The 142,259-nt window shown below is 49.2% G+C and overlaps 3 protein-coding genes across 3 annotated transcripts; all 3 read right to left on the bottom strand.

Annotated features, from left to right (window-relative positions):
* Positions 1 to 10,610: 10,610 nt before the first annotated feature.
* Positions 10,611 to 12,946, bottom strand: VENTX (VENT homeobox). Its single transcript, XM_049855112.1, has 3 exons — positions 12,709 to 12,946; positions 11,076 to 11,236; positions 10,611 to 10,991 (listed from the first exon to the last, which is right to left on the bottom strand). The coding sequence occupies exons 1-3, from the start codon at positions 12,944 to 12,946 to the stop codon at positions 10,611 to 10,613; spliced, it is 780 nt and encodes a 259-aa protein (XP_049711069.1).
* A 6,783-nt stretch (positions 12,947 to 19,729) lies between these two features.
* Positions 19,730 to 20,921, bottom strand: UTF1 (undifferentiated embryonic cell transcription factor 1). Its single transcript, XM_049855111.1, has 2 exons — positions 20,369 to 20,921; positions 19,730 to 20,250 (listed from the first exon to the last, which is right to left on the bottom strand). Exons 1-2 carry the CDS (start codon positions 20,919 to 20,921, stop codon positions 19,730 to 19,732), a joined length of 1,074 nt encoding a protein of 357 aa, XP_049711068.1.
* A 20,580-nt stretch (positions 20,922 to 41,501) lies between these two features.
* On the bottom strand, positions 41,502 to 119,355 carry KNDC1 (kinase non-catalytic C-lobe domain containing 1). Its single transcript, XM_049855741.1, has 30 exons — positions 119,108 to 119,355; positions 114,065 to 114,263; positions 113,420 to 113,478; positions 98,375 to 98,521; positions 97,922 to 98,039; positions 96,206 to 97,029; positions 94,772 to 94,886; positions 93,757 to 93,828; positions 93,604 to 93,665; positions 67,355 to 67,513; positions 65,668 to 65,745; positions 61,729 to 61,822; positions 60,712 to 60,856; positions 59,917 to 60,620; positions 59,142 to 59,283; positions 58,491 to 58,591; positions 57,177 to 57,553; positions 53,806 to 53,899; positions 53,474 to 53,571; positions 53,041 to 53,273; positions 51,018 to 51,131; positions 49,438 to 49,585; positions 49,106 to 49,285; positions 48,191 to 48,397; positions 47,505 to 47,587; positions 46,764 to 46,914; positions 45,621 to 45,743; positions 45,490 to 45,549; positions 44,494 to 44,651; positions 41,502 to 42,889 (listed from the first exon to the last, which is right to left on the bottom strand). Exons 1-30 carry the CDS (start codon positions 119,207 to 119,209, stop codon positions 42,658 to 42,660), a joined length of 5,379 nt encoding a protein of 1,792 aa, XP_049711698.1. The 5' UTR covers positions 119,210 to 119,355; the 3' UTR covers positions 41,502 to 42,657.
* Positions 119,356 to 142,259: the final 22,904 nt, after the last annotated feature.

Genomic DNA, 142,259 nt, shown 5'->3' with positions numbered 1-142,259 from the left:
ATGTATGGCAGTGACTGTGCAGGGGGCTGGTGAGACCTGGTGTCTGGAGGGACGGGGTTGTGAGTGTGAATGAGTGAAAGGAAACGTGCGTGAGTGTGAGAGTGTGTGGAAAACGTGTGTGTGAATGTGTGTGAGCATAACCAAGGGAATGCACCGGCTGGCAGACCCAGCTTCTGGTGGGGGGCTGGGGACCCCCCTCGGGCAGGTGGGGGCTGTGGGGCCAGCAGTGAACAAAGCAGCCACAGTTCCTCAGGGGAGGCTGGCAATGCCAAGGGTACGTGCGAGCAGGGCGAGGTGGCCTTGGGGGGAGTGGAAGGTTCCCAGGGCCTGAGAATGTCTAGATAGGCAGCGAGTATGCAAAGGAGAAAGAAAATATCAAGAAGATGCGATTATCTCTGGAGGGAGGGAGTTGCAGCCAGCCTTGAAAGGCCTGACGCAGAGGCAGGAGGTGTGGGGCGGGGGCAGGCAGGGGTATAGGGCGGGGGTGCAGGATGGGGTGCATGGCTGCAGCTTAACTCTTCCCCTCCCTCCTCCTGCTGGGCTGGGGTGCGGGCTGAGCCCCTGTGTATCTACAGCCGCTTGTGGTCCTTCCAGGCCAGGCCCATCCAGCCGGCCATCACCACACAGCCTGGCCCAGGGCACCAGACACCTCAGGGACCAGACTCCCCAGGGGATGTCCTGTGGGGTAGCCAGGGCCACAGGAGCCCCTGGTCGTGGTCACACTGGCTGAGCTGCCCCCTCACCCATCCCAGAGGCCCCTACCCAAACCCTGCCAGTACCCACCCTAGCCCTAGCCCTAGCCCCTGCAGGCCTCTGCCTGCTCCACCTGCCCCTCCTTTCCCCTCCATGAGAGCAGAGGCTCAGCAGGGGCCTCTAGTGCCTCAGACGTGGTCTTCTGCCCCCCACTATCTGAGCTCACACCCCCCATAGCGGGATGTGGGGCTGTCAGGCTCAGCAAATACAAACTCAGAACCCTGGGTTCCATGTGACATTCAGATAAACTACGGAGTGTTTCTTAGCATGACATTCCACATGCAATATGTCCTAGATATTTCACCGGACACACCTACACTGGGGAATTCTTGTTATTCTGAGGCTAAATCTAAGTGAGTGCCCAGTGTTTCACGCAGCGCCTCCTCACGTGCCTGTGGGACGCCCCTCACAGGGTCAGCGCTACGCTGTTGTTAGATTACCCAAGCGGACGCCTCTGCCATCCCTCTGTGCGGCCCTCTTGTTTTATATTATTTTATATTTTTTATTGAGGTACGATGTACAGACTTTGAAATGATCTGGTTTCAGGGTACATTCTGAGGGGTTTTGACAAATGCACACAGGTGTAACCACTGCCCATTCAGAACATAGGACACCTGTCACCCACCAGCTCTGACTGCTGCCCAGGGCTGAGCAGGGGCTCTGGATGCCATGTAAGTGAGTGAGCGTGCGGACGACTCGCTGAGCATGACGTTAGCACAATTCTCCTGTGCTGAGGCTGGCGACAGTTCTGTTCCTGCTGAGAAGTTTCATGGTCTGGAGGGACCCCGTTTCGTACCATCCCCTATGGACTGGTCTCCAGGGTCCCCAGAGTATGACCATCACTGTCTAAGCTCTGGGGCATTTTCAGTTCTAGGTAAGCACCCAGGAGCAGATGGCCAGTTGGTCGTGGGGGAGACGCATGCGTGGCTTCACACTCCTGTCTCCAAAGGATTGACCTCCCTAGCACCTCCTTTCACAGATGGGGAAACTGAGGCTGGGGCAGCTCCCAGCACAGCTGACAGTGAGCATGGTTGCCCTGTGGAGGGGCTGCTGGCACTGCTGTCCTGTCCGAGGCACTGGCCAACAATGATGGGGGATACTCTTGCTACAGGCCCCTCCTCACCCCACAGACCAGCGGCAGCCCTCTGGGAATTGCAGCCATGAAGTCAAGCAAGGGTTAAAGATGGGCTGCTTTCTGGGGCCGGACTTGTGCCTCAGCCACGGAAGACAGCTGTGCCACCCCCACCCCCAGGAATGGAGCAAGCAGGCCAGCCTGAAGGCCACCCCTTATCACCGTGGCCCCGGCCCTGGGCCAAACATGTCCTCCAGGGCCTGCAAGGGCAATTTCTGCATTGGAGGGGGAGGGAGGGCTCAGGGCCAGGCTGGGGCTTGTGGCCCGTCCGGCCAGACCAGCACCTTGGCCCCTGCCCCATGTGGCCATCCTGAGCCCCGCTGGTGTGAGGGGGGCCCAGGCACTGATCCGGCCTCTATATCTGTGCGGCAAGACCCCCCACATTGGGTTTGTGCCTGGGCTCCCCACTCTGCTTTCGGCTCTCTCATCCAGGCACCTGGCACTGGGCCTGGGGCTTCTGGGTAGATATGCAGGGAGGGTGGTCCCCACGCAGCTGGGAAGCAGGGGAGCAGCTTCGGGCCCCCTGCCCAGCTCCACGTGATGGCCAAGAAACCCTGCATCCACCTGCTGGTGGCCTCTGACTGCAGCCATCTTCTTCCTCCTCCCCTTCCTCAGCTTTGGGCTGAGGCTTACCCACAAAACAAGCCCGAGGAGGGGCTGAGACCCCAGGGGTCCATAACTCTCATGAGTCACAATGAGTGGGACTGGGATGGGGGTGGGTGGGAGAGGGGGCTTCTGCTGGATAAGCCCCGCTCTCTCCCCCCACCTCCTCTCTGGGACCAGCTCCTCAGGGCAGCCCAAGGGAGGCTCCTGGGACCCAGAATCCACCAGACACCACAGGCTACCTGTGGTCCCCAGCAGACGGGCAGGGGCTTCCACCACACATGGGGCATTGAAGGGGGACTCCCCAAACTTCCCTAGGCTAAGGCAGAGGCAGGGGTGATGGTGAGGCTATGGAGCCACTGGTGGAGATACCACACATCTGTGCAATGGAGACCCAACCTGGGGCCCAGCCAAGGGGACCACCCAGATGCACCCTTCAGAGCAGTGGCCTTCCTCCTGGTCTCATACAAGCGCCCCCCTCCATTCCCCATCCCTCGGACATCCCTGGATTCTAAGTTTCTACAACCCTCTGAGCTTTTAAAATGCTTTGTAAGTATCAGGTGTCGATTTTATAATCAGGAAAAAGGAAGTTTAAGAAAACAAAGTGAATAACTTGCTGATGCTTTAGAATAACCCAGAGCTTCTCCCTGTCTGTCTGGCTGTTTGTCCTTCCTGTCCTCCCCTCCCCACAGATGCAGAAACAGGCCAGGGAGCTGGGGGAGGGGCCCAAGGTCCTGCTATGGAAACCAAGATAGCCCTGGGAGGGAGAACTTTAAAAAGGGGTGATTGATAAAGATGGAGGCTTGGGACCAGGGCCCGGCAGGGGATTGGTGAGCAGGACCCCCAAGCTATGATTTCTGGGGTGCAGGGCCCAGGGTAGATGGCTAAAGGAGCTACCCCCTTGGGCTGGAGGGCCCACAAGTGTGGAACAGAGCCTGAGGGCCCCCTCTGGGCCTCAGTTTCCCATCTGTAAAATGGAGTGACCCACTTCCTGCTTCCCCCCTACCCCAGACTATGAGCCCAGACTATGTCATGGTCTCCTGTCACCCACAGGCCTGCTGGTCTGGCCTGTACTGGCCACGGTGCCCCTCGCTGGCCAATGCCCGGTACACTTTGGTCCTGATGCCCCCTGACCCTGTTCCCCAAGGTGTGACAGCTGGGCTGGGGCTTTGAGCGGAGGCTCCTCAGAGGCTCTTCCAAGCCTTGCGCTCCTGGAGAGAGGGACGGGGAGGGGCTGAGCTGGCTAGTGCCCCCAGGACCTGCGGGGCAGGGGTGGTGCAGGCAGACCCTGCAGAATGGCCATTCCTGGTGGGGGGCTCTGCTAAGGCCTTGAGGGCCAGGCCCCTGGACCTCTGCTTCTGGGGTCTCTCTCTTTAGGTTCAGAGGCTTGGAAAATTTGGCTTTCAACTAGCATAAGCCACACTCCCTGCCAGTGTCCCCATGGACTCCTCCTGGGATCTCAAGGCCTTCCGGAGGGGGGAGGAGGAGAGACAGAGACGGGCCCTGCTCCTTCCTCCTCCTGGCTGTCTAGAGCCCTTCTCTGGGCTGCACTCCTCCACTTCTCCTCCCTCTGCAAGATGGACCCCAAGGTCCCCTGGACAGGGTACCCTCCCGAGTACACCCCCACCCCAAGAGCCCCAGAGAGCTCCTGAAATCACTACAATCCATAAACTAAGCTCTCTACTCTGCTGCTGATTGCCTGGGGCAGTGAATGTCAGGGTCTGAGCAAGGAGAGATTCACCAAGGTGAGGGGCCTGCAGATGGGCTGCCTGGCAGGGGGGGAGCTAGGAGAGACATGGAGAGTCAGGCTTCACCTGGTCTCCCTCCTGCGTTCATCTGTCCCCCATGACCCAGGGTCCCACCCTTGCCTGTCCAGGCACCCCCCCTCTTCCAGAGGAGATGCAAACACTCACCTGGGGGGCCCTTCTGCACTCCCCTCCCCACACACAAGTGGAGCCGCTGGGAGATACGTAGACTCGACCCCACACCAGAGCCCAGCTCGGGGGTGGAGGGCGGCAGGCAGGAGGTAGAGGGCAGAGGCCTGTGGAGGGAGTGAGTCAAGTGCTTGGACTCCTGGTTCCACCTGGGGTGAGTCTCTAGCACAGGCCACCAGGAGGGCCACGGGAGATCAGAGAGTTGTGCACACTGCAGGGGTAGGAGCCCAGCTGGGTGCTTCTCCAGGGACAGGGAAGTGCGGGTACCTGGTGGTGGAAGCCTGAGAGCTCCTTGGGGCCTCCTCCTCTTCCCCCACTACTCCCACAGGCTGGCGGGTCTCTTAAGCCTCCCCATGGACACAGTGGTGGACACCCACTCACAGGGTCCCAACCCCTCCCTCACTCCCACCTGTGCTCACTAAAAAAAAAAGACACCCACAAACCAGAAAACCGTGTGTGTTCCTGTCTGTGCATCTCTCTCTGCATGGAGGGCCTTGATCTCGGTCTGCAGCCCCCAGGCACCCTCTCCCCAGGCCCGGCCCTGCATTCTCACCCTCCAAGACTGAAGTCCCTGTCCTTCCTCCCCATCCAGGGGGTCTGTGGCCAAGGGAGGGCTCTCTGGGCCTCACACTGTGGACCAGTGACCCACGGAATGCTCTGGACACCTGGGCAGCCCCCAGCACTAGGGCCGAGGACCAGGGCTCAGAGCCTCCTACAGTGGAGGACAGGGTGCCCAATGCTTGGGATGAGGCAGGGGGCTGGGGCTGGGGGGAGGCCTTCCGAAGCTGGGGGAGATAATGGAGGCTTTGCTATCACAGGCCTCAGGGGAGGACAGGCACCTCCCAGGATTTCTCCCCACTGCATGTTCCTGGCCCCTGACGCAAGCAGAGGCTTTTCGGGAGATAAGTGTGAGGAGGCAGAGGGCCAGGCTGCCCCGTCAGGGTCCTGGGTACTCCCAGCCCCTCCCCGCACACTCCACGCCTCATCTGAGCAGGCTTTGTGCCTCAATCTCACAGGTGCGGGGGTGGGACCGGACCCTTGGCATGGGGCAGCTGATGACCACATGTGACTGCTGCTGCGTGCAGGACGCCAAGGTCTCCTTCGTGCATAAATGGGGCTCGCGCTGGCTGGCAGCAGGCAGAATGCGGCAGAGGCAAGGGCTCCTGCCGCTGTGCCGGAGGCCCCACCGCCTAGGACCCGCTGAGGCTGCACTGGTAAGGCGAGGCTGGCTGCTTCCCCGCCAGGCGGTTGGCCCGGCACCCCCGCCCCATCCCTCCTCAATCCACAGGATCCGCAGGCCCAGGCAGCATCAGCTGCACCTCCTCCCTCTGCGACCCGGCTGCCCGACTTCTTGCAGAATCTGCTCGTCGTTCCTTTTTCCTATGCATATACTTCTTTGAGGATCTGACCTAAAGAGGTATAGGGCATGGGAAAATGGGGCGACGGGGTCCTCCTCAGAGGCCTCGCCAAGCTGCTCCAGCCTCCAGGGCCCCAGAGTCCTGGCCCTGCCTCTGCTCTTCTCCCGGTGGTTGGCCCCGGGGCTTCGGGGCCTCCCCTGGGGATGTGAAGGGATCAACCTTGTAGGACAAGGGGGCACGTGGGGACGATGCTGATCTGTCGTTCTGGGAGCCGGTGGGCTGCAGAGACGGCTGGGAGCCGTCTGGTGCTCTGGAGTGAATCTGACGGGTGGGGGGTCTTGGTGGGTGACAGAAGATGCTCAGGCAGGGACAGGCTGTTGCACCTGTGTCTGTGCAGAGATGCCTGGGTTCTGGGCTCCGGCGGCGGTGGGGCAGTCCTCGGCGGGAGTGGGCATTAGGGGGCCAGGCGGGTGGCAAGGGAAGACTGGTGACTTTTTCTCTGGAAATTGTCTTTCCAGGCAACAGAACTGTGTGTATGTATGACCCTCTTCCCACAGGAGTGCACGGGTGGACTTGGTCTGTGCACACAGAGACAGGAGAAGCAGGCTGGACCTCAGCGGTGGTGGTCAAACGCGTTTATTTCTCCACACCTTTATTGTGATTTTTTATCATGAGTGCGTACTGATTTTCTAATTAGAAATGTCAATAAAGCTAATTTTATTTAAACTTCCTCACTGTGGTAATTAACGTCTTGTTTTTTGATGGACAAGTACAGGAGGCCACACCTCCTTGACATTGGTAGGGGGACACGACACTGGGAGGGCAGGCTGTGGGATACTTAATTCAGGACTCATAAACACGAAGGGGATAAAATGGCTTCCAGGTGCCCCACCCCTTTCTGAGGACCGGGACACTGGGTGGGGGATGGGGGGCACATCGGCATCCTGGACCTCCCTGGAGTCCAGGTGGTGTGGCTGGGAGGGGCTGAGTTAGAGGTCTTGAGTATTTCTGGGGGAGGGACTGAGGGAGGGTCTAGGTGACTGTGGGGAGCTGCTGTCCTGTGACGCCCACCGCACCCCAACAGTCCCCTTGGCCCTGGCCTCCTGCCCTTCTGCCTGGCGCTGTGGCCTCTGGGCACCATCCTGGCCCTTTCAGCTCCGCCTAGCCTGCTCGTCACGGTGGGAGCTGGCTTGTGCCCGGAACCTGCGTCTTTAATTTGCTGAAGCAGAAAAACAGCAAAACTGACCCTTATGAACCACTGGGTTTTGGCTGCGGCTCACAGGCTGTAACTTTGCACAAGGAGGCTCGAAAAGTCTGTGAGACCCCCCTCCCCAGCCCAGTCCCTGGGACCTGCCCATCAGCATCACCCTTGTCCAGCGCCTTGTCGTAGAAGCTGCTGAGCCTTTATCCATTCATCCTGGAAGCAAATGGCGCGATTAGCTCTTTGCCAACAGGCGCCCCTTTATCAGCAGCCCGCCCACCCAGCTGGGCAGGCCTGCCTCTCCCTTAATCTCATCTGATAGTGCTCCTTCAAAGGGCCATGAGCCCTCCGTGTGGGAGGGGCTGGGGGAAGAAGGGCCAGGCCAAAGGGCGGGGGCTGGGGGCTGCCAAGTGGGGGGAGGCCTGGACCATGTGTGGGATACACCCCACCTGCACACAGCCCACCCCATCCCCGCAGAGGAGCTGCGGGTACAGGCTTGCTGTGGTAGACACAACCTCCCCACCAGACACTTGCAGTGCCTCTCAGACACCCATGTCCCATGTCATGGGCACCAGGAGAGGACAGTGGACTGCAGGCATGGATGGATCAGGGTTCCCAAGGGTCTGCCTTATCCTCCACTCTTACTTATCCTGTGGCCACATGGCCAACACCAGGGTGCAAGCATAGCTCCTGGGCCCAGGGGAAGGAGAGCCCCGCCCCAGCATCAGTGTCCCCATCCAGGATCACTGGGGTGTCAGGTGGCCTTGCTGGGTCATGTACCCTTGTCATGCTCCTGATGACCCCACCTTGGTTGGACTGGAAGCTCCCTGGGCAGGGAGAACAGTGATGCTCACTTAGGATGGCGTCACAGTTCCCTAGTGCTGCTGGAACAGAAAGACCACACATGGGCAGCTTCAACAAGCAGAAATTTATTTTCTCACAGGTTAAGAGGCTGCAAATCTCAATTCAGGGCCCTGGCTCTAGGGGAAGGGTTTCTCTCTCTGCCGGCTCTGGGGGAAGGTCCTTGTTCCTTGCTTCCTCCGTGATCTTCATGTGATGTGGCATCTACCTTCCTCCATCTCTGCTTGACTTCTTTCTTGTTTAATCTGCTCCTTTTATATCTCAAAAGAGAATGACTCAAAACACACCCTATACTAATACTGGCTTATTAACATAACAAAGAAAGCCGATTCTCAAACGGGATTATAACTACGGGTATGTTGTTGGTGTGGGGGTTAGGATTACAACACATATTTTTTTGGGGGGGGCACAATTCAATCCTTAACAGCCGGGCAGGGACTGTGACCTTCAAGACCCCTGGGTCATTGAGTGGAGCCCAGCCTCGCCAAATGAAGGTCCAGACATCAGCTCTGAGCAGTAAATCCCAGCTGGGGAGCCTGGAAGGGCAAGGACAAGGACAAGGACAGGTCAGGTGGGTACAGGGGTGGGGTGGGGCACACCGGGAAGACCGGCAGCCATGGTCCAGGGAGTTTAGGGCTTGGGGGCGCTTCCTGTTCACCTGCCACCTTGCTATTTGCAAATAACCCCAGGTCTGGGGGTGAGAATCTTGCTGATTCGGGAAAAGGGTAGCTTGGGGCCCCCAGCTGCAGCAGCTGGTGAGGTGAGGGCAAACAACCTCTCCTGGCCTGACTTAGTACCGGGCACAGTGTGGGGGGGAAGTCTCAGCCCTGTACCCTGACCCCAGGGACACTGGCCAGGAAGTGCAGAAGCCAAGCTCTGTGGCCATGGCTCACCACAGGGAAAAAAGGTGAGGCTGGGATAATGGCCTTCCCCCCAGGAGGCAGCACATCAAGTGGTATGGGGGGAGATGCAATTTGTAGTCCTGACTATGAGTGGGGGCTGCGTTTGCTCTGCAAGCCCATTTCCTGTTTGCTCTTGGGGGAGGCATGTTGAGGTAGCCTGGGGGAGATGGGTGCTAGTGCCCTCCAGCCCTGCACCGACAGAGCTGCTGTGCTGGCTAAATGGCTCATGGATCCTACAGGTGACACAGGACATTGCAGATAAGCTTTCAACAGACATCCTCAGGGGAGAACGGGGGTCTGTCTGCAGGCTCCTCAATGCCCGACAGTCGGCTCCCCAAAAATGGAGTCTGAAGACAGCCTGCCCCCCACCCACCTGTGCCTACCCCAGGAAGGGAGGGGAGGGGAGGTGTGAACAGAAGCCCCACTTGCTCAAAGTCCAGGTGTCTCACCAGTAGACCAGTCAGTGAGGCCCAAAGCACTGGCCCAAACTGGCAAGAACCTTCTGTGACCAGGGGAACAAGTAGGAATAAGAGCCCAGGACAGAGAAAACAGTTCAGCTGGCAGCCCAGCTCTTGGTGGCCTCCGGCCTGCATGCAGTCATCACCAGTGATATGGTCCGACAGCCTCCCTGGCCCCGACCACATCTGCAAGCCCAGTGAACACCCAGAGTACTCCAAGATGCTCAGCCAGTCACACAGAAGGCCCCCCCCGAAACTCAGCAGGGACATCTGCACATGAATAGCTGTTCACTCATTACTTGAATTTTATAACAAAAGCATCCAAACCCGAAACAAACCCAGTGCCATTGAGTAGATTCCGACTCATAGTGACCCTGTAGGACAGAGTAGAATTACTCCATAGAGTTTCCAAGGAGCGCCTGGCAGATCTGAACTGCCGACTCTTCGGTTAGCAGACTCTTCGGTTAGCAGCCGTAGCACTTAACCACTACACCGCCAGGGTTTCCAACAAAAGCACACGCTCATTATAAACACTTTGAACAAGACAGAAATGAACAATGAGAAGTCTTAACAATCCCAAGACTGATGACAGTCTGATGTATGTATTTCTGCAGATAAACTTTAAAAAAGGATCATGCCTTTATTCTTGCTGGGACATGTAGTCGGTGACAGATGGTACTCAGCTTCCTTGAAAGCTGAACAGGATCCACCCTGCAGGAAAGAAACACTCAGGTGGAGACACACCGGAGCTCAGACGACTTGGACTCAGATCCAGCTCCCCGGGCAGTTCCTGGCACTCACAGGCCTCTTCCGGGAGCAGCAGATGCTACTCCCACCTTGTGCTTCAACTTTATACTGGACAAAGGGTCATTATTTCCCTTCTGGTTTCCAGCTGTGGTGGCTCCATTACAAAGGCACCCAAACCTCAAAGCTGTAAATGTAGAGCCTCACTTGCTTCTCACGGTTCACGGACTTCGTCTCTGCAGACCAAGCTGATCCGCACGCAGAATGAGGACCCTCCTTTCTTTTTTTCCAACAGGAAAACCAGTTTTTTCCAACACCTTTTATTGAATAAATTATCCATTTACCATATGCTAAAACCCCATGCGTAACACATCCATTTTGGCCTTTGATTCTGCTCCCTGACCCATCAGTTACCCCCTATGCTGACCCTTTCGGTAGTTTTCAGCGAAGGGGTGGCATTAAAATGTCTCCAGCTGTAAAACTCTGGAGTCTTAAGGTGGTCAGGGTAGGGACTCACCATGAATCATCGTACACACACAAGGCCCGCCATGTGGGAGGCGGCTGTGATGAAAAGGACAGTTAGTGTCTGTTCAGGGCAATGGCAGACCTTGCACACACCTCCTGGGGATGGGCGAAGCATCCACTTTCGGGGCTGCCAGCCTCCTCAAAAGGCACCCTCGGTTTCAGGTAGATCACACAGGCCCCAGGAGCCCCTGGATGAGGCCTGCGCCAACAAGCGCGCCTGGCCCCCAGGCTCTGGGAGGTAGTGTGTCTGAGATTGCCTGCTGCAGGGATTCCATGCAGAGGCCATCAAGACCTGCTCTACTGGGCAGGGACCCCAGAAGGAGCCCAGAGGCAGCAAAACAGCTGGGGCGGCAGGCAGGGGTGCCCCACGGTAAAACAGCTGCAAGCCACTACCCAGGACAGGAGACGGTGGATGGATGGCCAGGGGCCCGTAGAGGGGTCCAGAGAAGGGGACACTGAGCTGTGAGTCCTGCAACTGGCGTTTGTGTTTCATTCTACGATTCTGAAACCAAGTTTTTATCTGTGGGAAACAAACCAGGCAGGGGTGAGAACAGACCGCCCCCGTTCACCCAGCCTCCCCTCCCCCCCCCCATGGCCTACTCACCTGCACCTCAGTCAGGTGCATCTCTTTGGCCAGCTTCTTCCGCTCCTGGGGGCCCAGGTACTGGTGAAGCTTGAAGGCGCTCTCCAGGGTGCTGATCTGAGCTGTAGTGAAGGCCGTACGCACCCGGGGAGCCCGCAAAGGGTCTGGCTCCTTGTTCAGCCCTGGAACGGGAAGATGGGTGAGAGTCTACCCACCTGGGACATGCTCCCCGCTATGTGAAAGTTGCCCTGAGCTTCGGGGTTACTTAGGCAGCAGACGCAGCGGCCAAAGGTGGATGGGCAGCCCCTGTGTCCCTGAAGCAGGGGCAGCTCCAGTTTCTCTCCTTACTCCACCATTCCAATATCCTGCTCAGTCTCCCAGCTCAAGGGTGGAGGGGGTCCAGAGCAGGACATGTGTATTGGAGGAAGGAGACAAAGGTTAGAGTGGTTTGGGCTGAGAGGGGCAGTCCTGGTGCAGATTCCACCAGCCAGTGCCCCAACCTAGAGCCACCCTCACTCACATCCCTCCAGAAAGCAATTTCTTTTCCCTGCAGCCAATTCACCAGATGAGGACAGATGGGGCAGAGCAAGAGGGACTTTCCGGGGAGGGTCCACTACGTACAAAAGCCTGGGGCACCCAGAGAGCCAAGGGGAGGTCAACCTTTCTCATCGACTTGTTCACATTTGGATTTAGTCGGGAGCCAAGGCAGACACCCATTAACCTGGACCTGCTGTGGGTCTTTGCAATAAATATTTCACTTCACCCAAGTATGAAATTATTCCAAACGAATCACTCAAACTTTAAAAAAAAATTAAAAATCATAGATACCAATCTCATTGTTGACCAAGTAGGACTTTAAACCTAAAAACAATGGATTAAATTACAATGGACTAGAAAACAAACAGCAAAAAATCTTGTCAGCACATGACAAAGGGTTAGATAAGGATTATGGAGCCGCTGGCCAGGCCCCCAGGCGAGACTCCCAGGCACAGAAATGCAAAGGTGGCCTCTTGGTCTGCAGCCCAGCCCCAGCGGCCACTTCAATCACACCCATGGAGCATTCTTAAAATGCCAAGATTCCAGGTCTGCTGAGAACGGGCTCAAGTTTGGAGCCAAGTGAAGACCCCCTTCATTTTGGGGGTCAACGATGACCTCTCTGCATTGGCCAGTCTCACAGCTTTAGAAGCAACGGTCTTTCCCAGTGACCCGGGTCTCAAGGGCTCAGTGTAGAGCTTGAGGACCACATGCACAAAGACACCAGAGCCACCGTGCGTGACAGGCATAGCTGGGAGACAAGCTGCCCTCTGGGTGTGGGGTGGGGTAATTTCACGAGGACAAGTTACTGGAGTGCCCTCGGGCAGCAGGCCTGGGCTGGACGTAGCTGGGAACTGGGAAGATGCTGTGGCTGGCAGAGGGCCGAGGCAGGGCAGGGCTTGCAGGGCTGGTACCATAGAGGTGCCTGCAGGTGGCTTCCCTCTGAGGGGAAGCGCTCGCTCGCTCACTTGCTCGCTCACTCACTCACTCACAAGGGGACATCATCACTGCCCTGTAAAAACCACCGAGTGGACAGGGTGTGTTCGTGTGTTCCTTGCCTTGCAAGAACCTCCCCAACGCCCACTCCGATCTGGGAAGGACTTTCCCCTTCAAGACCTACCAGCCACAGGTGTCCCTCGCACACGCAGATCTGGGGTCTTAGCCCCATCGATGGCCATGTTCTGAGGGGGCTCCCCTCTGCTGGGCACCCAGACGGGGGCAGTTAAGCCCCTCCAAGAGACCTCGCTGGGCCTGGACGTGCATATTGGCCCCGAGTGGCTGCTCTGGGCTAGCCAGTCCACGGAGAAGAAACTGGAGTGTGGTTTGTGGCCCTGGTGCAGGTCGGAGGAGGGAGGCATGGCCGGTCAGGCGGAGGATTTGCCGAGGACTGGATAAGTGACGGGGCTACTCAGAGGATCCCCCGAAGGCCAGGGGACCACGCAGAACACTCACAGAGGGCCAGACAAAGAAGATCCCCCAGGGCCGGGGGGCCACGCAGAGGATGAGAGTGGAGCTGGACCGGTGAGCCGGGCTGGGCACAGGATCCACTGTGGGCAGATGGGGCCGGGGGGCCACACAGAAAATGGAAGAGGATTGGACACGTTGGCCAGGCCCAGCACAGGATCTGCCTGGGGCTGAGGAGGGCCGGGCTGAGTTTATAAACGAGGGTGGGGGGGTGGTGGGGGGGAGAAGGGTCGGTTTGCTTAGGAGGCTGCAAATCCCCCAGATAAGGAGTACCTAATTGCCTTCATTGAGAAGCACAAAGGAGGCCATTCACACCTCCCTCGGCTCCAAGATGTCTGGGGGAGGGCGGGGCTGCTGCCCAGCCCGCTGAGGGTTTGGGGACCTGTTACATCCTTTCATCTGCCCTAGCCGTGAGGAAGGGGAGGAGTGGCTGCCTCCTATAGGGCCGCCCAGCCCCCGCTTGCCCCGAGCGGCGCTAAGCGGTGGGGGCAGGAAGTTCTGCTTCTCCAGCCCCCCTCCCCAGCTGGGACTGCAGGGCGGCTGGGGGGAGATGACAGAGGTTTCAGTTTGGAAGAGGTGCCCCGCTGACCGAGGAGAAGGCAAGCACGGCTCTGTGTCCGCTCGCCGGCTGTCTGGCTGGGGAGGGAAGGACCCCTGTGGCTCCGGCTGGCCCTCCCTCGGCGCCGACTCGCGCCGCCCTAGCCCGGGCCATAGGCCTGGCCCCACCGCAGGGGCTAACTCGGTGCTAGTGGCGCCGCCTTCGGATCTGCCACGCCTGCGCAGCAGGGAGGGCGGGTTACTGGCCCCGGTGCGGACGGCTCCCCGGGGTAAGGGGGCGCCGGGCCACCGCGCTCTGCCGCGGTCCCGACCTCTGCTTTAGCCACGCGGCCGCTCCCCAGGTAGCAGGCCGCCCCGCGTGTCCCCGCCTTGCTGTGCTAGCCGACACTCCTTGTGGGAGACAGGCCACGTAGGCCTCCCCCATCCCAGCCCGCCCCCGGCGACTGCTTCACTCCGAACTCTCCTGCGTCCACGTTCCGGGCGCCGCGCTGGCCTGGGGAAAGCGGACGGCAAAATCGCCGCCGCCCGAGAGAGGCGACAACGCAGCCAGCGGGGTCCAGCGCGGTGGGCGCCCATTGCCTCGCTCTCCCCGCTATTCCCCCATCACTAGCTTCTCTCTGCTCCTTCCTGCCGGCTTCCCGCCCCCAACCTGTGCCGGGGGTGGGGGTGGGGGTTGCCTTCCCTGGACCTCTATCCCGTGACCCCTGCTGGATCGCATCTGTTGCTCCCCGACGATGGCCACGGCGAGGCAATGCCTCGGGAGCCCGCCGGGAGCGGCCCTGGGTGCACCTCAGGGCGCACGGAGTCCTGGGGCGCTCGTACTGCTGCTCCTCCCCCCTCCCCCCACCAGCGGACGTAAGCAGTGTGTCCTCCACACCCACTCACCTGGTGGATAGCAAAGGCCCTCGGTACTCCCCTGGCCATACACCCTCAACCTCCACCCCCGGAGCCTGTCGGGCTACAGGGGAGAGGGAAAAAAACGAGGTCTGGGAGCCCGCTGGTCGCCCTGGTCAGGCCCCCCATTTGGGCCTTCCTCAGGGGCCTTGGCCGCCCAGCCTTTGGTCACTGCTTCTGCAGGGGTGCGCTGGGGAAGGCTTGGACCTGCCTCTGGGAGGGAGGTCTGAGAGGCTCTGAGGGTAGCAGCCCCCCTCCCCGCAATAATTGCTCAATGTGCACTGAACAGGCTAGAGAAGCACAGGTAAAAAGGAACACTTGTTGAACATTTTTGCCATGTTCAAAAGCACTTATTACATGAAAACAGCACATACCACACTTTCTGAAACTCGGTCAACGTTCATTTCTCTAAGGGCCAGCGTTTCTTGGCCCCTTGGCCCCCGTGCCTGTAGAGCCAGCTCTACCAAGTGATGCCCGTGAGGGGGGGTGTGGGGTTCTGGTGCTCCTCTGACACTGCTCCTGCTTCCACCTTCCTACCTGTGCACCTGAGGTCCTAGCCCCTCCTTGCTCTCTGGCAAACACCTTCATTTGCCTAAACTGGCCACCTGCCCTGAACAGAGGGAAGAAATTTGCTCAAGGGTCCCACCTCAGTCTGCAGGTACCCTCAGGTCTACTCAGCGGGGTCTGGGGGCCTCTCCTGACTGAGCTCCCCACAATCTCTTACCATCAGGGTGGTCTCCTGTCACCCCATCAGCACTCCTCATCACAGTCCCCCCTTGCCTCCACACATACCCTGGGTGTTCCCTTCTCCCCACGAGCTGATGGCCAAGGCCTGTTTGCTTACTTGGCCTCCCAGCAGTGTCGTGGACTGACCGGGCCCTCCCCTGCCCAGCTCCTGGGCCCCCTTGCACCAGTGTTCTACTGCTCTAGGCCCCTTTGCCCACCATTCCTCCAAATGATTAAATGTAGGCTGGAAAATTAAAAAAACAAACATAGGCTGGAGCCTTTGCTCCACAGACGCAGACCTCCTTGCCCGGATAGCAGCTCAGACCTGGTGGCTTCAGCCCAGACCCATCTCCTGAACCCCACACCTGCACACTGGTGTGGGCTCCACAGAGCCTGCCGGAGCCATGTTTCAGCAGGGTGACGGCTGAGCCCAGCCTCCCACTCGCAATGTGTGATGATGCCTGCACTGGGGAGGGGTGAGCCCTGGGCTTCAGGCCTCCCTAACTAATCCCCGCTCTACTCCCCCTGGCTCCACAGACACCTTCTCAAATTGTGTTCATGATTTGGAAGCAACTCCCACCCCTAATATACAACACTTCTAAAGTCAGACTTCCCACTCAAACCTTTTCTTCCCAGGGGCCTGTCCTCCATCCATCCAGGTGCCCCCTGGACACCTCACTCTACAACCCCTTCTCCACATTGACTGGCTGTACCACTGCCCACCCTGCCCTTCTCACTTCAGCCCACAGCTGTGTGCCCCCATCATCACTGGGGAGGGGGTGGGTCTTGCTTCTCCCTCCTGCTGCAGGTCAGGTTCTCTCCTTCACGCTCCCCTCCACACCCCCACTTCCCCTCATGGCCTTCCTCCCCTTCCCTTAGGCTCCACTCCTTGTTCCAGGGCTCCCTGACTCCTTTGTCCTCCTCCTGAAATGACACAATCTGAGTGTGTAGGGGAGCAACGTATGGACAACCCCAACCCGGCTGGGCTGAGACTCTGTGAAGAGATGACCCGGTGGGTTGAAGGGTCTCAAATTCTGAAAGGGTGAGTGGGATGAGGCGGAGCCCACGCAGCCCACCTGTGCGGGAAGCTTCGGGCTGGACCTTAGAGTGGATCCTGGGGTGACCTGTCTACCTCACTGGGTTTCCTGTCTGCTGAGTGAGGTCCCAGGCTCAGGCCTTCTGTTCTGGGGGGAAGCATCAGGAACCCGTCCCACCTCAGCCCCATTAGGCCCCACTTCTGCCCATCCTCTGAGGCTGCAAGGATGCAGGCTTGGGGACACCTCCCTCCCCCTTCACTGGGGGCTGGCAGGGAGGCTGGGCCCCGGGGACCAAACCTAAGGGGTCTTGGGGGAGGTGGGAATGGTCTGGGAAGCTAGGAGATGCTAGAGGACACAACCCAACCAGCTGACGGGGCCACAGGAGAGGAGTGAGGCAGGAGGGTCCTGTCCAGCCTGCCTGAGGTTAGAATCCACTTTCCAGGTAAACAGGACACACTTCAAATACTGCCCCACAGTACACAGCAAGCCCCCCATGAACTCCCTTGGGATTTGGGAACATTTAAAACACCATCTATTGGTGGGACACTATGTAGGAGACATCACAGTGAGAGGAATGGATATAAAAGAGGCTACACTTGGGAGATAAACAAGCCAAGTCCCTGGGTGGTGCAAACGGGCAACGTGCTTGGCCGTCAACTGGAAGGCTGAAGTTTGAGTCCACCCAGAGGTGCCTTGCAAGAAAGCCCTGGTTACTTCCAAAAAATCAGCCACTGAAAACCCTATAGAGCAGTTCTACTCTGACACACACGGGGCTGCCAGGTGTGTCAGAGCAGAACTTTGTTTTGTGTTTTTCTTTTTAGTTTTGAACTTAGTTACTTCAGTTCCATTTTCAGGGATAAATGTGGACATCAGAGGGCACACAGACAGCAGGACCAATGAAAGAAGAGAAAGAAACGTAGCTTGTCCTGAGATAGGAAGCCCTGGTGACGCAGTGGTTAAGAGTTTCACTGCTAACCAAAAGGTCGGCAGTTCAATCCACCTGCCACTCCTTGGAAACCCTATGGGGCAGTTCTACTGTCAGCCTATAGGGTTGCTATGAGTCGGAACTGATGGCAGTGGGTTTGGTTTTTGGTTTTTCTTATAACCAATATATCAAATCTCTGGAAAAAGCCAAAACTTTACATGGGGCCAGACTTTAGATGGGTCAGGGACAAGGACACGCAGGCGACTGGTATGAGTAATTCCGTACCATCTGATTCCAGCCAATTGGCCTCCAACCAGAAATCACACAGCATCTAGGAGACCCCGGTTTTACGGGATGTACAGGGGCCAAATGATGATGAAGAGAGTTACAGGTCCTAGTGGAGGCTGGACTCGATCCTGCAGAGGGTGGCGCTAAGCCAGGTCTCTGAGGCTGCCCGGGGGGGAGGGGGCAGGCCCCACGGCAGGGACAGAGCAGCTCCGACAGGCGGCAGCAGCTACCTCTGCTCTAGGCTGGCAGGGACAGGCAGTGTGCACAGCTGGAGGGCAAGGTGCCTTGTCAGCCCAAAGGAACAAGAGGATCTTGGTGGCCAGAAACCAGGAAAGGGGCGGGCCAGGTAGCTGGCCAGGCTAAGTTCGGCACCTGCTGCATGTCGGGGAGGGGGGGTGGGGAACGGGACAAACCGTTGGCGCCTAAGTGGGCAGCCAGCGAAAAGAATGGAATGTGTTTGTGTGTGTATCAGTCACACATCAGAACAAATGCACACCGCTGGCCAGTGGGCACCTCTCAGCACACCACAAAGTACCCTAAAAAAGGGGATGGGGGAACGAGGTGTAACACCAGGACAAGGCTGCCTGGCGAAAACCCTAGCTGACCGGCCACCACACAACAGAGGCAGTGAGGCTCAATCTCACCAGTCACAGGTCAAGGACGAGGCACTTCTGTAGAAACAGTCATTAACAAGTGTGAATGGGCTGACCGAGAGGCTCCAAGCACACAAGGTGACACCAATCCGAGCAGATCCTAGGAGACCCCACATGGGGTTGTCTCCTGCAGACCCGGGCTCCAGTGAGGGGTGGGGGCGGCGCCCTGTCCTGTCTGCCTTAGACCACCTCCCTGGCCTGGGCTCTGCCCTTCAGGGTGTGTGGCAGGAGCCTGTGTTTGCAAGCAGCTGGGGCTCCACCCCCAGCAGGTTTTGGAGCCTCCCAAAGGCAGCAGCAATGCAGCCCTGCGAGGTAAAGGAGTGTGCCTGAAACGAGGAGATGCTCAGGTTGGGGTCTTCTGGATTCGATTTCTCCCGGCTGACTCCCAGGACCTGCTCAGGCTCTCATTCCTGGAGCTGCCAGCTGTCCACATGCCGATGAACGGTGGTTCAGCATCCCCAGAAACGGGTGTGGGGGAGGGGCTGCAACCCCTGGGGAACTGGGCCCTCCCGAGAACGAGCCAGCAGTGACGCTGACACCGCCTACCTTGAGCTATGTGGCCTGGGGCAAAGCTCTCAGGCCCGGAACGGGCCCCCGCAGTTATAGAGAGGACGGAGCAATCCGCAGTGTATTGTAATGCAAACACATTATCTCCACCCAGGAGAGCGGGATTTCAGAAACCTCCACCTCCTGCCGACCCCACCCCCACTCCAAGCCGAGGAGTGGCCCGGGGTGGAGCCTGCAATCAGGACTTTGAAGATGCTCCCCGAGATTCTGATGAGGCCCAGCTCAGGACTCAACGGCCCAGGCCCACCTGGGCAGCGGCTTGGCAGCGGTTGTCCCGGGCCCATCCTCTTCCTGGGGCACAGAGGGGTCTTACCTCAAGTGACACTGTAGGCTCCTTTCCTTCTTGGCACCCCCAGGTCGATCGCGGCCAAACGGTTCAAGGTCGGGTGAGGCTGCCCTAGGGCTTCGGGAAGACCCTACCCAAGACCTGGGCCAAGTGGACCCAGGGTGGCCAGGAGGGCCTTGGGCTCCAGCCCGAGAATGCTCACTTATCCAGACCCACCCCTGCCCCCATTCACTGGCTCCCCAGGGAGGTCCCGAGGCTATTCACCTACTGGCTGGTCTGGCCCTGAAAGACCTTCTGGTAGCTGGGGCCTGGTGTAGCCCTGGGAACACTGGGACGCCGTCAGGGAGCCGTGAACCTGCAGCCTTTCCCCCTTGGAGACCGGCCTCGGAAGGGAGGTTCTGATCAGCATGCCTGTTTGGGGGATCCCAGCCTGGAGCCACATTTGGGCGCACTTCTTGGTGAGCGCTGCTTGTTTCAGGCCGCAGCAGCCAGAGCCCTCAGGGGCCCCTCTCCAGAATATGGAGGCATTTAACCTTGTCTCGACCTTCGCGCAAGCCCAGACACCAGGCCCGCCCCCCGCCTCCGGCCAGGCCCTCCCCGCAGGGGGTCTTTCCGGCCAGGGCGCGGATCTACACAGCTAACAGGCGCACGTGGAAAACAACCTTTTATTGAAAGTACTGGGCTTGGAATAGAAGAGGGCCACAAGAAGGGCTCAGGGCGGAGGATTGGGGTATCGGGTGGCCTCACTCCCGCAGGCCCCCCAAGACACCCCTCTCGGCGGAGGCGTTTCCCAGGATGAAGCCCACCGCCACAGACACGGTCTGGTCAAAGGATCCGCGTAGCTGCTCCACGTGCTGGTTCAGAGTCAGCAGTTGGTCGCGCAGCGGGCCCAGGGTGGCCGCGATGTGGCCCAGGTGCCCCAGGGTTTCCAGAAGGGCGTCGTTCAGCGACGAGGGAGCGCGAGGGGGCGCGCGCTCCCCATGGCGGCCAGGCAGCGGGCCCGGGTACCCCTCGGTGGGGGTTGGTGCCGACGACGGGGAGCTGGGGGCGCGGGAGGGCGCAGGCTCCTGGGGGAGGCCGGGGAGCGGGTCCGCGCCCTCTAGGGCGCGGGGGGGAGTGAAAGTGGCTGCTGGGCCGAGTGTCGGCGGCGGCGGGGAATCCGGGGCGCGGGGCGCGTCCGCAGACTTCAGCGGGGACGGGCTGAACCTGAGCGTCCAGGTGTGTTCTGCGTCGTGGTCGCGGTCGGCCAGCAGCAGCGAGGCATCTGGGAACGCGGAGCGGAGGTCGGGTCCCCCAACCTGGGTGCAGTGCCCGCCCCGCCCCCTCCTCCCGGGTCCCCCCGTCCCCTCCCCCTCCCGGGGTGGCCGGTCCCGCAGCAGTACCTGGCTCGTTAGGGGCAGGGGCGGGCGCGGGCGCGGGCGCTCTGGAGGCTGGGCGGCGGCCGCGCGGGGGGCGTCCGGGCCCTGGGGAGCGGCGGCGGCCGCGCCTATGCCCGTGGTCGCCCAGCAGCGCCATGAGCTCGCGAATCTGCGCGTCGAAGGGCCCCGGGGGCTGGCCTTGCGCGTCGCGGACTTTATCCTTGAGGAATTTGTAGCGGCGACGGCACTGCGCGGGCGTGCGCCGCACTTGCTGGCGGGCCAGCGCGGCCGACACACGGCGGTAGGTGGGCAGCGCCTGGCGGCGGTCCAGCAGCAGCGAGCGCCACACGGCCGGCTCCAGCAGCGTGGCCAGCAGCAGCTCCGTCTCCCGGGCGCTCCAGGGCGTGCGCTGTGCCGAGCCGGGCGACACGGGTAACACCGGCGCCGCTAGCGCGCCGGGCGGAGTTCCCGGGACGTCCCCGGCCGGCCACGGCTCGTGTTCCGGGCTGCCCGGCGACAACGGCTCAGGGGTCGCGAACGGGGCGGGCGGGGGTGGCCGTCGGGGCCGGAGCAACATCCTGAGACCGGGGCGGGCGGGGCGCCAGCTGGGCTCGGATCGCCGGGTGCGGGGTCAGAACCTGGAGGCGGGCGCCGCACGTGCCGCCCACACGCGTTCTGACGACCTGCGCGGCCGCCCTGCCCGCCCCCAGAGCGGGTCTACGCGTCCCGCCCACCCCGGGAACGCCCCTCGCGTCCCGCCCCCGCCCCGACGGGCCTGGCTCCTCGGAAGCTCCCCGCAAGGTGTAGCTTGGTGCTTTCTGGCTCCCTCATTTTCCTCCCCTTCTCGCAGGGCGGGGTCCTTCCTGGTGGGGAAGACCCTCCAAAACAATAGCGATTGCATTTTAAAACCTTTTTAATTGAAGTAAGACATAATTTGGCAAAGTGGGTGAGGCATACAGTTGTTATTTTATTGTGGTGAAGATATACACACCAGAACATCGACCACCTTTACAATCCGGTGATGTCGGTTACGTTCTGTATGTATGTTGTGCCGTAATCGCTGTCCTTTTTCAAAACATTCCACCAAACAAGAACCCCCTCCTTTCCCTCCCTCCCTCCCCCCCTGGTAACCATTAACAATTTTTGGTTTCTACATATTTACTTATTTCATATAAGTGAGGTCATACAGTGCTTGTCCCTTTGCGACGGACTTACTTTGCTCGGGGTGTCTTCATGGTTCACCTGCGTTGTGGCGTGCATCAGGACTTCATTTCCCTTTATGGCTGCAAAATATTTCGTTGTGTGTATACACCACATGTTGTTTATCCATTCATCCGTTAATGGTTGTGGTTGTTTCCGACGACTTCTGTCTGTTGTGAAAAGTGCTGCAGTGAACGTGGGTGTACAGGTTTGTTTGCCTTCCTGCCTTCACTTTTTCCGGGTATCTACCTAGGCTTTGGAAACCCTAGTGGCGTAGCAGTTAAAAGAGCTACGGCTGCTATTCAAAAGGTTGGCAGTTCGAATCCACCCGGTGCTCCTTGGAAACTCTATGGGGCAGTTCTCCTCCTCCTCCAGGGTCCCTGTGAGTCGGAATGGACTTGACCAACAGGTTTGGTTTTTTTTCGGGGGGGGGGGGAGGTTAGCTACAATTGGAATTGCTGGGTCATATGGTAGTTCTTTTAGCAAATTTTTGAGGAACTGTCAAACTCTTTTCCACAGCGGCTGTACCATTTTACATTTCACCAGCAAGGGATAAAAGTTCCAGTTTCTCCATAATTTTTAACGTGTGCTAGCTCTTTAGCCCACCTAGAATGCTCCCGTGAGCCTCTTCCCTGACAGTGTCCCCTAAGAGGTGACTGGTGTTTTGCCGTCTGTCACCGCAGGTCAGGTGGAATCACACAGAATGCACGTGTTGGTCGCTGGCCTGTTCTCTTTGCCTAGTTTTCCGTGTGTTCTACTGTTGGTGAACTTTGGGTTTGTTTCCAGTTTGGGGCTGTTTTGAGTAAGGCTGCTTGCATATTCTTGTACATGTCTTTGTGAACACAGCCCTTATTTCTCATGAATCTACACGCAGGGCTGAAATAGCTGTGTGTTGGGACAGCTTGTGTTCAGCTTTACTAGATTCGGCTAACTAGTTTCCCAGATGGTCTCACTGCCTTAGGATCCCAACCAGCGCCCCCAAAATGCAGCAGCCTGCATTCTTGACAACACTTGGTCTTGTCAGTTTTCTAGCTTGGGTGTTTCTGCTGGGCGAGTGATGTGTCTTATTGTGGTTTTAATTTGTGTTTCCCTAATGGCTAATAATGTGCTCACTGGGTACTGGGATAGCCCTTTCCGTGAAGGTGCTTTCCAAACCTTTGCCCATTTTAAAATGGGCAGCTGGCTTTTGATTACTGATATAAAAAAAAAAAATGTGATTACCGATATAGGAGTTCTTTATTCTTGATTGAGTCCTTTGCTGGATATATGTTTTGTAAATATTTTCTCCCAGACTGTGGCTTGCTTTTTCAAACTTTTTTTTTTTTTTAATTTTCATTGTGCTTTAAGTGAAACTTTACAAATCAAGTCAGTCTCTCACACAAAAATTTATATACACCTTGCTATATACTCTTAATTGCTCTCCCCCTAATGAGGCAGCCAACTTCTTCCCTCCACTCTCTCTTTTCCTGTCCATTCCACCAATTTCTAACCCCCCTCTGCCCTCTCATCTCCCCTCCAGACAGGAGATGCCCACGTAGTCTCATGTGTCTGCTTGAGCCAAGAAGCTCACTCCTCACCAGTATCACTTTCTTTCCTATAGTCCAGTCCAATCCCTGTCTGAAGAGTTGGTTTTGGGAATGGTTCTTGTCTTGGGCTAAGGGAAGGTCTGGGGACCATGACCTCTGGGGTCCTTCTAGTCTTAGTCAGACCATTAAGTCTGGTCTTTTTATGAGAATTTGAGGTCTGCATCCCACTGCTCTCCTGCTCCCTCAGGGGTTCTCTCTTGTGTTCTCTGTCAGGGCAGTCATCGGTCACAGCCAGACACCATCTAGTTCTTCTGGTCTCAGGCTGATGTAGTCTCTGCTTTATGTGGCCCCTTCTGTCTCTTGGGCTCATAAGTACCTTGTGACTTTGGTGTTCTTCACTCTCCTTTGCTCCAGGTGGGTTGAGACCAATTGATGCATCTTAGATGGCCGCTTGCTAGCGTTTAAGACCCCAGCTGCCACTCTCCAAAGTGGGATGCAGAATGTTTTCTTAGTATATTTTATTATGCCAGTTGACCTAGATGTCTCCTGAAACCACGGTCCCCAAACCCCTGCCCCTGCTACACTGGCCTTCAAAGCATTCAGTTTACTCAGGAAACTTCTTTGCTTTTGGTTTAGTCCAGTTGTACGGACCTTTCCTGTATTGGGTGTTGTTTTTCCCTTCACCTAAAATAGTTCTTTTCTGCTATCTAATTACTGAATACCCCTCTCCCTCCCTCCCTCCCTCCCTCCCTCCCCACTCTCCTAACCATCAAAGAATATTTTCTTCTCTGTTTAAACTATTACTTGAGTTCTTACAGTAGTGTTCTCATACAATAGTTGTCCTTTTGCAACTGACTGATTTCACTCAGCATAATGCCTTCTAGATTGCTCCGTGTTATGAAATGTTTCACTGATTAATCATTATTATTTATCGGTGCGTAGTATTCCATTGTGTGACTATACCATAATTTATTTATCCATTCCTCCGTTGATGGGCACCTTGGTTGCTTCCATCTTTTTACTTTTGTAAACAGTGCTGCAATAAACGTGTGTGCATATATCTGTTCGTGTAAAGGCTCTTATTTCCCTAGGATATATTCCTAGGAGTGGGATTGCTGGATGGTATGGTAGTTCTATTTCTAGCTTTTTAAGGAAGCCGCAGATCGATTTCCAAAGTGGTTGTACCATTTTACATTCCCACCAGCAGTGTATGAGTGTTCCAGTCTCTCCACAGCCTCTCCAACATTTATTATTTTCTGTTTTTTGGATTAATGCCAGCTTTGTTAGAGTGAGATGGAATCTCATTGTAGTTTTGATTTGCGTTTCTCTAATGGCTAATGGTCATGTGCGTTTCCTCATGTATGTGTTAGCTGCCTGAATGTCATCTTTAGTGAAGTGTCTGTTCATATCCTTTGCCCATTTTTTAATTAGGTTATTTGCCTTTTTGTTGTTGAGTTTTTGCGGTATCATGTAGATTTTAGAGATCAGTCGCTGATTGGAAATGTCATAGCCAAAAACTTTTTCCTAGTCTGTAGGTAATCTTTTTACTCTTTTGGTGAAGTCTTTGGATGAGCATAGGTGTTTGATTTTTAGGAGCTCCCAGTTACCTAGTTTCTCTTCTGCATTGTTAGTAATGTTTTGTATATGGTTTATGCCATGTATTAGGGCCCCTAGCACTGTCCCTGTCTTTTCTTCCATGATGTTTATTGTTTTAGATTTTATATTTAGGTCTTTGATCCATTTAGAGTTAGTTTTTGTGCATGGAGTGAGGTATGGGTCTTGTTTTCATTTTCTTGCAGATAGATATCCAGTTATGCCAGCACCATTTGTTAAAGGGAAACCCTGGCGGCGTAGTGGTTAAGTGCTACAGCTGTTAACCAAGAGGTTGGCAGTTCCAATCCACCAGGCACTCCTTGCAAACTCTGTGGGGGAGTTCTACTCTGTCCTATAGGGTCGCTATGAGTTGGAATCTACTTGAAGGCAGTGGGTTTGGTTTTTTTGGTGTTTTTTAAAGAGACCGTCTTTTCCCCATTTAACTGATTTGGGGCCTTTGTGAAATATCAACTGCTCATATGTGGATGGATTTGTGTCTGGATTCTCAGTTTGTTCCATTGGTCTATGTATCTGTTGTTGTACAGGACCAGGCTGTTCTGACTGCTGTGACAGTGTAATAGGTTCTAAAATCAGGTAGTGTGAGGCCTCCTGCTTTGTTCTTCTTTTTCAGTGATGCTTTACTTGTTTGGAGCCTCTTTCCCTTCCATATGAAGTTGGTGGTTTGTTTCTCTATCTCGTTAAAAAATGTTGTTGGAATTTGGATCAGAATTGCATTGTACATATAGACCAGTTTTGGTAGAATAGACATTTTTACAATGTTAAGTCTTCCTATCCATAAGCAAGGTATGTCTTTCCACTTATGTAGGTCTCTCGGTTTCTTGTAGTAGCATCTTGTAGTTTTCTTTGTATAGGTCTTTTACGTCTCTGGTAAGATTTATTCCTAAGTATTTTATCTTCTTGGAGCTACTGTAAATGGTATTGATTTGGTGATTTCCTCTTCGATGCTCTTTTTGGGTGTAGAGGAATCCAACTGATTTTTGTGTGTTTATTTTGTATCCTGATACTCTGTTGAACTCTTCAATTAGTTTCAGTAGTATTTTTGAGGATTCTTTAGGGTTTTCTGTGTATAAGATCATGTCACCTGCAAATCGAGATACTTTTCCTTATTCCTTACCAATCTGGATGCCCTTTATTTTTTTTATCTAGCCTAATTGCTCTGGCTAGGACCTCCAGCACAATGTTGAATAAGAGTGGCGATAAAGGGCATCCTTGTCTGGCTCCTGTTCTCAACGCGAAATGCTTTCAGACTCTCTCCATTTAGGATAATGTTGGATGTTGGCTTTGTATAAACATCTTTTGTTATGTTGAGGAATTTTCCTTCTATTCCCATTTTGCTGAGAGTTTTTGTTCTGAATAGGTGTTGAACTTTGTCAAATGCCTTTTCTGCATCAATTGATAAGATCATGTGGTTCTTTTATTTGTATGATGGATTACATTAATTGTTTTCCTAATGTTGAACCATCCGTGCATACCTGGTATGAATCCCATGTGGTCATGGCAAATTATTTTTTTTGGTATGTTGTCGAATTCTATTGGCTAGAATTTCGTTGAGGATTTTTGCATCTATGTTCATGAGGGATATAGGTCTGTAATTTTCTTTCTTTCTTTTTTTTTTTTTTGTGGTGTTTTTACCTGGTTTTGGTATCAGGGATATGGTGGCTTCATAGAATGAGTTTGGTAGTATTCCGTCCTTTTCTATGCTCTGAAATACCTTTTGTAGTAGTGGTGTTAACTCTTCTGTGAAAGTTTGGTAAAACTCTCCAGTGAAGGCGTCTGGGCCAGGGCTTTTTTTTTGCTGGGAGTTTTTTAATTACCTTTTCAATCTCTTTTGTTATGCTTTATGTTTTGCTAAAGCAAAAGGAAGAATTGATGAAGTAAAAGAACTGAACAGAAGATTTCAAAGGGTGGCTCAAGAAGACAAAATAAAGTATTATAATGACATGTGCAAAGAGCTGGAAATGGAAAACCAAGAGGGAAAAACACGCTCAGTGTTTCTCAAGGTGAAAGAACTGAAGAAAAATTTAAGCCTCGAGTTGCAATAGTGAAGGATTCTGTGGGGAATATATTAAATGACGCAGGAAGCATCAAAAGAAGATGGAAGGAATATACAGAATCATTATACAAAGAAGAATTAGTCGATATGCAACCATTTCAAGAGGTAGCATATGATCAGGAACCGATGGTACTGAAGGAAGAAGTCCAAGCTGCTCTGAAGGCACTGGCGAAAAACAAGTCTCCAGGAATTGATGGAATATCAACTGAGATGTTCCAACAAACAGATGCAGCGCTGGAGGTGCTCACTCGTCTATGCCCAGAAATATGGAAGACAGCTTCATGGCCAACTGACTGGAAGAGATCTATATTTATGCCTATTCCCAAGAAAGGTGATCTAACCGAATGTGGAAATTATAGAACAATATCATTAATATCACACGCAAGCAAAATTTTGCTGAAGATCATTCAAAAACAGCTGCAGCAGTATATTGACAGGGAACTGCCAGAAATTCAGGCCGGCTTCAGAAGAGGACGTGGAACCAGGGATATCATTGTTGATGTCAGATGAATCCTGGCTGAAAGCAGAGAATACCAGAAGGATGTTTACCTGTGTTTTATTGATTATGCAAAGGCATTCGACTGTGTGGATCATAACAAATTATGGATAATGTTGCGAAGAATGGGAATTCCAGAACACTTAATTGTAATGCTCATGAGGAACCTTTACATAGATCAAGAGGCAGTTGTTCAGACAGAACAAGGGGATACTGATTGGTTTAAAGTCAGGAAAGGTGTGCGCCAGGGTTGTATTCTTTCACCATATCTGTTCAGTCTGTATGCTGAGCAAATAATCCGAGGAGCTGGACTATATGAAGAAGAACGGGGCATCAGGATTGGAGGAAGACTCATTAACAACCTGTGTTATGCAGATGACACAACCTTGCTTGCTGAAAGTGAAGAGGACTTGAAGCACTTACTAATGAAATCAAAGACCACAGCCTTCAGTATGGATTGCACCTCAACATAAAGAAAACAAAAATCCTCACAACTGGACCAGGGTGTAACATCATGATAAACGAAGAAAAGATTGAAGTTGTCAAGGATTTCATTTTACTTGGATCCACAATCAACAGCCATGGAAGCAGCAGTCAAGAAATAAAAAGACTCATTGCATTGGGTAAATCTGCTGCAAAGGACCTCTTTAAAGCATTGAAGAGCAAAGATGTCACCCTGGAGACTAAGGTGAGCCTGACCCAAGCCGTGTTATTTTCAGTCACATCATATGCATGTGAAAGCGGGACAACAAATAAGGAAGACTGAAGAATTGATGCCTTTGAATTGTGGTGTTGGCAAAGAATAGCGAATATACCATGGACTGCCAGAAGAACGAATAAATCTGTCTTGGAAGAAGTACAACCAGAATGCACCTTAGAAGCAAGGATGGCGAGACTGCATCTTACGTACTTTGGATATGTTGTCAGGAGGGATCAGTCTGGAGAAGGACATCATGCTTGGCTAAAGTATGGGGTCAGCGGAAAAGAGGAAGACCCTCAATGAGGTGGATTGACACAGTGGCTGCAACAGTGGGCTCAAGCATAACAATGATTGTGAGGATGGCGCAGGACCGGGCAGTGTTTTGTTCTGTTGTGCATGGGGTCGCTATGAGTCGGAACCGACTCAAGGGCACCTAACAACAACAACAACCTCTGTGTTTAGGTAGGTAGTATGTTTCTAGAAATTAATCCATTTCTTCTAAGTTTTCAAACTTGATAGTGTACAATTTTTCGTAGTGTCTGATGTGATTCTTTCAGTTTCAGTTGGGTCTATTCTGATATCGCCCATGTCGTTTCTTATTCAGGTTATTTGCTTCTTTTCCTGTTTTTCTTTTGTCAGTTTGGCCAATGGTTTATTAATTTTTTCAAGGAACCAGCTTTTGATATTGTTAACTCTTTCAGTTGTTTTTCTGTTCTCCATTTCATTTAATTGTGCTCTGATTTTTATTTTTTGCTTTCTTCTGGTGCCTGAGCGTTTTTTTTTGTTGTTGTTGCTCTCTTTCTATTTGTTCAAGTTGTAGAAATAGATAACTCTTTGATTTTGGCCCTTTCTTTTGTATGTGTGCATTTATTGATATAAATTGACCTCTGAACACTGCTTTAGCTGTGTCCCAAATGTTCTGATAGGAAGTGTTTTCATTCTCATTGGATTCTATGATTTTCTTTATTCCATCCTGAATGTTTTCTATCCTAGTCGTTTTGAGCAGGGTATTGTTCATTTTCCAAGTGTTTGATTTCTTTTCCCTGCTTTTTTTGTTATTGATTTCTACTTTTATGGCCTTAATGGTCAGAGAAGATGCTTTGTAATATTTCGATGTTTTGGATTCTGCTAAGCCTTACTTTATGTCCTAATATGTGGTCTATTCTAGAGAATGTTCCATGTGCGTTGGAAAAGAAAGTACACTTGGTTGCTGTTGGCTGGAATGTTCTGTATATGTCTATGAGGTCAAGTTGGTTGATTGTGGCATTTAGATCTTCCGTGTCTTTATTGAGCTTCTTTCTGGATGTTCTTTCCTTCACTGAAAGTAGTGTGTTGAAGCCTCCTACTATAATTGTGGAGCTGTCTATCTCACTTTTCAATGCTGATAGAATTTGTTTTATGTATCTTGCAGCCCTGTCATTGGGTGCATAAATATTTAATATGGTTGTATCCTCCTGGTATATTGTCCCTTTAATCATTATAGGGTATCCTTCCTTATTCTTTCTGATGGATTTAACTTTAAAGTCTATTTTGTCAGAAATCAATATTGCCACTCCTGCTTGATATATTTTTTTCCATCCTTAAAGTTTTTGTTTGTGTCTCTAAGTCTAAGGTGTGTCTATTGTAGGCAGCATATAGATGGATCCTGTTTTTTAATCCATTCTACCACTTTCTGTCTTTTTATTGCTGCATTTAGTCTATTTACATGCAGTGTAATGATGGCTAGATATGAATTTAGTGCTATCATTTTGATGTCTTTTTTTGTGTGTTGTTGACAGTTTCTTTTTCCCACTTATTTTTTTGTGCTGAGTAGTTTATCTTTACATATTGTCTTTTCCTTATATTCGTTGTTGTTGAGTTTGTTTTTGCTGAGTCTTTATGTTTTTCTTGTATTTTATTTTGATGAGTAGAGTTGTTAATGTCCTTTGTGGTTACCTTAATATTTACCCCTATTTTTCTAAGTTTAAACCTAGGTTTTATCTCTTTATATCACGTTGACTTCCTCTCCATATGAAAGGTCTATGACTACGTTTCTCAGTCCCTCTTTATTGTTTTAATGCCTTCTTTTACGTAATGACACCGTTGTTTCCCTGTTTTGACTGTTTTTTTTTATCTTGATTTATTTTTGTGATTTCAGTATCTGAGTTGACGTCTGGTTGCTCTCTCTTGTGTTCTAGTCTTGGGTTGATATCTGATATTAATTTTCTAACTATAGAGAACTCCTTCTTGTAGTTTTGGTTTGGTTTTTACGAATTCCCTAAAATTCTGTTTATCTGGAAATGTCCTAATTTCACCTTCATGTATGAGAGACAGCTTTGCTGTATATATGATTCTTGGTAGCAATTTTTTTTCCTTCAGTGCTTATATAAGTCATCCCATTGTCTCGTTGCCTGCGTGGTCTCTACCGAGTAGTCCAGTCTTCTTCTTATTGACTGTCCTTTGTAGGTGACTTTCCGTTTATCCCTAGCCACTCTTTTTTTTTTTTTTTAATAATTTTTATTGAGCTTTAAGTGAACATTTACAAATCAAGTCAGTCTGTCACATGTAAGCTTATATACACCTTACTCCATACTCCCACTTACTCTCCCCCTAATGAGTCAGCCCTTCCAGTCTCTCCTTTTGTGACAATTTTGCCAGTTTCTAACCCTCTCTACCCTCCTATCTCCCCTCCAGACAGGAGATGCCAACACAGTCTGAAGTGTCCACCTGATACAAGTAGCTCACTCTTCATCAGCTTCTCTCTCCTACCCATTGTCCAGTCCCTTCCATGTCTGATGAGTTGTCTTTGGGAATGGTTCCTGTCCTGGGCCAACAGAAGGTTTGGGGACCATGACCGCCGGGATTCCTCTAGTCTCAGTCAGACCATTAAGTCTGGTCTTTTTATGAGAATTTGGGGTCTGCATCCCACTGATCTCCTGCTCCCTCAGGGGTTCTCTGTTGTGCTACCTGTCAGGGCAGTCATCGATTGTGGCCGGGCACCAACTAGTTCTTCTGGTCTCAGGATGATGTAAGTCTCTGGTTCATGTGGCCCTTTCTGTCTCTTGGGCTCTTAGTTATCGTGTGACCTTGGTGTTCTTCATTCTGCTTTGATCCAGGTGGGTTGAGACCAATTGATGCATCTTAGATGGCCGCTTGTTAACATTTAAGACCCCAGACGCCACATTTCAAAGTGGGATGCAGAATGTTTTCATAATAGAATTATTTTGCCAATTGACTTAGAAGTCCCCTTAAGCCATAGTCCCCAAAACCCCGCCCTTGCTCCGCTGACCTTTGAAGCATTCAGTTTATCCCGGAAACTTCTTTGCTTTTGGTCCAGTCCAGTTGAGCTGACCTTCCGTGTATTGAGTATTGTCCTTCCCTTCACCTAAAGTAGTTCTTACCTACTAACTAATCAGTAAATAACCCTCTCCCACCCTCCCTCTCTCCCCCCTCGTAACCACAAAAGTATGTGTTCTTCTCAGTTTATACTATTTCTCAAGATCTTATAATAGTGGTCTTATACAATATTTGTCCTTTTGCCTCTGACTGATTTCGCTCGGCATAGTGCCTTCCAGGTTCCTCCATGTTATGAAATGTTTCACAGATTCATCACGGTTCTTTATCGATGCGGAGTATTCCCTCGTGTGAATATACCACAATTTATTTAACCATTCATCCGTTGATGGACACCTTGGTTGCTTCCAGCTTTTTTGCTATTATAAACAGAGCTGCAATAAACATGGGTGTGCATATTTCTGTTTGTGTGAAGGCTCTTATTTCTCTAGGGTATATTCCGAGGAGTGGGATTTCTGGGTTTTCTTTATGGTAGTTCTATTTCTAACTTTTTAAGAAAACGCCAGATAGATTTCCAAAGTGGTTGTACCATTTTACATTCTCACAAGCAGTGTATAAGAGTTCCAGTCTCTCTGCAGCCTCTCCAACATTTATTATTTTGTGTTTTTTGGATTAATGCCAGCCTTGTTGGAGTGAGATGGAATCTCATCGTAGTTTTAATTTGCATTTCTCTAATGGCTAATGATCGAGAGCATTTTCTCATGTATCTGTTAGCTGCCTGAATATCTTCTTTAGTGAAGTGCGTGTTCAGATCCGTTGCCCACTTCTTGATTGGGTTGTTTGTCTTTTTGTGGTTGAGTTTTGACAGAATCATATAGATTTTAGAGATCAGGCGCTGGTCAGAGATGTCATAGCTGAAAATTCTTTCCTAGTCTGTAGGTGGTCTTTTTACTCTTTTGGTGAAGTCTTTAGATGAGCATAGGTGTTTGATTTTTAGGAGCTCCCAGTTATCTGGTTTCTCTTTGTCATTTTTGGTAATGTTTTGTATTCTGTTTATGCCTTGTATTAGGGCTCCTAACGTTGTCCTTATTTTTTCTTCCATGATCTTTATCGTTTTAGTCTTTATGTTTAGGTCTTTTATCCACTTGGAGTTAGTTTTTGTGCATGGTGTGAGGTATGGGTCTTGTTTCATTTTTTTGCAAATGGATATCTGGTTATGCCAGCACCATTTGTTAAAAAGACTATCTTTTCCCCAATTAACTGACACTGGGCCTTTGTCAAATATTAGCTGCTCCTATGTGGATGGATTTATATCTGGGTTCTCAATTCTGTTCCACTGGTCTATGTGCCTGTTGTTGTACCAATACCAGGCTGTTTTGTCTACTGTGGCTGTATAATAGGTTCTAAAATCAGGTAGAGCGAGGCCTCCCACTTTCTTCTTCTTTTTCAGTAATGCTTTACTTATCCGAGGCTTCTTCCCCTTCCATATGAAGTTGGTGATTTGTTTCTCCATCACTTTAAAAAATGTCATTGGAATTTGGATCAGAAGTGCATTGTATGTATAGATGGCTTTTGGTAGAATAGACATTTTTACTATGTTAAGTCTTCCTATCCATGAGCAAGGTATGTTTTTCCACTTAAGTAGGTCCTTTTTAGTTTCTTGTAGTAGTACTTTGTAGTTTTGTTTGTATAGGTCTTTTACATCTTTGGTAAGATTTATTCCTAAGTATTTTATCTTCTTGGGGGCTACTGTGAATGGTATTGATTTGGTGATTTCCTCTTCGATGTTCTTTTTGTTGATGTAGAGGAATCCAAGTGATTTTTGTATGTTTATCTGAGACTGTGCCAAACTCTTCTATTAGTTTCAGAAGTTTTCTGGAGGATTCCTTAGGGTTTTCTGTGTATAAGATCATGTCATCTGCAAATAGAGATAATTTTACTTCCTCCTTGCCAGTCCGGGTGCCCTTTATTTCTTTGTCTAGCCTAATTGCTCTGGCTAGGACCTCTAGCACAATGTTAAATAAGAGCGGTGCTAAAGGGCATCCTTGTCTGGTTCCTGTTCTCAAGGCAAATGCTTTCAGGCTCTCACCATTTAGAGTGATGTTGGCTGTTGGCTTTGTATAAATGTTGAGGAGTTTTCCTTCAATTCCTATTTTGGTGAGAGTTTTTATCATAAATGGGTGTTGGACTTTGTCAAATGCCTTTTCTGCATCAATCGATAAGATCACGTGGTTTTTGTCTTTTGTTTTATTTATGTGGTGGATTACATTAATGGTTTTTCTAATATTAAACCAGCCTTGCATACCTGGTATAAATCCCACTTGGGCGTGGTGGATTTTTTTTTTGATATGTTATTGAATTCTATTGGCTAGAATTTTGTTGAGGATTTTTGCATCTATGTTCATTAGGGATATAGGTCTGTAATTTTCTTTTTTTGTGATGTCTTTCCCTGGTTTTGGTATCAGGGATATGGTGGCTTCCTTTACCTGGTTTTGGTATCAGGGATATGGTGGCTTCATAGAATGAGTTAGTCAGTATTCCGTCATTTTCTATGCTTTGAAATACCTTTAGTAGTAGTGGTGTTAACTCTTCTCTGAACATTTGGTATAACTCTGCAGTAAAGCCATCTGGGCCAGGGCTTTTTTTTGTTGACAGTTTTTTGATTACCGTTTCCATCTCTTTTTTTGTTACGGGTCTATTTAGTTGTTCTACTTCTGATTGTGTTAGTTTAGAGTAGGTAGTGTTTTTCTAGGAATTCATCCATTTCTTCTAGGTTTGCAAATTTGTCAGAGTACAATTTTTTGTAATGATCTGATATGATTCTTTTAGTTTCACTTGGGTCTGTTGTGATGTTTCCCATCTCGTTTCTTATTTGGGTTATTTGTTTCCTTTCCTGTATTTCTTTAGTCAGTCTGGCCAATGGTTTATCAATTTTGTTAATTTTTTCAAAGAACCAGCTTTTGGCTTTGTTAATTCTTTCAATTGTTTTTCTGTTCTCTAATTCATTTAGTTCAGCTCTAATTTTTATTATTTGTTTTCTTCTGGTGCCTGATGGATTCTTTTGTTGTTCACTTTCTATTTGTTCAAGTTGTAGGGACAGTTCTCTGATTTTGGCTCTTTCTTCTTTTTGTACGTGTGCATTTATCGATATAAATTCACCTCTGAGCACTGCTTTTGCTGTGTCCCAGAGATTTTGATAGGAAGTATTTTCATTCTTGTTGCATTCTATGAATTTCTTTATTCCCTCCTTAATGTCTGCTATAACCCAATCTTTTTTCAGCAGGGTATTGTTCAGTTTCCAAGTATTTGATTTCTTTTCCCGAATTTTTCTGTTATTGATTTCTAGTTTTATTGCCTTGTGGTCTGAGAAGATGCTTTGTAATATTTCGATGTTTTGGATTCTGCAAAGGTTTGTTTTATGACCTAATATGTGGTCTATTCTAGAGAATGTTCCATGTGCGCTAGAAAAAAAAGTATACTTTGCAGCTGTTGGGTGGAGTGTTCTTTATAAGTCAGTGAGGTCAAGTTGGTTGATTGTTGTAATTAGATCTTCCATGTCTCTATTGAGCTTCTTACTGGATGTCCTGCCCTTCTCCGAAAGTGATGTGTTGAAGTCTCCTACTATAATTGTGGAGGTCCTAGTCACTCTTAAAATTCTCTCTTTATCTTTGGTTTTGGCAAGTTTGATTATAACGTCTTGGTGACTTTCCTTTGAGATCTACCTCATGCGGAGTTCGATGAGCATGTTGTTTAGATATCTTCTCATCTTTCACGATATCAGAGATGTTTTCTGGCAACAAATCTTCAAGAATTCTCTCCGTAGTTTCTGTTATCCCTCCCTGTTCTGGTACTCCAATCACTCGAAGGTTATTTCTCTTGATAGAGTCCCACATGATTCTTAGGGTTTCTTCATTTTTTAAAATTCTCGTATCTGATTTTACTTCAAATATATTGGTGTCAAGTGTTTTATCTTCAGTCTCACTAATTCTTCCTTCCATTTTCTCAATTCTGCTCCTCTGACTTTCTATTGAGTCGTCTACTTCTGTAATTTTATTTTTAATCTTATGAATTTCTGATTTCTGTCTCTCTATGGATTTTTGCAGCTTATTAAGTTTTTTCATTAATTTCTTTAAGACCGTTTTTAATTTCTTCAGCTGCTTTACCTGTGTGTTCCTTGGCTTGTTCTGTGTATTGCCTCATTTCCTTCCTGATGTCTTGAAGAGTTCTGTATGTTAATCTTTTGTATTCTGCATCTGGTAATTCCAGGAAGGCACCTTCATCCAGAAGATTCCTTGATTCTTTTTTCAAGAGCTCGTTGAAGCGATCGTGGTCTGCTTCTTCATGTGATTTGATATCGATAGTTTTTTCTGAGCCATGTATAAGTTATTATATTAGTTTTTTATGTTTGCTTATGGGTTTCAGTGGGTTTACTGTATCATAGCTTCTTGGTTTGTTTTGTTTTGATATGCCCAAATAGGCTGCTTGAGTGAGCTAGCTTGATTATTTTCACCTTTGAAACTCTAGCGTCCTGTCACCAGATGGCTAGAGCTGTTGTCAGGTATATGAGCCTAGGAGTCCATTCTCTTTTCTTGTATGGATTCAGCTCAGGTGTCCAGGTAGTTGGTCATCAAGAATATGGTACAGGCCCTGTCCTACAGTCTTAGAGGGGCAGGTGTGATTGGTGTAGGTACAGGTATCTGGTTGCAGCAGGGGTCATGCTCTGAACAAGATAGGGGGCTGACAGCTGTCCCCCATGTGTCTCTGCGGAAAGCACGTCCCCGTTCCCTAGAGCACACAGGTAGGTAGGTTCTGCAGATGGACCATGGGCACCCAATACTTTTGGTTGTAAGGACTGGGAGGTACCTCTTATCCTTGGACCCATGTCACGGGTGGCTAGGGGATGTGGGTAGAGCCACCAATCCTTTGGTCCCTGATATGGGTAGGTGAGGACCCTGTTTAATAGGCACAAAGCAGTGTCAAACATCAAACACCCACCTCTCCATCACACAGCTGGAACAGTTGCAGTCTGCCAGCAAGGGCCTATTCTTCTGAATTGGGCCCACAGAGGTCCATGCAGGGGGGAAAGGTATTCAAAGTCCACGGACTGTTTATGCCTGGACAGGAACCACTTCTGTCCTTAGCTCCCCAGCTTAGTAGAGCTGGCAGATTTTATGTTTTCCCCCAGTTGTGAATTTATTCCTTCTCCCAGGCTGGGAGAATGGCTCAGGTGTGCAGCAGGACCTGTTTCAGGTCCAGGGAAGTCAACAGTCGCTGAGGTCAGCTTGGGGGCTGGGGGCACAGTAAAATAAACGCAAGTACTTAGACTTTGGCAAGAGCACCCTTCTTCTTTGGTTCGGGAAGTATGAGTAGGCTGTGAGGCTGGCTGGCTGTCCCTGAGGAAACAGCTCCCCGAACACTACTGCCAGCCCTGTCGGGGTCAGTCCAGGGAATGGTGCCTGAGGGTTCCCGGAGATTCAGGTCCGGCAACTCCTCTGCAGTTCTGAACCATCTTTCCCTCCCCCTGCTGCTCAGTCCCTTTTCTGACTTTGTCTTTGATGTTCAGGGCTTCTAGCTTGTCATAAATATAATCGTTTCCCTTGTTTTTCCGGTCTTTGTTGTAAGAGGGATCACTGGACGCATCTGACTACTCCGCCATCTTGGCCTCACCTCTTTTTCGACCTTTAGTGGAGTTTTTTGATGAACACAAGTTCTTAGTTTTAGTGAAATCTGATATATGATAGGTTATTTCATGGCTGTTCCACATGTATCCTCCTGAAAAAATCTTCGCCTCTCTCTGAATACATTCTCTGATAGGTACCTTTCAGTTACGGCTGCGATGCATCTTAGGTGAACTTCAGCATCTCCATCTGTTGACAAGATCACCCCTCCCTGGGGGACCACAGTGCCTCTTTGCTATAAATCTCGTGATCCTGTACGTGTGGTCTGTGTGTGCACTCTGTTTTATGTGTCTGCCTGTCCTTACCAATACCTCCCTCTTGATTTCTGTAGCTTTATTGTAAGTGTTGAAATTTCTAAGTCCTCCAACTTTGTTCTCCTGCAGGGCTATTTGGGAATGCTAGATCCTTTTCATGTACAAGTAAATTTTTTAGATCAGTTCGTCAATTTCAACGAAAAGTCTGGGCTTTGAATCCAGACTGTACTGAGAACTACAGATCAGTTTAGGGAGAGTTGACATACTATCAACACTGAGTCTCCCAGTCAGTGGCAGGGCATGTTTCTCGTTCAGTATTGCCACCTTTACTTTCTCTCAGTGCTGTTTTATGATTTTTGTATACAGTTTTGTTTAGCACATTCTTCATTAGATTTTTTTTTCTGGTTCGTTGATGGTTTTGAAGCTACAGTGTTTTTTTTAATTCATTTAATGTTGTTTGTTGTTGTATTCATAAATTCAATTACAAATTTAAAACCTTACTCAAAGAAAACCCCAGGCCCAGACAGCTTCACTGACGAATTTTTCCAGACATTTAAGAAAAAAACAAACTTATGGAAATGCTCAGAGACTAGAAGAAGTGGGGACACAGAGGCCAGTGTAACTGCTCTGAACGCCGATAGAACCACTGCAAGAGAAGAGAATTGTTGGATAGCGTAGCTCACTCACACAGATGCAAAAACTAAAAACGTTAGCAGATTGAATCCAAAAAAACCCAAACCCGCTGCTGTTGAGTTGATTCCGACTCATAATCCAGTGATATTTTAAAAGGTAATAGATCATTACCAACTATGGCTTGTTCTGAGAACGCAGTTTGCGTTTAACTTTCAAAAATCAAACTGTGAACTCGCCACATTAACAAAATAAAGAAGGAAAATGATATGATTTTTTCAATAGAAGCAGAAAAGCTTTTGATAAAGCTCAATACCTGTTGCTGATAAAATGGTCAGCAAGCTAGGTCCAGAAGCCCTGGGATAGCCTCACCTCTCCACTGGCTCTGACATAGTGTTACGGGTTGGTGTCCCCCCAAAACGTCTTCAAGTCCTAACCCCTGTACCTGTGAATGTGGCCCTGTTTGGAAATAAGATCTCAGCAGATGGAATTAGTTAAGATGACGTCACTAGGGTGGGCCCTTATCTCTTTATGACTGGTGTCCTCATAGGAAGAGAGACAGACGCAGAGGGAAGACTGTCACATGAAGGTACAGGCAGAGATTGCTGTGATATGGTCACAAGCCAGGGGACACCTGGAGCCACCAGAAGCTGGAAGAGACAAGAAAGGACTTTCCTCTAGAAGCTCCAGGGAGCATGGCTCTGCTGACACCCCGGATCCAGACTTCTGGCCTCCAGGACTGTGAAGAGTAAATTCCTGTTGTTTGAAGCCACCTGATCTGTGGCCAGCTGCAGGAAACCAACACCCATTATAATCTGCACACTGACTGGTGCCTTTCTTTACTTATATTTGTTACGAGCTTATTCAACGGAAGAAAGTTTGTCCAAGGTAAAACTCTTTAATCCATGTAAACTAATCCTTCCTAATATCGAAGCGTACCTTTAAAAAGTTAAAATATGATTCTTAAACAAATATGAATATATGTCAGTGGTTTATTTAATTAATGAGGGACCTTGCAGGATGGTAATGTTGGTTCAAAGGTGAATTCAAGGGACAGAGCTTTAAATAGTCATTCAGGGAAGGTATGTTGACATGCGTTTGCTTAGCTACAGACAAGATGGGCTAATACCCCACAGGACAGTGGCAGCATGGCCTCCAGGTTGTCTTGTCTAATGAACAGAGGTCATCTGCATCTCCCTGCAGATATCTGTAAGTCAGCACGTAACTTCCGAGGGCTAGACTCTAATCAATATTCAATTGTGAATCAAAGTTATATTCCCTACAGAATTAAATAATTCTTGGGTGACCTGTTAGAGAACATTCCAGAATGAATTGAAAGGACAAGCAGTCATCCTTTTGTCTTCTTTCCATGTTGTGGGTAATTTTTCCTGACACCGTTTCCCTGGGGAGGGGAAGATCACCTTAACCTCTGGTGGGTGCCTGAGGCCTCTGGATCTTCTTGGGTGGGGGTCTCCAATCTCTCATCAGAGCAAGGTCTAAACCTCTGGTCAGGGGCTCAACCATGGGAGAAATGGCCTGCAGGGACAAGCTCAGGGCTCTGTCTGTATTTCAGATGGGTCAGTGTGGGTGCAGGCTCTGCTGCCTAACTCATCCAGTTCTGGGTTTTAGTTTTTGTACATGAAACCAGTAACAGTTCCCTGGTGTCAGCCAGGACTCACGGTGACCCCATGTGTGTCAGAGTAGAACTGGGCCCTAGAGGGTTTTCAGTGGCTGTTTCTGGAAGTAGATCACTAGGCCTTTCTTTTGAGGCACCTCTGGGAGAATGCAACCTTTTGGTTAGCAGTGGAATGTGTTAACCATTTATACCACCCTGGGACTACATTTGTACATGTTGTTAGTTGACAGCGAGTGTGCAGAGTAGAACTGCTCCATAGGGTTTTCAAGGCTGCGACCTTTCAGAACCAGATCACCAGGTTTGTCTTCCAAGGCACCTCTGGGTGGGTTCGCACTGCCAACCTTTCGGCTGGTAGTCGATCTTACCACCTACCCTCATGCAGCAGCGGGCTGGCCCCAGTGACAGGACTTCATCTTCCACTGTGCTTGTTAGCATCACTTTACCACTGGCCCAGACACTCTGGCCCGGGCACGCAACCGCATTGTTCATCACAGGGACTTCTCCAGAGACCCACCAGCTCTTCCACAGAAACAGCAACAGACAGTTGACGCTCAAAACCTTTGAATCCCTGGCCCCAAAGCCCTCCCTTTGTTGTGTCTGCTGATCCTAAACTTTATTACAAAAAAAAAAACAAAACAAAAAAACCAGTTGCCATCAAGTCAATCCTGACTCATGGCACCCCATATGTGTCAGAGTAGAACTGCATTCCATAGGGATTTCAGTGGCTGACTTTTTGGAAGTAGTAGGCCTTTCTTCTGAGATGCCTCTGCACGGATGCAGAAATTCAAACTTCCAGTTAGCAGCCAAGAACGTTATCCGTTTGTACCACCCAGAGACTCTAGACTTTTATAGCAGGACCCTTTCCGAAACGTAGCCAAGCCCCTGCATTGAAATACCCACCTTACACCAAACTTCAGGGTCTCCATAAATGCCACTGCACCACCACACGGCCAGAGCTCTATTGAGGTCACTCACACACCCTGGCCCTGTTGAGCAGGCAGTGAACCCAGTTCTGTCTTGTCAACAGGCGGTGATGTGGGGGACCCTGTGTGTCAAGTGGGGTGTTCGAGCTGGGGGTGCTGGCTGGGGTTGGGCTGTGGAAGGAGTTGCCAGTCAGCACAGAGGTGGGTTGGAGTTGAGTCCCCGAGGCGAGGCTTTTTGGAACAGCAGTGAAGTAAGCATCCCTGGCTCACCTGGCTCACAGCGTGGGTGATGGTGAACGGGGTTGTCATGGTGGAGCCTAAATTAGAAACTGAGTCAGCTGGGATGTTGGGGGGCTGCGCACTTGAGTGTCCGTCCTGTGCTGAGGACTTTCCATACCTCCAAGCCGCCTGTGAGAGGGTTTTTTGTCTGCCACGAAGGAGATGATCTTAGCCCACAAAGCAGGCGTCACTTTAGAGACACAAGCAAAGGAACCCCATGGACATCGTCTGGGTAGAAGTGACTTTATTGAGAAATCCCTGTCAGGTCACGTCAGGCGGCATGCAAACAGCCGTGCTGAAGCCGGAAGCCAGCGTGCCTGTGCAACGAGCATCGTCTGAACGTTTATTAGCACTGGACGCTGACTCCCACCTGGGCTTGTGACACTGCTTTTGTTAAATACAAAATCTGAAGCTGCTTGAGTTGATTGGCAGAACATAACCCTGGTAGAAGAGCCTAAAAAGAATGAGGCGTGCTTGCGCTGAGGGCGTGCCGCGTCTCAGGTTACATCTAAGCGGGACGTGGCGCTCTCCAGCGGGTTGGTGTGGGTAACGTTGGTAACCTTTTAGCTGCACATTAAAAATTCAGCGTTTCATCATTAGTAACAGCTTCCCCAGAAATACCACTAGCCGGTTGCACTAAAGAATCACTACTTGTTAAAGCTCAGAGGACCTTTTTGGAGTAACTTGCAGTAATTAGCAAGGTCACCCTAAGAGCTGATGGTGCCTGGGGGCTACACCAAGGGGTCTGGCCTTTCTGCTGTGGGGTGAGGCCTGTGTGGGGTGGGTGGCTGTCTCCCTGGACCCCTGGTGAGGACTGTCCTCGCATCCCCCCCGGCCCTGCCCCCCCCGCCCCCGGGCTGCCCTGTCCTGACTCCCACCCCACTGGTCAGCAGGTCTTTCTCCACTTAAAGCGCAAATGCTTAAAACAGTGAAGCCTCGGGAAGCACTTGGTGCCATCAAGGCAGCAAACTCCATTCCTCCGCCTGGTCCAAAAAAGCACTAGCGATGAGACCGAGCAGAGGCAGTTCAGGGGTGTAGGGGTGGGGGCAGGGGGTGCTGCCTCTGTGGAGAGGGCCGGGCAGGCGCCCCTGTGCTGCTGCGGTTGCTGGACACTGGAGGGCAGCGGCTAGCTGCCCTTCTGGCCATGCGATGGGCTGGGCGGAGGACGCTTGACCCCCAAGGCCACACCTCTGCTTTGTTGCTGCAGGCTAGGGCTCCAGAGAGCTTTCCAGAAAGCAGAGCCTCTGCAGACAGATCCGCCTTCCTGGGAGCTGGGCTGAGCTGGAGTGGCCGGCACGGCAGCCCTGGCGGAGGCGGGCTTCAGCTCCTGTGGAGGCTGCTTGCCGGCAGAATGGGTGAGCCGCCCAGTTGGCACCTGCGGGGCCTCCTGGCGGGGTGTGGTGTGTGAGTCTGGGCAGGCGAGACCTCAGGCTCAAGCGGAGGTTCTAGAACACCTGGAGCCAGGGGTCGGTGTGTCAATTCAGTGGCCAGCAGAGTCCTGCTTTCCTGGTCCGTTTTGGTCCTTTGTTGCTGACACAGGGCTGGCTCACAGAATTTTGGCTCAGTGAGCTAGGGGTGGTTTTGAGGGGCTGGTTCACTCAAGAATGGGGTGAGACTCATGTCTATGAAATTCATGGGTGGGAACGCAGCTCTGGGGACCTGACTGATCTATTTCCGTTGGTTTTAATTTCAGTAGAAACTCCCTAGACCTCCTCCCATGCCCTGTCCTGGCTCCGTCTACTGGGGAGGAGGGGCAGCTCCAGGGTCTCCTGGGCTGGCTTCTGTTCCACCTGGGCTGGTCCCTTCAAGCCCTACTGCCTGATCTGCTCAGGCCCCGGAGCGGAGAAGCCATGTCCACTAGCCCCAGCCCTCCTTCCACTTGGGTTTTAGGGAGTAGCTATCTAATGCCACAGGCATGGTGTCTTGGCTCGGAGACTCAGGACTGCTGCTGAGCAGGATGCCTTAGGGACAGGCTCCTTCCTATACTGCTGCCCCCTCCTCACAGGCTCTGTCCCCGACCTGGAGTTCAACACCCAGACCCCCTGTCCACGTTACTGGAATGTTGCTTTCATCCTCCGGAACTTGTCCTGGATCTTTCGTGAATGCTTCTCACTGGTGACCTGGTGCACGTTGGCCCTGCTATCCGCAGCCAAGATGGAGACATCGGCCCCACTGAAGCGTGCAATCCTCTGCTTGAGGAATGACTGGAGCTTGGGGTCGGGGGCAAACGTGTAGGGATTTTCCTGGAAAGCGTGCACCTGGCTTACCACCTTGGCTATGTTTCTGTTGGGGGAGGAGCAAAATTTAGCTCACACAGTGGTGGGGGGCAGCATTTCGTGAGCTCAAGGATACTGCATGCTGGTGTGAACTGTTTAAACACCACCCTTCAAAGTACAAAAACCAAAGGGTAGGTCTTCTGTACTTATTTACCAGGTTATACCTCACGTCATCACTCAGGTCTGTTTCTCCTGTCACCTGACTGTCCATCCATTCATCAGTCCATCCAGTCATTGTCTATTCATCCATTCATCCACCTGTGCATCAATCCATCCATCCATCCATCCACCATTCTTTGCCCATCCATCCATTTATCTGTCCATCTGCCCATCCACCCACTCACCCACCTATCCACCCACTCACCAATTACATTCCACAAATATTTACTGGAAAGCTGCTCTGGTAAGCCCTGTCAGTGCTGAGGATTTCAACATGAATAAAGCCCTGCGTCAGCTGTTGGGGCCCAGCTTAGTAGAGGGGACAGACGAGTAAACACAGGACTATTTAAGCGACATTGTCCACTGGTGAGCTGGGTGCACCTCTTCCAGCCCCCGTTCAGTGATGTCACCACGGCAGCTTGAAATTCGCCGTGGTGGGAGAATCGGCACACACTCTGAACCGAGGCATGTTTCCCTGGAGAGCCAGTTGTTTGACAGGCACCAGCACACCGCTGGGTATGACCCAAGAACAAGGGGGCTCAGAGCAGAGTCCTTAATTCTGCCTGGGGAACTGTGGGCTATGTGGACAGATATTCCCATCATGATGATGGGTGAAAATCCTGTACGTCCAGTATGAGCGACAGCATGTTTAATTAGAAGACATGCACACATGCACACACACACAAGTACGCACAGGTACATACATACACATAGCACACATACATATACACACATCTGCACACGCGTACACACACATGCACATGCATACGCACACACAAACTAGGAAGAGCACATGCTTGCTCTTCACTCAGGCTCTTTCTGGATTGCGGATTACACTTGATTCTTCATTTCTTTTTTGTTTGTGTGGATTTTCTGATCCTTTACAAGAGTACATTTGTTAGTATCTTAAATATTATTTTAAAAGTTGGTGATGATCTGAGAAGGAGGCTTGGCCTCTGGAGGAGTGGGGACCACTGGACAGGTTGTCTGTATCCTGTTCACAGACTGAGGCTGTCTAGCCTGCACTCTGGGACAGTGGGGGCCCCTGACCAGCCTCCAGCATGGATGAGGACACCCGGCAGGGACAGCCAACCCTCAGCTGAGAAACAATAGGGGCTGTTAGGGTGGAGGAGAGGCCAGAGTGAGAACAGAGGGTGGGTGGTGGGTTGTGGGGGTGAGCGAGAGGGGTGCATGGCCCAGCGGGCTGTGAGGTGTGGGGGTGGAGGAGGAGGACAGTGCAGAGGTGGGTGGGGTGTGCCCTGGCTCTTCCTGGAGACCTAGGAAAGAGGTAGCTGGAGGCCCTTCGGGGGTGGAGGGAGCTCTGAGGCTGAGGCCCTGCAGCAGGGTGCGGGGCAGACATCCGGACCTCCAAGGAACAGGAGGCCTGGGAGGAGGCGCGTCACCTAAGCTTGCCCCACCAGTGGTCACGGTGAAGCCCCCCTGTAGTCTCACCTGAGCTTGCTCCACCTGTGGGCCCCGTTGGTCATGGTGAAGCCCCCTGTCTCCAGCTGCTGGATGTGCATGGCCAGGAGGTGGGCTGAGGGGATTGTGGGCTGGGCCCGGAAACGCCGCCCTTCCATCAGACACAGGCTGTCGCTCTTGAGGAAGACCTGGCCACAGGGGTGGGGGTGGGGGGCAGACAGGGAGAGGTGGGAGTGGGGGGAAAGGGAGAGATGAGGGAGAGGGAGGAAAGAGGGAGAGACGGGAGAGAGCAGGAGGGAAAGGTCAGCAGGGCTTCCTGACGCCACCCCCAAGTCTCTTTGCACGGGCAGCTACAAACACCCTGACTACCACCCAATCAAAACAGCTTGGATTTTGGGGTCGTAGATCAAAAGTCATAGTCTTGAGACCCCAAATGGACACCGAAGCTTTGCACTTCATGCCATGGAAAATGCAAATTCATTTTCTTATTCTCTGCCGTGCCCCGGAAAAGAGCCAGAGTGGCCCGGCTTCTTCAAGGAAGACCTGGCTGGGGGACAGAGGAGCTGGGGGACAGAGATGCTCACCTTGTGCCTCTGGAGTTGAGTGGGACACTCCCTAGTCCTGCCCGCCCTGCAGGGAACCCTGTGTGGGACTGGCATCCATAACCTGGGACTGCCCAGCTTTTGTGCCCCTCCGTGAATATATTGTGTGCATGTGTTGGCATGTGAGGTGTTGAGGCTGGCTGGTTCCACTGTGCCCAGGCCTGGCCTCAGCACCAGGAACTGTGTCAGGAATCAGACCAGCAAGGGCTTTAGCAAATGTGACTCAGGGTGGGGCTCCCCCATTGGCCTCCTTTGCACACACAGGTGAATGGCAGAGGCCCAGCACTGGGTGGCTCATGATGAGGCCAGCCAGGCATGCACAGCCCTGTGTGTGCCGTGCCTGCCCTGTGGAGCCCCTGGGCTCTGGAAGCTGCCAGGTGTGTAGGGCCTCACACTGCTGGTGAGCAGCACAGGTGACCCGTACCTCCACGGCCTTCAGCTCCTCCATGACTTCCGCGATCTTGGCGGGTAAAATTCTCCAGGCCTGGAACAAAAGTACAAGTGAACCTTGTGGCTGTGCGAGTCCCACCCCCCCACATGCCCCTGCATACTCACGGGGGACTGCCTCACGACCAGGTGCTCCAGGCCCCCCAGGATCTGCATGGCAGTTGCAAAGTTCCTCTGCTCATAGCAAGACTTTGCAATCAGCAGAAATTTGGACAGCAAATTCACCTGCAACTGAAGCCAGGAGACAGCACTCAGAATCCTTTGGTTTAAACACCGACAAATGGGGAGCCTCAAGGTGCAGACCAGCACGTGCAGAAAGGAGGTGGGTGGCCAAGCACACATCTTGTCAGAAAATGGTGTCGGTAGAGGGGCTGGGGTGGGCGGGTAGATGGGCAAACGCCTAGTAAGCATAAAGATGTGAAAAGATATACAACTTCACTTCTAAAAAGCAAAACTGCTGTCTAGACAAACCTCAGTGGGCTCCCAACTGTGCTAGGAGTGGGTAGTGGTGGGGGCAGCCTCAGGCAGGAAACGTCTCCTGCCTGGAGGTCTCAAGAAGACACATCCAGAGGCAGAGGGAGCTTGTGTACGAGGGACTGTGTATGCATGTGTGGGACGGAGTGCTCGTGTGTGCAATGCATATGTGTGTGTGCAGTGCACGTGCATGTATGTGTATGCATGTTCATGCATATGTATGAGTACATGTATGTACCTGCATGTGTGTCAGCACAAGTGTGCATACATGTATGTGTCGGCATGGGCGTGGATGCACACCTGTGCTCACGTGTACACGTGTTAGTGTGCACACGTGCACGTGTGTCAGCGTGTGCGCATGGGTCCCAGTGCATGTGTGCCCATGTCCATACATGTGCATATGTGTTACTGCATGTGTGCATGTGCAGACTCCACATGGGGAGGCTTGCCCTTGACCCTGGGGAGGGAGCCAGGTGTCTGGGTGGGCAGGAGGCAGAGGCACCCCCAGTAGGGGAGACATCTGTGCCTGGCATGGAGGTGAGGGTGCTACACATTCCAGACCTAGGCTGTGTCTGATGTGACAGCAATGTAGGCAAATGCATGGTGCTACTTTTATCTTTCACCTCAGACACGACTCACCCCGAAGGACATCTGAGTATCTGATCCCTGCATCTGGTACTGGGCTGACGGGGTGGATCCGTACCCCCCAGAACCCTGTGAACCCCTGGTGGCAGCAGGTCCCGAGCATCCCACCCTGAAAGCAGCAGAGGAGCCCACCTTGGAGGTGTGACTGGTCACAATTTCAGCAGCCACCCAGGTGCTGACATCATCGGCATTCCTTAACAGCTGCAGCAGGTACTTGTCTTGGTTGTAATTTGGCAGAAATAAGCTGCAGGTTTTAGCTGACAAAGACTCGGAGGAGAAGGCTCTGGAATAGAAACAGGTGCACGGGACGTCACATATGGGAAAATCACACTTGACATCACACATGGGACATCACGTGGAGACAAATGAGGCATCACACATGAGGGCATCATGCATGTGGATGTCCCATGTGGGCATCACGCTTGGGGATGTCACAAATGAAGACATCACGAGGGAAAGTGACACATTAGGATGTGACACTCAAGGATGTCACACCAGGACAGACCTTGAAGATGCCCCCTGCTGGGTCTCTACAGCCCAGGCCCTCCTGAGGCAGAGGTCACACCCCAGCCAGCTCGTTCCAGGGCCAGCTTCAGCCAAGTGAGCCTGGGTGTGTGAGGGCTGCACTAAGTGGGGCGGGGTCTGGCTTCAAGGTCATCCCTAAAGACTCTGGTGAGTGCTACACCCCTGTGAGTGAAACAAGGACCTCCCTTGGGCAGCCAGGGAGAGGAGCCTCCCCAAGATACTAAGAAAGGGCAAACGCTTCCCACCCAACTTTTCCTGAAGACACTCCCGCCCACCAACCGCCCAGGCCGACATTCCTGGCTGGGTCAACATCCCTGGCCGACGTCCCTGGCTGAGGCGCGGACTTACTTCGGGATGGCCGTACTCTTGTCCATGACACCCAAGGCTCGTGAGTTTAAGAAGTGGACGGGGTGGCACTTTTGAAACAATTCCTGTCGGGGGCGTGAAAACACTTTCAGGAATGTCCTCCCCGAAGGCCTTGTGGTCAAAGTAATGGCCCCGCAGACTGTGGGGTTTAGGGGGGAAGCTCTGCAATTACAGGTTTGATGCTGACCCAATGGGGAGTGGTCACCAGACACGGTCAGTGGGTTTGGACAGCGGGGCTCTTCTGGGTGCTCGCTGAGCCGGTGTTGCGAGCTGTGATGGATGGGATGGTTGAGCTTCTGTTACAGGGTGCTGCTGACACCGGGGTCCCACCCAGCCTTGGGTAAGCCCCACCTTCTGCTGAGCTGCAGCCAGGGAGCCAAGGGCCAGAGTCAGGCAGGAGATGCCTGAGCCTGCACCCACAGTGGCCCACAGGGCACCCTCTAGTGTTCACGAAGCTGGAGTGTCAGAGATGGAGGGGAGGGGTAGGTAGAGGCTGGAGAAGGAGGGCCGCGCCCCATGTGCTGGGAGAGGAGGTCAGCTCTGGCAGAGCTGAAGCCCCCCCGGGCCACACCTCTGGGCGGTAGCTCCCTGCCTGGTTTGAGCCTCTGGCCACTGGCTTCCCTCACTGATGGCTTGTCTGTCCCTCCAGAAAGCAGACCCAGGCTCACCTGCTGCAGCAATGTCAGCTGAGTGAAGAGCTGGTGGGTACTGTACTCAGTCAGGAAGTAGGGCCCCTTCTCGCTGGCCTTGGCATAGGGGCCGTAGAACTCCTCCAGGAAGCAGGGCTTGGGCAGGGCTGACGCAATGGTATACTGGCGCTCCTTGTGCGGTCCCAGTGCCAGCCCGTTACCCTTGGACAGCCGCCAGGGGAAGCTCTGTGTGAGGCCAGGTTGAGCTGAGGACCTCCCCGAGGCCCCCAGGGGCCCCCGCTGTCCTCCCCAGGGAGCCTCCCCACTGCCCCCGTGGGTCCTCCCCTGGGCTCTGTGGAGGAGTGTGTGTGTGCATACATATGCGCTTGTATATGTGCGTGTATGTATGTATGTGTGCACGTGTAATTCCATCATGCATGTGTGCTTGTGCACATGTGCATGCATATAGGTGTGCATGTGCTTGTACGTGTGTGCAATGCAAGTATACGAGAATGTGCATGCATGCCTGTAGGAGTGCACACACACGTGTTCATACGTGTATGTGTGTACATGTGTATTGTGTGTGCACAAATATATAAGTGAATGTGCATGTATGCCTTATGTGTGCACATGCATATGTGTGTACATGTGTATTGCATGTGTGCACATGCAAGTATATAAGTGAATGTGTGCACGCATGCCTGTAGGTGTGCACCTGCATGTGTGCACACATGTAGGTGTATGTATTGCATGTGTGCAATGCAAAGATGTGACTGCGTGCATGCCTGTATGTGTGCACATGCATGTGTGTACTTATATGCATGTGCATAGGTGTGTGTGCATGTATCTGTATATACATGCATGTGTGTGTGTGTACACACATGGGCTGTGTCCTCAAGGCTGGGTCACGGTGAGGGCACTGCCTATGGACACCCTTCCGGGAAAGACTCCCACCTTCCGGGAGAGGCCATCTTCTGAGAACTTCTTACAGAGGGCGTTGAGGGGCCGGGTGTCTTCCTCGGCCTCCTTGGAGTCTTCCAGGTCTCCGGCACGTGTGGCCCCCTCGCCCCGCCGGTCTGTGCTCACCTCCAGCAGGGCCAGCAGGTGCTCTGCGTAGCCATCTGGAGGTGTGATCTGGGCAGCAGCACAGGCAGCGAGTGGTCTTGGAGGCTGCCGCCTCCTGGATAAGAACAGCTCCCCACTGCTCCCGACACCCCACCCCCCAGGGCCCAGAGCGCAATCAATGGGGGCAGGCCAGCCTCCTTGCTGGCTCCGCCCGTGGTCACCTTGGAGGACATGAAGCCCTGGAGCTGCCCCAGGAGCCCGGCGTTCCTCATGAAGTCAACAGTGTAGCAGTCCTCCACCCAGGCCTGCAGCAGGCAGAAGCTGCGCTTGTAGATCTTGGTGAAGGTTGAGGTAGGGTCCTGGTGGGCTCTGCAGACACAGAGGAGGAGGCCCGAGCTCATGGGGTCCTGCTGAGCTTGCATGGCCAAGTGTGGGTGTGTTAGGTCTGAACTCAGGCCTGTCTTCAAGGGGGACATTTAGCCTCATTCTGCCCGCGTAGGGGGCAGGAGAGATGGATTGCTTCCCTGCCTGCTCCCTGAGGCTACCTTGTGATTCTCCAGCACCCATTCGCACCCAGGATGCCTGGGGGGAGGGTCGGGGGTCAGGGAGCAGCAGGAGGGGAGAGGGAGGGGGTCAGGTAGGGCTTCAGGGTCTCCAGGAGTCTCTGGTGGGGATGGCCTGGGGCAGCTTGGGCCCTGGTAGGACCTAAGACCCAGTCTGGGTGAGGGGTGGCACACAGGGGTATCTTGGGGGGAGGTGACAGGCCAGCACGTGCCTGCTGCCCACCGTTCCCTTCACTGACCTCAGGTGGCCTGGCGCAGTGCCACTGCAGAGAGAGGCCAAGGGTGTCCCATTCCCCATGTAAGGCTGTCCCCTCCCCCACGTAAGGCTGTCCTGTCCCCCATATAAGGCATCCACTCCAGCTCCTGGCTGGCCTCCCCGCCTGTACCTGTGCCCACCCTCTGCCCCCTCCTGTGTTGGCAGATCAGGCCCTACCCCTCCCTGAAGCTGAGCCCCCATTTTTCTGTAAATGTTTCTTCCAATCAGCAGCCTCTCTTGGGTCACCCCCCAGAGCACTGACACGCTCCGGCCACTGCCCCTTTCTCTGTGGCTCTTCTGTCACTGCTGCCTCCTCACTGTTCCGGTCAGGCTTCCCTGCCCTGCCCCACCCCCCCCATCCATCCTAGGGCAGTCCCTAGGGCTCCTCTGGCCCCGAAGCGTCCACCTTCCTGGACTCTCCTGCCCACTGATGTTCCCTCTTGGTCTTGAACCCAGCCAGCCCGCAGCATCATCCTGGGTGCCCCTGGCCGTCTGCCCACCTGCTCCCCGGGTGCCCACAGCTCCTGCCTCTGGTCCCTCACAGCTCCTCTCTGCTTGGCTGATCCCGTGCATCTGCTAACCTGGAGGACCCTCGACCTAGTCCTGTCTCACTGGTCCCCAACTTCACACATCTGTGACCTGCACGGACCTCTCCTTGCCTGAGTTCAGGATGCAGCACCACCCCCTGCCCCCCTGGCCCTCTCAAGGTTCGTGTGGGCCCCCTTGTTGTCTCCTCCGGGAGGCCCCACGGATGCAATATCTGCTCACGGCTGTCTGTAGTCTGAAAGGGCCTGGTTTGTGTGTTTGTTCATCCCTGAGCCCATGAGGCTGCACACCCACAGGTGGTTGTGAACGGGTGCCCCGTGGTGGCTGAGCACTGCACAAGGGTCCCCAGGGCCACTGTGGCCAACACTAGGGCTGCCTCCTTGGCCACAAAAGTCCCCCCAACTGGGCCCAATAACCACGGGGGGCTGCACGCTACCTGGGCAGGGTGCTGTTGATGCGGTCCAGGAGAAACTGCAGGAAGTCGTGGGGTGTGCAGAAGTAGCGGAAGGTATACAGGAACTGCTGCACGTAGCCCTCAAGGAAGGCGTCGCTGGGGGCAGAAGGCTCGTTAGCTAGTTGCCCAAACTGCTCCTTCGGACCTATCTGGCCCAGGACAGCCATGCCTGCCCAAGGCTCCTGACAGGTGGCCCGTTTTGTCCAGAGTCCCTGTCCCTCCTTTTGGGATGTTCACCTCTGCCTCAGGGCCTGTCCCAAGGGCAGGAGGGATGGGAGTGGGGGGGAGGCCCCATCTTAGTAGTTCTGGGGTGTGTGTGTGGCAGCGGGAGTGGGGGCTTCTAATACCAGCAGCTGGTACTGTGCTGTCCCAGGATTTGTCTGTCAGAGCTCTAGGACCTCAGACCAACTGATTCCCTGTGTGTGTGTGATAGTGTGAGTGCATGTGTGAGACTGTGATAGTGTGAGTGCATGTGTGAGACTGATAGTGTGAGTGCGTGAGACTGTGATAGTGTGTGCGTGTGTGAGACTGATAGTGTGAGTGCATGTGTGATAGGGCGTGTTTGTGATAGTGCGTGTGTGAGTGCATGTGTACGTGTTAGTGTGAGTGCGTGTGTGTGAGTGCATGTGTGATAGTGCATGTGTGTGACAGTGTGAGCAGATGTATGTGTTTGTGTGGGCACGTGCCTTAGTGCGTGTGAATGTGTATGATAGTGCATGTGTTAGTGCATGTGTATGAGTGCACATGTGTGATAGTGCGTGATAGTTGTGAGTGCATGTGTGATAGTTCGTGTGTGATAGTTGAGTGCATGCGTGTGATAGTGCATATGAGTGTGTGTTAGTGCGTGTGTGGTAGTTGTGAGTGCATGTGTGATAGTGCATGTGTGGTAGTTGTGTGTGCATGTGTGTTTGACTGTGTAATACTGCATGTTTGAGTGCACAGTGTGGTAGTGAGTGCCTTGAGTGCATGTGTGTGATAGTGCATGTGTGTGAGTGCATGTGTGATAGTTGTGTGTGCACGTGTGTGGTAGTGAGTGCCTTGAGTGCATGTGTAATAGTGCATGTGTGTGAGTGCATGTATGAGCATGTGTGACTGAGCGTGAGTGTGCATGTGTGTGTGAGAATGTGAATGATAACGTGCATGTCAGTGCATGTATGTGACTGAGTGCATGTGTGACTATGAGAATGTGTGAATGTGAGAGCGTGCATGTGTGTGGCCGTGTTAGTGTGCACATGTGACTGTATGTGTGTATGAGTGGATGAGCATGTGTGTGAAGATGTCTGAGAATGTGTGAATGTATGCATGTGTGTGATTGTGTGTGTGTGAATGAGCATGTGTGTAAATGGAGTGTGGGCCAGTGAATGTGTGGTTATGTGTGCGTGTGGATATGAGTGTGAGTGTATGTGGGGGTGAGTGAGCACGTGTGTACCAGTGCCCCTCCAGAGGAGTGGCAGTTAGGAGGACACTCTGACAATCACTGGTGTGGTGTGGGTGACAAACTTGAGGTTCTGACCGCTGTGACTGTTCTCTCCATCCAGCCCAGCCCCTTCATGATTTCCACTTGTAACTCGGTTGATCCCAGGGTGCGTCTCAGCACCCGTTTGTGCTTAGAAGTGGGTGTTGTGACTGTGCAAGGCTGCGTTTACGGCTCTCCTCTCGTGCTCCATGTATCCACATGCCAACCCTGGCACAATCTGACCCAGATCGCCACTCTCCACAGGCGTCCAGCTGTGGCCTGCGGCCTTGTGGCCACTCTGGCTGGGAACTGGGCAAAGGGGGCCTGTGGCCGCTCAGAGAAGTCAACTTAAAACTCTGACTAGAATTTTTTCCAAGTTAAATGGAAGTGTAAACCTGTCACAGAGGAGGGTAGACAGGGCCTTTCCCACCTGTGTTCACTTCCTGGGACCTGTTCTTTTTCCTGAATAACCTGTTCTCTCTTTGCTCTCAGAAGGCATGTGGCCCAAGGAGCTCAGAGGAGCCCACTCCCCTCTTGACCTGGGCGCACCTGGAGTACAGGTAAGCCATGAGCCCGAGCGGCGTGCCGGCCTGTAGGACCCGGGCCTTCTCCTGCCTGCTGCTGCTGCCACCACCACACAGGGTCTTGTTGACGTTGTAGAAAATGAGGGAGGACGACTCGTCCAGGGGACTGAAGTCCAGCGTCCCACAGTGGGCCGCCCCGATGTTCACGATCACTGGCAGGGCGCTGGGCTCCAGGCCCCAGCGCTCAGCATAGACCACCTGGAGAGGGAAAGCGAGAGTTGGACATGCGTGGCCTGCACCTGTGGGACACCAGTGACCGTCACCCTGCCCCTGGCCCCCAGCCGCCTGGCTCCTGCTTGCTGATGGCCACGCAAAAGTCAGGCACGTTTTCCGACCCCTGATGGGGACTGCAGTAGGAAACCCGCTCGTCAGGGCGTGTGGAGCTTGGGCCAACCTGCCTGCAGGTACTTCTTGACCAGTCCGAGGAACTGCACCTTGGATTTCATCTCTTCCAGCTGCCCTTTCAGCTTGGACAACATTGTCTTCACCTCAGAACCTGCAGAGTGAAGCAAAGTTAAAAATCAGGGCCTGTCCAGTTGACTCTGACTTCGGGCAGCCCCAGGTGTGTCACAGGAGAAGGGTGCTCCTCAGGGTTTGCAATGGTGGATCTTTCGTAAGTAGATGGCCAGGCCTTTCTTCAGAGGCACCTCTGGGTAGCAGAAAGGTGCTTAGCTGTTTGCATCACCAGGGACTCCAGTGCAGAGTCAGCACAGGTGCCTTGCCACAGTACCTTTGTTCCTCTTCTCCTTCTGCAGGAGCTTCTGATAGAACTTGAGGGTCTTGCGGTAGCTCCTCCTTTCCATCATCAGCTGCTGCTCCAGCTCCTGAAGGAGGAGACATGGGCTGTGACCCGGGCGCCGCCCTTTGCACAGCCTGGGCACTGGCTTTGAGCGTGACGTGCAAACACTGTGTCCGCACGGCGTTCTCATGCCGGCCAGCCCACGTGTGCAAGCACCAAAGACTCCCATGTGCGCGTGGACGGGTGACACCATCACGACCCACAGGGCAGCGTTAGGGGAGATTCTGAGCAGCGACAGTGTGTCCACATACCTAGGCCATAGGAGGAGCCCTCTTGGTGAGTGGTAATTCTCTGTACCAGCCTGTCTGCCTCTCCAGGTTTCAGGGCAGGTTTTGCCCTGTGATCTCAGTTCTGTGATGTATCTAAGAGGTGTCGTTAATTTTCAGCCTTTTTCTTGTTGTGGGGATGGAGTCTGGCTCTTCATGTGCCGGGCCAGAAACTGTAAGTCTTGATTGATTTTAGGGATAGATTAGGTAAACTAAGTGTAATACAGCACATGGGATGATGATAAAGAAGACACACTGGAATGGTACTTGCAGCCCAGATTCTGGTAGAAACGTAATCATACTTGACCATGGGTTCAGTAGGATTGGCTGCATCTAAATAAAATACTTATGACGTATCTGGGCTTTTAGATTTTAACCTGATTGAGGATTTTTATAAAAGTAGAAGAGTGTTAGTTAAAGACAAAAATGTGAATGATTTGAGGCACAATTTAGGCACAGTGGCTACTGAGTTTAAACAGACATGAAAGCTGACAATATTGGGGAGTAGACACACAAAATAATAATCGGAACGAAGTTGGAAAACCTGGACATTGCAGACCAAGGGATGAATTGAAACCAAGGCCATTAGTCTAAACCCTGAAAGCAAAGCCCACTTTCACAGTGAGGTGACGCACCCGGACTGGGAGATCAAGGGAGTGGCTCCAGCTCTGATATTCTCCCTGGAGATGCCTGCAGTGCCAGGCACATGGGCACAGGTGTGCAAGTGTATAAGTGCACAGGTGCATAGGCACACAGATGGATAAGCATACAGGTACTGAGGTGCTGAGGTATATAAGCACACAGGTGCACAGGTGTGCAAGCGTATAAGTGCATAGGTGCACAGGTACACAGATGGATAAGCTACAGGTACTGAGGTGCTCAAGTATATAAGGGCACATGTGCACAGGTGTGTGGTGAGCGTGTGCTGGGTGGACTGAGGACTGCAATGAACAAATGGAGAAAAAACACACATGGCCCCCCAGCTCCGTGACCACCCTGGCTGCCCTGGCCTGTCCACGAGCTCATCCTGTGTTCAGGTTGCAGTGTGAACACCTGTCTAGCAGTTGTTTCATGCCTTCCGTGTTTCTCTGGGGCTCTTCTTTTGAAACAGACACAGAGGGGCCTCAAGGAGAAACTTGCCCTGTGGCCCTGGGCTGGTTTTGCCCAAGGCCCTGAGCAGAGACAGCACAGGAAGCTCACCTGGCTGCATCCCGGCTCCAGAAGAGACTTCTTCCCCAGGGATGCAGGAAACAAACGAGAAAATGAGGTCACACCTCCCTGCTGTCTGCCCACCAACACATTCCCTGAGAACAATCTACGCTTCTCTGGATCGATCATCGAGTCAGTAGCCTCCTCAAGCAGGAGCTCCTGTAGAGCCAGAACATGGCCCGAACACAGCCAGAACACGGCCTGAACACAGGCCCCAGAGCCTGCTGGGTCTGCTTGATTTACACTGCAGCGCGATCCACCCTGAGCCCTCGGCTGACCTTGTCCAGTGAGCACATTACCGCCCCTCCTCCGCCTCAGTGTGGGCGGGTGCTTCCTGTTGCATGGGATGGTACACGGACGGGGTGGGGATGGGGGTGGAGAATGTTCAGATTCCCCCATAAGCTTCATCCTGTGCAGATGCAGGTTCCAGGAGGGGGCAGGGGCTGTGAAGGGGAATGGGACCACCCACTTGGGGACTCTGCCTGGGGACCATTTGCAGGGCCCCGATGCCATCCTGACGCCGGGTTCCAGACTCTGAGGCCGTGAGGTCCCCTGAGGGTGGATGCGGCTCTGCACCCCCCAGGCTGGACACTGAAATCAGGCCGCTATGTGTGTGATGTTTGCTGTGGAGGCCGCTCCCCCTTCACTGGGACCACATGCTGACAGGCCAAGTGCATCTGAGGCCCCACGCCAGGGTTGGTGCATCTGAGGTTGTGCAGGCTGAGATGTACCTCAGACACCCTGGGCTTTAGGGGCCCGGGAGGAAACTGCATGTCCCCAAAGACCATAACCCCTATTCCCATGTCTGCTTGATGGGGCAGGGCCCGGTGCTTCCTAGTGTGGGCTGCTTGATGGACGGAAGTCCAGAGGGCCTGCCTTCCTGGTGGACAAGGGGGTGCCGCAGGGGAAGGCTCAGACGTAAATGCTAGACCCCCAGGGAGCAAAGACTAGCTGCTTTCCTGGGGTGCGGGCAGGGCTGCAGATAGGATTGAGAACTGGAGGGGGAGGGTGCTAAGGGCAGGATGTCTGACTGCCACCTCTTGGAGTCCCTCCTGTCTGCTGCTGTCGGGGAGCACCCGACCTTGTGTTTAGCCCTGGTCTCTGTGGGGAGGGGCAGGGAGGGCCCAGGCTGAGGGGTGTCTGAGGGGTCCAGGTCAGAAGCTTCTGGTGTCTGGGGGATGGGCCCTGGTGAGAAGCTTCTGGTGTCTGGGCGGTGGGGGGGCGAGGGGGTAAGTCAGAGCCCTGGGGTGTCTGGGAGCGGGGTGGACCCCCAGTGGCAGTGCAGTAGCCCTGAGCCCAGGTTCTGCCCAGAGCTGTTTGCACATCAGTGTGGCCAGGCCTGGCTGAACTCAAGTCCACAGTCTCCTCTGGGCTCTGCTCACTGTGGCAAGTTCACAGGCAGAGAACACCTCCTCCCAGAACAGCCTGGCTGCCCCGAGGGCCCAGCCCGCTCTGGACTGCCAAGGCATGGCACTTCTAGCGTTTTCTCTCATCTCAAAATGAGGATGTCCGAGAGACAGGAGGCTCCAGTGGGCCAATGAGGAGGAGGGAGATGGCCATCAGAGGCATCCCACACCTGACCGTGGCCACAGGACGGCTCCCCACAGGCCCACCTCAGGAGACAGAAGGCCACCTCTGACTCCAGCTGTCCCTGGAGGACCTGTGTAGGTGAGCACATCATGCCCACATGGACACACAGGGCCACCAGAGGCGGGAGACCTAGGAGGGGCTGTGCACGCCAGCGCCCTCCCTGCCCCTGACAGGCCAAGGCCAGGACTCCCTGGTGCTGGACTCCCTGGTACTGGGCTCCCCAGGTACTGGACACACCAGGTGCTGGGCATCGGTGTCTGCTGCCCTGCTGGCCTTCTGCCGCCCCAGCTCCTCCATGTAGCTGTGCACGTCTGCGCTGAAGCAATCAGCCTCGTAGAAGGCACTGCACCAGCCGGGGCTGCAGCTCTGAAGCTCAGCGGGGCCCGGCGGCACACCCAGGCTGCCCTCCTCCAGCCGGGCCACTGCCCCTGAGTTGAGGCTCCTGCTGACCAGCTCAGGGCCCAGGTCCCCGCTGCATGGATGGCCGCCTTCAGCTGCAGGCTCTTTCTCAGCTTTGATGGATTTCTGTGGCCGGAACCCCACTTCGAAATTACCCTGGGAGAGTTCCTCCGAGTTGAGGTCTGAGGCACGGGAGGTGGCCGGCTTCTCTTTGCCTTGAAAGGAAGGGGCTGGGCTTACCCAGGGCAGTGGTTCCAGCTCTGTCAGGCCCAAGTCAGGGCGCAGCCCTGCCCCCACAGCCCAACTTCTGCTCTAGAGAGGCCATGAGGTGTCCCCAGAGTCGCAGCCTGCTACACTGGAAGGGGGGTCTGTGGGGCCCCAACCCCGAATCAGCTTAGATGGAACTGGAAACTAGGATGTGGCTTGGAGAGGCTTATAGGTACACGTGTTAAGAGAAGCTTGAGAGGTGGGCCAGGGCAGTGATGGGATTTTCCTTCTCTGGACATTTTAACTTTGTTTTTAAACGTCTTTCTGGACATTTTGGATGCGTGGTGGAGCATGGGGTCTGAGGTGCAAGCAGGCGATTACCGACTTTGCCTCCTTGCTTCTCCAGGCTCCTTCCATGTTTTCTTCTGGAATATTTAAAACACACCCCAGCTCTCTGTCACTTCCCACAAATGCTGAAGCGATGCCAGGATGTGCTCAGGGTGCACTGTGTGTGGGGCAGCCTGGACCCCACAGGATCCCCTGGCTTTCAGACCCCATGGGCTCCCGGACCCCCTTGGGGTCCTGGACCTCACACAGGAACTTGCCAGCCCCTGATTTGCCTGAATAGGAACTCGGTGCCCTTTCTACATCCTTGATTTCCAAGCAACAGTAAAGCCCAGATCCTGCCCTCTCCAACCCTCTTTGGATGTCTCCAGCCTGGACCTCTGGAAATGACAAGGTTCCTCAGCTAGGCTGGCATTCCCAGGCTGGCAAAAGGAGACCTTGGATGGCAAGGAGTTCTGGAAAGATGCTTGCAAAGCTCTCTCTAGACCACCCAGCTGTGGGTGGTCCCAGAAAGAAGGGCCAGCCTGCCCCTAAGGCCCCTCACCAGCATGCCCCTCTGAGAAAGGATGCACCTCCCGCCCCCGTGGTGCCTTCTCTTACCAAGCCTGGGCCCTGAGGGTCTTCTGCTGGATGGGGAGCAGATGGTGGGCACGCCAATCTGGACATCCCCCTTGGGCTGCTGCGTGGCCTCCTGGGAAACACTGGTGATCAAAAGGGACATGTGAGGCTTGTTTGGGGGAACTCCCAGTCTCACCTGCACATGACAGCTGCCAGCGCCCTTGTGCATTAACGCATCCTCAGGGCACAGGGCCATTTAGCAGTGTTCTCCGGCAGGAGCCGCCTGCTGCCTCCTGACGATGCCCTCACTGTTGGCTGCAGATGGTCGGGAATCACCAGGACAGTTGAGTTGGACACTGGCAGATGGGATGTCAGTGTCATTAGTTTCTTGGGGTCTCTTGGTGGAATGCAAAAGTAGCCTAGATGGCCCTTCTCAGTGGGTGTGTGTCCTCCAACACGCAGGCCACCTGTAGCTGCCTGGCTGAGCCTCCAGGAGCGTCCCCAGGAGCCCTTTTTTTTTTTTCCCCAGAAGGAACCTGGGAAAGCTGTGGGAAGCAGGGCTGACTGACACCACTATAGGCGGCCAGTCTGATGGCCAAGGTGGACACCGAGGGGATGGCTGAGCTGTGGGCCCAGGCAGACAGGGGGCTAGCTGTCTTGGAGTCCTGGATGCCACAGGGCGGAGGCACCTACCTCTCACAGGGCGATGTCCCGTTTACCACCTTGAATAGGTTTTGCAGTAACTTCTCGTCCCAGTAAAGGTCGCAAAACTTCTCCGATATGGCACCGCAGAAAGTGGCATAGGTGAGGTCTTTCAAGGCATGTATGTATTCCCCTGGTTTTCAAAAACGGCAGGTTCAGCTTAAAATGCGAGTAAGAGGATTTTTCTGGGTTATCTCACTATTTAGATAATGAAAGAGGCTAATGCCTCCCTGACCTGAGGGTTTTGGTCTCATGAGCTATAGAGGGGGGTGGGGAGGGGAGCCAGGCTCTGGATAGGGGGGCATGCAGCAGGGAGGGGAGCCCCGCTCTGGCCTGGTGTGGGGATCACGATGTTGGACTCTGGAGAGAGGGATGGGCATTGAGGAGGGGCCAGGGGTGGGTGGCGGGGAGGGAAGCATCGGAGCTCTAGGACCTTCGGGGGTCCCCGTTCTGGGAACCCCCTACCAGCCCCTGTTCCTGCTGATCAAGCCCTGGGAGGCTGAGCTCTAACTCCTGAGGGATTATTTGGGGCAGAGAGAGATGAGTGCCAGGGGCCTTGGCTAGGATTCCTGGCTCTACCGCGCCCCTTCCCGGTCCTGAGGCTGTGCCCCACACTCCTACTTGGCCTTGGCCCCGGCCCCCCTCACACCCCTTCGTGGTCTTGGCCACGCCCCTCCCTGGTTTTAGCCCAGCCCTCCCTGGACTTTGCTCTGCCCTGCGCCCGTCCCTGGTCATGGGTCTCCTTGGGGTCCTGGCATCTGCTTACCCATGATCAAAGCCTCCAGTCCGTTGTCCAGGTAGCCATCGAAGGCGAACTCTTCCTGGATGAGGCGCATAGTCTCCTGCAGCGAGGGACAGGCCGCCCTCTCCAGGGGTGACGCGTCCGTGCCCGAGGGACACAGCTTGCGCTCCGCGGGCCTGGGCCGCTCTCTGCCCGATGTTCCCCTGGGGCCCTTTGGACTGACCTGTGCCTCCCATCGGGGGCCCTGGGGTTCCTGGTCTGGTCGCTCAGGGACTGTGCCCCTGGGCGTCTTGGGAGGGCGGCGTGGGCCTTGGCTGGCCGCGGGTGCCCCGACGAGCGCAGACCCGAGGGCTCCGGAAGTGGCCCCCATAGGGGCCAGCTCCTCGGGCCTCTGCGGCTCCTCGGATCTCTGCTCCGGCGGGACCTGTGCCTTCCTGGGCTGGGTGGGTGGAGAATCCTGGATCGGGGTGCTGGGGGTCTTCGAGGAAGCGGGCTCTACTGGCTGGTGGGACAGGACGCGGGTTGCAGGACAGGGGCGCTCTTTGGCTGACTCTCCAAGCCTTTCTGGGGGTATGCCCGGCGGCTCTGCACCCGACGCTGGCCTCTCAGGCGTCTCGGTGGTGGCAGTTGCCCCGTGGGCCTCGGGAGCCAGGGTCCCCCTGCCCTCGTCCCTGTCTCTCCTCTCCTCCGGTCTCTCGGCCAGTCCAGGGGACAGAGCGGGCTCATCCCTGCGGCAAGAAGAGGCAGCGTGCTCAGGGGGGCTCTGCGCACCTGCGCGCGCAGCCCCGCGGCGGCACTCACGCGGCTGCATCTGCCTACCGGACGAGCACGATGGGTTTGAAGTGGGTGGCCGCAGAAGTGAAGGCCGCCGGCAGATCTGTGGCTTCCGTGGGGGAGGTGAGTTTGCTGGGCACGGGGCCTTGCACAGCAGCCAGCCTGGTGTCCCTGCCGACGGGCATGAAGCCTGGGGACAGGCCTAAGGTCAGGACACCACCGCCCCCATCCCCCCACGACCCCTAGTGCCTCCTCTGTGTCAGAGGGCCTCGGAGACGCCTGGGACAGGGCTGTCTTCCAGATGGCACTTTTCCCAGGAGCAGACTTGGAAAAAGAATGATGTCCCAGAGATGGGTAGTGAGGGAATGTCCAGGGACCTGGGGGGGAGGGGGAGCACCCAGGGGTGACCTTGGGTCAGAGAGGTCAGGGGGCCCAGGGGCTGGGAGAGTGATAGCATTTAGGGAAGGCTGCATAGGGTCGCTATGAGTTGGAATTAACTCCATGGCGATGGGTTAATGGGTAGTGATGAAATGGACCCTGGTGGCACAGTGGTTAAGCGTTTGGCTGCTAACCAGAACCCACCTGACAATCTAGGGGAGAAAGATGTAGTAGCCTGCTTTCATAAAGATTATAGCCTTGGGAACTCAAGGGGGCAGTTCTACTCTGTCGCTATAAGGCTGCTCTGAGTCAGAATGACAGGCAGCGTTTTTTTTGTTTTTTTCTTTTTGGTAGTGATGGAAAGGTCCAGAAAGAGCACACACAGGCAAGGGGGCTTCCATGGACCTGTTGGCACGGAGGGAGGGTACTTCCTCCCATTGTAGGGAATGGGGGTGGGCGCTGAGACCTTGCAGGGTAGTCTAGATGAGGTCTGTCCAAGAAAGCATGGCAGAGGGGGGGAGCAGGGACATTTGGGTGTCCACCTGGAGTTTGCTGACAGAGATGAAACCTGCTGGTGAGTTCTGGACACACTGCCCTGGGTGTCCCCTCAGGGCTGCCCATGTGTGCACAGGGGCAGCGGGGTGGTGTCTGGGGCTGAGGGAGGAGGGCGTCCTGGGACCCCACCTTGGCTGGGCTCCAGGGGGCATGCCGCATCCAGCTCCAGCTCAGTCACTGAGGGAGCACTTTGAAGACTGATGGTTTCTTCCTCCTGGTAGACCTGGGGTGGAAGCACACCGTTAGCACCTTGTTCACGCAGATACCGAGGGCCCACCGGCCTTGGCAGACGCTCCACAGCAAGCAGCGTCTCGGCGCCCATGGGGCGCCTGTTCCCAGCGTCCTTCACACCCAACCTAGCGCGCTTAGAGGGCTGGGGGTGGGCCTGCAGGTGCTTATTTTTGCTTGGATCAGGAGTCTTCACGACATGCTTTGCCAACAAATTCAAGCAGTTTCTGGTTGGTTTCTAGGGGATGGGAGGATGATGCCACCACTGACACCCTGTGTTACTCAGAACCTCAACTCCCAGATGCTTATGGGGAGGTGTCAGGTGCCTGGTGTGTGTTCCTGTCTGTGCTGCAGGACACCATTACCACTCTAGCCGGGCCCAGGGCTAGCCCACAGGACCAGGAAGGCCTACAGGCATGTTTGTAAACTGTGCTGAATATCAGAAGCCCTGTGGACCCAGGAGGTCAAATGGCATCCTTGAGAGCTGATCCCCCCCCCCTTGCCCTCACACCCAGGGCTAAGCTAAGAAGCAAGTGAAGTGTCATTTAAGAAGAGTCATTATCACCTTTCCCTGAATTCCACATAAATGCTACAGTAAACACTTTAACCCCCACACACCTGACAGCTTGTCCTACTGTGGGGGCTTGGATGTTGCTGTGATGCTGGAAGCTATGCCACCAGTATTCAAATACCAGCAGGGACATCCACGGTGGCCAAGTTTCAGCTGAGATTCCAGACTAAGACAGACTAGGAGGAAGGACCCAGTGGTCTACTTCTGAAAAGAATTAGCCAGTGAAAACCTTATGAATAGCAGCAGGACCTTGTCTGATATAGTTCTGGGAGATAAGCCCCTCAGGTTGGAAGGCACTCAAAATAGAACTGGGGAAGAGCTGTCTCCTCAAAGTAGAGTCCTCCTTAATGGTGTGGATGGAGTCAAGCTTTTGAGACCTTCATTTGCTGATGTGACATGATTCAAAATAAACAGCTGCAAACACCCGTTAATAACCGGAAGGTGGAACATACAAAGTATGAATTTAGGAAAACTGGAAATCGTCAAAAATGAAATGGAATGCATAAAGATCTATATCCTAGGCAATAGTGAGCTGAAATGGACTGCTACTGGTCATTTTGAACTGGACAATCATATGGTCTACTATGCTGGGAATGAAACGGGAAGAGGAATGGCATTGCATTCATTGTCAAAAAGAGCATTTCAAGATCTATCCTGAAGTACAACGCTGTCAGTGAGAGGATAATATCCATATGCCTAAAAGGAAGACCAGTTAATATGACTATTATTCAAATTTATACACCAACCACTAAGGCCAAAGATGAAGAAATTGAAGATTTTTGCCAACTTCTGCAGTCTGAAATTGATCGAATATGCAATCAGGATGCACTGATAATTACTGGTGATTGGAAAGTGAAAGTTGGAAACAAAGAAGAAGGATTGGTAGTTGGAAAATATGACCTTGGTGATAGAAATGATGCTGGAGATCGCATGATTGAATTTTGCAAGACCAGTGACTTCTTCATTGCAAATGCCTTTTCTCATCAACATATATGGTGACTATACATGTGCACCTCAGGAATCAAATCGATTACATCTGTGGAAAGAGATGATGCAAAAGCTCCATGTCATCAGTCAGAACAAGGCCAGGGGCCGACTTCGGATCAGACCATCAATTACCCATGTGCAAGTTAAAGTTGAAACTGAAGAAAACTAGAACACGTCAACGAGAGCCAAAGTACAACCATGAGTATATCCCACGTGAATTTAGAGACCATCTCAAGAATAGATTTGATGCGTTGAACACTAATGACCGAGGACCAGATGAGTTGTGAATGGTATCAAGGACATCATTCCATGAAGAAAGCAAGAGGTGATTAAAAAGATAGGAGAGAAAGCAAAGACCTAAATGGATGTCAGAAGAGACTCTGAAACTTGCTGTTGAATGTTGAGTAGCTAAAACAAAAGGAAGAAATGAAGTAAAAGAGCTGAAAAGAAGATTTCAAAGGGTGGATTGAGAAGACAAAGTAAAGTATTATAATGACATGTGCAACAAGCTGGAGATAGAAAACCAGAAGGGAAGAACACACTTGGCATTTCTCAAGCTGAAAGAACTGAAGAAAAAATTCAAGGCTCCAGTTGCAACATTGAAGGATTCTACAGTGAAAATATTAATGGTTGACATTCAACCATTTCAGGAGGTACCATATAATCAGGGACCGATGGTACTGAAGGAAGAAGTCCAAGCTGCACTGCAAGCATTGGTGAAAAAGAAGGCTCCAGGAACTGAATACCAAATGAGATGTTTCAACAAGCGGATGCAGTTCTGGAAATGCTCACTCATCTATGCCAAAAATTTGGAAGACAGCTACCTGGCCAAGTGACGGGGATAGATCCATAATTATGCCTATTCCCCAGATGATCCAACCAAATGTGGAAATTATCGAACAATATCATTAATATCACATGTTAGCAAAATTTTGCTGAAGATCATTCAAAAGTGGCTGCAGCAGTACATCTAAAGGGAACTGCCAGAAATTCAAGCTGGATTTAGAAGAGGACATGGAACCAGGGGTATCTTTGCTGTTGTCAGATGGATCCTGGCTGAAAGCAGAGAATGCCAGAAAGATGTTCACCTGTGTTTTATTGACTTTGCTAAGGCATTTGACTGTGTGGATCATAACAAATTATGGATAAATTGCAAAGAATGGGAATTCCAGAACACTTAATTGTGCTCTTAAGGAATCTGTACATAGACCAAGAGACAGTCGTTTGAACAGAACAAGGGGATACTGCGTGGTTTAAAGTCAGGAAAGGTGTGTGTCAGGGTTGTATCCTTTCACCATACCTATTCAATTTGTATGCTGAGCAAATAATCTGAGAAGCTGGACTATATGAAGAAGAACGGGGCATCAGGATTGGAGGAAGACTCATTAAAAACCTGTGTTACGCAGATGGCACAACCTTGCTTGCTGAAAGTGAAGAGGACTTGAAGCACTTATTGATGAAGATCAAAGACCACAGCCTTCAGTATGGGTTACACCTCAACATACAGAAGACAAAAATCCTTACAACTGGACCAATAAGCAACATCATGATAAATGGAGAAAAGATTGAGGGAGGTTGTCCAGGATTTCATTTTACTTGGGTCCACAATCAACAGCCATGGAAGCAGCAGTCAAGAAATCAAAAGACGCATTGCATTGGGCAAATTGGCTGCAAGAGACCTCTCTGAAGTACTGGAAAGCAAAGCAGTCACCTTAAGGACTAAGGTGCGCCTCACCCAAGCCACGTTGTTTTCAGTAGCCTCATATGCATGCAAAAGCTGGACAATGAATAAGGAAGACCGAAGAGGAATTGACACCTTTGAATTGTGGTGTTGGTTAAGAATATGGAATATACCATGGCCTGCCAAAAGAATGAACAAATCTGTCTTGGAAGAAGTACAACCAGAATGCTCCTCAGAAGCAAGGATGGCGAGACAATGTCGCACACGCTTTGGACATGTTGTCAGGAGGGATCAGTCTCTGGAGGAGGACATCATGCTTGGTAAAATAGAGGGTCAGCAAAAAAGAGGAAGACCCTCATTGAGATGGATTGACACAGTGGCTGCAACAATGGGCTCAAGCATAGCAAGAATTGTGAACATGACACAGGACTGGGCAGTGTTTTGTTCTGTTGTGCACAAGGTCACTATGAGTCAGAATCAACTCAACGGAACCTAAAAGCAACAATGAGAACAAATACTTTAAAGCCTGGAACCTTATCCCAATTGGTACCAAGGGCAGAATAAAGCCCTCAGCAGGGTGCTTTGGGAACCCCGGTCTTACCTTACAGGTAGATGCACTCAGGTGGGCTAAAATCTTCTTGCTGTCCATGCCTCGCTGAAGGAGGTAGCTGTTGCACATCTGAAAGCAGGAAATAGTGAACAGTTGGCACAGGTTGAGACAGGGCAACTCAGGTACCAGCCAGTGTGACCAGTGAGGGTGGGTGTGTGTGTGGATACCGCCAAACTCTAGGAGGAAACCCCACAGAGGACAGCTGGACGAGGAGAGCCTGGTGCCTCCTTTACAGAAGAGCCTGTGGGTATCTCGTTCTAGGGGGCCCAGGTGCACCCTAAGCCTTGGGTGGCCGGGCGTGAATTTGTGCATCCATGCATGTGGCCTTCAAGCCTGTTTTCAGCCTGGGTATAAAAACTGAACAAAAAGCTGCCTGTCTCCTCCCCCACAGCTGGCTGGCGAGCCAGGTAGGCCTGTCCTTGCTGACGGCTACAGGAGAGGGGATAGGTGGGAGGGGCACCCAGGGGCCTGCACCAGTTCTGTCACTCATGGAAGATGAGAGACTTGAGGAACACGGAGCAACCCCAGCCTGCCCCTTGAAGAACTACAGAAAGGGTGACATTATAAGACCCTTGCTGAACTGGGTCAGAATCCATCAGTGTGAGTGTTAGCGTGCATGGGTGTGCGTGCGCACACGCACACACATATACCGCCCCTGAAATTGCAACCTGTTAAAGAAGAGAGGCTTGGGCAGACGACTAGAGTGAGTTGTAATTTAACAGGTAAGCAGTTCCTCAGGGGACCTGGTCAGCCAGGTGGTGGCAGCAACAAGGTCAGCGTGAGTGTGGCTGCTTTCTCCTGTGCCCAGCATAGCAAGGCCAGGGGTCTGTCACCCCCACATATGCCTCTATGCCTTTGAGGTATGGTGGGCATTGACTTTCTGAAGGGTCAGGCTTTCTGGTATTTGGAATGAAACGTCACTGTGAAGCATTCTTTTCACTCATGATTGTGAGTGGTATAGCATGGGGAAGACAAGGACTCTTTTTTAGCTAACATGTAAAGAGCCCTTGCAAACACCTTGCACCCTTTCATGGCAGGAACTCCCTTAGATATCATCCTCACCCAACAGGGAGCCATCAAAGCTAGAGAGGTGAGCACCTGGCCCAGGCCATAGAGCAGTTGGGGTGGAGAGGCTGAACCTGACTCCCGCCCCAAAGCCCATCTCGCCATCTGCACAGGGCCTCAACTCCCATCCCAACACTATGGGGATGCCCCCGCCAACTCTATCTCCTGATTCTACTTGCTAGAGGTGGGCTGAGGCCACTCTGGGGGGATTGTCTCTTGATCCAGTTCCAGCTGGATCCACCAGCCTGGGATCCACACCCCAGCAGGGAACAGCAGGTGGGGAGACGCAACACCTGCTCCAAGAGCTATGGGTGTGAGGCTGGGAAGGGTCCTCAGAAGGAAGAGGGGAAGTCAGGGCTCCTGCTAGGGTCTCAGGACAGCTGTCCAGCGCTTGGCCCAGGGCATCCCTCCTCACTAAGCCAGGAGGAAGCTTTGGAGAGCAAGGGTGGCCTCAGCAATGCTGCTAATAAAATGAAGCCCATACTCCCTCGTCTGACGGCTCAAGGCCCAAACCGGCTTCCCAGGTTCTGTAAGCCTTGCATGCCCAGCTCAACAATGGAGGCCTAGTGCCCCAGGCCTTGAGACCATCGCAATGTAGTCACAGTGCAGTTACCTTGATGGCCTCGGCAGCAGACAGCCGCTCCTGGGTGCTGCATCTGGCCATGTCCAACAGGAGGGCCTTGAGCCTTCGAGGCAGGGCCAGCTTGTGGTCACGAGGCATGCTGAACTTGGCTGCGGTCCACAGGACGGCAGCCACACAGTACACTGAGGCCTGGGTGAGTGGAGAGAGGGTAGTGGGGGCACTGTAGGGCTAGCCACACCCAGAAGATGCTGCTCACCCCAGGGTGCCCTGGGGGGGCACCAAGGGCATAGCCCCAGCAAAGTGGTTCCTGTGACACACATTGTGAGACTGTCCACGGTGGGGGGGTCCTCAGTCTTCTCCACCCCCCCCACTTTGTGCACTACAACCGAGGACACAGCCTGGGAATCTGCATGTTTAATGAGGACCTAGGTTATTCATTCATGTAGGAATATTTATACTGTGGAAATTGGTAAATGCCACAAAACTGGGCTTGATTTACCATTTTGTGGATTGACTTAAAGAAGCAATGAATTCAATTAATAACGAAGATTAAATTTAAAAGCATGTCATATCTGTAGCTGTTAACTGTGAGTAGCACAAAGCTCAGGAAATATTCTTCCAGTTTTCAACAACCATTATCTTAGAATGTTGCTTAGAAAGAGTGAAGTTCCCAGGTGTTTTGTTGTTTCATTTCTTTTTACTGAGATAAAGAAAAATATCCACCAGCATTCACATTAGTGTCACACCCCTTCCTCATTGATGGATGGTGGTTACATGGTAGAAATCAAGGAAAGCTTCCTATGAGAAACAATTGGCTCTATGGAGCATTCTATAAAGAGTAGTATACATTTTGGTGGCGGGGCCAAGATGGCGGAATAGCCAGATGCTTCCTGCGATTCGCTCTTACAACAAAGACCTGAAAAAGCAAGTAAAATGATTATGTTTATGACAACCTAGGAGCCTTGAACATCAAAGGCAAAGTTAGGAAATGGACTGAGCAGCAGGGGGAGGGAGAGACAGTTCAGAAGTGGAGAGGAGTTGCTGGACCTGAGTCTCTGGGAACCCTTAGGCACCATTCCCGGGAGCAGCTGCGGTGGGCTATTAGTAGCGTTTGGCCACAGTTTCCTCAGGGAGGAGCAGCCAGCCACACAGGCTACTCATACCTCCAGAACCAGAGAAGAATGGTGCTGTTGGCAAAAGATAAGTATGTGTGTATATTTTACCGTGCCCCCCACCCCCAATCTGGCTTCAGTGGCTGTTGATTTCCCTGGGCCTGAGATAGGCCCTGTTGAGTATGGGGAGCCATCCTTCCAGCCATGGAGAAGGAATAAATTTGCAACTGGGGGGAAGGATAATTTGCCAGCTCCACTAACCTGGGGAGCTCAGGATAGAAGCGGCTCCTATCCAGGCATAAATGGCCCATGGACATTGAATACCTTTCACCCTGCATGGACATGTGTGGACCCATTTCAGGAGAATAGGCCTTGTTGGCAGACTGCAATTGTTGTAGCTGTGTGGTGGAGAGGTGGGTGTTTGATGTTTGACACTGCTTTGCCTATTAAACAGGGCCCTCACCTAGCCACATCAGGGGCCTAAGGACTGGTGGCTCCACTCAGGTCACCCAGCCACCCGCTAAAGGGGTCCAAGGATAACTGGTACCTCCCAGTCCTTACAACTAAAAACACTGGGTGCCCATGGTCCATCTGCAGAACACACCCACCTGTGTGCTCTAGGGAAGAGGGATGCGCTTTCTTCAGGGACACTTGGGGGGTGATCCTCAGCCCCCTGCCTGTTCAGAGCATGACCCCCTGCTGCAAACAGATACTGATACCTACACCAATCACACCTGCCCCTCTAAGACTAGGACAGAGCCACACACTTGATGATCAGCTACCTGGGCACCTAGCTGAATTCATACAAGAAAAGTGGATGGACTCCTAGACTGATATACCCGATAACAGCTCTAGCCATCTGGTGACAGGATGTCAGAGCTCCAAAGATGAAAATAAGCTAGCTCACTCAAGCAGCCTATTTGGGCATATCAAAACAAAAGAAAGCAAGAAGCTAGGATACAGTAAGCAAACATAAACTAATAGAATAACTATAGATGGCTTGGTGACAACAGCCAATATCAAGTCATGAAAAGAAACGGACCATGATCAACTCAACACACTCAAAGAATCAACAAATCTGGATGAAGGTGCCTTCCTGGAATTTCCAGATGCAGAATTCAAAAGATTAATATACAGAAATCTTTAAGACATCAGGAATGAAATTAGGAAGGAGATCAGGCAATATGCAGAAGAAGCCATGGAACACACAAAGTAGTTGAAGAAATTAAAAAGGTTATTCAAGAATATAATGAAAAATTTAATAAGCTGCAAGAATCCATAGAGAGCAATCAGAAATTCAGAAGATTAACAATAAATTTACAGAAGTAGACAACTCAATAGAAAGTCAGAGGAGCGGAATTGAGCAAGTGGAAGGCAGAATTTTTGAACTTGAAGATAAAGCACTTGGTACCAATATATTTAAAGAAAAATCAGATAAAAGAATTTTAAAAAAATGAAGAAAACTTAAGAATCATGTGGGACTCTATCAAGAGAAATAACCTACGAGTGATTGGAGTACCAGAACAGGGAGGGATAACAGAAAATACAGAGAAAATTTTTGAAGATTTGTTGGCAGAAAACTTCCCTGGTATCATGAGCGATGAGAAGATACATATCCAAGATGCTCATCGAGTTCCACATAAGGTAGATTTTAAAAGAAAAGCACCAAGACATAATCAAACTTGCCAAAACCAAACATAAAGAGAGAATTTTAAGAGCCGTTAGGGATAAACGAAAAGTCACCCACAAAGAAGAGTAAATAAGAATAAGCTCGGACTACTTAGCAGAAACCATGCAGGCAAGAAGGCAAAGAGATGACTTATATGAAGAATTGAAGGAAAAAAATTGCCAGCCAAGAATCATATACCAGCAAAACTGTCTCTCAATATGAAGGTGAAATTAGGATGTTTCCAGATAAACAGAAGTCTAGGGAATTCGTAAAAACCAAAGCAAAACTAGAAGAAATACTAAAAGATATTTGGTTAGAAAATCAATAATATCAGGTATCAACCCAAGACTAGAACACTGGACAGAGCAATCAGACGTCAACCCAGAAAGGGAAATCACAAAAATAAATCAAGATATGAAAACGCTCAAAAGAGGGAAATGGCGATGTTAGTATGTAAAAGAAGACAACATGAAGACAATAAAGAGGGACTAAGAAATGTAGTCATAGATCTTTCATATGGAGAGGAAGACAAGGCGATACAAAGAAATAAAAGTTAGGTTTAAATTTAGAAAAATAGGGGTAAATATTAAGGTAACCACAAAGGCGACAAACTATCCTACACATCAAAATAAAATACAAGAAAAAAATAGAGACTCAGGAGAAACAAAATCAACAATGAATACGAGGAAAAGACAATATATTATGATAAACTACTCAACACCAAAAATTAAGTGGGAAAAAGAAACTCAACAACACATACAAAAAAAGACATCAAAATGACAGCACTAAATTCATACCTATCCTAAATTACACTGAATGTAAATGGACTAAATGCACCAATAAAGAAACATGATCCGTCTATGTGCTGCCTACAAGAGACACACCTTAAACTTAGAAACACAAACTAAAACTCAAAGGATGGAAAAAAAATATATCAAGCAGACAAATAAAAAAAAAAGCAGGAGTGGCAATATTAATTTCTGACAAAATAGACCTTAAACTTAAATCTACCACAAATGATAAGGAAAGACACTATATAATGATTAAATGGACAATATACCAGGAGGACAAAACCACATTAAATATTTATGCACCCAGTGACAGGGCTGCAAGATACATAAAACAAACTCTACCAGCATTGAAAAAGGAGATAGACAGCTCCACAATTATAGGAGACTCCAATGTACTACTTTCGGTGAAGGGCAGAACATCCAGAAAGAACCTCCATAAAGACACAGAAGATTTAAATGCCGCAATGAACCATTCGACCATATAGGCATATACAGAACACTCCACCCAACAGCAGCCAAGTTTACTTCATTTCTAGTGCACATGGAACATTCTCTAGAATAGACCACATATTAGGTCATAAAGCAAGCCTTAGCAGAATCCAAAACATTGAAATATTACAAAGCATCTTCTCTGATCATAAGACCATAGAAGTGGAAATCAAGAACAGAAAAAGCAGGGAAAAGAAATTAAACACTTGGAAACTGAACAACACCCTGCTCAAAAAAAACTCGATTATAGAAGACATGAAGGATGGAATAAAGAAATACATAGTTCAATGAGAATGAGAACACTTCCTATCAGAGCCTTTGGGACACAGCGAAAGCAGTACTCAGAGGTCCATTTATATCAATAAATGCACACATAAAAAAGAAGAATTATCCCTACAACTTGAACAACTAGAAAGAGAGCAACAAAAGAAACCCTTTGATACCAGAAGAAAGCAAATAATAAAAACTAGTGCAGAATTAAATGAAATAGAATATAAAAGAGAATTGAAAGAATTAACAAGACCAAAAGCTTGTTCTTTGAAAAAATTAACAAAATTGATAAGCCATTGGCCAAATTGACAAAAGAAAAAGAGGAGAGGAAGCAAATAATCTGAATAAGAAATGTGGTGGGCGATATTACAACAGACCCAACTGAAATTAAAAGAATCATATTACTATGAAAAACTGTACTCTAACAAATTTGAAAACCTAGAAGGAATGGGTGAATTTCTGGAAACACACTACCTCCCTAAACTAACACAAACAGAGGTAGTACAACTAAATAGACCCATCATAAAAGGAGAGATTGAAACCGTAATCAAAAAACTCCCAGCAGCAACAACAACAAAAGCCCTGGCCCAGACGGCTTCACTGGAGAGTTCTGCCAAACTTTCAGAGAAGAGTTAACACCGCTACTACAAAATGTATTTCAGAGCATGGAAAAGGACGAATACTCCCAAATTCGTTCTATGAAGCCACCATATCCCTGATACCAAAACCAGGTAAAGACGCCACACACACAAAAAGAAAATTATAGACCTATATCCCTCATGAACTCAGATGCAAAAATTCTCAACAAAATTCTAGCCAATAGAATTCAACAACATATCAAAAAAAATAATTCACCATGACTAAGTGGGATTCATACCAGGTATGCAGGGATGGTTCAACATCAGAGAAACAATGTAATCCATCCAATAAATAAAACAAAAGGTAAGAATCACATGATTTTATCAATTGATGCAGAAAAGGCATTTGACAAAGTTCAACACACATCATGATAAAAACTGCCAGCAAAATAGGAATAGAAGGAAAATTTCTCAACATAAGAAAGGGCATTTATACAAAGCCAACAGCCAACATCACCCTAAATGGAGAGAGCCTGAAAACTTTCCCATTGAGATCGGGAACCAGACAAGGATGCCCTTTATCACCACTCTTATTCAACATTGTGCTGGAAGTCCTAGCCAGAGCAATTAGGTAGATAAAGAAATAAAGCGCATCCAGATTGGCAAGGAAGAAGTAAAAGCATCTCTATTTGCAGATGATATGGTCTTATACACAGAAAACCCTAAGGGATCCTCAAGAAAACTACTGAAACTAATAGAAGAGTTCAGCAGAGCATCGGGATACAAGAGAAACATACAAAAATCAGTTGGATTCCTCTACACCAACAAAAAGAACATCAAAGAGGAAATCACCAAAATGATGCCATTTACAGTAGCCCCCAAGAAGATAAAATACTTAGGAATAAATCTTACCAGAGATGTAAAAGAATTATACAAAGAAAGCTACAAAACAGTACTGTGAGAAATCAAAAGAGACCTACATAGGTGGAAAAACATACCTTGGCATTGGGTTTCATTGGGTTAAGGCTCATGGATAGGAAGACTTAACATTGCAAAAATGCTTATTCTACAGAAAGCGATCTATACATACAATGCAATTCCGATCCAAATTCCAAAGACTTTTTTTTTAATCATTTTTATTGTGCTTTAAGTGAAAGTTTACAAATTAAGTCAGTCTCTCTCACAAAAACCCATATACACCTTGCTACACACTCCCAATTACTTTCCCCTAATGAGACAGCCCAATCTCTCCCTCCACTCTTTTCGTGTCCATTTCGCCAGCCTCTAACCCAGTCCACCCTCTCATCTCCTCTCCAGGCAGGAGATGCCAACATAGTCTCAAGTGTCCACCTAATCCAAGAAGCTCACTCTTCACCAGCATCCCTCTCCAACCCATTGTCCAGTCCAATCCATGTCTGAAGAGTCAGCTTCGGGAATGGTTCCTGTCCTGGGCCAACAGAAGGTCTGGGGGCTATGACCACCGGGGACCCTCTAGTCTCCGTCAGACCATTAAGTCTGGTCTTATGAGAATTTGGGGTCTGCATCCCACTGCTCTTCTGCTCCCTCAGGGTTCTCTGTTGCGTTCCCTATCAGGGCAGGCATCAGTTGTAGCCAGGCACCATCTAGTTCTTCTGGTTTCAGGATGATGTAGTTGCTGGTTCATGTGGCCCTTTCTGTCTCTTGGGCTTGTAATCGCCTTGCGTCCTTGGTGTTCTTCATTCTTCTTTGATCCAGGTTGGTTGAGACCAATTGATGCATCTTAGATGGCTGCTTGCTAGCATTTAAGACTCCAGTCGTCACTCTTCAACATGGGATGCAGAACGTTTTCTTAATAGATATTATTATGCCAATTGACTTAAATGTCCCCTGAAACCATGGTCCCCAGACCCCTGTCCCTGCTACACTGGCTGTCTAAACATTCAGGTTATTCAGGAAACTTCTTTGCTTTTGGTTTAGTCCAGTTGTGCTGACCTCCCCTGTGTTGTGTTCTGTCTTTCCCTTCACCTAAAGTAGTTCTTATCTACTATCTAATTAGTGAATGCCCCCTCCTACCCTCCCTCCCTCCCAGCTCTCATAACCACAAAAAAATGTTTTCTTCTCAGTTTAAACTATTTCTCAAGTCCTTATAATAGTGGTCTTATACAATATTTGTCCTTTTGCAACTAATTTCACTCAGCATAATGCCTTCCAGGTTCCTCCATGTTATGAAATGTTTCGCAGATTTCTCATTGTTCTTTATCGATGCGTAATATTCCATTGTGTGAATATACCATAATTTATTTATCCATTCATCCATTGATGGGCACCTTGGTTGCTTCCATCTTTTTGCTATTGTAAACAGTGCTGCAATAAACATGGGTGTGCATATATCTGTTCGTGTAAAGGCTCTTATTTCACTAGGATATATTCCAAGGAGTGGGATTGCTGGATCGTATGGTAGTTCTATTTCTAGCTTTTTCAGGAAGCGCCAAATCGATTTCCAAAGTGGTTGTACCATTTGACATTCCCACCAGCAGTGCAGAAGTGTTCCAATCTCTCCGCAGCCTCTCCAACATTTATTATTTTGTGTGTTTTGGATTAATGCCAGCCTTGTTGGAGTGAGATGACATCTCATTGTAGTTTTGATCTGCATTTCTCTAATGGCTAATGATTGTGAACATTTCCTCATATATGTTAGCTACCTGAATGTCTTCTTTAGTAAAGTGTCTATTCATATCTTTGGCCCATTTTTTAATTGGGTTATTTGTCTTTCTGCAGTTCAGTTTTTGCAGTGTCATGTAGATTTTAGAGATCAGGCACTAATCAGAAATGTCATAGCTAAAAACTTTTTCCCAGTCTGTAGGTAGTCTTTTTACTCTTTTGGCGAAGTCTTTGGATGAGCATAGGTGTTTGATTTTTAGGAGCTCCCAGTTATCTAGTTTTTCTTCTACATTCCTTATAATGTTTTGTATACTGTTTATGCCATGTATTAGGGCTCCTAATGTTGTCCCTAGTTTTTCTTCCATGATCTTTATTATTTTAGATTTTATATTCAGGTCTTTGATCCATTTTGAGTTAGTTTTTGTGCATGGAGTGAGGTATGGGTCTTGTTTCATTTTTTTGCAGATGGATATCCAGTTATGGCAGCACCATTTCTTAAAAAGACTGTCTTTTCCCCATTTAACTGTTTTGGGGCCTTTGTCAAATATGAACTGCTCATATGTGGATGGATTTATGTCTGGATTCTCAATTCTGTTCCATTGGTCCATGCATCTGTTGTTGTACCAGTACCAGGCTGTTTTGACTACTGTGCTGGTATAATAGGTTCTTAAAATCACGTAAAGTAAGGCCTCCCACTTTGTTCTTCTTTTTCAGTAATGCCTTATTTATCCGGGGCCTCTTTCCCTTCCATATGAAGTTGGTGATTTGTTTCTCCATCTCATTAAAGAATGTCCTTGGGATTTTGATCAGAACTGCATTTAATGTATAGACCAGTTTTGGTAGAACAGATTTTTTTTTATTAACTTTTATTGAGCTTCAAGTGAACGTTTACAAATCAAGTCAGTCTGTCACATATAAGTTAATATACATCTTATTCCTTACTCCCACTTCCTCTCCCCCTAATGAGTCAGCCCTTCCAGTCTCTCCTTTCGTGAAAACTTTGCCAGCCTCCAACTCTCTCTATCCACCCATCCCCCCTCCAGACAGGAGATGCCAACACACTCTCAAGTGTCCACCTGATATTAATAGCTCACTCTTCATCAGCATCTCTCTCCCACCCACTGTCCAGTCCCTTTCATGTCTGATGAATTGTCTTCGGGGATGGTTCCCGTCCTGTGCCAACAGAAGGTTTGGGGACCATGACTGCCAGGATTCCTCTAGTCTCAGTCAGACCATTAAGTATGGTCTTTTTATGACAATTTGGGGTCTACATGCCACTGATCTCCTGCTCCCTCAGGGGTTCTCTGTTGTGCTCCCTGTGAGGGCAGTCATCGATTGTGGCTGGGCACCAACTAGTTCTTCTGTTCTCAGGATAATGTAGGTCTCTGGTTCATGTGGCCCTCTCTGTCTCTTGGGCTCTTAGTTGTCATGTGACCTTGGTGTTCTTCATTCTCCTTTGCTCCAGGTGGGCTGAGACCAACTGATGCATCTTAGATGGCCGCTTGTTAGCTTTTAAGACCCCAGACGCCACATTTCAAAGTGGGATGCAGAATGTTTTCATAATAGAATTATTTTGCCAATTGACTTAGAAGTTCCCTTAAACCATGGTTCCCAAACCCCTGCCCTTGCTCCGCTGACCTTTGAAGTATTCAGTTTATCCCGGAAAGAACAGATATTTTTATAATGTTCAGTCTTCCTATCCATGAGCAAGGTATGTTCTTCCACTTATATATGTCTCTTTGGATTTCTTGCAGAAGTGTACTGTAGTTTTCTTTATATAAGTCTTTTACATCTCTGGTAAGATTTATTCCTAAGTATTTTATCTTCTTGGGGGCTACTGTAAATGGCATCGTTTTGGTGATTTCCTCTTTGATGTTCTTTTCGTTGGTGTAGAGGAATCCAACTGATTTTTGTATGTTTATCTTGTATCCCAATGCTCTGCTGAACTCTTCTATTAGTTTCAGTAGTTTTCTTGAGGATTCCTTAGGGTTTTCTGTGTATAAGACCATGTCATCTGCAAATAGAGATGCTTTTACTTCTTCTTTGCCAATCTGGATGCCCTTTATTTCTTTATCTACCTAATTGCTCTGGCTAGGACCTCCAGCACAATGTTGAATAAGAATGGTGATAAAGGGCATCCTTGTCTGGTTCCCGATCTCAATGGGAATGTTTTCAGGCTCTCTCCATTTAGGGTGATGTTGGCTGTTGGCTTTGTATAAATGCCCTTTCTTATGTTGAGAAATTTTCCTTCTATTCCTATTTTGCTGGCAGTTTTTATCATGATGTGTGTTGAACTTTGTCAAATGCCTTTTCTGCATCAATTGATAAAATCATGTGATTCTTACCTTTTGTTTTATTTATTGGATGGATTACATTGTTTTTCTAATGTTGAACCATCCCTGCATACCTGGTATGAATCCCACTTAGTCATGGTGAATTATTTTTTTGATATGTTATTGAATTCTACTGGCTAGGATTTTGTTGAGGATTTTTGCATCTACATTCATGAGGGATATAGGTCTATAATTTTCTTTTCTTGTGGTGTCTTTACCTGGTTTTGGTATCAGGGATATGGTGGCTTCATAGAATGAGTTTGGGAGTGTTCCAGCCTTTTCTATGCTCTGAAATACCTTTAGTAGTAGTGGTGCTAACTCTTCTCTGAAAGTTTGGTAGAACTCTCCATTGAAGTCATCCAGACCAGGGCTTTTTTTTTTGTGGGGCGTTTTTTGATTACCTTTTCCATCTCTCCTTTTATGATGGGTCTATTTAGTTGTTCTACCTCTGTTTGTGTTAGTTTAGGTAGGTAGTGTGTTTCTAGGAATTCGTCCATTTCTTCTAGGTTTTCAAATTTGAGTATAGTTTTTCAGAGTAATCTGATATGATTCTTTTTATTTCAGTTGGGTCTGTTGTAATATCGCCCATCTCATTTCTTATTCGGATTATTTGCTTCCTCTCCTCTTTTTCTTTTGTCAGTTTGGCCAGTGGTTTATCAATTTTGTTGATTTTCTCAAAAAACTAGCTTTTGGTCTTAATTCTTTCAATTGTTTTTCTGTTTTCTATTTCATTTAATGCAGCTCTAATTTTTATTATTTGTTTTCTTCTGGTGCCCGTGGGCTTCTTTTGTTGGTCTCTTTCTATTTGTTCAAGTTGTAGGGATAATTCTTTGATTTTGGCCCTTTCGTCTTTTTGATGTATGCATATATTGATATAAATGGCCTCTGAGCACCACTTTTGCTGTGTCCCAAAGGTTCTGATAGGAAATGTTTTCTTTCTCATTGGATTCTATGAATTTCTTTATTCTATCCTTCATGTCTTCTATAATCGAGTCTTTTTTTGAGCAGGGTATCGTTCAGTTTCCAAGTGTTTGATTTCTTTTCCCTGCTTTTCCTGTTATTTTATGGTCAGAGAAGATGCTTTGTAATATTTCAATGTTTTGGATCCTACTAAGGCTTGCTTTATGACCTAATATGTGGTCTATTTTAGAGAATGTTCCATGTGCACTAGAAAACAAAGTATACTTGGTTGCTGTTGGGTGGAGTGTTCTGTATATGTCTACGAGGTTGATTGATTGTGGCATTTAGATGTTCCGTGTCTTTAGTGAGCTTCTTTCTGGATGTCCTGTTCTTCACTGAAAGTGGTGCGTTGAAGTCTCCTACTATTATTGTGGAGCTATCTCCCTTTTTAATGCTGATAGAGTTTGTTTTATGTATCTTTAAGCCCTGTCATTGGGTGCATAAATATTTCATATGGTGATATCTTCTTGGTATATTGTTCCTTTAATCATTATATAGTGTCTTTCCTTATCCTTTCTGATGGATTTAACTTTAAAGTGTATTTTGTCAGAAATTAATATTGCCACTCCTGCTCTTTTTTGATTGTTGTTTGCTTGATATATTTTTTTCCATCCTTTGAGTTTTAGTTTGTTTGTGTCTCTAAGTCCAAGGTGAGTCTCTTATAGGCAGCATATAGATGGATCTTGTTTTTTTTATCCATTCTGCCACTCTCTGTCTCTTTATTGCTGCATTTAGTCCATTGACATTCAGGGTAATTATGGATAGGTTAAAAAAACAACAACAAAAAAAACCCTTTTTTTTTTTTAATGAATTTAGTGCTATCATCTTGATGTCTTTTTTGTGTGTTGACAGTTTCTTTTTCCCCCTTGATTTTATGTGCTGAGTAGATTTTCTTTATATATTGCCCTTTCCTCATATTTGTTGTTGTTGATTTTGTTTTTGCTGAGTCTGTATTTTTCCCTTGTATTCTATTTTGATGAGTAGGATAGTTTGTCTCCTTTGTGGTTACCTTATTATTTACCCCTATTTTCCTAAGCTTAAAACTAACTTTTATTTCCTTGTATTGCTGTATCTTCCTCCCATATGGACGGTGTATGATTACATTTCTTAGTCCCTCTTTATTATTTTAATGTTGTCTTCTTTTATATAACAACATCACCATTACCCTGTGTTGGGCTTTTTTTTTTTTTTTTTTAAATCTTGCTTTTTTTTTTTTGGATTTCCCTGTCTGGCTTGACTTCTGGTTGCTCTACCCAGTGTTCTGGTCTTGGGCCGATACCTGATATTATTGATTTTCTAACTAAAGAGCTCTCTTTAGTATTTCTTGTAGTCTTGGTTTGGTTTTTACAAATTCCCTCAACTGGTGTTTATCTGGAAATGTCTTAATTTCACCTTCATATTTAAGAGACAGTTTTGATGGGTATATGATTCTTGGCAGGCAATTTTTTAAATATGTCATCCCATTGCCTTCTTGCCTGCATGGTTTCTGCCAAGGAGTCTGAGCTTATTCTTATTGGCTTTCCTTTGTAGGTGACTTTTCTTTTATCTCTTGCTGCTCTTATAATTGTCTCTTTATCTTTGGTTTTGGCAAGCTAGATTATAATATGTTTTGGTGACTTTCTTTTAAGATCTGCCTTATGTGGAGTTCGATGAGCATCTTGGATAGATATCTTCTCACCTTTCACAATATCAGGGAAGTTTTCTGCCAACAAATCTCCAACAATTTTCTCTGTATTTTCTGTTATCCCTCCCTGTTCTGGTACTCCAATCACTCGTAGGTTATTTCTCTTGATAGAGTCCCACATGATTCTTAAGGTTTCTTCATTTTTTAAAAATTCTTTTATCTGATTTTTCTTCAAATATATTAGTGCCAAGTGATTTATCTTTGAATTCAGAAATTCTAGCTTCTACTTGCTCAATTCTGCTCCTCTTTCTATTGAGTTATCTAATTCTGTAATTTTATTGTTAATCTTCTGAATTTCTGATTGCTGTCTGTCTATGGATTTTTCCAGCTTACTAAACTTTTCATTATGTTCCTGAATAATCTTTCTAATTTCTTCAGTTGCTTTATCTGTGTGTTCCTTGGCTTGTTCTGCATATTGCCTCATTTTCTTCTTGATGTCTTGAAGGGTTCTGTGTATTAAACTTTTGTGTTCTGCATCTGGTAATTCCAGGAATGCACTTTCGTCTAGAAGATCCCTGGATTATTTGTTTTGAGAGCCTGTTGAGGTGATCATGGTCTGTTTCTTTATGTGACTTGATATTGACTGTTGTCTCCAAGCCATCTATAAGTTACTGTATTAGTTCATGCTTGCTTACTGTGTCATAGCTGCTTGCTTTGTTTTGTTTTGGTATACCCCTATGGGTTGCTTGAGTGAGCTAGCTTGATTATTTTTGCCTTTGGAGCTCTGGTGTCCTGTCCCCAGCTGGCTAGAGGTGTTATCAGGTATATCAGTCTAGAAGTCCATTCAGTTTTCTTGTATGAATTCAGCTCAGGTTTCCAGGTAGCTGACATCAAGTTTGTGGTACAGGCTCTATCCTACAGTCTTAGAGGGGCAGGGGTGATTGGCGTATATACCGGTATCTGATTGCAGCAGGGGGTCATTCTCTGAACAAGGCAGGGGGATGAGAACCGACCCGCAAGTGTCTCTGAGGAAAACGCGTCTGTTCCCTAGAGTGTGCTGGTGGGTGGGTTCTGCAGAGGGATCATGAGCACCCAGAGTCTTTGGTTGTAAGGACTGGGAGGTACCAGTTATATCTGGACCCCTGTTGCGGGTGGCTGGGTGACCTGAGTGGAGCTACCAGTTCTTAGGTCCCTGTTGCATGTAGGTGAGGGCTTTATTTAATAGGGAAAGCAATGTCAAACGTCAAATACCCACCTCTCCACCGCAGAGATGAAATGATTGGAATTTGCCAACAAGCGCCTATTCTCCCAAAATAGGCCCACACAGATCCATGCAGAATGGAAAGGTGCTCAAGGTCCACAGACGGTTTATGCCTGGGCAGGAGCCGCTTCTGTCCTGAGCTCCCCCGGTTAACGGAGCTAGCAAATTATGTTTTCCCCCAGGTGCAAATTTTTTCCTTCCCCAAGGCCAGGAGGATGGCTCTAGGTGCTCACCAGTGTCTATCTCAGGCCCAGGGATTCAGCCGCTGAAGCCGGCTTGGGGGTGGGGGGTGGGGCGCGGTAAAATATACGCAAGTACTTAGCTTTTGCCAGGAGTGCCGTTCTCCTCAGGTTCCAGAGGTGTGAGCAGGCTGTGTGGTTGGCTGCTTCTCCCTGAGAAAACTGCGGCCGAATGCTAGGACCAGTCCGCCGCCTCCACAGCTGCCGCTCCCGGAATGGTGCCTAGGGCTCCCTGTGATTCAGGTCCAGCAAATCCTCTCCACTTCTGAACTGCCTCTTCCTCACCCTGCCCCTTAGTTCCTTGTCTAAGCTTGCCTTTGATGTTCAGGCTTCCCATCTTGTCACAAATATACTCATTTCACTTGTTTTTTCGGGTCTTCGCTGTAAAGAGGGCTCGACGGAAGCATCTGTCTCTTCCACCATCTTGGCTCCACCTCCTCCTAACGACATTTTTTAATGAGATGGAGAAACAAATCACCAACTTCATATGGAAGGGAAGAGGCCCCGGATAAGTAAAGCGTTACTGAAAAGAAGAACAAAGTGTGAGGCCTCACTCTACTCGATTTTAGAACCTATTATACCGCCGCACCATGCAAAGGCTTCTGACTGTGTGGATCATAACAAATTATGGATAACATTGCGAAGAATGGGAATTCCAGAACACTTAATTGTGCTCATGAGAAACCTCTACATAGATCAAGAGGCACTTGTTGGGACAGAACAAGGGGATACTAATTGGTTTAACATCAGGAAAGGTGTGCATCAGGGTTGTATTCTTTCACCATGATTATTCAATCTGTATGCTGAGCAAATAATCCAAGAAGCTGGACTATATGAAGAAGAACAGGGCATCAGCATTGGAGTAAGACTCATTAACAACCTGAGTTATGCAGACGACACAACCTTGCTTGCTGAAAGTGAAGAGGACTTGAAGCACTTTCTCATGAAGATTAAAGACGGCAGCCTTCAGTAGGGATTGCACCTCAACATGAAGAAAACAAAAATCCTCACAACTGGACCAATGAGGAACATCATGATAAATGGAGAAAAGATTGAAATTGTCAAGGATTTCACAATCAAGAGCCATGGAAGCAGCAGTCAAGAAATCAAAAGACTCATTGCATTGGGTAAATCTGCTGCAAAAGACATCTTTAAAGTGCTGAAGAGCAAAGATGTCACCTTGAAGACTAAGGTGCACCTGACCGAAGCCATGGTATTTTCAATTGCGTCATATGCATGTGAAAGCTGGATAATGAATAATGAAGACTGAAGAAGAATTGACGCCTTTGAATTGTGGTGTTGGTGAAGAATATTGAATATACCATGGACTTCCAAAAGAACAAACAAATCTGTCTTAGAAGTACAACCAGAATGCTCCTTAGAAGCAAGGATGGCGAGACTGTGTCTTACACAGTTTGGACATGTTGTCAGGAGGGATCAGTCCCTGGAGAAGGACATCATGTTTGGCAGAGTACAGGGTCAGCAGAAAAGAGGAAGACCCTCAACAAGGTGGATTGATACAGTGGCTGCAACAATGAGCTCAAGCATAACAACGATTGTAAGGATGGCTCAGGACCAGGCAGTGTTTTGTTCTGTTGTGCATAGGGTTGCTATGAGTTGGAACTGACTCGATGGCACCTAACAACAACACCAACAACAATTATACCGCCGCAGTCGTCAAAACAGCCTGGTATTGGTACAACAAGAGATACACAGACCAATGGAACAGAATTGGGAATCCAGACATAAATCCATCCACATATGAGCAGTTCATATTTGACAAAGGCCCCAAAACAGTTAAATGGGGAAAAGACAGTCTTTTTAAGAAATGGTGCTAGCATAACTGGATATCCATCTGCAAGAAAGTGAACAAGACCCATACCTCACACCATGCACAAAAACTAACTCAAAATGGATCAAAGACCTAAACGTAAAATTTAAAACAATAAGAATCATGGAATGAAAAATAGGGAAAAGGTTAGGAGCCCTAATACATGGCATAAACAGTATACAAAACATTACTAACAATGCAGAGGAGAAACTAGATAACTGGGAGCTCCTAAAAATCAAACACCTATGCTCATCCAAAGACTTCACCAAAAGAGTAAAAAGACTACCTACAGACTGGGAAAACATTTTTTAGATATGACATTTCCGGTCAGTGGCTGATCTCTAAAATCTGCATGATACTGCAAAAACTCAACTACAAAAACACAAATAACCCACTTAAAAAATGGGCAAAAGATATGGGCAGACACTTCACTAAAGAAGACATTCAGGTAGCTAACAGATATATGCGGATATGCTCACGATCACTAGCCATTAGAGAAATGCAGATCAAAACTACAATGAGATTCCAACTCACTCCAACAAGGGGGGCATTAATCCAAAAACCACAAAATAATAAACGTTGGAGATGTTGTGGAGAGATTGGAACACTTACACACTGCTAGTGGGAACGTAAAATGGTACAACCACTTTGGAAATCGATTTGGCGCTTCCTGAAAAAGCTAGAACTACCATACGATCCGCCAATCCTACTACTTGGAATATATCCTAGGGAAATAAGAGCCTTTACACAACAGATATATGCACACCCATGTTCATTGCAGCACTGTTTACAATAGCAAAAAGATGGAAGCAACCAAGGTGCCCATCAATGGATGAATGGATAAATATAGTATATTCACACAATGGAATAGTATGATGAATCTGTGAAACATTTCATAACATGGAGGAATCTGGAAGGCATTATGCTGAGTGAAATTAGTCAGTTGCAAAAGGACAAATATTGTATAAGACCACTATTATAAGAACTTGAGAAATAGTTTAAACAGAGAAGAAAATATTCTTTGATGGTTACTAATGGAGGATAGGGATGGTGGGAGGGACGTAGAGAGGTATTCACTAATTAGATAGTAGATAAGAACTATTTTAGGTGAAGGGAAAGACAATATACAATACAGGAGAGGTCAGCACAAGTGGACTAAACGAAAAGCAAAGAAGTTTCCGGAATAAACTGAATGCTTAGAAGGCCAGTGTACCAGGGGCAGGGGTTTGGGGACCATGGTTTCAGGGGGTAAGTCAATTGGTATAATAAAATCTACTAAGAAAACATTCTGCATCCCACTTTGGAGAGTGGCGTCTGGGGTCTTAAACACTAGCATGTGGCCGTCTAAGATGCATCAATTTGTCTTAACTCGCCTGGAGCAAAGGAGAATGAAGAACACCAAAGAGACAAGGTAATTATGAGCCCAGGAGACAGAAAGGGCCACATAAAGCAGAGACTACATTAGCCTGAGACCAGAAGAACTAGATGGTGTCCGACTGCGACCGATGACCGCCCTGACAGGGAACACAACAGAGAACCCCTGAGGGAGCAGGAGAGCAGTGGGATTTAGACCCCAAGTTCTCATAAAATGACCAGACTTAATGGTTTGCCTGAGACTAGAAGGACCCCGGTGGTCATGGCCCCCAGACATTTTGTTAGCCCAAGACAGGAACCATTCCCAAAGCCAACTCTTCAGACATGGATTGGACTGGACAATGGGATAGAAAATGATGCTGGTGAAGAATGAGCCTCTTGGATCAAGTAGACACATGAGACTATGTTGGCTTCTCCTGTTTGGAGGGGAGATGGGAGGGCGGAGGGGTTCAGAAGCTGGTGGAATGGACATGAAAAGAGAGAGTGGAGGGAAGGACTGTGCTGTCTCATTAGGGGGAGAGCAATTTTTTTTAGCAAGGTGTATATAAATTTTTGTATGACAGACTGAGTTGATTTGTAAACTTTCACTTCAAGCACAATAAAAATTAAAAAAGAGTAGCATACATTTTATTATTACTTTTAAATTCTGTGCTACACATCCATGGTATCAGTTAAATTTGTAATACGTGTATGTGTGTCCATGGAGCTACACACTTTTATCCAGAGAGCTGGTTGTTGAGCTTTACCAGCACACCACTGGTTCGCAGGGATCTCAGCCAGAGGATCGGCCCTCTGGGTGGGGCGTAAAGTAGGGTGTGACCTGACTGGTTCTCTTGTGCTCCCCAGGTCATTGCCCCGTGTGAGGAGAATGAAGGGCGACAGTCCACTCAGGGCTCAGTCATGTTTTTCCATATGTAATCATTAGGGGTACTGCAATGTCTGTAGTTGTATTTGGGTTTGTACTGTCTTTGGTTTTAGTATGAGGGTAAAACTACTTTCATGAAATGAATTGAGAAGTATTTCCTCTTCTGTTTTCTGGAAGAGATTGTGTAGAATTGGTGTTATTTCTTTAAACATTTGGTAGAATTCTGCAATGAAACCATCTGGGCCTAGTGATTTATCTTTGGGGAGTTTTTAAATTATAAATTCAATTTCCTTAATGCTGTTGTTAGGTGATGTCGAGTTGGTTTCAAAACAAAAACAAGAAAACAGCTCGGAACTTCACTTGTCTTTTGCAGCAGGTTTGCCCAATGCGATGTGTCAATTTGATTTCGTGACTGCTGCTTCCATGGGTGCTGATTGTGGATCCACGTAAACTGAAATCATGGACAAGTTCTGTCTTTTCTCCATTTATCATGATGTTGCTTATTGGTCCAGTTGTGAGGGTATTTGTTCTCTGTACGTTGAGGTGCAATCCATACTGAAGGCTGTGATCTTTGATTTTCATTAGTAAGTGCTTCAAGTCCTGTTCACTTTCAGCAAGCAAGGTGGTGTCATTTGCATAACACAGGTTGTTAATGAGTCTTCCTCCAATCCTGATGCCCCATTCTTCATATAATCCAGGTTTTCAGATTATTTGCTCAGCATACAGATTGAATAAGTATGGTGAAAGGATACAACCCTGACACACACCTTTCCTGACTTGAAAACCACATGGTATCCTCTTGTTCTGTTTGGATGACTGCCTCTTGATCTATATACAGGTTCCTCATGAGCACAATGAAGTATTCTGGAATTCCCATTGTTTGCAATGTTATCTGTAATTTCTTATGATCCACACAGTCAAATGCCTTTGCCTACTCAATAAAACAAAGGTAAACATGTTTCTGATATTCTTTGCTTTCAGCCAGGATCCATGTGACATCAGCAATGATATTCTTGGTTTCACATCCTCTTCTGAATCCAGCTTGAATTTCTGGCAGTTCCCCGTCGATGTACTGCTGCAACTGCTTTTGAATGATCTTCAGCAAAATTTTACTTGTGTGTGATATTAATGATATTGTTCAATAACTTCTGCATTCAGTTGGATCACCTTTCTTTGGAGTAGGCATAAATATAGATTGCTTCCAGTTGGTTGGCCAGGTCAAGTAGCGGTCTTCCAAATTTCTTGGCATAGACAAGTGAGCGCTTCCAGCGCTGCATCCGTTTGTTGAAACATCTCAATTAGTATTCCGTCAATTCCTGAAGACTTGTTTTTTGCCAATGACTTCAGTGCAGCCTGGATCTCTTCCTTCAGTACCATAGGTTCCTAATCATATGTTACCTTCTGAAATGATTGAATGTTGTTAAGCAACTCTTTTTGGTATAGAGACTGTGTATTCCTTCCATGACCTCTTGCTTTCTTCATGTATGATGTCCTTGATGTCATTCCACAACTTGTCTGGTTTTCAGTCGTTAGTGTTCAGTGCGTCAAATCTATTCTTGAGTTGGTCTCTAAATTCATGTGGGATATACTCAAGGTCATACTTTGGCTCTCATGGACTTGTTCTTATTTTCTTCAGTTTCAACTTGAACTGTGTATTCCATCTGGTGAGGTCCATGTGTATAGTCGCCGTTTATGTTGTTGAAAAAGGGTATTTGGAATGTAGAAGTCATTGGTCTTGCAAAATTCTATCACGTGATCTCTGGCATAGTTTCTATCACCAAGGCCCTATTTTCCAACTACCAACCCTTATTCTTTGTTTCCAACTTTTGCATTCCAATCACCAGTAATTATCAATGCATCCTGATTGCATGTTCGATCCATTTCAGACTGCAGAAGTTGGTAAAGGTCTTCAATTTCTTCACCTTTGTCCTTAGTGTTTAGTTTGTAAATTTGAATAATAGTCATATTAACTGGTCTTCCTTGTAGACGTATGGATATTATCCTATCAAGGATAGTGTTGTACTTCAGGATAGATCTTGAAACACATTTTTTTTATTATGAATGCAATGCCATTCTTTTTGAAGTTCTCATTCCCAGCATAGTAGACTGTATGATTGTCTGATTCAAAATGGCCAATACCAGTCCATTTCAGCTCACTAAAGCCTAGGATGTCGATGTTTATGTGTTCCATTTCATTTTTGACAATGTCCAATTTTCCTAGATTCATACTTTGTACATTTCACATTTTGATTTTTAATGGAGTTCTGCAGCTGTTTTTCCTGATTTTGAGTCATGCCACATCAGCCAATGAAGGTCTGGAAAACTTGACTCCATCCATGCGATCAAGGTCTACTCTACCTTGAGAAGGCAGCTCTTCCCCAGTTGTCTTTTGAGTGCCTTCCAACCTGAGGCACTCATCTTCTGGCACTATATCAGACAATGTTCTGCTCACTGGCTAATTCTTTTCAGGAGTAGACTGCTGGGTCTTTCTTCCTAGTCTGTCTCAGTCTGGAAGCTCAGCTGAAACCTGTCTGTCATGGGTGACTCTGCTGGTATTTGAATACTGGTGGCATAGATTCCAGCATCACAGCAACATGCAAGCCCCCATGGTATAACTAACTGACAGAGGGATTTATTTCCCTAATAGTTATGGGTTGGAAACCCTAGTGGCATAGTGGTTAAGTGCTACAGCTGCTAATCAAAGGGTCAGCAGTTCAAATCCACCAGGTGCTCCTTGGAAACTCTATGGGGCAGTTCTACTCTGTCGTACACAGTTGCTATTAGTCGGACTCAAAGGCAATGGGTCTTTTTTGTTGTTGTTGTTCTCTGTCTTTGGTAATTTCTTTGAAGTGTACTTTATCCAATATTTGTATAGTCATACCTGGTTTCTTTTGATTAATGTTACATGGCCTTTTTCTATCCCTTAATTTTCAACTTGCGTATATTGCTTTATTTAAAGTGAATTTCTTGTGGATAGAATACAATTGAGACTTGTTTTTAATCCACTCTGCCATTCTCTTTCAATTGGTGTATTTAGATCATTTACATTTAGTGTAATTATTAATATATTAGAGCTCAAATCTGACATTTTATTTTCTGTTTGTTCTGTTTTTTATTTCTGTGCTTTCATGTGTGTTATTTGACCATTTTTTTTTTAGTACTACATTTTGCTTTATAGTGTTATATATAAAGTCACTGTACCAACCATTTCAGGAGGTAGCATATGATCAAGAACTGATGGTACTGAAGGAAGAAGTATGAACTGCATTGAAGGCACTGATGAAAAACAAGGCTCCAGGAATTGATGGAATACTAATTTAGATGTTTCAGCAAACGGATGCAGCGCTGGAAGCGCTCACTCGTCTATGCCAAGAAATTTGGAAGACCGCTACCTGACTTGGCCAATCAACTGGAAGAGATCCATATTTATGCCTACTCCAAAGAAAGGTGATCCAACCGAATGCAGAAGTTATTGAACAATATCATTAATATCACACACAAGTAAGATTTTGCTGAAGATCATTCAAAAGCAGTTGCAGCAGTACATCGACGGGGAACTGCCTGAAATTCAAGCTGGATTCAGAAAAGGATGTGAAACCAGGGATATCATTGCTGCTGTCAGATGGATTCTGGCTGAAAACAGAGAATATCAGAAATGTGTTTACCTTTGTTTTATTGAGTAGGCAAAGGCATTTGACTGTGTGCATCATAACAAATTACAGATAACATCGCGAAGAATGGGAATTCCAGATCACTTAATTGTGCTCATCAGGAACCTGTACATAGATCGAGAGGCAGTCGTTCAAACAGAACAAGGGGATACCGTGTGGTTTTCAAGTCAGGAAAGGTGTGTGTCAGGGTTGTATCCTTTCACCATACTTATTCAGTCTGTATGCTGAGCGAATAATCTGAGAAGCTAGATTATATGAAGAATGGGGCATCAGGATTGGAGGAAGGCTCATTAACAACCTGTGTTATGCAGATGACACAGCCTTGCTTGCTGAAAGTGAACAGGACTTGAAGCATTTACTAATGAAAATCAAAGATCACAGCCTCAGTATGGATTGATTACATCTCAACATACAGAAAACAAATATCCTCACAACTGGACCAATAAGGAACATCATGATAAATGGAGAAAAGACTGAAGTTGTTCATGATTTCATTTTACGTGCATCCACAATCAACACCCATGGAAGGGGCAGTCAAGAAATCAAACGACACATTGCATTGGGTAAATCTGCTGCAAAGACCTCTTTAAAGTGTTAAAAAGCAAAGATGTCACTTTGAGGATTAATGTTAGCCTGACCCAAGCCATGGTGTTTTCGATTGCCTATATTGATGTCAATGTTGGGCAATGAATAAGAAAATCCGAAGAATTGACGCCTTTTAATTATGGTGCTGGCAAAGAATATTGAATATACCATGGACTGCCAAAAGAACAAACAAATCTGTCTTGGAGAAAGTACAACCAGAATGCAAGGATGATGAAATTTCATCTCATATGTTTTGGACATTTTATCAGAAGCATCCAATCCCTGAAGAAGGACATCATGCTTGGTAAAGTGGAGGGTCAGTAAAAAAGAGGAAGACCCTCAATGAGGTGGATTGACACAGTGGCTGCAAAAATTAGCTCAAGCGTAACAATGATTGTAAGGATGGTGCAGGACCGGGCAGTGTTTCGTTCTGTTGTGCATAGGGTCGCTATGAGTCGGAACCAACTCAACGGCACCTAACAACAATCGAGAGGATATGTTTAAGACCATTATGTTATGAATGGGAGAGAGTAAAAACCCACCCATTGCCATCGATCATTCTGCCTCATAGTGACCCTATGGGACAGAGTAGAACTGCCCCCATAGGGTTTCCAAGGCTAGAAATCATTACAGAAGTAGGTTGCCACATCTTTCTCCCATGGAGCGGCGGGGAAGTTCGAACCCTTGACCTCTTGGTTAGCATCCAAGCACTTAACCACTGTGTCAGGAGGGCTCCTTATGAATGGGAAAGAGTAAAGGGATGTAAATGGAGGTAAAGTTTGCATACTTCACTTGAACTGGGGAAAATGACCACACCTGTAGGCTGTAATAATCTATGTAGATGTAGTGTAACACCTAGAGAACAAAACAAAACAAAACAAATCCATTGCTGTTGAGTCAATTCTAACTGATAGCAATCCTGTATGAAAGAGTAGAATTGCTCCATGGGGTTTCCAAGGAGCAGCTGGTTGACTCAAACTGCCGACCTTTTGGTTAGCAGCCAAGCTCTTAACCACTGTACCACCAGGGCTCCAAGTAACACCTAGAGCAACCACTAAAAAAAGCTATAAAGAGATACACTCACGAACAGTATGTTGTTGTCGTTATGTGTGGTCAAGTTGGTTCTGACTCATAGCGACGCCATGTACAACACAACAAAATACTGCGCCCTCTTGTGACATACTTATGGTCATTGTAACCTCTACATACATTTAAAACCACACTGAACAGTTTATAAATTTTACTTCAATCGTCAAACAAGTTAGAAAACGAAAGAGGTGATGGAAAGTCTATTGTATTTACTTACATTATATTTTTTCTTAGCATGTCCTTTCTTCTTTCCTGACAATCTAAGATTCCCTCTTTTATTGTTTCCTTTCTGTTTAGAGAAACTCCTTTAGCCATTCTTTTAAGGTAGGTGTGTTGTGACAAATTTTCTTAGCTTTCTGTTTCTGAAAATGTCTTGACTTTCCTTTTATTCTTGAAGGATATTGACACTTCTTGCAGGACTTGAGCAGTATTTGCCACTTCCTTCTAAGGTTTCTGATGAGAAATACACTGCTATTTGACCTCCCCCCCGCCCCATATATAAGGTGTTCCTTTCTTGCTGCTCTCAAGAGTTTTTTTTTTTTTTTTGTCTTTTCAAAGGTTTGATTGATGTGTTTTAGTGTTGATTTCTTTGGGTTTATCCTGTTTGCGGTTTGCTCAGCTTCTGAAATCTTTAGGTTTATGTCTTTTTCCATATTTCTTTGAATACTTTTTCTGCTTCACCATCTTTCTTCTCTCCTTCCAGGGCTCTGATGACACAAATATTAGATCTTTTTTACTGTTCCACAGATCTCTGAGGTTCTGCTCAAAAAAATTTTTTTTTTCAGTTTCTTCCTGTTGTTTAGGTAATTTCTATTGAGCTATCTTTAAATTCACCTATTCTTTCTTCTTACCCCTTCATTTACTGTTAAGCCTATCCATTGAGTTTTTTTCTTTCAGTTTTTGTGTTTTTCAGTTCCAAAATTTTAATTTGGTTCTTTTTATCTTCCTTTTCCTTGCTGAGATTTTTTCATTTGTTTCAAATATGTTCATAATAGTTTGTTGAGGCATTATTATGAAGGCTGGTTTAAAATTTCTGTCAGTTATTTTTAACATCTCCGTTGTCTCAGTGTTGGCATCTATTGATATCTTTTTCATTCAGTTTGAGATCTTCCTGGTTCTTGGTATAATGAGTGACTTTTTTAATTGAAATCTGGACTTTTTTATTATAAGACTCTGGATCTTATCTAAATCTTCTGTTTTAGCTGCCTTTCTCTGACGCCATTTTGGCAGGGAAGGGAGGGAGACATCTCATAACTGTCAGAGGGGGTTGAAGCCCAGTTTCTCTCTGTTGGACTCTTGAGGAGGGGGGCTCCTCATTACTGTCAGACAAGGGTGGGAGTTCTGGTTTCCCATTATGCTTCCGCTGATACCGTCCTGGCTGAGAGGGGTAGGTGGCCTCCTTACTGCTCCCCATATGGCTCTAATGACACTGTGGGGGATCAAGGTGGTCTCATTACTAGGCCTCCTTTGACACCACACAGTGGGGGAGTTGGGTTGCCTTGTTACCAACAGGTGAGAGAGTAGAAGTCCAGGCTCCCTATGTGGTCTCCACTGCTGTTGGAGGGTGGTATCCTCATTACCACCTTCTGGGGATGAAAGTCTCGGCCCTCTACTTAACCTTTTCTGACAGCACCCCAGCAGGTGAATTGGGGTGCCTTGTTACAGCTGGGAGAGGGTAGAAGTCTATTCTCCCCATTCTGTCTTTGCTGGTGTGGGTGGGGCTGTTTTTTCTGTGGTGTTTGGTTGGAGTGAGAGGTTACTGTCTGATGGCTGTCTATCTTGTTGGGCTGCCCCTTTGGCTGTAGGGTGCTAGTTTTTGTTGGGCTTTTTTGTCTGCGGCCATTGGTGTTTCTGATTTGCTGGCTTCTACAGCCCCAAATCTGGAATGTCTGAGACAAAAAGAAAGCCAGGGACCTCATCACTGTGTCATTTCTTCTATCCTGAAATCTGTAGGTGGTCTGCCGTCTTCTTCTCCACCTTTCAGAGTCTCCTCATGTTCATTTATGTACAATGTGCAGGTTTTCAGTTGTGTTTAGCGGGAGAAGTGGGATAGTATGTCTCCTCCTCTTTCCAGAAGTAGAAACTCTGCCTTGGTTTTGAGTATAATTTAATTGTGAATATGTATAACTTAATTTAATGATAGCTTTCTAACAACTGAACTAGCCCTGGCGGTGGAGTGGTAAAGCACTTGGCTGCTAACCGAAAGGTTGGCAGTTCGAACTCACTAGCTGCTCTGTGGGAGAAATACGTGACAATCTGCTTCCATAAAGATTTACAGCCTTGGAAACACTACGGGGCAATTTTATTCTGTCCTATAGGGTTGATGGAAACCCTGGCAGAGTAGTGGTTAAGTGCTATGGCTGCTCACCAAAAGGTTGGCAGTTCGAATCCGCCAGGCGCTCCTTGGAAACTCTGTGGGGCAGTTCTACTCTGTCCTGTAGGGTCGCTATGAGTCGGAATCGACTCAACAGCAGTGGGTTTGGTTTTTTTTTTTTTTTTATAGGGTTAATATGAGTCAGAATTGACTCAAGGGTCATGGGCTTTTTCTAATGACTGCTGTTGGCTCCCACAAACCAGGACAGGCAGCCCCATGCACCACTGCAATTGTTCATGCAGAGGGCTGTTGGGACAACCACCACCTGACCATGTTCCTCGGGACCCTCTGAGGCAATGTCAGCTAGGTGGACACTGCCTGCGGCCATCTCATCAGACAGAGCTGAGGCACTGGGCATGTGTGGTGCCCACCGGGGTCCTGCTACAATCCCATGAGGTCCCGACATCATGCCCATCCTGCCTCTTCTTTTTCTCTTAGCTGGGAGGGGTGGGAGTGGGGTGAACCTGGTCATGAGGGTCTGCAGGCCTGGAGTTGGGCAGGGAGTATGGAGGAGGTCCAGTTACCTTTTCCGTCACCAGCTTCTCCTCTGTGACCTCGGGAGCCACAAAAAATGAATTGTATGAGCCTGAGAGAGAAAATCCCAGACCTAGGTTAGTCTTGCCTTTGGCAGTGGCAAACTCATGCCGAGTGCAGCCCCTGGTGAGCCTCATACGCACCGTCGGCAGGGGGCACCCCGAAGAGCACAGTGCCATCCTCGGCGACCAGCACGGAGTCCAGGCACAGGTAGGCTGCAGGACATGTGGCATCAGAGGTGAGCACCCTGGCAGGCAGCGGCATAACAGGGCCACCTGCCGCTAGCTCTGAGGGCTGCTCTTTGGAGGGCCATACTGCCCGATGCAGGGGAAGGGTTCTTCTCAGCCTATCACATGGGGCAGGCCTGGGTGGGCAGGTATACTGCCCAGTCCTCTCATAGCCCACCAGTGTGGCCCCCAGGGCTGAAAAAGTCAAGTCCCTGGGCAATACCACGTCATGAAGCAAGCTCCAGCCCCTTCCTCATCTGTCCCAGAGGCACAGGGAAGACCCTCTGAGCCACCCCTCCCACCAGACCAGGCGGGGGTGGATGCCACTTGGCCACACCAACTGGTGTGTGTGCTCTAAGTGCAAATGTGCTGAACCAGGACCAGGGGAGCAGGGGAGATGGCTGACCTGGCAGCGGGGATAGGGCCTGGGGCTGGCTGGGGGGTCACAGGCCCCATTCCAAGTCATGGGGCAGCACAGTGGGGAATCAGCTGACCTGATGGCAGTGTCTGTTATAACTGCTCCCCTCCCCAGGAGACCTTGTGGACGCTGTTCTCTGCATCACCCCTCCCCACCCCATCTTGTATAAAATCTGTTAGCTTGTCCCATGGGGCTGAGCTTTGAGGGCCATGAACTGCTGCAATATCTAAGGTTCCCCTCTTCCTCCTAGAACCAATTCTTACCTCCTTGGGGATGATATCACCCTGCCGGGACTATGTGGCTGGAGTTTCCATGGCCCCCTCCTTTCAGCAGGGGTTATCAGTTAAAGGAGATTAAAGCATCTGCTCCGAGCCCCTCCAATGCCCCATGGCCCTGCTGTCTGCTCTGACCACCCCAGGCCACATTCAGCAGACTCAGCGCCCCTCTCACAGGCCGCTCTGGCCCCGCAGCCCATCGGCCATAGGGGTGCTGGGGGTGGGAGAGGGTGGCTACCTGGGAACTCGATGTAGGTTTGCAGGGTGTGGAGGCTCTCGTGGCACAGCGCCCAGAGCTCGTATTCCCGGAAGGGCCGGCCAAGCTTCACCAGGAGGTCCTGCAGGGACATCCACTGTATGGGGATGAAGAGGGGTGGTCAGGACGGAGCTGCCCCATAACATGCTGCTGGGGAGGGACAGGGCCCCCAACAGCATGCCCCCCTCTCTCGAGTACCACAGGTTGATCTCAGCTCCCCATTCTGAGGCCACCAGGTTTTGGTGGCCAAATTCATGTGTTAGAAGAAGGCTCCAGAGACCAGTGTCCTCCCCTCAACCCCCTGCATGGCCCATTGTGGGCACAGTTCTTCCTGGGCTCCCTGTTGGTCAGTGCCTCCCTGCCCCAGCCAGGGCATTGTCTGGTAAGAGCATCTGTGCTATGCTTGCCAGCACCATATCTGAAGGCTGGCTTCCTCCCTGCTGAGCCTTTAGCATGGCTGTTAGGTGTGGGGCTGTGGGGTGTCCAAGCACCGAGCTTGGATGCCCTGGGCTGTGCTGCATGGTGAAGCTCTGGGCAGGGGGCTGGCTTTACTCCTCACTCCACCTCTGGGTCAGCTTTGACCCCCTCAGAGTGGAACAGAGAAGCTGTGTGGGGGCTGCTGAGCGCTGCCTGGACTCAGGGACCCCTGCCCCACTTGTGGGCCATAAGGGGCACTTGCTGTCCCTGAGGACAGGGCAGTGTCTGCAGGCAGCTCACAAACTGTTAGAAAGAAGGAATGACTCAGTGATGGGTGCACTTCCCAGACCAGCGAGGGTCTGTCCACCCTGCTGAGGGCTCATCTGCCCCAGTGAGCAGCAGAGACCTGGCAGCAGTGATGAGGCTGTGGTTGAGCAGCTGGGAGCCGGGCACAGGCACTTCCTGGTGGTTCTGAGACAAAGCTTGGCTGCGGGTAGTTTCGACTTACGCTTGTGGCTCTGACTTTGCGAAGAGGAAGACCTGAAGGCCCTGCTTATTCTCTGCTTTGGAACCAGGGACTCGTGGGCCCACACTGGCTCTGGTGTAGGAAAACGGGGATTCAGGAAATGAAGGCCCTGAAATAGCCCTGCTGGGGCAGAGGCTGCTGGGCCGTGGCCCTGGGAGGCTATTCCTACTCTGCTCTTCTAGCAAGAAAATGAAGACCTCCACAGGGTGTGCCTGCTCATGACGGGTGGGCATTAGCGTCACTGCCTGGCGGGCTGAGGGGTAGCTGTAGGCTGTGTCTGGGATGAGTGCTGCCCACACCCAGTAAGGCCGCCTGCCCCAGCTTCCATCAAAAACCAGGCAGCTTCCCTGGAACATCTCGGTTATTGAGAAGAGGAGGACACAGCCACCTTCCTGTGCTGAATTATCAGTACCGCACGGATCATGGCTGATAAGGAGTGTAACACAACCGCTGCAGGAGGATGGGCCACCCACCTGCTCCATGGTTGTGCCACCCGGGTGCCCTGCTTCTTCTGTGATGCCAGCAGCACTGCAGCGAGCCCTGGGGTCTCCAAGGTCCAGGGGGCAAGGTGGGGGGTTCTCCTCCAGAAGGTCCTGGCTGGGGCAGGACGTTGCCCTGGCTGGCTGTGAGGGCCCCTCTTCCTCTGGCTGTCCAGGGGTGCAGGCTGCCGCTCCCTGGCAGGAGCCTCCCAGCCCAGTGCCACCACCCAGACCAGCCCCTGGTAGGGCTCCCCTGTCCCCCCGGCCTCCTGTGCCTCGCGCCTCGCCCACTGGGGGCTCAGACCCCTCATTGGGCCAGAGTCTGTACTTGGGCAGTGCCCTGAAGCCCAGAATGCCATTTTTCCCCTCTGGAAAGATTTTCCTGTAGTCTGCAGGGAACAGTTCGGACATGGGCAGCTGGCTTCTGGTCAGTGACAGGCAGAGGGCACTGGCCTCAGGGCCCTCGGCCAGGAGCCGGGGGAAGGTCTGCACCTTCCTCAGGCGGCTCCTCTTGAGCAGGCCGTGGTCCAGGTCGCCCAGGGGGCCCCTGGTGTCCAGCAGGAGGCCGGCCAGCTGCTCTGAGCACAGCCCCTCCCTGTCGAGGGTCTCGCCGTTTCTCACAGGTGCCAAGAGCAGGGGCTTCGGGGGCGGGGGGCGGGCACCCCAGCTGCTCTCCTGCTCCAGGTTGCCAGGGCCACCTGCAGGCAGGCCCAGCGGGGCATGTGGGACCTTAGGGTCAGTGCCACGGTCCCGAGGCTGCCCCTTGGGCCCCGAACTTCTGGGCGCGAATCTCCCCCTCCAGGCGCTCTCACTGATATCTGTGCCAGGAAGAGGAGGGTTACCGCGGGGAGCAGGGACTGGAGACCCCCGCCCCAAAGACCCCTGTGTACAGGGATTCCTGGGGTGGGCTGCTCCCCTAAGCCCCCAGGCACCCACCCCCTCCCTCAGTACCAGCCCCAGCGACTTCCTAACCTCGTTAATCACCTAATCTCAGCTAATTAATGAAGCTCTGGAAGGCTCTAGAAGGCCTCTGGGCCTTCCTCTCCCTCAGGCCAGGCAGAGCTTCCCTCAGGAGTTTCCTAAGGGAGCCCTTGTCTGTCTAATTATTTCACCAAAAAAGCACATCTATTTTCTGTAATTGCACAAGTGATGTTCCCATGGGGAAGAAGATTAAACAGGCCCAGCCCAGCCCTGCCACACCCTGCAGACAATCCCCGGCGCAGTCCTCCTTGTGAATGCCTCTAGACACACACGGTTCCTTGTCACCCTTTGCAGCCTGTGGTTTTCATGCAACAGTGGGTGCAGGCCTCTCCCTAAGTCCACCCCACTGCTGGACCAGCAACCCATGTGTGACTGTGTGTGTCTGTGAGTGTGAGCATGTCTGTGTGAGTGTGCGTGTCTGAGTCTGTATGCATGTGACTGTGAGCATGTGTGCATGGATGTGTATGTCTGTGTACGTATGTATGTATGTGTATGTGTCTGTATGCATGTCTGTGTGCCCATGTGTGTGCCTGTATGCATGTGTGCACCCATGCGAGTGTGTGTCTGTGAGTGTATGTGTGAATGCATGGGTAGGTGTGCCTGTGTGCATGAATGTGTGTGTGTGTGAGTGTATGTGTGTATGCATGGGTCTGTGTATGAGCATGTGTGCATGGGTCTGTGTGAGTGTGTGTATGAGAGTGTGTGCATCTGCGTATGTGTGCGCCTCACCTTGGAGTGCTCCGAAGGACTCGATGGAGAGCACCCTCCTCCCGACAGCTGAGAGGCTTCGGCACAGGTGGCAGGAGGACGTGCTCTTCATCCTCTCCTCACACAGCGCGATGATGCTCTGTGGACATGGGTCAGATGTGGGGCACTCACAGGGACAGCACCTACCCCCCCCCCACACCTGGAATTGCTACTTGCTGGTACAGAAAGCAGTGCATCTGGGACCACAGAAAACCCAACGATTCGTCCAGCCCACGGTGGCTTTGAGCCATCTGTTTCATAACAGAAATGCACAAGAAGTCCTAAGGTCTTCTCTTAAACTGACTGGATCACCACCAAGTTCCAGTCGAATGAGGCTGCAGGGGATCGAGGCAGGTGGGGTAAACAGGAGGCCCTTGGGGTCTGCTGGGGGCACACGTGTGTTCTCGTGTGCGGCTGCAGGGCTGTGGGGCTCACCTCCAGGTCAGGCCGGTCCCCCGGCTTCTCCGCTTGCATCTGGCCCAGCAGCGCCTCCAGATCCGCGCTGAGCTTGGGCTCCTGCTCAGGCTCTGGCACATACTCCATGGCTGCCTTCAGCGTGGCCCCCAGGGAGTAAATGTGGGCCTGTGGGGACCCAGGGGGCTTCGGTCAGTGCCCAAGAGTGGTGGCCAAGGACGGGCAGCACCTGTCCCCGGGCTCCTCCCCTACCGGCCCCTACCTTTCCTCTGGGCCTGGTCTGTGGGATGCCAAAACCACACCTGCTCTTTGAAATAACTGCAGGGCAGAAACGATTTTGGTTTTCTCTAAGTCTCCAATTGTTGCTGTTATGTTTACTCCCAAGCTTTCTATAGTTTTTGTTGCTATTTTAAATGGAATATTTTCATTTCATTTTCTAACCAGTAATTACTGCCAATGGTCTACTATGCCTCGAATGACAACTTGAAGAGGAGTGGCATTGTATTCATCATCAAATCGAACATTTCAATATCTATCCTGAAGCACAATGATGTCAGTTATAGGATAATATTCATATGCCTACAAGGAAAAGCCATTTAATATGATTATTATTCAAATTTACACACCAACCACTAAGACCAAAGATAAATAAATTGAAGATTTTTACCAATTTCTGCAGTCTGAAATTGATCAAATGTGCAATCAGGATGCACTGATAATTACTAGTGATTGGAATGTGAAAGTGGAAATGAAGAAGAAGGATTGATAGTTGGAAAATACGGCCTTGGTGATACAAATGGTGCTGGAGATAGCATGACAGAATTTTGCAAGACCAATGACTTCTTCATTGCAAATACTTTTTTTCCACCAACATAAATGGCAACTGTACATATGGCACTTGCTGGATGGAATATATAGGAACACACAGACTACAATTGTGGAAAGAGATGATGGAAAAGCTTGATATCATCAGTCAGAACAAGGCTAGAGGCCAACTTTGGAATAGGCCATCAATTGCTCATGTGCAAGTTCAGGTTGAAACTGAAGAAAATTAGAATGAGAGCCAAAGTACAACCTTGAGTATATTCCACCTGAATTTAGAGACCATCTCGAGAATAGATTTGACACACAACACTAATGACTGAAGATCAGATGACCTGTGGAATGATATCAAGGATATCATACATGAAGAAAGCAAGAGATCGTTAAAAAGATAGGAAAGAAAGAAAAGGCAAAAATGGATGTTAGAAGATACTCTGAAACTTGCTCTTGAATGCTGAGTAGCTAAAATGAAAGGAAGAAATAATGAAGTAAAAGAGCTGAACAGAAGATTTCAAAGGGTGGATCAAGAAGACAAAATAAAGTATCATAATGACATGTGCAAAGACCTGGAGTTAGAAAACCAAAAGGGAGTACACGCTTAGCATTTCTCAAGCTGAAAGAACTGAAGAAAAATTCAAGGCTCGAGTTGCAATATCGAAGAATTCTAGGAGAAAAATATTAAATGATACAGGAAGAATCAAAAAAAGATGGGCGGAATACAGAGTCACTACACCAAAAAGAATTGCTTGACAGTCAACCATTTCAGGAGGTAGCATATGATCAAGAACCGATGGTACTGAAGGAAGAAGTCCAAGCTGCACTGAAAGCATTATTGAAAAACAAGTCTCCAGGCATTGGTGGAATACCAATGAGATGTTTCAACAAATGGATGCAGTGCTGGAAGTGCTCACTCATCTATGCCAAGAAATTTGGAAGGCAGTTATCTGACCTGGTCAACTAACTGGAGTAGATCCATATTTATGCCTATTCCAAAGAAATGTGATCTAATCAAATGTGGAAATTATCGAACAATGTCATTAATATCACACACAAGTAAAACTACTGAAGATCATTTGAAAGCAGCTGCAGCAGTACATTGATGGAGAACAGCCAGAAATTCAAGCCGGATTCTGAAGAACCAGGGATATCATAGCTGATATCAGATGGATCCTGACTGGAAGCGGAAAATACCAGAAAGATGTTTACCTGTGTTTTATTGACTATGCAAAGGCATTTGGTTGTGTGGATCATAACTAATTATGGATTGCATTGGGAAAATTGGAATTCTAGACCACTTAATTGTGCTCATGAGGAACCTGTACATAGATCAAGAGGCAGTCGTTTGAACAGAACAAGGGGACACTGCATGGTTTAAAGTCAGGAAAGGTGTGCATTAGGGTTGTATTCTTTCACCATATCTATTCAGTCTGTATGCTGAGCAAATAATCTAAGAAACTGGACTATACGAAGAAGAACAGGGCTTCAGGATTGGAGGAAGACTTATTAGCAACGTGCATGGCACAACCTTGCTTGCTGAAAGTGAAGAGGATTTGAAACACTTACTGATGAAGATCAAAGACCACAGCCTTCAGTATGGATTATACTTCAACATAAAGAAAACAAAAATCCTCATGACCGGACTGATAAGCAACATTATGATAAACAAAGAAAAGACTGAAGTTGTCCAGGATTTCATTTTACTTGGATCCATAACCAACACCCATGGAGGCAGCAGTCAAGAAATCAAAAGACGCATTGCATTGGACAAATCTGCTGCAAAAGACCTCTTTAAAGTGTTAAAAAGAAAAGGTGTCACTATTAAGACTAAGCGGCACCGACAAAAGCCATGGTGTTTTCAATTGCCTCGTATGCATGTGAAAGTTGCACGATGTGTAAGGAAGATTGAAGAAGAATTGACGCCTCTGAATTGTGGTGTTGGAGAATACTGAATATACCACGGACTGCCAAAAGAACAAACAAATCTGTCTTGGAAGAAGTACAGCCCGAATGCTCCTTAGAAGCAAGGATGGTGAGACTATGTCTCACATACTATGGACACGTTTTCAGGAGGAATCGGTCCCTGGAGAAGGGCATCATGCTTGATAAAATAGAGTCAGCGAAAAAGAAGAAGACTCTCAATGAGATGGATTGACACAGTGGTGCAACAATGGGCTCAAGCATAACAATGATTGTGAGGATGGTGCAGGACCAGGCAGTGTTTCACTCTGTAGTACATAGGGTCCCTATGAGTTGGAATTGATTCAACAGCCCCTAACAACAACAATTACTGCCACAAAGGAAAAGGTATTTATCTCTTGATATGTATCTTGTGATGGGAGGGTGTTGCCACTGAGAGATGCAGCAGCCACATGGACTTGTGTCCTGGAGGTCAAGCCTAGTGAATTGCATGTGGGGACAGGAAGGAAGAGTAACGGCTTCTCCCTGGGACATGACAGACACTGACTGTCAGGCTACTTCTATTCAGTGCCTCATTGCTGCTCTGAGCTGGCTCATGGTAAGGGAAGGAGAGAAATGAGAGTCATAGCACTTGGACAGTAGGGGATAACACTGCCTTTTTTTAAAACTGTTGATTTGACTAGTTAAATAAAAAAGCTAAATGAATCTGTACATATTGGAAATAATAATATAATCTAACAATATGTCCAGATATAAGATTAGGAGATTAAAGCGAACTGCCTGTGGATAACATTGCAAAGAATGGGAATACCAGAACATTTAATTGTGCTCATGAGGAACTTTTACATAGATCAAGAGGCAGTTGTTTGGACAGAACAAGGGGATACTGATTGGTTTAAAGTCAGGGAAGGTGTGTGTCAAGGTTGTATTCTTTCACCATACCTATTTAATCTGTATGCTGAGCAAATAATACAAGAAGCTGGACTATGTGAGGAAGGGGCATCAGGACTGGAGGAAGACTCATTAACAACCTGCATTATGCAGATGACACAACCTTGCTTGTTGAAAGTGAAGAGGACTTGAAGCACTTACTAATGAAGATCAAAGACCATAGCCTTCAGTATGGATTGCACTTGAACATAAAGAAAAGAAAAATCCTCACAACTTGACCAATGAGCAACATCCTGATAAATGGAGAAAAGATTGAAGTTGTCAAGGATTTCATTTTACTTGGATCCACAATCACAGCCATGGAAGCAGCAGTCAAGAAATCAAAAGACACATTTCATTGGGTAAATCTGCTGCGAAGGACCTCTTCAAAGTGTTGAAGAGCAAAGATGTGACCCTGAAGACTAAGGTATGCCTGACCCAAGCCATGGTATTTTCAATTGCGTCATATGCATGTGAAAGCTGGATAATGAATAAGGAAGAGTGAAGAAGAGTTGATGCCTTTGAAATGTGGTGTTGGTGAAGAATATTGAATATACCATGGACTGCCAAAAGAACAAACAAATCTGTCTTGGAAAAAGTACAGCCAGAATGCTCCTTAGAGGCAAGGATGGCGAGACTGCATCTTACATACTTTGGACATGTTGTCAGGAGGGATCAGTCCCTGGAGAAGGATATCATGCTCGGCAGAGTACAGGGTCAGTGGAAAAGCGGAAGACCCTCAACGAGGTGGATTGAAACAGTGGCTACAACAATGAGCTCAAGCATAACAAGGACTGTAAGGATGGCGCAGGACCAGGCATGTGTTTCGTTCTGTTGTGCATAGGGTCGCTATGAGTTGGATCTGACTTGACGGCACCTAACAACAACAACAGCAGCCTCTCCGTAGACTAACAACAAGCAAGCAGGAAAGTGTAATTAAAAAGACGACCACCAGGGGGGCAAGGCCAAGATGGTGGAATAGTCAGATGCTTCCTGCTGTCCCTCTTAGAATAAAGACCTGAAAGAACAAGTGAATTGATTATATATGACAATCTAGGAGCCCTGAACATCAAAGGCAAAGTTGAGGAATTGGACTGAGGGACAACAGGAGGGAGAGATGGTTCAGAAACAGCGAGGAGTTGCCAGACTTGACCTGGTAGGAATTGGCACCCTGCAGGCAGGATTGGCTTGCATGCTCAGTGAGGCAAGCAGTGGCACATGGGACATGCTTTCCACAGTGGGAGCGACTGAATGGCAGAGAGTCTGCTCAACTCTCTGGAACCAGTGAGGAGCGGCACTCAGTAGGCAAAAGATAAGTACATGCATCTGAACTACTGCACAAAGCAAAAAAAAAAAAAACAAAAAACACCCCATTTGGGAAGAATCTGTCTCCCATTTACCTGCGCCCTCCCTGCTCTGCACTGGGTGGGCCAGATTCAGTGACTATCCTGTCCCCTGGGCTGGAAGTAGGACCTGTCGTGTGTTTTAAGCCATTCTCCTGGCTTTGGAGAGGGATCAAATTAAGCAACAGGAAAAATTAATCTGCCAGCTGCCCTAAGCCGGGAACTCAGGAAAGGCACAGCCCCTTTGCCTAAGCACAGGCATAAGTGGTCCACAGGCTCTGAATGCCTTTCTCCCTTGCACAGACCTGTGTTGGCCCATTTCAACAGCATAGGCCCTCATTAGCACAGTACAACAGGGTATATACCTGAAGTCTATTTTCAAGTATATCAACTATAAGTGGGAGTGGCAGATTCTTGACATTTGACACCACCCTGCCCATTAAGCAGGGTCCTCGCCTACCCTCATCAGGGGCCCAGAGGACTGGTGGCTCCAACCATGCCACCGAGCCACCCACAACAGGAGTCTAAGAATAAGTGGTGCCTCCCAATCCTTACAGCCAACAGCATTGGGTGCCCAGTCTGGCTGAAAAACCCACCCACCTACACACTCTAGGGAACAGGGACATGCTTTCCTCCCAGACACTCAGGGGCAGCCATAAGCCCCCTGCATTGCTCAGTGCATGAACCCCTACTGCAGCCAGATACCTGTGCCTACTCCAGTCACCCCTGCTCATCTAGGACTCTAGGTGAGAGCCTGCACCACACACTTTGTGACCGACTACCTGGATACCTAAGCTGAATCCATACAAGAACAGTAAACAGACTCCTGGGCTCACATACCTAATAACAGCTCTAACTACCTGGTGACAGGACATGAGAGCTTCTAAGACACTAGTAAACAAACTAGCTCACACCACCAGCTTATTTAGGCATATCAAAACAAAACAAGAAGCTAGGACACAGTAAACAAAGATAAAATAAATAAGTATAATAACTTATTGATGGCTAAGAAACCCTGATGGCATACTGGTTAAGAGCTAAGGCTGCTAACCAAAAGGTTGGCAGTTTGATTCCACCAGGTGCTCCTTGGAAACCATATGGGGCAGTTCTACTCTGTCCTATAGGGTCACTATGAGTTGGAATATACTTGACAGCGGTGGGTTTTTTTTTTTTTTTTTTTGGATTGATGGCTCCGAGACAGCAGTCAATATCGAATTACATAAAGAAGCAGACCATGATGGCTTCAGCAAGAACCAGACACAAAGAATCAAGAACTTTCTGGAGGAAGAGAATTTTCCCAAAAACCAGAGGTAGAATTCAAAGATTAATATACAGAATTCTTCAAGAGATCAGGCAAAACACAGAACAAGCCAAGTATCACACAGATAAAGCCACAGAGGAACTTAAGAAGGTTATACAAGACTATACTGACAAATTTAACTGGTTGCAAGAATCCATAGAGAGACAGCAAACAGAAATCCAAAAGTTTTACAATAAAATTTCAGAGTTAGACAACTCAAAAGAAAGTCATAGGAGCAGAACTGAGGCACTGGAAGTCAGAATTAGGGAGGCTGAAGATAAAGCACTCGACACCAACTTATTTGAGGAAAAGTCAGATAAAATAATTAAAAAAAAATAAAGAAACCATAAGAATTACATGGGACTCCATCAAGAGGAATAACCTATAAGTGATTGGAGTACCAGACTAGGGGCATAACAGAAAATACAGAGAATTGTTGAAGATTTGTTGGCAGAAAACTTCTCTGGTATTGTGAAAATGAGAAGATATCTATCCAAGAAGTTCACTGAACCGCACACAAGGTAGGTCCCAAAAGAAAGTCACTAAGGCATATTATAAACAAACTTGTTAAAACCAAAGATAAAGAGATAATTTTAAGAGTGGCTGGGGATAAACAAAAAATCATCCACAAAGGAGAGTAAATAAGACTAAGCTCTGACTACTCAACAGAAACCAGTAGGTAAGAAGGCAATATGATGACATATATAAAGCCTTGAAGGAAAAAAAACTGCCAGCCAAGAATTATATATCCAGCAAAACTGTTTCTCAAATATGATGGTGAAATTAGGGCATTTCCAGATAAACAGAAGTTTAGGGAATTTGTAAAAACCAAAACAAAATTATAAGAAATACTAAAGAGAGTCCTCTGGTTAGAAAATCAATAACATCAGATAACAATCCAAGACTAGAACACAGGACAGACCAACCAGCTATCAACCCAGATAGGGAAGTCACAAAAATAAATCAAAGCTAAAACACTGAAAATAGGGAAACAGAGACATTAATTACGGAAAAGATGACAACATTAAAACAAAAAAGAGGGACTAAATAATGTAGTTATAGATCTTTCATATGGAGAGGAAGTCAAGGCAATATGAAGAAATAAAAGATTGGTTTAAACTCAGAAAAATAGGGGTAAATGTTAAGGTAACCACAGAGGTAACTAACAATCTTACACATCAAAATAAAAAACAAGAAAAACAAAGACTCAGCAAATACAAAATCAATGAAAATACATAAAGAAAAATGACTCACCACAGAAAATTAAGTGAAACAAAGAAATTGTCAACACACAAAAAAATACATCAAAATGACAGCACTAAACTCATACCTATCAAAAATTACGCTGAATGTAAGTGGACTAAATGCATCAATAAAGAGACAGAGAGTGGCAGAATGGATAAAAAAACATGATCTGTCTGTATGCTGCCTACAAGAGACACATCTTAGACTTAAAGATACAAACAAACTAAAACTCAAAGGACGCAAAAGGATATATCAAGCGAACAATAATCAAAAAAGAGCAGGAGTAGCAATATTAATCTCTGACAAAACAGACTTTAAAGCAAAATCCACCACAAAGGATAGGGAAGGACACTACGTAATGATTAAGGGGTTAATACACCAGAAGGGCATAACTGTAATAAATATTTACACACCCAACAACAGGGCTCCAAAATACATAAAACAAACCCTAACAGGATTGAAAAGAGAAATAGACAGCTTTACAATAATAGTAGGAGAGTTTAACACACCATTTTCAATGAAGGACAGAACATCCAGAAAGAAGCTGAATAAAGACATGGAAGATCTAAATGTCACAATTAACTAACTTGATCTCATGAACATATACAGACCACTGCACCCAACAGCAGCCAAGTACACTTTCTTTTCCAATACGCAGGGAACATTCTCCAGAATAGACCACATATTAGGCCGCAAAGCAAGCCTTAACAGAATCCAAAACGTTGAAATATTACAAAGTATCTTTTCTGACCATAAAGCTATAAAAGTAGAAATCAGTAACAGAAAAAGCAAGGAAAAAAGATCAAATACATGGAAACTGAACAACACCTAGCTCAAAAACTACTGGGTTACTAAAAAAATTAAGGACGGAATAAAGAAATTCACAGAATCAAATGAGAATGAAAGCACATCTTACCAGAACCTTTGGGACACAGCAAAAGCAGTGCTCAGAGGTCAATTTATAGCAACAAATGCACACATCCCAAAAGAAGAACAGGCCAAAATCAAAACACTAACCCTACGACTAGAACAAATAGAAAGAAAGTAGCAAAAGAAGCCCTTGGGCACCAGAATAAAGCAAATAATAAAAATTAGAGTGGAATTAAATGAAATACAGAGTAGAAAAACAATTGAAAGAGTTAACAGGACCAAATGCTGGTTCTTTGAAAAGATCAACAAAATTGATAAACCATTGGCCAAACTGACAAAAGAAAAACAGGAGAGGAAGCAAATAACTTGAATAAAAAATGAGATGGGCAATATCACAACATACCCAACTGAAGTTAGAAGAATCATAACAGAATACTATGAAAAATTGTACTCCAACAAATCTGAAAATCTAGAGGAAATGGACAAATTTCTAGAAACATACTACCTACCTAAACTAACACAAACAGAGGTAGAACAACTAAACAAACCTATAACAAAAGAAGAGATTGATAAGGTAATTAAAAAACTCCCCAAAACAACAACAAAAGAGCCCTGGCTCTGATGGCTTCCCTGGAGAATTCTACCAAACTTTCAGAATACCACTGCTACCAAAGGTATTTCAGACCATAGAAAAGGATGGTATACTCCCAAACTCATTCCATGAAGCCAGCATAACCTTGATACCAAAATCTGGTAAAACTAAAGGTATTTCAGACCATAGAAAAGGATGGTATACTCCCAAACTCATTCCATGAAGCCAGCATAACCTTGATACCAAAATCTGGTAAAGACACCACAAAAAAAGAAAACTGCAGACCAATGTTCCTTATGAACATAGATGCAAAAATCCTCAGCAAAATTCTAGCCAATAGAATTCAACGACATTTAAAAAAAATAATCCACCATGACCAAGTGGGATTCATATGAGGTATACAGGGATGGTTCAACTTTAGAAAAACAATCAATGCAATCCATCACATAAATAGAAAAAAAGACAAAAAACCACATGATTTTATCAACTGATGCAGAAAAGGCATTTGACAAAGTCCAACACCCATTCATAATAAAAGCTTCCAGCAAAATAGGAATAGAAACAGAATTCCACAACATAATAAAATGCATTTATACAAAGCCAACAGCCAACATCATCCTAAATGGAGAAAGTCTGAAAGCATTCCCCTTGAGAACGAGAATCAGACAAGGTTGCCCTTTATCATCACTCTTATTCATCATTGTGCTGGAGGTCCTAGCCAGAGCAATTAGGCTAGGAAAACAAATAAAGGGCATCCAAACTGGTAACGAAGAACTAATAAAAGATTTCGGCAAAGTATCAGGATATATAAAAAAAAAAAAAATTTTTTTTTAATCAGGATATAAGATAAACATACAAAAATCAGCTGGATTCCTCTACACCAATAAAGAGAACTTTGAAGAGGAAACAACCAAATCAATACCATTTACAATAGCCCCCAAATATGTCAACTTGGTTAGGCCATGATTCCCAGTACTGTGTGGCTGTCCTCCATTTTGTGATTGTAATTTTATGTTGAGAGGATTAGGGTGGGATTGTAACACCACCCTTTTTCAGGTCACCTCCCTGATCCAAGGTAAAGTGAGTTTCTCTGGGATGTGGCCTGTAAATTTATCTCTCAAGAGATTAAAGGGAGGCAAGCAGAGAGTTGGGGACCTCATACCACCAAGAAAGCAGCACCAGCAGCAGATCGTGTTCTTTGGACATGGGGTCCTTGTGCCTGAGAAGCTCCTCCACCACGGGAAGATTGAGGACAAGGACCTTCCTCCAGAGCCGACAGAGAGAGAGAAAGCCTTGAGCCAATGCCCTGAATTTGGACTTGGAACCTACTGGACTGTGAGAAAATAAATTTTTCTTTGTTAAAGTCATCCACTAGTGGTATTTCTGCTATAGCAGCACTAGATGACCAAGGTGGAAACCCTGGTGGCGTAGTGGTTAAGTGCTACAGCTGCTAACCAAAAGGCTGGCAGTTCAAATCTGCCAGGTGCTCCTTGGAAACTCTACAGGGCAGTTCTACTCCATCCTATAGGATCGCTATGAGTCGGAATTGACTCGACGGCAGTGGGTTTGGTTTTTTCTTTGGTTAGATGACCAAGACACCCCAAGAAGATAAAACATCAATAAATATAACCAGAGACGTAAAAGAACTATACAAAGAAAACTACAAGACACTACTGCAAGAAACCAAAATAGACCCACGTAAATGGAAAAACATTCTTTGCTCATGGATAGGAAGATTCAACATTGTGAAAAGGTCAATTCTACCCAAAGTGATATACAGATACAATGCAATCCCGATCCAAATTCCAACGACATTTTTTAATGAGATGGAGAAACAAATCACCAACTTTATTTGGAAAAGGAAGAGGCCCTGGATAAGTAAAGCATTACTGAAAAAGCAGAACAAAGTGGGTGGCCTCACACTACCTGATTTTGAACCATTTATACCGTCACGGTAGTCAAAACAGCCTGGTACTAGTACAACAACAGATATATACACCAGTGGAACAGAATTGAGAATCCAGACGTAAATTCATCTACCTATGAGAAGCAGATGTGTGACAAAGGCCCAAAATCTGTAAAATGGGGGAAATAATAGTCTCTTTAGCAATTGGTGCAGGCAAAACTGGACATCCATCTGCAAAAAAATGAAACAAGACCTCACACCATGCACAAAAACTAACTGAAAATGAATCAAAGACTTAAATATAAAATCTAAAACAATAAATGCCATGGATGAAAAAACAGGGACAACACTAGAAGCCCTAATACATGGCATAAACAGTACAGGAAACATTACTAAGAATGCACAAACACCAGAAGAGAAACTAGACAACTGGGAGCTCCTAAAAGCCAAACACTTATACTCATCCAAAGACTTCACCAAAAGAGTGAAAAGACAACCTACAGACTGGGAAAAAATTTTGACTAGGACATATCTGATCAGGGTCTAATTTCTAAAATCTACAAGATACTGTAAAACCTCAACCACAAAAAGACAAATAACCTAATTAAAAAATGGGCAAAGAATATGAACAGGCACTTCACCAAAGAAGACATTTAGGCAGCTAACAGATACTTGCGGAAATGCTCATGATCATTAACCGTTAGAGAAATGCAAATCAAACCTACAATAAGATACCATCTCACCCCAACAAGGCTAGCATAAATCCAAAAGTCAAAAAGTAATAAATCTTGTAGAGGTTGTGAAGAGAGTGGAACACTTATACACTGCTTGTGGGAATGTAAAGTGGTACAACCACTTTGGAAATTGATTGGGCCCTCCCTTAAAAAGCTAGAAATAGAAGTACCATACTATCCAGGAATCCCATTTCTTGGAATATATCCTAGAGAAATAAGAGCTGTCACATGTATAGATACACACACACCCATGCTCATTGCAGCACTGTTCAGAATAGCAGAAAGATCTAGGTGCCCATCAACGGATGAAGGGATAAACACAGTGGAAAACTATACAACGATAAGGAACAATGATGAATCTATGAAACATAACACGGACAAATCTGGAAGGCATGATGCTGAATGAAATTAGTCAGTCGCAAAAGGACAAATATTGTGGGAGACCACTATTATAAGAACTCAAGAAAAGGTTTAAACACAGAAGAAAACATTCTTTGATGGTTATGAGGGTGGGGAGGGAGGGAGGGAGTGGGGAATTCACTAACTAGATAAAAAAAAAAACCCATTGCCATCAACGAGAATTATCTTAGCGAATGGAAGGACAACACACAATACAGGGGAAGTCAGCACAACTGGACTAAGCCAAAAGCTAAGAAGCTTCCTGAATACAACTAAGCACTTTGAGGAACACAGTAGCAAAGGCGAGGGTCTGGGAACCATGGTTTCAGGGGGACATTTAGGTCAATTGGCACAACAAAGTTTATTAAGAAAACATTCTGCATCCCACTTTGGTGAGTGGTGTCTGGGGTCTTAAAAGCTAGCAAGTGGACATCTAAGATACATCAATTTGTCCCAACCCACCTGGAGCAAAGGAGAATAAAGAACACCAAAGACACAAGGACAATATTAGCCCAAGAAACAAAAAGGGCCACACAAACCAGAGACTCCATCAGCCTGAGGCCAAAAGAACTAGATGGCCAGCTACCACCAAGACTGCCCTGACAGAGAACACAACAGACAGCCCCTGTTGGAACAGGGAAAAAGTGGAGTGCAGAACTCAAATTCGAGTAAAAAGATCAAACTTAATTATCTGACTGAAACTGGAGTAACCCCAGAAGACACGGCCCCCAGACTCTCTGTTAAGTCAGAGCTGAAACCATTCCTGAAGCCAACTTTTCAAAGATTTACTGGACTATAAGACATAAAATAATACCCGTGAAGAGTATGCTTCTTAGTTCAAGTAGGTACACGAGACTAAATGGGTAGCTCCTATCTGGAGGTGAGATGAGAGGGCAGAAAGGGACAGGAGCTGGTTGAATGGACATGGGAAATCTGGGGTAGAAAGGAGGAGTGTTCTGACAAATTATAGGGATAGCAGCTAGTGTCACATGACAATGTGTATATAAATTTTTGTATGAGAAACTAACTTGAGCTGTAAACTTTCACTTAAAGCACACACACAAAAAAAAGATAATAAAAAAAAAAGATGACCACGAATTTGGAATAGAATCAGAAAATATCACATTCCGAATATATCTAATAAAATATATCCATGACCTCTACAGTAAAAAAAAAACAAAAACGTTAATAAGAAGCATTAAACAAGACCTAAAGGAATGGAGAGATATAAAGTGTTTATTGAGAAGAAAAGCAGATATTATAAAGATGTCATTCTCCCCAAACTGATCTATAGATTTAGTGTCATTTCAGTCAAAACTCCACACAGCTTTCATGAAACTTGGTACACTAGCTCTAAAACGTCTGTGTAATAACAGAGGGCCAAGAATAGTCAGACCACTTCTGAGAAAGAACAGGGAGCAGCACTTTGCCCACATGATGGCAGGGCTTCTTTGGGAAGTTGGTAATTATTAAAATGTGGTTCTAGTTCAGGGATGAACAAATGGACGAGTGGGATAGAATAGAGACCCCAGAAGCTGACCTCTTTTGTATAAAACCTTGGTATTTGGCAGAGGTAGCATATACCTGGGGTAATCAGTAAAAAAGCTGGAAAAAAAAGTTGTCTATAGGGAAAAGAAGAAACTGGATCCCTACCTCACACCGTATACAAATCTACTTCAGGTTGGATTAAGGAATTAAATATGAAGAAGAAATTTTAAAACTCTTGGTAGAAAATATTAGTGACAATTGTTAGACCTTGGTGTTGGAAAGTTTCTTAAGGCACATACACACAAAAAACACTAGTGATAAAGGAAAACATTAATGAATTTGACTATACTAACATCGAGAAACTTTATTTTTTTTCATCAAAGGATACCTTCAAACAGCTGACACACAATGGAGTTTCCCAGGGGCCAGAGAAGTGTGATTTTGCAGCAGACTGAGGCAGAAGCAGCTATGACAATCTAGCTGTCCTCCATTAGGCCAGCCATTAGAGACTCAAAAATGTAATGAAATGCCCTCTTCTTATGATTTTCTTTGAAAATATTTTTCATAAAAATATGTTATATATGCTAACATGTAGTAGGTTTACTACTGTCAGTTTAAAGTGAATTAATAAATATTTAAAAATATTTAAACTATGTGTGTCAGAGTGGAACAGTTCTCCATAGGATTTTCAATGGCTCATTTTTTGGAAGTAAGTCGCCCAGCCTTTCTTCCAAGGTGCCTCTGCGTGAACTTGAACTTCCAACCTTTTGGTTAGTAGCTGAGTGCATTAACTATTTGCACCACAATAGAACCCACATAAACAAATCTTTTTGGGGGTACTTAAGTATTAAGAGTGTTAAGGGGTCCTGGGACCAAAAATTTTGAGAAAATGAAAAGACAAATTACAAAGCGGAGATGCATTTGCAGGACGAAATGGACAAAAGTACCCGAAGAACTCCTAAAACAGGCAAAGAAAGCACCATGACCGAACAGAAAAATGGGCCTCTCATCAAAGGGAACTCCTCATCCACGTCACTGGTGAATGGAAGAGGGGGCCACGCCGGCCAGGGCCCTCAGGGGCGCCCACCACCGCACTGGCAGGCATGCAAACCCAAGCGTCGGAGGATGTGACGGCTTGGTGCCAGTCACCAACTGGCAATCCGAGGTACTTTCAATACATTAAATACCATAAGTTTGTGCTTCAGAAAACATACTGTGAAATTATAATGACAAGCATGTGTCCAAAGTCACCTCTCCACAAACACCAAAGCTGTCATCACCAACACAAGCTCAGACGACCTGTGCCTGGCAAAGGTGGGTGTACCCCAAAGGCAGCCCCGCTACTGAAGTGGCCCGCTCCTCAACAGAAATGGAAGGAGCCAGGCAGTGCCTGAGGAGGCAGGCACTGTCCACAGCACAGGGGCCAGCACCAGGTACTGGTGCAGTGTAGGTATGGTACAGGTGCTGTACAGGTGTGGAAGAAACAGGCTTGGCGAGTCGCCCCACCTGCCAGCACTTACCTCAAAGGTGTTCCCAGTCACATCAAACTCTGGGGGAACAAAAGCGCCCTCAGGGTCATCTTGGGGAAGGAAAAGAGAGACGCTGTGATTGCAGCCCACAGAGCACAGGGATCCGAATGACCCGCTAGAACGGGCCTCTGGGAGCCCATAAAGGCCAGGAAAGGGAGATGACTCCAGGTTCCCGGACCACTGCCCTGTCTCCTCCTCCTTCCCCCCTTTACTGTGCTGGCCACCCTGAGGACGGTCTCAGCGTCAGAGGGGACAGCGGTCATAAACGGAGACCCCCTCCTTCCCCGCAGATGTGGGAAACTGGCTCCACAAGCAAAGATAAAAGGGAAAGGATTGTATCTGGCTTCCAAAAGGAGGAAAATTAACTTCACCTAGTTAGGGAAGAGCTAGACCCCTTCCAGCTAGGGTTGTCCCTGGAGTAGTGGGGAGGCACAGGGAGCCGCTGGCCAGCCCACAAGGGACCCTCCCACCAGAGAGGCCACCGGCTATCCGCCCCAACATCTCCCTTAGGCTTTACCCCTCAGCCCATTCCCCAATGCCCCTCCACTCCCCACGCCCCTCTCCTGACCCCCACCCCCGCCCTACTCCCTGACGCCCCCGCCCCCTGCCCCGGCCCCCACCCTGACGGCTCCTCACCGCTGAGCTGCTCCATGAAGCACACGTTCCCGCTGGTGTTGAAGGCCAGCGTGTCGGGCGTGATGCAGAGGGTCTGGAAGATGGCCGAGTGGGCGACGCTCCGCATGGACAGGCAGCACTCCAGGCACACGGCCCAGGCCTCCTGCTCGCGGAGGCCACTGTCCCGCAGGGAGAGGATGTCGGCCAGGGACACGTTCTCCTGCCAAGATAGGCGGGGCTGCGATGACCTGCTGCCTCGGAAGACTCAGGCAGGGCTCTGGCGGGATGAGGGAGGCCAGTGCTTCCCGGACACATCGCACGTGTGTACCAGGAACAGGGCTTTAGGTACGTTTTATTTTCACAAAAAGTAACTTCGTTGTTCCTTGGGTGTCAGCACGACCTCCTGCTCAGGACAGTGGACATCTCCACCCCCAGTCACCAAGAAGATGTCCTGGTGAGGGAAACCCTCCACCCTACTCAGAAAAGCTCCAGACCTGCAGGCCACGGTGCCTCAGTGCTGAGAATGGGAAGTCCTGGGGGGTCTCTGCCTGAAGGCACAGGGTGAATTTCCATGCAGGGCATGCCCCACTCAGAGACAGGACCATCCTGACTCCCCTGAATCCTGGGGTCTTGTAGTGGAAGCTGAGGAATGCTGTGGGCTCCACTGACAAACCAAGACCTAGAGGCCCCACTCACTGGGTCCTAGCTTGGCCTAGGGGGGATTCTCTTGTCTTCCCTGATCTCCATGGCCTGGCCTGTTTGCAGGTGGGAATGTCGTTAGAGCCTTGGCTGAAGGGCCACGGACCAGGGAGAGAAGGAGGCCAGGAAGAAAGAGTCCAAGCCCACATGGCTACCATGGTCCCAGCAGACACACCCCATCCCACAGTCATGAGATGGACAGGCCCCACTGGCATCCTGCACAGAGCCGCTGACTCTCATCTCTGTTTGCCTCCAAAGGGGCTGGCTCTGGACCCGTTTGAGCCTGACTGCCTAGCAGGTATAATCCTCAGTGGGAGACAGTTCTGCACTGATGAAACGCAAGCAGCTGTAAGGCTTGGAGGTGGCTCGCTGGGCGTGGCAGACATTAGAGGACAGAAGTGCCCAGCCAGCTCCGCCTCCGAGGTACCCATGTGTCCAGGTCACACAAGGGTCCTCAGGGCTAGCAGCATTACACCTCCCACCCTTCAGCTGCCCCTGCTCCTGCCAAGCGCTGACCTCATCAGGGCCACATCCTACACAGGCTCCACCACTGAGCACAGACCCAGTTCCTTGCCAGGCACAGAGGCCCTGCTCCATCCAGCCCAGCACGTCGTGCCCCCACCGGGCCCTCAGAGTCCCCAACAAGGTGCTGCTGCAGTGGGGGCTGTGGCATAGATGCCAGGATGGGCAGAATCACTGGCCTTGCAATTGTGTGCACAAACTGACTTCCCACCCTCACCCTGTTTTCCCCACCCAGCGGGGAGGGGAGTGCCTGGAGTCTGGCATATGTGACCCCTTGGGTGGCAGAGGGCAGGGCAGGCTTCCTGCCTGAGGACTCTCATGTGGTTCTGACCACACAATCCTGGTTAGTGGCCTCTGCATTCTAGAAGCCCCCTCACTCATACAGAGGATGAGCAGGGTCCCGGGGAGCCAGGGGTCACTTTGCACCCTCAAGTGTACTTACTTACAGCCAGTTCATGTTGTGCTACCTTGGGACATGCTGAGTCCTGCCAGCACAGAACTCAGGCCACCGGTGACAGCATCTGCTGAGACCACCTACATGCTGTCAGATCCCCCAGGCCTGGGGCTTGGCCAGGTGCTCTGTCGGGGGTTTGCGTGCTGGCCCCCAATGTACTCGCCCCCTTCAACTCATTTTGTAAGTGGGGTTCAAACATCACCTCCCCCATGAAGCTCTTCTGGGCTCTCCAAGTGTCCCCTCCCTTACAGCTCCCTTCTTTAAGGACTTGTACACACTCCTGTCGGGCACAGTGGGAATGGCCGCTTCTCTATAGGATGTCCCCTGTTGGGGTGGGGGAGCTGTGTGTTCCTCAGGGTCCCATTCACCTTCAACCCCTCGGGTGTAGCACCTGGCCCACAGAAGATGCTGGGGATGCCCACTTAACATGGGCATTAATAAGAGCACTGCTGGCCTGGGGGAGCTGGGGATGAAACATGCCCTGGCTGCTGTCATCCTCCTTGTCAAACTGCCCTCCTCAGCGCCCCCTGCAGGCCAGTGGCCCTCCTGCCCCCAACAGGGCAGCTAGCAAGGCCGTTTCCTCTGCTGCCTCCCTCGTCCTCCACCACCCTGATTATGCTGTCCAGCCCTGGTCCCACACCCCATAATGGAAACCGAAGTCCATGTGGATTCAAGGCCAGGGGACCTCTTCAAGGAAGCCTGCTTTGCCCAGCACCCAGCAGAGCTGTCTCCCTGTCCACTGGGAACTGCATTCCTGGCCTGTCCCAAACTACTGGCACTGCTGCAGGTGGCCAGGCACTGGGCAAAGGAACAACCTGGAGGTTTCCAGGGGGCTGCCAGGACATCCTCATGCAGGTAGACCACACGTGCACAAGTGTCTCTGGGGTGTGAGCCCAGAAGGGATTGCTGGGGCCTGAAGCATAGGCACCTTTGACTTTGCTGCTTGATACCCAGCTATTTCCCCAGAAGCTGATCCAGTTCACACCCCCAGCATTAGAGAGTGAGGGTGGCCACTGCTTGGTGTGTGCCAGAACGCAGTCCTGTCTAGCCTGCTCATTCTCACCAGCCTGGTGGTGGTGCGACGGTGTTCACTGTGGGTGTATCCTGCATCCCCCCAATTATACTGGGGTCAAACATCTTTTCGTACATTCGCTGGTGATTTGGGTTTTCTCTGGGGACATGGTGAGGGAGGTCACTGGAGGGGCCTCGAGGGGTCCGAGGGTCTGTTTCTCAGTCTCACTTTGTAACAGAATGCTGCTCAAGGGCATTCCTCTGTCCGGTGGGATTTCTCCGTGTTCTGCCTGGTCTGGTGCCCTCCATCCATTCCAGGAACTGCCCTTTGACCTTGGTTGTCCCGGCTCTCTTGGGGGTGGGGGGTTCCCTCAGCGCTGACCACCTGGGTTGGGGCTGCAGTCTGCCCTGCCTCCCCTGCCTCGCCTTACACAGGGTGGCTTTTTCAGTGCCAACCAACTCCTCATGATGTTTCAGGCTGAGAGTTAGATCTGAAGCCGAGTTCATCTGGCAAGTCGAGGTCTCGGCTGCAGCTGTTCTAAGATACATGAACCCTTGTGCACAGAGCACAGGGGTATGGCAGAGCCTTCTCCAGAGGCGGCACAGGATGGGGGTGAGGCCCACTGAACTTACCCACTGGTGCTACTAAAACGATGGAGTCACAGTTCCCTGCGTTATTGGTTATAGTCCCAGGTAAGGGAGGACTTCCCCTCTAAATGGCAGCTGCCCCAAGGAAGGGGAACTGCAGGGACATTCCCACCAACAGAGGGCATCTGGGAATGGTGGAAGGGTAGGCCACAGGCTCTGGGTCAGATGGGCTTGGGTTCAAGTCCTAACACTGGCCTGGCTGTATACATGATCACCACACATGGACCCCCTATGTTGGGCACAGAGGGGCCTCAAGCCCAGGTCCACCGTACAGAGCAGTTCTGTGAACACCGGGGTCTCATTTACACCTTGGGAGCAGAGCAGGAAGGAGTCGTCTAATAAAACCCAGTGCCGTCGAGTAGGTAAACCGAAATGGACCCTTGGGGGAGGCTTTGAAGGCTGTGGGCTGGGCGCACCCTCCTCTTTCCATCAAAGCCATGGAGACAACCAAAGTTCTCTTTGTTCACAGCGCTGCTCTCCACCCTCATGCCAAATCCAGGCCACTGTGGGGGCAGGGGCAGTGCCGACTTCCCCCAGCCTGGCATCAGTCTTAGTGGCGGACAGCAGGCTTACCAGCTCTGTACCCAGAAGAATTCAGCTTTTATGGCATGAAATTCTTGGACACTTAGGAGCTGTCTCTCAGAGGAGCTTGACGCTGGGAGTGGAGTGGGTAAGGGGCACCTGGCCCTGGGATATACCAGGTCAGGAACCAGCTGGACCCTTTCCCCCAGGCCTCTGCCTGGCCTGACCGGCATGTGGAGGGTCTTCACTGGCCCAGGCCATTTAAAAAGGAGGCTTCGCAGCACCTGCTCAGGACTTCAGAGTTCCAGCACTCCCCACAGTCGGCTGGGGGTGCTGGGGATGGGGCATTTGCTGTGGAGGCTGGGCAGGCCCTTGTACGCAGACCTTAAGCCCAGGAGACTGCTGGGTCCTCTGAGGTTCCCCTCTCATGGGCTGCTCCCTTCCAAGGCCCTCCTGGCCTGCTCACAGACCGCAGAGTTTGTTAATTTGACTCCAGCCCAGAGTCTGTGGGGTGTTCTGGGGACGCTGAAGCAAGCTATGGGACAGACTAAGGTCCAGTGGGAAAGAGTTCTGCCAGAGTCACAGGCATGCTGGACTGTGGGCACTTGGCCCAGGGAGTGGACAGGTGCCCAGTGTGATGGAGATGGCTGAAGCCCTCTGGGCCGTTCCAGCCCCCTGGGCTGTCTCTGTGTGCAGGCCTCCTGGCAGAAGGCCTGGTGTTTCCCACCCCTCATCAGGAAGCAGACCCCGGCACTGGGCAGTCTGTCCACCCTGGCTCCCAGCTCTTGAATTGTGCACCCCCCCCCCATTAGGCTCTGCTGCCCTGTGCCTCCTGCTGGTCCTCCAGGTTGCTGTATAGGGGGCCGTAAACACTGACCCCAACGTCACTGTCCCCCAAGTCACTGTCTCCATGTCCTGGCACCCACATTCATCATTAGGAGCCCACGGCCCCGGGGGGCCCTATCTTCTGCACCTGCCGCCACCCACTGTGTACCTACAGTATTCCAAGGGCCCTGTCCTTTCATGGGAAAACGGTACAGGCCTAGAGGTTGGGGGGGGGCCGTGAGAACAGATATGGGACCCTCCTCCCCATCCCGCAGGGGAGACAGGGGGCAAGAGGTCTGGGGAGGAGGATTGTCCCACCCCTCCCGGATCCGCTCCAGGTCTCCCGGGGAAGGTGGGAGCCCCACCGTGGGCTGGGGCCTCACCTCGTCCTCCAGCAGAGTGGGGAGGGGCTCGAAGTCGTAGAAGTCCAGGTCCCTGCCGTCCTCCTCATAGAAGCCAGCCGCGGCCGGCTCCAAGGCCTGCATCCTGTGCGTGGGGCCGGGCGCAGTGGTCGCCGCCCGCGCCGGGCTCCGGGTTCGGGGATCGGGGCGCCCTCTTTCCGGGTTCTGCCCGTTCCCTCCCGCAGCCCCTCCCGCCTGCTTGGCCGCCGCCTCCGCACCGCCGGCTTGCTGGGCTGGGGCTCGGGCTCCGGGGGCTACACGCGCCCAGCCACCATGGCAACGCGCCGCCGCGCTCACCGCGGGCCCCCGCCCCCCGTGTCTGCCCGTCACCGCAGCCGCGTTCCTCCCGTCACGGAGCACCCCCTCCGCGCTCGGCTGGGCCCGCCCCCTGCGTCTCCCCTAAGGCTCTTTGCAGGCGCCCCCCACCCCCGCCGCCTGCCGCAGTGCCGCCCAAGGGGGAGCGGGGGGAGCGGGGGAGCGGGGGGAGGGGCGAGCCGCTTCCGCCCGAGGGGTGGGGGGGCAGCGGCCACCTGAGGGCCGAACTCTGGGTGGTGGGGGGCTGGCACTGGCAGAGCGGTGGTCCCTGGGGAGGGGGGGCTTGAGGAGGACTGGGACCTCCGCGGGCGTTCTTGACGCTTTGCGGGCTAAAGGCAGTGTCCCTCTGGGACATTGGCACCTTCTGGAGGGGTGCACCTGGAGCTGCGGCCTGTGCACTGCTGGTGACTGTGTAGGGGAGGGGCCATTCTGTGTGGCCGGGTGTCTGAAGCGGCGCCGCAGGGTGCTGCAAGGTTTTCGCCCCACTTCGGCACACGGTGTGGTCGAGGGGCCCTGGCCCACCCGAGGGAGAACGCCCCGCGGATCATCGACCATCCACCGGATCTCGTCCACATACCCCGCCCCCGCTGGTAAGGGGTGGGGCTGCCGCAGTCCCCGCTGGGGGTGGCCGCTGCAGTGGCTCTGGCTGGGTCAGGTGGATGCTGGGGTGTGCCGACAGGGGGTTCGAGGGAGCTCGCCCCAGCCCTCACTTGAGTTGGGGTGCCATGGACGCCAGGTGAGGGGACCGACAGTTACAGCCTTACTGTCCTTCCCCCCATGCCAGTCAGCTCTGTGGACGTCAAACAGACCCAGAAAACAGGACTCCCCAGTTTGGCCTTTTTGCTGGCTAGTGATTAACCCCTTCACTGCTCTGTTAAGGACCTTTGCATCCAGGGGCAGCCTTGCCCTAAAATGTGGTTGGCAAAGGGCCAGGACAGTCCTCTGCCAGCTTAGATAAGAGCTAGGACAGCTACCTCTCCAGCCTAGTAAAGGGCCAGGACACTCCCCCACCCCAGCCTAGTAAAGGGCCAGGACACTCTCCTACCCCAGACTAGTGAAGGGCCAGGACAGCTACCCCCTGTCTTAGACATCTAGTGCTGATATCAGAGAAATACAGTTGGCCTTCTGTATCTGCGATTCCATATCCATGGGTTCAGCCAACCTTGGATCAAAAAAAAAAAAAAAAAAAAAAAAAAATTCCAAAAAGCAAAAGTGGAATTTGCTGTGCAGAGCACTACATAGAATCCACAAGAATGAAGAGATGTGGATGCATACCCTGCTGTAGCCTCCGGCCATTTCACAGGTTCTGCCTCTCTAGTCCTCCTTGTTTGAGTGCTGTTCACCTCGCACCTTGTCATTATTCCCTAAATGATACAGTATAACAACTATTTATATAGCATTTACATTGTGTTGGGTATTATAAGTAATCTAGAGCTGATTTAAAGTATACAGGATCTTGTGCTTAAGCTATATTCAAATACTAAGACATTTTATATAAGGGGCTTGAGCATCTGTGGATTTTGGTGTTGGAGCGGGTCCTGGAACCAATCCCCCTGGATACCAAGGGATAACTGTACCATAAGTGGATGGCTTTGACATGAAGAAATTTATCCTCCCACAGTTTAGGAGGCTAGAAGTCTGAACTCAGGGAGCCAGCTCCAGGGGAAGGCTTTCTCTCTCTCCATATCAGCTTTGGGGGAAGGTACTTGTCATCAGTCTTCACCTGGAGTAGGAGCTTCTCAGTGCAGGGAGAACCTGGACCTAAAAGACATGCTCTGCTTACAGCGCTTCTTTTTTGGTGGTAGCAGGTCCCTTTCCTCTCTACTTGATTCTCTCTTTTGTATCTCAAAAGAGATTGATTCAAAATGCAACTTAATCCCATAGATTGAGTCCTGCCTCATTAACATAACTGCCTCCAACGCTGCCTGCTTCATGAATATCATAAACCAAAGCCAAACCAAACCCTTTGCCATCAAGTCAATTCTGACTTATAGTGACCCTATAGGGCAGAGTAGAACTGTTCCATAGGGTTTCCAGGGAGCGGCTGGTGGATTTGAACTGCTGACCTTTTGGTTAGCAGCCTGAGCACTTAGCTACCGAGCCACCAGGGCTTGCATTGCGGTTAGGATTTACAACACACAGGATAATTACATCAGACCACAAAAGAGTGGGCAACTACACAATACTGGCCTAGCCAACTTGACACACATTTTTGGGAGACACAAGTCAATCCATAACACCTCCCCCCCAGCCTAGTAAAAGGCCAGGACAGCTACCTCCTTCAGCCTAGCAAAGGGTCAGGACAGTCTACTCTCCCTCCTCCTGCTTCCCACAGGTAATACAGGGTGACCTTGATGCCTCACATGCCACCTGCAGAGTGCAGAGCTGTGGGTAAAGTTCTCAGGGAGAGCAGGTGCTTCAGGGCCAGCTGCCAGCTTCCTGGCATGGCAGCCCTATCCCTGGAGCCTGGGCAGACCAGGCACACAGCAGACACTCAATAAATGCTCTTTTGTGAATGGAGCAGGGTTGGACAGGCTGTGCAGTGTGGGTGGGATACTCATTTTCCACCTTGGGCAGGACACTGTGGCTCCAGGCCCTGACCTGTTGGGGCGTGAGGGCACATGAGACACTGGAGCCCTGGAGAAGGCAAGAGGCCTTGCGCTGTGAGCTGGGGTGGTGCAGGGCAGACAGACAACCCCACCATGCTCAGTGCTGATCCTTGGCCCACACAGGTAAACTGGATCAGAAATCTGGGGTAGCTGGCATCCTTCTGGGCACCTGCCTTGGGGTGCTAGGATGCTTGGAGCTGCAGCCAATGGGGATGCAGGGAGACAGAATGGGGTTGGAAGAAAGGTAGCTCACAGGTGAGAGGCCCCACCCAGCCACACTTGAGTCCTCTCTGTGCACCTCTGCACAGGGATCCACAGCAACCCTGCCTCACCTGTCTGGGAGGAGGGCAGAACTTGTCCCAGGACCCTAAGGCTTCAGACCCACCCTAATGGGCCCAGAGAGCTGAGCTGAGAGCCCAGCTGCCCTTGGTTGGTGCCCTGGCTACAGAGTCCCTTCCTCTGGTGCTTCTCATCACCTGGGAACAAAGGAGCCCTCTGCGGAAGCCTCAGGCTTGGCATGGCTGCTCAGAGAAGAGTTTGGGGGTCACATGGGCAATGGGGGTGGTGGGCTCTGCCACCAGTTCTTGAGCCACCTGACAGTCCTGGGTTTAGGGATGAGGACATGGATGCTGAATGGGTGGGCAGAGGTGACTCTATGGCTTAGGGAGAAGTCATGTCACACATGGTCTGGGTTTAGTGACACATTGTCTGCTTCTGGAAAAACTGCATCCAATATGAGTAAACTATGGGAAAAAATGGGGTATTGATGGAAGCTGAGCCAGCTTTGGCTGCTGCAGCCTAAACACACTGAATGGGCATTTCCCGTCTTTTCGGTTTCCAAATTCACAGCCAGGTGGAATGGCCATCCTGTAGACAGAGGCCATGGCACAGGCCAGCCCAGAAGGACTGAGTGGGGCCCCAGGATGCCTAAATGCACTTACTGGGTGTTTCTTGTCTTCTCAGCTTCCAAAGTTCACAGGTCGAATGGCTACCTGTGAACAGGGTCTATGGCACGGGGCCAGCCCAGTGAGGGCTGGGTAGGGCTCCTATGGTATCTTTGGTTGGGGCGGCACCCTGTTCCTTCATTTGCCCGTTGGTTTTTGTTGAGAGATCTGGGGCTCTTGGTCTTCATTCTTCAGAAGAGTGATAGGAAACTTGTTTTTGTTAGTTATATGGAGGGTTTGCACACTTGCCTGCATTTATAGCAAGTTTTTTTTTGCTCCCAGGGGAGGGTGTGATATTGGCCCTGTGTTCTGGTGCCTAACATGCAGTAGGTGGTCCATTAATGCCTTTGGATGAGGACATGGCTTGGGTCAGAGCAAGTCTTGATTAGACCGACTCCAAGTCTTCTCAGAGCGGATGAGACAACACAGATGAGGACTCTGGTGTTCAAGCACCTGCAACGTTCATCCCAAGCTTGGGCCCAAACAGGGCCAGGGTCCACCATGAACAGGCCAGGGTGATGGCCTTCCAGCTTGGCCTCCAGCCCTGCCCCTCCCTGCTGCACATCCCCAGTGACACACCTTCTTCAGAAGACTCTCAGGTGATGTCAGAATCCTGCAGAGGCTCCCAGGCTTGCAAGTCCGTGGCCCAAGCCTTGACAGCACCCCAGTCTTCGTACTGCTCATCTCCCTCTTTCCAGCATTGCCTCTTCTGCCCCCACGGGTGGTCTCTGGCCGAGTCACTCTACCTGCCCTCACATCTCCTCTGTCCTGCTGATCCTCTCCTCCTCGAGGTGCCCAGGCAGGAGCCCTGGCACTTTCTCCCTCAGAGCTTGCTAAGTGCTGTTCTCAGAGCCCCGGTCACCCCGCACACCCCGGGACTGTGTCTGGCTCTCCTGAACCTGCCTGCCAGGTGCCAGCTCATGTCTCAGGGCGTGAGCTGCACATGTGTACAGTCGGCGCTCAGCCTGACCAGGTCGCCTGCTGAGATGGGGGGCAGTGGGCTTCAAAGTGGGGTCTCATCTGCCCTAAAAGAATTTTGAAAAGCTGTCAACCTGCTTGTGTATTCTGAAAAAAAAAAGTTGACATCTAATTAAAAAAAAATGTAAATAATTGCAAAGACTATAATTTCTGGTGTAAACACTGATACTTTGAAATAAAACTGTTAAATCCTTTCTGTAAAAGTATCCAAGAAGCTAAATACCAAAGTGATTCTGATACTCACAAGCCATCATTTAAAAATACATAGGCAAGCTCTTCTTTAACAGTCAGAAATTTTCATCTTTGCATTTTTTTAAACTCACTATATTCATCTAATTTTGCCCAGAGTTTTATCAAACTATAAAATATTCTTCATTGCAAAAGTTTCTATTTAATCCCTATCCCACTCTCTGCAACACATATACATGTAGAATTACCAAGTGACTCAGAAATTCCACTCCTGTATATATACCCAAAACAATCAAAAGCAGGGACTTAAAAGGTACTTGTACATCAGTGCTCATTACAGGTATTATTCCCAGTGGGGGAGGGGGAGGAATGGGGAAACTACCCAAGTGTCCCTCAAGGAATGAATGAGTAAAAGAGGGAATATTATTCAGCCATGAAGAGAGATGAAGTCCTGATATACGCCACCACATGAGCGAACCCTGAAAATATTATGCTGAGTAGAATCAGCCAGACACAAACGGACAAATATTGTGTGATCCCACTTACATGAAACTTCTAGAGCAGACAGGTGAATAGAAACAGAAGTTTACTAGTGGTTTCCAGGTGTAGGGGGGCCGGGGAGTTACTGTCTACGGGGCACTGAGTTTCTGTTAGGGGAGATGAAAAAAAGTTGGAAACAAATAGTGGTGATGGTGGTGTTGGTGGTGGTGGTGGTGGCAATGGTGGTCGTGATGGTAGCAGTGGTGATGGTGGTGATGGTGGTGGCGGTGGTGGTGATGGTGGGGGTGTTGGTGGTGGTGATGGTAGTGGTGGTGGTGGTGATGGTGGTGGTGGCAGTGGTGGTGTTGGTGGTGGTGTTGGCGGTGGTGTTGGCAGTGGTGGTGGTGATGGTGGTGGTGGTGGTGGTGGTGTTGGTGGTGTTGGTGGTGGTGGCGTTGGTGGTGGTGGTGATGGTGGTGGTGGCAGTGGTGGCGGTGGTGATGGTGGTGGCGGTGGTGGTGGTGGTGATGGTGGCAGTGGTGGTGGTGGAGATGGTGGCAGTGGTGGTGGTGGTGGTGGTGATGGTGGCGGTGGTGGTGGTGGAGATGGTGGCAGTGGTGGTGGTGGAGATGGTGGCAGTGATGGTGGGGGTGCTGTTGGTGGGGGTGGTGGCGGTGGTGGTGTTGTTGGTGGTGTTGGTGGTGGTGATGGTGGCGGTGGTGGTGATAGCGGTGGTGGTGGTGGTGATGGTGGCAGTGGTGGTGGTGGAGATGGTGGCAGTGGTGGTGGTGGTGATGGTGGTGGTGGTGATGGTGGCAGTGGTGGTGGTGGAGATGGTGGCAGTGGTGGTGGTGGTGGTGGTGATGGTGGCGGTGGTGGTGGTGGTGGTGGAGATGGTGGCAGTGGTGGTGGTGGAGATGGTGGCAGTGATGGTGGGGGTGCTGTTGGTGGGGGTGGTGGCGGTGGTGGTGTTGTTGGTGGTGTTGGTGGTGGTGATGGTGGCGGTGGTGGTGATGGTGGTGGTGGTGGTGGTGATGGTGGTGGCGGTGGTGGTGGTGGTGATGGTGGCAGTGGTGGTGGTGGAGATGGTGGCAGTGGTGGTGGTGGTGATGGTGGTGGTGGTGATGGTGGCGGTGGTGGTGGAGATGGTGGCAGTGGTGGTGGAAGTGGTGGTGATGGTGGCAGTGGTGGTGGTGGAGATGGTGGCAGTGGTGGTGGTGGAGATGGTGGCAGTGATGGTGGGGGTGCTGTTGGTGGGGGTGGTGGCGGTGGTGGTGGTGGTGGTGTTGGTGGTGGTGATGGTGGTGGTGGTGTTGGTGGCAGTGATGGTGGGGGTCCTGTTGGTGGTGGTGATGGTGGCAATGGTGGTGTTGGTGGTGGCGATGGTGGCAGTGGTGTTGTTGGTGGTGATGGTGGCGGTGGTGTTGGTGGTGGCGATGGTGGCAGTGGTGTTGGTGGCGATGGTGGCGGTGGTGTTGGTGGTGGTGGTGATGGTGGCGGTGGTGGCGGTGGTGATGGTGGTGGTGGTGGTGGTGGTGGTGATGGTGGCAGTGGTGGTGGTGGAGATGGTGGCAGTGGTGGTGGTGGTGATGGTGGTGGTGGAGATGGTGGCAGTGGTGGTGGTGGAGATGGTGGCAGTGGTGGTGGTGGAGATGGTGGCGGTGGTGGTGGTGGTGATGGTGGTGGTGGTGGTGGTGGCGTTGGTGGTGGTGGTGGCGGTGGTGGTGATGGTGGCGGTGGTGGTGGTGGTGATGGTGGCAGTGGTGGTGGTGGTGATAGTGGCAGCAGTGGTGGTGGTGGTGATGGTGGCAGTGGTGGTGATGGTGGCGGTGGTGGTGGTGTTGTTGGTGGTGATGGTGGCAGTGGTGGTGGCGGTGATGGTAGTGGTGTTGGTGGTGGTGGTGGTGATGGTGGCAATGGTGGTCGTGATGGTGGCAGTGGTGATGGTGGTGATGGTGGTGGCGGTGGTGGTGATGGTGGTGGTGGTTGTGGTGGTGATGGTGGTGGTGGTGATGGTGGGGGTGTTGGTGGTGGTGATGGTGGCAATGGTGGTGGTGGTGATGGTAGTGGTGTTGGTGGTGGTGGTGATGGTGGTGGTGGTGGCAGTGGTGGTGCTGGTGGTGGTGATGGTGGTGGTGGTGTTGGTGGCAGTGATGGTGGTGGTGCTGTTGGTGGTGGTGATGGTGGCAATGGTGGTGTTGGTGGTGGCGATGGTGGTGGTCGTGGTGGCAGTGGTGGTGTTGGTGGTGGTGATGGTGGCGGTGATGGTGGTGGTGCTGATGGTGGTGGTGGTGTTGGTGGCAGTGATGGTGGTGGTGCTGTTGGTGGTGGTGATGGTGGCAATGGTGGTGTTGGTGGTGGCGATGGTGGTGGTCGTGGTGGCAGTGGTGGTGTTGGTGGTGGTGATGGTGGCGGTGATGGTGGTGGTGGTGATGGTGGTGGTGGTGTTGGTGGCAGTGATGGTGGTGGTGCTGTTGGTGGTGGTGATGGTGGCAATGGTGGTGTTGGTGGTGGCGATGGTGGTGGTTGTGGTGGCAGTGGTGTTGGTGGTGGTGTTGGTGGTGACGGTGGCAGTGGTGGTGGTGGTGATGGTGGCAGTGGTGGCGGTGGTGATGGTGGTGGCAGTGGTGGTGGTGGTGATGGTGGCGGCGGTGGTGGTGGTGGTGATGGAGGCAGTGGTGGTGTTGGTGGCGGTGGTGATGGTGGTGGCAGTGGTGGTGGTGGTGATGGTGGCGGCGGTGGTGGTGGTGGTGATGGAGGCAGTGGTGGTGTTGGTGGCGGTGGTGATGGTGGTGGCAGTGGTGGTGGTGGTGATGGTGGCGGCGGTGGTGGTGGTGGTGATGGAGGCAGTGGTGGTGTTGGTGGCGGTGGTGATGGTGGTGGCAGTGGTGGTGGTGGTGATGGTGGCGGCGGTGGTGGTGGTGGTGATGGAGGCAGTGGTGGTGTTGGTGGCGGTGGTGATGGTGGTGGCAGTGGTGGTGGTGGTGATGGTGGCGGCGGTGGTGGTGGTGGTGATGGAGGCAGTGGTGGTGTTGGTGGTGGTGATGGTGGCGGTGGTGTTGGTGGTGGTGTTGGTGGCGGGGTGTTGGTGGTGGTGTTGGTGGTGACGGTGGCAGTGGTGGTGGTGGTGATGGTGGCAGTGGTGGCGGTGGTGATGGTGGTGGCAGTGGTGGTTGTGGTGATGGTGGTGGCGGTGGTGGTGGTGATGGAGGCAGTGGTGGTGTTGGTGGCGGTGGTGATGGTGGCAGTGGTGGTGGTGGTGGTGATGGTGGTGGCAGTGGTGGTGGTGGTGTTGGTGGCGGTGGTGATGGTGGCAGTGGTGGCGGTGGTGATGGTGGTGGCAGTGGTGGTGGTGGTGTTGGTGGCGGTGGTGATGGTGGCAGTGGTGGTGGTGATGGTGGCGGTGGTGGTGGTGGGGGTTGTGATAGTTGCACAACATTGTGAATTTAATTAATGACACTAAGTAGTACACTTAAAAATGGTTAAAATGGCAAATTTTATGTTATGTATATTTTACCACAATAAAAAATTAAAAGATATACAAGTAAGTTTGGTAAACTGAGTACTTAATAAATAAAACATTTTAAAAATCACATTTCCTCCTCCTATGACCATAAGGGAAACCCTGGTGGCATAGTGGTTAAGCATTACAGCTGCAAACCAAAGGGTTGGCAGTTCGAATCCTCCAGGTGCTCCTTGGAAACTCTTATGGGGCAGTTCTATCCTGTCCTGTAAGGTTGCTATGAGTCGGAATCGACTTTATGGCACTGGGTTTGATTTGGTTTGGTGTTTTTATGACCGTAAGACTCATTTTACTGTAGAAGAGTCCTTTGCCAAAGTAAATAACAATGTTTCTCAGGAATTCTTAAAGAAGCACAGAGGCTACATTCCCTATGGTAGAGCCAGGGAGGCTGCTGTGGCAGTAGTTACATTTTCTCAGCAAACTGGGTTGCCCTGGTCCTACTGAGCTCTGTCAGCAGGGGGCGCTAGAGGCCAGCTGGAGAAGAAGAGGCGCCCTCCCACTGCTCTTTGCCCAAGGGTAGCATTTGATTCCTAACCAAAAAACCCAATCCCATCTCAGTGGAGCCAATTCCCACTGTATCAACCCCACAGGGCAGAATAGATGTGCCCCATAGGTTTTCCAAGGAGTGGTTTGTGCATTTGAACTGCTGAGCTTTTGGTTAGCAGCTGGGCTCTTTACTATGTCACCAGGGCTCCCATCTGATCCCAGTTTCCAGTTTTTTCTCCTAGCGCTCCCAGAACCAGGACCAACAGATAGCACCCATCCTAGGGGGCCTGGGCCCAGCTCTGCAGGGCCCCTTCTCCCAGGCCAGGTTCTAGTAATCCCATCCCCTTCCCTTTGCCCCCATTCCCACCTGCTCAGGCATAGAAGTTGCTTGCTGCTGGGTCTGTCTCCAGGGACCTCAACATCCCCCTTTGCCTTTCAGTCTTCCAACATCCTAGAACCAACTGTGTGTGTCCACTCTCCCTGTTGACGTGACTGGTGCGACTACTGCTTCCCTGCGGGGTCCACTCACCGATGTCCTGTGGATCAACATGCCATCTCCTGCCCACTGAAATCACACCAAACATGCAATTGAGTCACAGATGGAGACTCATGGCTTGTGTCCTGTTCCAAAGAGGCAAAGATGCCAGGGGGCATTTGAGGGGCTCAAATTTCCTAACACACATGGTCACACATGTGCCGGTGCACGTGTTTGAGCTGTGAGAGACATAGTCTCTTCTCACGTGTGCTTTGCTTTGCTCTGTGGGATGCCCAATGTGATGTTCTTTTGACCATTCTTGGGGGGTGAGGAGGCGAAGTCACTGAAGAACAGTGTCTCCCATCAGGCTGCCCACTCTGTGACATACCAGGAGCACCCCAAGAGCCCAAGAGCCAGGTGCCGATCTCCAGCTTCATGTGTCACTCACACACGAAGAGGAAGAAACACCATGGGAGAAGCACAACCTGATGGGGTTGGTAATGCCCTGACTGTGAATGACACCACAGACATGATGCCCAGCCACAGTGAGCACCATGCCACAGTGAGGTTAGGGTGGTGCAAGGCATGGCCTTTCCCTGTACAGAGGAGGAGGGGAGGCTTCAGGGGACCCACAGCACCCCACTGGGGGTGGACAACTCACAGGCAGATGAGTTTTAGGAAGGAGGATATCCAAATGTTGAGGACCTGGAAATGGGGTCCCTGAAGACCATCCATGTTGCTTCCTGGAGGGTCTTCTGGCTTCCAGGGGTATGTACACCCAGTGTGAAGACCCCAACCTGAGAGGACATGGAGGATGAGTCCTGGTGGGCAGTAGGTAGGAGCGAAGATAGAGGGAGAGCCTAGGGACAAGGCCTGGCCTGGGGAACCTTGTCCTGCAGGTGGCCCTCCGAGGCTGAGAATCCAAACAGTGGTCCTCGAACCTCTGGGGAATGGCCAACCTCAGTAGTAATTGATGAGATAAAAATTAAAAGACATACGACCAGATGTCATTTTTTACCCATTAAAAAAGCAAGAATTTAAGCAAACATGAAAATCCCTGTGATATCTGAGGGGGTGATAGTGCAGGATTCCACACTTCAGCAGGGGAGTAGGGGACAACCGCAGGGCCATTGGTCAACTCAATGATAAGCCACGGGCTCAGAAGTTTCATTTCTGGGGACCACGTTTGAGGAAACTCACCAATGTACCCAAAGTTTGTTCCTGAGAGGTTCTGTCAAGGAACTGATGACATTAACACAAAATGGAAAAGCCCTGAGTATTGGATCCTGGAAAGCTAGGTAAAGCGTGATACAACAGGTAGATCTGGGTCGTAGAAGTAAAGCATGTAGACTGGCTCATGACACCCGCTGAGAGGAACAAGCCCGTGTTTGAAGATCTGGAAGGATGACTGACACAGTTGGGAGGTCCCTGTTGACCCTGAGCTCCTGGGCCAGTACCTGGAACAGGTAGGTACCTGCTGAGTGGTGAGCGAGCATGTGCGTAATGTGCTAGCGTCAGTAACGGGGGTGTCTATGGAGGATGGTTAGCGTGATTTCTGTCTTGGTGAGTTTCTACACTTTCTAAATCTCCTACAAATGCTATGTTTGAAGTCAGAAAACAGTATTGAACACAGGGACCAGGAAAAGCACTTTTGGTTTTAGCAATAGGGGTCACCAACCACATCAGAGCAACTTGTGGAAACGGTTGGAAGGTGCTGTCCCTTTCTTAGCCCATAGGCATTTTGGTTTTGGTTTTGTTTTGGTGCTGGGAGAGTGGGGGCTTCATCTGGTGTTGCAGGCCTGGGCTGTAAAACCTTTTGCATGCAGGATGTTGTGACGGTTGGTTAAAGTGTCTATATATTTCCAGAGATTTTGTCTGCAAGGAAATTTGAAGGCAAGTACCTTGCTGAGGGAGGTGCCAGCTTGATGAGCATTGCTTCGAATTCTTTGAAACCAGCTGGCTGCCTGCCCTAGTGCTTCCTGCTCTGGGGGCACTTTTGGTGGTGCTGATCCTGCTCCAGGCACCCCGGCCAGCCTCCCTAGCAGGCACCAGGGCACCGTCCCACTCCTTGAAGGGGGAGGCACAATGGCAGGTACCACAGCAGGGGTGGCGCCTGGCTGGATTACATTGATAAATGTTTGATGTCAAACCAAGTTTGCATCCCTGGAACAGATCCGCTCGATTGTGAGAAATTGTCATTGCCAAATAGAGCTGGATTTGGTTGACTAATGTTTAGTACAAGGATTTTTGCATTTATTTTCATTGGCCTGGAATTTCATCTTTCTCATAATGCCCTTGTCAGGTTTAAGTAGCAAGGCCATGCTAGCTTCATGAAATAACTCGGCTGTGTTTCTTCTTTTCCTGTTCTTTGGAAGAATTCTTATAAAACTGGTATTTTTTTCTTAAATGTTTGAAAGCCCTCTGGGCCTAGAATCGATGGTGTATTCTTCTATTCCTCCTGTTTTTTGTCTTATGGGAAAGTTTAAAATTATGGGTTCAATTCTTTGTCGATTATATAGCTATTAAGTTTATTCACTTAAATCAGATTTGCTGTGTTTTTGCAGGAATTTGCCTGTTCCATCTAACTTTTCAAACTTATGGCCATAAATTTGCATGTATTATGCTCTTTTCATCATTTTACTATCTGTGGGATCTGTAGTAGTAGCCCCCTGTAATCCCTGACATTTGCTGCTGTGCTTTTTTTTCTTAAGGGCTATATTGATTTTATTAATCTTTTTTAAGAACATGTATTTTTATTTGTTATTTTCTGCTCTTATCTTTATTATTTCATTTATTCTACTTTTCTTTGGAGGGGGGGATAATTTATTACTGAGAGTCCCTGGGTAGTGTGAACAGTTAACATGCTTGGCTGCTAGGTGTTGGAGGCTGCCGCCCACCCAGAGGCACCTCGGGAAAAGGCCTGGCAACCTACTTCTAGGAAAGTGAGCCATTGAAAACTCTGACACACATTGGGTCGTTATGAGTCGGAGTCAACTTGACAGCAACTGGTGTAATTTACTGTTATTTTCCTAAATTCTTGAGATGAATTTAAAAAATAATTTAGAAACCCATGGTTTTTAGCCTTTTTTCTCTAGATTTTCTCTAAGTATGATTTTAGCTTAACAAGGTTTGATGTGCTATATTTTGATTCTCATTGAGGTAAAAATATTTTCTAATTTCCACTGTGATTTCTCCTTTGACCTGTGCTTGAGACGCTTCTTCCTGTATTCCCAAACGTGTGGAAGTTTTCTAGTTACCTCCTTGTTAACGGTTTCTAGCTTAGCGTGCTGTGTCAGTGACTGAAGCTTGGTTGATGGTCCAGGGTATGCAGAGTTTTGATGCGAACTGTTCTCCAGACGTCATAGGTTTGCACGTGCTGCCTTTACCGTTTCTTGCTGCCTCCTTTTCCTGTGATAATATTGGCCACTGGACTCACATTGACGGGTTTCCTCTGACCCCAGGGCTCTTCCTCGTGCCCGACGTGGACTCCTAGTCCTGACCCCCTCTCTGTTCAGGATTCCTGACACTCGATAACCCTGACCCTGTCTGTATGAACGTTTTGATGGTGATCGTCATGGATTTTTTGCAATAATTTTGAGTTTTTGATAATATTGCATTAAAATATCATTTATCTTGATTACTGAGCTTTTTGGTGCCCCTTAAATTTCGCACCAAGGGGAGTCATGGCCTGGCTGTCTTTACATTGCATTCTTGAGTGATCTCGTCTGGTCCCACCCATGCACTGACAGTGCCCACATCTGTTACTTGCCGCCCGGCCTCCACCCTGAGCCCAGACATGAGTCTGCAAATCCATCTCAGCACTCTCACCTGCCGAGGGTTCTGGGCTCCCCCGACCCAGCCAGCCCTCCCCGAACCCTCCCTACTCTGTGCCTCTGCCATTGCTGCCTGCCTGGTGGGGCAGCTTCTCCTGCCTCTTCACATGAGGCTGTGCCTCCCTGGAGCAGAGGTCTCCAATGAGATGCTTCCATGATTAGCCCCCCAAACTCTCCTCAAATGTACTGCCGGAATGAGCGCCCCGCACACCACCTGCCCTGCTGGCCTCTTTGACGCTGTGTCTCCTGCTCTGAGCTCTGGGTTATAAAGAGCAGACTCCGGGTGGTTATTGTGTTGTCTGGTGTCGGGCGTAAGGCTTGTACAGCCCAGTCCCACTCAGATGCTGACATCACCTGGAAGGTTGGATTCAGGCTCAGGCCCAGGTTGCCAGGGAGCACTTTGGGGGCAGGGTGGGGTGATGGAATGGCTGAGTCCTGACATTGGTGCGAGAGCACAGGGGGCACTGCTGCCTTCCTCATCCTCTTGGACAGGCCTTGCCTCGGTTTTTACTTCCAGCCACAGAGGGCCGTTTCAGGCTCCTGTGCCTGCCATAGGGGCTGATGCCTCCACTCACCCCCCGCCCTTCTGGGGTCGGCCCTGTCCCTCTCTGGTCCCCCCTGCACTCTGTGTGGGCACATGCCAGTGGGGCTGAACCCTTTCCCCAACTGCAGGCCTCCCGGGGTCAGCCCCATCCCTAGCTGGTCCCCCCTAGCTGACTCTGACATCTTATCCCTCTTTTCTGGAGACCTGGGCTGACTTACAGCCTGTTCCCCCCAAACCCTCAGCTGTGCCTGGCCTCCTCTGCTCCCCTCTACCCCTCCTTCTCACTGAGGGGGGCTCTTCAGCTCTAGACGCCCCAAGGCTCGAGGAGCCACCACTTCCTGCTGGTCATTGTCTGAGGGTCTGGCTCCAGAAATTTCCACGGGTCTGCCTCCCTGCTTCCTCTCTTCAAACCTCCCTATTGAATTTGCAAAGGCAGACAGGGCAGGAGACCCATGGATCTTGTCTGTTTCTGGCTGCAGGCTTGGAGGCCTCACTTCCAAGGTCTCTTAAACATATAAAGAGAAATTTACAGAAGGTCGGCTTAAGTGGGTGCCACTCCTGAAGGCCAATGCCCAGGGGCAAAGCAGGGTGATCCCAAGCATGGCTGGATGACTCATTGCTGGCCTGGCGTCTCCCACAACAAGGTGGGCCCCTGGAGCAGGCAGTGGCACCAGGGTGCTGGGGCAGGCGGGGGCTCAGTGGGAGTAGGCCTGAGCCATGGAAAGTCCACAGGAAATGCCCCATGGAGACGGCAGATCACCCAGCCTCTCACTAAGAAACCAAGGGGGCCAGATGTGCACCTGCCAGGGCTGCCCTCCCAGCACCCCAGCTGGGCAGGGATAGGCCTCCTGGTACTGCTGTCACAACTCCCATCCTCTCCTGGGACAGAACCTACCACTGCCCAGCCGGTGGGCAGACATGCAGGGCCCTCAGCTGCCCAGAGCCCCTGTCAGGGGTCCACTCAGTGGTGGCTGGGTGGGCTTCTTCTGGGGGCTAAGGAGGTAGGGTGGGGAGTGGGTGGGGGCTGCTCCAGTCTGCAGGCTGGTGGAACTACGGTGAACTCTCTGTGTGTGCTCTGCAGATGGCAGTGGGGGCCATGCCAGCAGATACAGTAACATCACCATCTGAGCTACACGGAGAACTTTCCAGAAGGCTGAGAGCTGCACTGAGCGCTGTGATGCTGCTGGCAACCCTGGTGGAGCATGTGAGGCCACCACTTCTGTCCCTGAGAGACCTTGAGATGCTTGCATTAGTAGTTGCTGGGAAAGGGGGCTGCTCAGACAGCCACAGCCTGCCCATTTGGGGCTCTTGTTTCTCAGGGCCTGGGTCTGTGTTGTCCCTGAGTGAGCCAGAGAGAGGAGGGCAGCCGCCCAGGTCACATGTGGGGCAGAGGCAGGGGGAAGTGCTTTGTTTGTCTTTCTAGAGCACACATACTCACATAGCACATGCACTCACACAAACTCACTCAACCATGCAGTGCACCTTTACTTACTCACACACATGCCGTTATGTATTGAATTGTGTCCCCCCAAAATGTTGTTGTTGTTAGGTGCCGTTAAATTTGGTTCCAACCCCTAGCGACCTCATGTACAACAGAACAAAACACTGCTGGGTTCTGCACCATCCTTACAATCATTGCTGTGTTTGAGCCCATTGTTACAGCCACTATGTAAATCCATTTCGTTGAGGATTTTCCTATTTTTTGTTGATGCTGTACTTTACCAAGCATGTTGTCCTTCTCCAGGTACTGGTCCCTCCTGATAACATGTCCAAAGTATGTGTGACAAATCTCGGCATTCTCACTTCTAAGGAGCATTATGGCTGTACTTCTTCCAAGACAGGTTTGCTGTTATAAAACTTAATCTCTATGTTTGTGGTTATAACCTCATTTGGGAATGGATTGTCTTTGTTATGTTAATGAGGCAGTATTAGTGTAGGGTGTGTCTTGAATCAACCTCTTTTGAAATATAAAAGACATTAAATGAGCAAGTGGGGGTGGGGGTTGGGGGGTAGGGAAGATAGTTGCCAAGCCACATGAAGATTTCCAAGAAACCAGGAAAAACAAGGTGAGAAGAGGACCTTCCCCCAGAACCAGCAGAGAGAGAAAGCCTTCCCCTAGAGCTAGTGCCCTGAATTTGGACTTCTAGCCTACTAAACTAAACAAGGCTCCGGAAATTGACAGAATATCAATTGATATGTTTCAACAAACGGATGCAGCACTGGAAGTGCTCGCTCATCTATGTTGAGAATTTTGGAAGACAGCTACCTGGCCAACTGACTAGAAGAGATCCATATTTATGCCTATTCCCAAGAAAGGTAATCCAACCAAAAGCAGAAATTATTGAACAATATCATTACTATCACAACAAAAAGAAACCAAACCCAGTGCCGTCAAGTCGATTCCAACTCATAGCGATGCTATAGGACAGGGTAGAACTGCCCCATAGAGTTTTCAAGGAGCGCCTGGCAGATTCGAACTGCTGACCCTTTTGTTAGCAGCCGTAGCACTTAACCACTACTCCATTAATATCATACGCAAGCAAAATTTTGCTGAAGATCATTCAAAAGTGGCTGTAGCAGTAAATCAACATGGAACTGCCAGAAATTCAGTCCAGATTCAGAAGAGGACGTGGAACCAGGGATATCATTGCTGACGTCAGATGGATCCTGGCTGAAAGCAAAGAATACCAGAAGGATGTTTAAATAAAAAAAGAAGGATGTTTACCTGTGTTTTATTGACTATGCAAGGGCATTCGACTGTGTGGATCATAATAAATTATGGATAACATTGTGAAGAATGGGAATTCTGGAACACTTAATTGTTCTCATGAGGAACCTGTACATATTTCAAGAGGCAGTTGTTCAGGCAGAACAGGGGTATACTGAGTAGTTTAAAGTCAGGACAGGTGTGTGTCTGGGCTGTATCCTTTCACCATACCTATTCAGTCTGTATGCTGAGCAAATAATCTGAGAAGCTGGACTACATGAAGAATGGGGCATCAGGATTGGAGGAAGACTCATTAACTACCTGTGTTATGCAGATGACACAACCTTGCTTGCTGAAAGTGGAGAGGACTTCAAGCACTTACTGATGAAGATCAAGAACCACAGCCTTCAGTATGGATTACATCTCAAAATAAAGAAAACAAAAATCCTCACAACTGGACCAGTAAGCAAAACCACGATTGAAGTTGTCAAGGATTTCATTTTACTTGGATCCACAATCAAAACCCATGGAAGCAGCAGTGGAGAAATAAAAAAGATGCATTGCGTTGGGCAAATCTGCTGCAAAGGACCTTGTAATGGATTGAATTGTGTCCCCCCAAAATGTGTGTCAACTTGGTTAGGCCATGTGTAGTTGTCTTCCATTTTGTGATTTTCCTATGTGTTATAAATCGTAATCTCTGCCTGTGGTTAAGAGGATTACTCAGGTCACCTCCCTGATCCAAAAGGGAGTTTCCCTGGGGTGTAGCTTGCACCACCTTTTATCTCTCAAGAGACAAAAGGGAAGCAAGCAGAGAGTTGGGGACCTCATACCACCAAGAAAGCAGCACCAGGAGCAGAGCACGTCCTTTGGACCCAGGGTCCCTGCGCCTGAGAAGCTCCTCAACCAGGGGAAGATTGAGGACAAGGACCTTCTTCCAGAGCTGACAGAGAGAGAAAGCCTTCCCTTGGAGCCGACGCCTTGAATTTGGACTTTTAGCCTACTTTACTGTGAGAAAATAAATTTCTCTTTGTTAAAGCCTTCCACTTATGGTATTTCTGTTATGGCAGCACTGGGTGACTAAGACGGACCTCTTTAAAGTGTTGAAAAGCTGTGAGTCGGAACCTACTCAACGGCACCTGACAACAGCAATAGTAAAAGCCTGGGTTGCCTTGAAGAGACTGCTGTTAGAATCATGGACGTCCAAGGCAACACTGCAGAGCGCTCCGAAGGACGTGAGGAGAGCTGTAGAGAAGGCGTCTGTCGTCTCGGAGAATACAGAACGGTGCTGGAAATGGGGACGTTAAACGTGCTTCTGGAGAGGCTTTAGAAGAAAATGAGGAGCATGTGACTGGACAAGGGAGGAAGGATGATGCCCTTTATGCAGTGGCCAAGAACTTGTCTGCATTACGTTCAATGCTGGCAGAAGTAGAACTTGTAAGTGATGAACTTGGATATTTGGCTGAGGAGATTTCTAAGCAAGATCTTAAAGGGGCTGCGTGGTTTCTCCTTGCCTCTTATAGTAAAATGTGAGAGGAAAGAGAAGGCTTTAAGAATGAATCGTGCAAAACGAAAACAAAACTTAAACATTTGGAAAATTCTGTTGTACAAGCTAAGGACAAGTGCCTTAGAAATTTCACCAAGAGCACGGCTACACAATCTTTTGTTAAGGAGATTAAGCCCGTGACTGATGGATCTAACCAATTACCACAGCAGAAACCCATCAGTTTAGACTGAAGGGGACAGAAAAAAAGGAAAGAAAGCTCTCAGCCTCTTGGAATTCTAGGCAGGAAACAGGACAAATGAGCTACGTCTTTTGTCCTCTAAGAAAAAAAAAAGGACCATCCCTGGAGCAGCTTGGAGATCAGCAATAGTGTTGGAAAGAGCACAGAAAACAGGGCTGCCTTGGTTTCAAAGGGTGGAGCCATAATCTCCTAGGTTTCAAAGAGACAGATCTTCACCAACTCAGTTATGGAGTGTGGGCTGCAGTTTACGAGTGCCAGGGGGATGGGGCTGCTGCCCAAAGCTGTGGGTGCCTACCATGCCTAAGGGGCACAAGTACAGAGCCTGCCAGGACCGAGCTGGTGGGGTCACCACTCAGATGGACTAGGAGAACAGGGCCACCCAAAGCCAAGGGAGCAGATTGGCCATCCTGGTGGGCCTGGAGGGCAGAACTGAAGCCCAGACACAATGGGCCTCCACCAGAATCCAGACAGCATGGTAAACACCCAGAGTCTGGAGGGTGAGGCACTTGTCCCAATGATTCCAAAGAGCAGAGGATTATTTTCAAGCCTTGAGAGCTAATGTAAATTGCTCTGCTGGGTTTTGGACTTGTTTGTTGTTGTTAGGTACTGTTGAGTTGGTTCCGTCTCTTAGCAACCCTATGAACAACAGAATGTAGCACTGTCCAGTCCTGTGCCATCCTCACAATTGTTGCTGTGTTTGAGCCCACTGATGCAGCCACTGTGTCAATCCATCTCGTTGAGGGACTTTCTCTTTTTCTACCTTACCAAGCATGTTGTCCTCCAGGGAGCGGTCCCTCCTGATAACGTTTCTAAAATATGTGAGATGAAATCTCACCCTCCTCATTTCCAAGGAGTACTCTGGCTGTATTTCTTTCAAGACAGACTTGTGTGTTCTTCTGGCAGTCCACGGTATAGTCAATATTCTTTGCAAAAACCATAATTCTAAGCCATCAATTCTTCTTCCATCTTCCTTATTCATTGTCCAGCTTTTGCATGCACATGAAACAATTGAAAATACCATGGCTTGGGTCAGGCATAGCTTAGTTCTCAAAGTGACATCTTTGCTTTTGAATGCTTTTAAAAGGTCTTTTGCAGCAGATTTGCCCAGTGCAATTCATCCTTTGATTTCTTGACTGTTGCTTCCATGGGTGTTGATTGTGGATCCAAGTGAAATGAAATCTTGACAATTTCAATCTTTTCTCCACTTATCATGATGTTGCTCATTGGTCCAGTTGTGAGGATTTTTGTTTTCTTTATGTTGAGGGGAAACCCTGGTGCCGTAGTGGTTAAGTGCTACGGCTGCTAACCAAGAGGTCGGCAGTTCAAATCTGCCAGATGCTTCTTGGAAACTATGGGGCAGTTCTACTCTGTCCTATAGGGTCTCTATGAGTCGGAATCAGCTCGAGTGCAGTGGGTTTTGATTTTGATTTTATGTTGAGGTGTAATCCATACTGAAGGCTGTAATCTTTTAGCAAGCAAGGTTGTGTCATCTGCATAATGCAGGTTGTTAATGAGCCTTCCTTGTTCTTCTTCATACAGTCTACCTTCTCTGATTATTTGCTCAGCATACAGATTGAAGAGGTATGGTGAAAGGATACAACCCTGACACACACCTTTCCTGATTTTAAACCACACAGTACCCTCTTGTTCTGTTCAAACTGCCTGTTGGTGGTCTATGTACAGGTTCGGCATGAGGACAATTAAGTGTCTTGGAATTCCTATTCTTCACAATGTTACCCATAATTTGTTATGATCCATACAGTTGAATGCCTTTGTATAGTCAAGGTAAACTTCTTTTTGGTATTCTCTGCCTTCGTATAGTCATAGGTAAACATATTTCTGCTATTCTCTGCTTTCAGCCAAGATCCATCTGACAACAGCAATGATATCCCTTGTTCCATGACCTTTTCTGAAGCTGGTTTGAAGTTCTGGCAGTTCCCTGTCTATGTACTTCTGCAACCGTTTTTTAATTCTCTTCATCAAATTTTATTTGCATGTGGTATTAATGATTTTGTTTGATAATTTCCATATTCTGTTGGATAACTGTCCTTTGGAATGGGCACAGATATGGATCTCTTTCAGTTGGTTGACCAGTTAGCTGTCTTCCAAATTTCTCGGCATAGACAAGTGAGTGCTTCCAGCACTGCTTCTGTTTGCGGAAACATCTCAATTGGTATTACATCAGTTCCTGAAGCCTTGTTTTTTGCCAATGCCTTCAATGCAGCTTGGACTTCTTCCTTCAATGCCATTGTTTCTTGATCATGTGCTACCTCCTGAAATGGTTGAGTGTTGACCAATTCTTTTTGGTACAGCGCCTGTGTATTTCTTCCATCTTTTGATGCTTCCTGAGTTGTTCAGTGTTTGCCCTTAGAATCCTTCAAGACTGCAACTCAGTGCTCGAATTTTTTCTTTCAGTTCTTTCAGCTTCAGAAATGCCAAAAGTGTTCCTCCCTTTTGATTTTCTAACTCCAGGTCTTTGCACATTTCATTATAGTGCTTTGCTTTGTCTTCTCAAGCTGCCCTTTGGAATTTTCTGTTCAGCTCTTTTACTTCATCATTTCTTCCATTTGTCTTAGCTGCTCTACTTTCGAGAGCGAGTTTCAGAGTCTCTTCTTCTGACATCCATTTTGGTCTTTTCTTTCTTTCCCATATTTTTAATGCCTTTTTCTTTCTTCCTGTATGATATCCTTGATGTCATCTCACAATTTGTCTGGTCATTAGTGTTCAATGCATGAAATCTCTTCTTGAGATAGTTTCTAAATTCTAGTGATATATTTATAAATACACTCAAGGTCGTACTTTGGCTCTCATGGACTTGTTTCAATTTTCTTCAGCTTCAACTTGAACTTGCGTATGAGCAATCAATTGTCCACAGTGGGCCCCTGCCCTTTCCATAGATGTAGTCAATTTGATTCCTGTATTTTCCATGTGGTGAGGTCCATGTGTATATTCACCGTTTATATTGTTGAAAAAAGATATTTGCAACAAGTAAGTCATTGGTCTTGCAAAATTCTATCACACCATCTCTGCTGTTGTTTCTATCACCAAGGCCATATTTTTCAAATAATGATTCTTCTTTGTTTCCAGCTTTCCCATTCCAATCACCAGTAATTATCAATGCACCTTGATCTCATGTTTGATCAATTTCAGACTGCAAAAGTTGGCAAAAACCTTCAATTTCTTCATCTTTCACATTATTGTTTGGTACATAAATTTGAATAATGGTCTTATTAATGGTCTTCCTTGTAGGTGTATGGATATTATCCTATCACTGACAGTGTTTTACTTCAGGAATGATCTTGACATGCTCTTTTTGATAATGAATTTGGCACCATTCCTCTTCAATTTGTCATTTCTGGCATAGTAGACCATATGATTGTCTGATTCAAAATGGCCAAATACCAGTCCATTTCAGCTTACTAATGCCTAGGGTATCAATCTTCAAGGATTCTGTTTCATTTTTGACAACTTCCAGTTCTCCTTATTAACAGATGTTTGGAGCTGTTTCTTCTCATTTTGAGTCATGCCACATCAGCAAATGAAATCCCGAAAGCTTGACTCCATCTGTGTCATTAAGGTCAACTCTACTTTGAGGAAGCAGCTCTTCCCCAATTGTATTTCAAATGCCTTCCAATCTGAGGGACTCATCTTCCGGCACTATATCAGACAATGTTCCACTGCTATTAATAAGGTTTTCACTGGCCATTTTTTTCAGAAGTAGATCACCAGCTCCGTATTCCTGGTCTTTCCTAGTCTGGAAGCTCTGCTGTAATCTGTCTACCATGGGTGGCTCTACTAGTATTTGAAATACTGGTGGCATACCTTCCAGTATGACAGCAACACCCAAGCCACCATAGTTGGACAAAATGACAGATGTGTTTAGAATTGCTTGGTGCCTGTTATTCCTTCTTTCCCTCCAATTTCTTCCATTTGTGGTGGAAAAGTCCACCTTGTGCCTGTTCCACCATTGTATTTTGAAAACATAACTTGTGCTCCAGATTTCAGAGGCTCACAGATGAAGAACATGCCTAAAGTCTAACCAATATTTGATTTAGGTGATTCAGAAGAAAAGATTTTAGACTTGGAGTTGATTGAAGACTTTTGGGATGATATGGGGCTGAATGTGTTTTGCAAGAGGCAAGGACGTGAATTTTCGGGGGCCAAAGGGTCGAATGTTATGAAATGAATTGTGTTCTCCAAAAATATGTGGTGTAAATCCTAACCTCTATGCCTATGGTTATAATCCCATTTGAGAATGGGTTGTCTTTGTCATGTTAATGAGGCAGTATTAGTGTAAGGTGTATCTTGA

Source organism: Elephas maximus, chromosome 16 (genome assembly GCF_024166365.1).
Source record: "Elephas maximus indicus isolate mEleMax1 chromosome 16, mEleMax1 primary haplotype, whole genome shotgun sequence".
NCBI classification, from domain to species: domain Eukaryota; kingdom Metazoa; phylum Chordata; class Mammalia; order Proboscidea; family Elephantidae; genus Elephas; species Elephas maximus.
This window is presented reverse-complemented; position numbering and strand designations above follow the sequence as displayed.

Bases quoted from the DNA above. Each gene is read 5' to 3' on its own strand.
- KNDC1 (XM_049855741.1), bottom strand. From the start codon at position 119,209: ATGCAGGCCTTGGAGCCGGCCGCGGCTGGCTTCTATGAGGAGGACGGC. The intron at 98,040-98,374 runs GTGAGCCCCACA...CCATGTCCACAG, and splicing joins GGGACCGGCCTGACCTGGAG to AGCATCATCGCGCTGTGTGA. The intron at 45,744-46,763 runs GTGGGCTCCTCT...TCCTGGCTTCAG, and splicing joins TGACCAGTCACACCTCCAAG to TTGCAGGTGAATTTGCTGTC.
- UTF1 (XM_049855111.1), bottom strand. From the start codon at position 20,921: ATGTTGCTCCGGCCCCGACGGCCACCCCCGCCCGCCCCGTTCGCGACC. The intron at 20,251-20,368 runs GTACTGCTGCGG...CCGCGTTCCCAG, and splicing joins CCCTGCCCCTAACGAGCCAG to ATGCCTCGCTGCTGCTGGCC.
- VENTX (XM_049855112.1), bottom strand. From the start codon at position 12,946: ATGCCTCCCTCCTCCGACCTGCACCAGGGCCACAAACCACACTCCAGT. The intron at 11,237-12,708 runs GTAGGTCTTGAA...TTCCCGTTCCAG, and splicing joins GCGAGGGACACCTGTGGCTG to GGCTGAACAAGGAGCCAGAC. The intron at 10,992-11,075 runs GTGAGTAGGCCA...TGTTTCCCACAG, and splicing joins TGCACCTGACTGAGGTGCAG to ATAAAAACTTGGTTTCAGAA.